Here is a 110,270-nt window from a genome sequence, read left to right as displayed (position 1 = left end):
TATTGAAACTGTGCTGCAACCATTTATATCCTAAGATAAATGTTCAATTCAAACACTAGAGGGCACAAGCACTCCACTGAGCAGATGTGACTGAGCATTCAATGTCTTTTCAGTGTCCAAATGATTAATGTCTTGTATGATTATTTAATGAATGAGTGAATTGATGTTAATGTGGGAATTACTGGATCAGTGTTCCTCTTAAAAAACTGTCAGAGAAGATCAAGGCAGGTTCACGACGTGTTCAGTGGCATAGCTCATTTTTAAGACATAAAGTGATAATGGCTTAATCAGGTTCATTTGTTGCCGGTAATCAGATGATTGTGGAGGGTTTGTGTATAATTGTAAAGAATACAGATGTGCTCTTGGTCTGTGTGTCATAACCGATGTACTGTGCTATCAGTCCACATGGAGATGCCGCGCGGCCCCCCTGCAGCCTGTGATTATCCAGTATTATTGACAGAATATGCTCCTTTACATAAAGATGCTGCTGTGGTGCCCTTCAGTATTCAGAGGCCCATCGACACAAACGCGCTGCGAATTTAAATGTTTGCGGGTTGGTGGTCTCAAACTTAGGTTAAAACTGTGTCAGCAGAGTGAGATGAGTTTTTATTGATCGTTATGTTAGAAGATTCAAAGGTAGAAAGAACACTGCAGGCGTTGTCAGAGGGGGAAATCTGCAGGTAGAGAACAGCACTAGAGCATCACAAACAGACAATGTGTCTGGGAAACTCACTGGGTTATAAGTCATATTTCTAGCCATGTGAGGCGTTCTCATATCTTTTTGTCATAACATATTCCTTTGTCTTTCTTGTGTGTGTGACCAGAAAAGCGCTGTTCGCACAAACAGAACAAACAGAATATGTGAGGTAACAGTCAGCAAACACTTTGACTTACAGTAACACATACTCTTTTTTTTTTCCTATGCCAACATATTAATATTCTAGTGTGGTACTGTTGGTTCATCATGATGCGCTACCATGATAATTTGACTGCATGCTTTTCGCACTGCAGAAATCTGTGCAGTGGAGTCTTTCAAAACGGCTTAAAAATGTTGTTCCTGTGGGTGGTTGATTTAACAGCGAGGCCTATCTCCTCCTCGCCTTCCTCTTCTCTGCCCTGCCTGTCTGGACTGTGATTACCATCTGCTTCATCACTTTGGACGGTCCACTGTTTATTGTGTGTTCTCTCTCTCTCTCTCTCTCTCTCTCTCTCTCTCTCTCTCTCTCTCTCTCTCTCTCTCTCTCTCTCTCTCTCTCTCTCTCTCTCTCTCTCTTCTTTCTCTCTCTCTCTCCCTCTGTCTCCCTCTTTCCTCTCTCCCACACACACACACACACACACACACATACACACACACCACACACAGCTACAAACACAATGAAATAAGATGCTAAAGCAGATTCTTGTCAGACCTATTTGCCAATAAATCCAGCCTTCTATTATTCGAGGTGCTAAATCATAGCATTAGAAGCATGTGTCCATCCAGTAAGTACAGTATTTCCAGACTAATGCAAGTGAGTGTGTGACCATTTGTTTCTCAGCAGGAGGAACACGTTGCGCAGTGATTAATCTAAAACAGATATTCTCTTAAAGGGAAAATTCATCAGAGGGAAAATTTGCCATGTGTTACTTGTTACGGCCAATAGTTGAGACCTATTTTGTAACCAAATATTAATTTATTTTAAAACTACACACAATACAGCCAATGATGATGCAATCTACCAATCAATTATGTAACAGGTTACTGACAGTGAATGCAAGAAAGAGACTGAGACAGATAATAACAGGAATGTGGGCAGGCTTGTGCAGCATACCTGAAATATGATAAAAGGTATTGTATTATCAAGGTTGTACAATTCCTTACACTATACCCTCTTTAGCCCACAAACTCAGTTGAAATCATAAATAATAAAGCAACCCGCTAACAGATCAGAGCCTTGATTCACATCTAGCTTTCGGACCCGGATCATTATTCTGACTTTTATTTTTTCTAGCCATAGTGGCAATGCTCAAGGAATCAGTCTGTCACTTTGGTCCAGACTGACTTGGACATTCATGTTCCCTAGAGAATGAATCCTTCTGACTTTGGTGAATCCCTGACTTTCCTCTGGCTCCAGTAGTTTTATATTTTTGTCTTTTAGTGAAATATCTCAACAACTCTTTGATGGATTGCAGTAATTGTAAAACAATTTGTGATTCTTTCAATTTAACAGCATCAGGTCAGCTTTTCCAATACTTTGATTTATGTCCAAATATCTGGGGATGGGGCTGATGGGTTTGTGCTATTTAGTAAATGTTAGACTGCTAACACGTTAAACCACGATGATGTCTTTCTAGGTAGAAAAACCCCTGCATTCTGTACATACTGTAAAACTCAATGGTGCTATGCAAAAGGGGGCGAGGAACGTCTGGTTATTGTCTCATCTCATTAATCTAAAACGCATGTTTGATGCTTTCATGTCAATGTTAGGCTTGAGACCTAATTTACCCTTTGGGTTTGTGACGCTAGATTTGGTTCAAATAAGCACAGCAGAAATGTTAGATAGGTTGGAATATCTAATTGTTTGAATATAGGCTACATCTATAGTCCCTGTGAACTGGGCTGCATTGTATTCACCTGGGTAACTACGCACCGTCAATGCACGTCTAAAAAAAATGCTTGTTTTTACCACTGACAGGCTCAATATTGTTATTATAGTAAGTGTCTGATTACATAAATTACAGAAATAGGATCCAGGATGAAAAAATACCAAAATTCATTTGTAAGGTGATGCAATTCATTTGTAAACAGAGGCCCATTCATTTAGAACGCTGAATTCACCGTTTTCATCCTGCAACCAATCAGAATTGAGTATTCGCCCACATCATGGCATAAAAAGAAATCAATCAAAATAGAAATCCACTAGTTCTTGTTCTTTCTTAGGCTTCTCTGACATTTCTTCTGAGACCAGCATGTTCAGTTTGTTACACCAGTGGATTTTAAACCTTGGACTGTCATGTGTTTGACATCCATTCAAGTCACTGTAGTAGCCTACCCTGTTTCCCCATTCATGTGACTGCGTGCTTTTATTGGGGTGTAACAGCATTACCTCATTCGTCCTCTGACAGTTTGCTCTGAGCTCTTATAGTGTTTTCCAAAGATGCACAGGCAGGGCGTGTTGGGGCAACTGAAGTTCACATGTTCAAATTCAAACCAAATCCCCGGAGAATGCACACATGCTGTTGCGTAAGACCATCTTTCAAAGAAATACTTTCTGTGTTGTCATGAAGTGTTTCAAACAATGAGCCTTTTTTTCTGTTTCAGGGCAGCAATTGCACCCAGGCTCAGATGTTATTGTTTTTGTATTCAGCTGCAAATGTTAGAATTATGTATGCTTCTTTACAAAATGCTGAACGGCAGTGATTAGGTGTTGCGATCCCATTCCACAGGATTGTAGGAAAAGTATGTGAAGTATGACAGCCGTGTGAATGCCACAGTGGGGTCAGAGTGTCTCAAGAATCCCACTCAATATAGCCGAGGTCATTCTCGCCCCCCTGACGAGAGACCAGCAATTAATACAGGGGCATCCTCCTCCTATGACACACTGCCCCACAGCCTGCTGGACCAAGCTCCTGTGCCTATTTCAGGAACTCAAGTTAGGTTTGTTCAGGAGTGCAGGCTACAGTATCAAATGTATGAGAGCGTGCAGACACACTGTCCACAGACAGACAAGAAACTGGAAGAGACGTCTTCATCGACAACTGGGTAATAACCTCAACATATGCACACCATCATGGAGGTCTGGTATCATGCAGCTCTCCTGCACTATTTATTGCTGCCAAACCACTCCCTCGTGGTTACTATACTGTATACCATTTGAATAAAGATAAGCAGAGTCCTTTTACATTGCTACCGTCCATTATAATTGAGACCTCTGTGTTGGCTGCAGACAGCAGTACACTCCCACACAATAACACTTCAGGAAAAATATATCTGAACATTTTTTTCAAAACTGCACTTGATTTGATTACTTGAGTGCATGAAGAACTCAATTTATGATTCTTCAGCCAAAATGTTGTTCACCAGGTGAGAAAAGGAAAGATCCTCATGTATTGCGAAATACAGTCTGTCTGAGCCTTTGAGTCCACTGAAAAAAGAAGACGCTTAAAGGATTTAATGGCTCTTTACATTGTTTTGTTCTCCACAAGCTCAATATGACCTGCACATTCTCTCTTATTTTAACGTTTCCTAATCCAGACAAATTATCCCCCCGTTTGGAGTTATGAAGCTTACAACTTCAGCATGTGGGCTAACTACTGTTAGGAAATGTACAGAAGTCATGATAACTTCTGCATAAGAGGCAAGATGGTGGGACTGTCCCTGAACAACTCAAACACTGCCCCACAAACCATCGATCATTACCGTCATGCAATGCTGCTGCTACACTGCAATTTCCCAGCTTGGGATCAATAAAGTCTATCTATCTATCTATCTATCTATCTATCTATCTATCTATCTATCTATCTATCTATCTATCTATCTATCTATCTATCTATCTATCTATCTATCTATCTATCTATCTATCTATCTATCTATCTATCTATCTATCTATCTATCTTTCTATCTTTCTTTCTATCTTTCTTTCTATCTATCTATCTATCTTTCTTTCTATCTATCTATCTATCTATCTATCTATCTATCTATCTATCTATCTATCTATCTATCTATCTATCTATCTATCTATCTATCTATCTATCTATCTATCTTTCTTTCTATCTATCTATCTATCTATCTATCTATCTATCTATCTATCTATCTATCTATCTATCTATCTATCTATCTATCAATAAAGTCTATCTATCTATCTATCTATCTATCTATCTATCTATCTATCTATCTATCTATCTATCTATCTATCTATCTATCTATCTATCTATCTATCTATCTATCTATCTATCTATCTATCTATCTTTCTATCTATCTATCTATCTATCTATCTATCTATCTATCTATCTATCTATCTATCTATCTATCTATCTATCTATCTATCTATCTATCTATCTATCTATCTATCTATCTTTCTTTCTATCTATCTATCTATCTATCTATCTATCTATCTATCTATCTATCTATCTATCTATCTATCTATCTAAATAATCTGACCAACAAAAAAATAATTGTGGAATGTAAACATGTTTTTTTATTTCAAAAGTGCACATTTTAGCTATTTTCCAGGTTAGTTATTTTCAAAATCTGAATATAAACATTCCAAAACTTTTAATTCAAACATATTGATATGAAGAACAATAAAAAACAGAAAGAAAAAATAGAACAATAAAACCAGAAACTCAAAACTCAGGTGGGAGCGCCTCAGGGAGGTCAGGTCTCCTACTGTCATTGCAAACTCTGTGCATTGTCACTGCTGTGGATTGCCGTGGCTGTGAAACACACCTCTGCAAATGAGTTATGTAATTCACAGTATCTGATATTCCTTTAACATCCAATTGTATGAATACTGACCTTTGCACACACAGATTCATTACACATGCCCTAAAGTTGTACTTGCACCAGAACATCCCGAGTCTCCCACCATGCATCACCCTTTGAGGGTTTAGTGTATTGTTAAAGAGCACTGCTGATGAACACCATCTACCTTCTTTTGTCGGAGCACATTGTTCAGTGACACTGCACAAATCAAACAGGCAGCAATCCAGTCCCTAAATGGCCCATCTAAGACTATTTCTGTTCTACCTTAATTGTGAAAAGTGTGATAACCCCTTTCCCACAGGTTCTAGTTAAGATCAGGCCCCCAGGAAGTTGCCAAACGGTTCGAATTGCAACTACGGGGGCGGTGATTACCTCTGGCCCAAAAAGACTGTTTCCATCGACTTACATGGCGAAAGAGACGTCTGTAAATCTGTCACAACCCCTGAAATGACTAATTTTCCTATCAGAATTTGATCCATTCATTCTGAATTATAGATTTATTTAGTATTTTTAAACATGGCAGTTGAATTTTTCAGCTTCATACGTCAGTGAGCAACTTTCATAGGAATGAACAGGGCTCCGCCCCAAATGCTGTATCCAGTTTTCTTTATACATCCATGGTTTAGATAATAATTTCTATACTTACTTGATAAATAAACTAATTCATAACAGACTTGGTGACCGTGGTTACAACAAGAAACAGTTTAATACTATGATGTGAAAGATTGTGGTTTTTAAAACATTAGGTAGCGTGTTGAGTCATTTTCTAATGATAAAATTTGGTGAAAAATGTCAATATTAACATCAGCATTTATTGTTTCATCACAGTACAGTCGTAATTTAATTTACAGCTCAAAAACATGTTTAAGTGAGCAATACCTCTTGAATCCTCTCTTACATTCATCCCACCAACTCTTTCTCATCCCTATACTTCTTAAGATATATATATATTTTACCTCGTCTTGAAATGATTTATATTCGGATTTCGCCACGAACAATAAAAACTACTTACCTATAGAGATAACTTCTACAGCATTTCTACATTCTACATTAAGACTTTAAACAATAAATGTTAGTCCACTTTTGTGTTGTTGTACTGTGCTTCTTGACAGACCAAAGTGTGCTATATTGTAGTTAATGTTGCTGTTTCCTTTTCACATGTTGGAAATGCGTTCATGTCTGTGAAGGATATCCTCATTAGATGGTGTTAGAAATGGCACCGACCTGTTAAGTTTCCTTGAAAGCTGCACTTTTAATCAGCAAGGAGGCCAGACCACCAAAAACTTCATTGTTCTTGTGCAACTTTATTTCCTTTCAGAGTCCACTGGTCATTTTTCGTTGTTTCAAAACAAGGATAAACCCTGTCCAGGCTCACAGCAGTCCTGCTTAGTTCAGTACAGAAACATCTGTCGTAGTGTTGGGCATTATTGCTAAACAAAAACAACAAAATATTTTCAATAGGATGTTTTTAAACGGTTTGTCTTAACTCATGTTGTATAAAAAAATGCAGATTTTACAGTGAAGGTTTGACCCACCAATGTACTATATTTCACATGCTTGTTACTCCGTGTCCAGCTGAACACCTCCCTAGAAGCAGAGAGTAGCTTTAATGTGAGCAAGCAATCTTGTTCAGCTGGGAGAAAAGACATTTCAGTAAGGTTGTTGGTGTATATCCGGCTCCAGTGCAAAGCTTTGATACAAGTGTTGTGAATTGGTGGATCATGGGAGGATGTAAGCCGTGCACCTGCTAGGGGGTTTCGCCCTTGCTCCTTGAAAAAAGATTGTTTGTAGCCCGAGGTGAGGGGCTAGCACAGGTGGTGCCTCTGTTTGATGTAGAGGGGGAAATCCATCCACCTGTATCCATCTGAGATAGTGAAAACTTTCTCTCTTCTAAATCCACATGGGTTTTACAGTACATGTCCACATCAAGGCTGAGTCTTATGGCACATAACAGAAGAGATGAAGGTTGTTCAGGGACATAAGGTTGAGGTTAACCCTAGGGTTGCTTTACTAAGATATGTAAGGGCTATCTATAGTTCTCAGACATTTTACTTCTTGTCATAAAGGGTATTGGATTTTCTTTTTCAATAAACAGCCTCACTCTGGCAAAACTACTTGTATATTGAGTTAATCAATCAATGAAATATTGACCATACACTGAGTCTATTTTCCAGTGGTTCTCTTGTAGTGGGGTAAGCACACATACATGCATTCGATACCAAACCACTGAAAACAGATGGCCTCCACTGATAGGTGATCCGTAATAAGATCAATTCAAGCCTAAAGAAACATAAAACGTCAATAACGTGCAAGGTAAGGCTGGCAGTATATTTCAGACAAACGGCTCTGTGACTGCACTACAGCCAACACCGCCACACTTTTTTGTTTAAAAGGAAGATGCCACAGTATTCGGACAAGACACAACATGCAGGTTCAGTAACACAAGGAGGAAAGATAGATTTAGGGCTTGAATTATCATTCGGCAGATTTGGGCAGATCTCAGATGCTCCTTTATGTGGGGACTTTCACCTTAGAGACGGTCCTTTGCCATGACACAGACCTGGATTGAAATGGAAAGTATCTCTTTAAGCACATGTCTGCAGTAGATATCTCAGTATCTCAGCAGTTAAACCAAAACTCTGCAGAATTTTTTTTTTTAATTTGGTTAACCTTTTACTCTTGTTACATTAAGGTTAATAAATAACAACACTTGTTTGCTGCGTACAGATCAGTTTATAAAAAGAGCTGCTTCCAGTTCTTTATCGTTTCATAAGTAATAAGAAGAGAAATGCTGGTATGCGAACTTGCAGCAGGCAAGTGAAGTGCCACAGAGGCCGTATTTACCACGTAGCTAAAAATATAAGACAGGGCTTTGGACTGAGTGAATACAGCTGTATTCATACTCAGGAGATCTCAAGTGTCTGAAGGAACTTACACAACCTGTCGATGCTGTTATTCAGCTCTTAGAAGGGAAAAACAAATCTTTGGAGAGCTGCTTTTCAAAGATTATTTCATCTTGCACATGCTAATTTGGTAATTGCCTCCCTTGAGTTTTTCTATTGCCGTCCTTTTATTTTAATTATCCTGCAATCTTTTTAGTTTTTTAGCCTTTAGGTAGACCAGAAGGTTTCACAGAGACGCCACTTTAGACAGAGAGCTCACATCAGCAAAATGCACATCCATTAGAAGCCATTAAAGCATGACACTGGCCACTGACTCATGTGTCACTGGGACACATTCCTTTGTGATAGTTTCACAAACGCTTTTAAGCATCAATTAAATCACTCCAGTCAAAGGTTATCTAATACCGAGCGGGTCAAAAGATGAGCCTGGGATGAAACTTCAGCACATCCTGTTAGCAGTGACTCACTTACACTGAAAGACCATTTGTATTCATTAAAGAGAAGCAAAATGTCTCATTGCCTTGTTGGTCACATCACCCTGACTTAATGGGGGGCAGGGTTTTCTTCTTTTCCCCTCTCTAAAAAAATGTTTAATAACATTTTCTCTCAAATCACTGTGGTGTTTCATTTTTTATGTCAGAATTTGTGAGGTCAGAGATGCTGAATTTGTCACTTTGGCTAAAGAGTTACTTTAATCGTGCAACAAGACAACTGTTTTATGGCTAGAGTGTGATACCCACATTTTGTTCAGTGGCTTTTAACTGTTTGCCCTTTCTGGCTAAATGGTTTGGGACCTTTGATTTAACTGCTGGTTTCCCAAAGCAAAATAAAGAAACAGACTTTTCTGATGCAGTAGCTGGACCCAGACTTTAATTCATTCATTCTCTTTGCTACCCTCGAGGCTTTTAGGAGGACTGATAACACACTGTACTAAGATTGTTCACCTGCTCTCGCAGCTGAAATCTACCTATTCCTGCAACACTGTGCGTCGCCATAAATCACTCCAGTTATGTTTTACCATAAATCAGGTTGTATGAGAACAAATGCAAATGTTTCTTTTTCTATCTGTCTTCACAGTCCTCACAATCATGAAGTAGGGCTAGAATATATAGAAGATATCCTTAAAAAAATATCCACAGAATGAGACATTCGTCCATTTTGTTCACATTGAAATGTAAGTGTGGTGAAAACGGATACCATTAAAATACATCAAATAAGCCATCGAGAATTTTTTTCCGTTCATCAACCATGCATAGAGTCTTTCGCTCACAACGTTGTTGGTGCTTTGTTTTATGTGTAGGGACTCTTATCATGCTACTGCAGAGGTTTGGTGTCATTATGAGCAGTAATAGTGGTTAAAAAATTCTGTTTTAGATGGTTCGGTGCACCGCCCCGACCTAATCAGTGTTAGCCCTTTGAGGCTGTTAGCGTCTCTCCGGGCATTCTCTATACATGGTTGATCAACGAAAAAAACTGTCTTGATGGCTTATTTGATGTATATTCATGCCGAAAAACCCCAGCAACGAATGTGTAGCAAAAAAGATAATCTTACACATTATTAGAGTGGAGTATTTAGAGGCTAAAGGAGCTTAAATTTGTCAGGAGGCCAGTAAACACAACTCCAAATGAACTCCCAAGAATGAGATTCAATCCGTCTTTTTCCAACCCTGTCTCCTAGAAAATGAGGGTATTTTCCGGTGACCAGCAAAACATGTGACATGTGGTTTACGTTGTGTATTGAAACAGAACTACTAGGTTAGGTTTAGAAAAAGATGATAGTTTGCGTTAAAATAAGAAAGTTGTGTTGTTATGTCATTGATGTATGTAAGTTATGTTAAAAATCCTGTGTTTGTTTTGATCCATCGATCCATCCCAACTTCCACCCTACGCAGACTTTTGCAGACTTTTTGCTGACTTTGATTGGACAAAAGACGTTTCCTTTGAAACGTCATTGAGAATGCAGGTTTGTTGCATGAGCGTTATTGTCAGGAGACAGGGCTGCTTCTGAATAGGTGTAAGTACTCCCCAACATGAAATCTTTTGCATTTCATCCATCAGTGGGATCGTCACAGACCAACCGAGCTGTGCACCATGAGTCATTTTTAAATGCAGTATAATGTATAATCCCATGCTAAATTGAAGAAGCAAACATGTAAATTGGAGCAACATTAACCTGAAACACCATAAGGCACCTAGAGATATGCAAAAATCAGAGTTTTGACATTAAGTAGTGATCGATTGGTAGAATGACGTTAAAGTACAGGATATGACACATGTTTCTGGAAGAGGAATGTTTATTATCAGAGCCCCTGTCATACATTGCATCATATCCTTTCTTCCCCCTCTGGGCTGACTGGATTCATATGTGCTGAGATGGACTTGGCTGGGCTGGACAGCAATGACTCTCCTACTTCTCAACAAGGTCAGACCTCAACAGTGTAGTGTTTGTTGTCTGCTCTGTCCTGGTTCCCCTTCTGTCTCTCTCTCTCTATCTTCCTTCTCAGATGTGTCAGTCCATCAATGATTGATGTCTCCCCCTAAGACTTGACTCATCTTTCACCTGCAGCCTGCCTCACAGCTGTTCAGTGAGCTCAGCACAGACCCATATGTATGAACACACAGCTCTGCGCACCATAATATAAGTGCCTCGGAGGCTGTGTGGTTTTTGGAGAGCCCAAAGGCTCATGCATCACATGCCTCTGTCTCTACATGAATCATCACACATCCAGTATTTCTCTCCCCGCTGAGTTTCTTCCTCTGTGTTGTTGTTTCTTCTTTATAGATTGGGAGGAGATTCGGGAGTGACAGATCAGTCCAGATGCTCCCCATATTTGCCACTTGCCTCTTTGTATGAGAATCAATGCTATTATTCAATATATGTCCCACCCTTTATTGTCATTCCCAGGAGTACAGAAATAAAAAGCCACTTTTCAGCTGCAGAGGCTGTAATTCCATGTTGTCAGAGCCCATTGTATTGCAGGAGCTGCATCTGTTCTCTTCTTGTATTGTCTATTGATGGTGTGGGAGCGGCAGACGCCTCGACGGGCACAATTATGCTGCTTCACAAACCAACGAAAATGCATTTCCCTTCACATGGATCAGCATATTCTTGAAGCCAAAGGTGAGGAAAGGCTGAATAAATATATTTATCCTCTTCTGCAAAGCTTTATGCTAACGCTCAGCTCCCCAGCGCCTGCAGTAACATATTTATGCAAATATGATGAGCAGGTCATATACTAAGCACTGGCTCAGCTCCAGTATTGTGTATTCTGTTTATGTGGCCTTGTTTTTTGGTTAAGGGCAGAGATTGTGCTTGCAGAAAGTTTTACAAGAAATCCTTGTTTTCAAACTGACAGAGCAGCCTGTTTTTGGAAAGACGTCTGCAGAGTTTTTGGAGGGGTAACAGAGCCTTTTCAAAGATGTGAATGCTAATTGACACTAAGTATTTTCTATCTAATACATTGTGCAGGGCTAAATTATTGTTTCACAAAGCAGCCGCTTGTAACACAGCATGGTGCAACTGTGGAGAGGGACTGCATGCCCAACCGAGCAATCAAATGTGATTAACGGGGGGACAAAAATGGATTCAAGCAGAGTTACAGCTCCTGTTGTCAAAGACAGAAGCCTACAGTACACATAACTATTATGACATGAGATATGAATTCCTGTTTCTCTCACATGCTCAATAGCTCTCTCATGATCCAACAGATTATGCACATCTAAAAACCAAAAGGAAAAAAAACCCCAAAAAATAGAATACATTTTTTTTTGCATTTCTATTGACATATTGACAAGTGTGATTGGCCCACAGGACTAATGGCTCGAGGCTATTGGCCCTTATTATGTGATATGCTTTGACTAAATCTCAACAGCAGTATGCATTATGTAGAGTATCAGGGTGAAACACATGCCAGATTTATCCTGTTTCTGCAACCAAATATTAATGTTCTAAAATCACATGGCTGTTACATAATGGACTGATGACAGTGTTAGATGATACAAGTCTCCAAAACAATGAAACAAGACGCCAATGTTCTGTTTGTTTATTCCAGTGTTTTAAATGTGGCCTTCCTTCTCCATTTGGAAAGATTCAAGGTTCAAAGACTGGAAAGTAAAAGACAAATATGACAGAATCATGTTTCCTTGACAATAACATGAAACCAACAATGGAATCAGAATTGCTTTACTGGAACTAGACAAACCAACATCAACAATGCATGCGAATTGAATTACTGTCCTGGTGAATCAGGCGGGCCCTGAATCAATTGCGTCCTAGAAAACTGACACGATCCTTTAGTCCAGCTGGGAAGAAACTGCTCTGACCGCTGTGCTCAGTCCCTGGAGCCGAATACAGAAATTAAACACGCTTTCACATTCCCACTACACAAGTCATCTTCGGGTTCCTCTTTGTCCTATCCCCATAGTCTGTTTTACGTGTATGCGCAAGGTAAAGTTTCTCCTTAATTAATCTTTTTTTACTATTTGCCATTAATAAATTGATAAGAAAAAGTAATCTATTCAATAACATATTTCTCCACGGGGTCATCCCTATGTTCCCCGGTTGCATAGGCGTCTGCCTTCGCAAATTTAATTCAGCATTTTGTTAGGGTTAGAGGTTACGGTAAGGGTTGGGGTGAGGGGCAGGGTTAGGGTGTAGGGTTAGGGTCTACATAGGCCTATTTGCCGGGGAATTCGGCACTGATTGTGGAAAAAAGGACGGACCGGGGAACATCGGACCCTTTCTGTGAAAAGTGGGGAACAGCAGACCCTTTTCTTAAAAAAAGGTCCGCTGTTCCCCGGTCACAAATAATGCCGGGAACATTTTACCCTTTTTTTAAAAAAAAAAGGGTCCTATGTCAGATACAAATCGGGGAACATAGGTACGCTCTCCTTCTCCACTGCAGTCACTGCATTACAGCGCTTCCAGCACCTGTTTCATGTGGACGAGTACTACCAGCAGGTGTTCAGGCATTTTCACCATGAGCACTTAGACAGAAGACTTAATTAAAATTTAGCAGTGAGTTTGATTTTCTGCTTGAATTAAATTAGAAAATAATAGGAGTAATACGAGTATCTCTACTTATTAAAGCATCCAGTCTCCTCTGCCAAATATAACTTTGATTACATTTTTTCCTTGTGCACACACATGTTCTGACAGTCGACTTGGACTGCTCAGTTGGGAGTGTGTAAGATCTAAAGATCCTTGGTTCGATCCTGGGTTTCGGCAGCTGTGGAGCTGTTTTAATAGGGGTGGCAGTAGCTCAGTCCGGAGGGTCACCAGTTCGAGTCCCTGTGTGGACCATGAATGGAGCGTGGACTGGTGGCTGGAGAGGTGCCAGTTCATCTCCTGGCCACTGCCTTCGGTGCTGTTGAGCAAGGCACAGAACCCCCTGGTCACTGGCATCCCCCTCGCTCTAACATCTCTCCATTAATTGCATGTATATAGGTCCTGTTTGTGCATGTGTGTGTAACATGAATAACAATAACAGAGTGAAAAAAATCAAATGTCCCTGTTGCGGGACTAATAAAGGAATTCTTCTTCTTCTCTTCTTCTGTGATTTCAGTAGCACATGAATACCAGGCTGCATGCTTTCATCATTATATTAATTGGTATTTGAAACCATATAGAGTAAGTCATCTTGCCAACATCAATAAACCGCTTAAATTGCAGACTTTTTTGCCATAAAGCCCATGTTATTGAAAAGAAAAAGAGTCATTGCTGGTGATGATAACAGATTGTCATATTGGTTGGGAATTGTCTGTTATATTAAATATATGTTATAAATGGACATTGTTGACATTATATTAATTTGAAATAAAAATAGTCCACCAAATGTCAACGTGTGTAATCGAGGAAAGAGTACAGCTGCCACAAAAATGAACTCACAATAGCAGGGTAAAAATACTCTCTAGGTGTATAGTCAAAAGACTGGTTGAAAAGGCATATGCAGCCAGAATCTGTTCCCATTTAGCGAGGAGGAAGTTGACCTCATCAACATGAGAATTGTCAGATGGCTGACATCATGGAGAACCAATCCACGGCACCAATAGTCCCCCTGTCACATCTCAAAAAGTTTCCCCCTTGTTGGCGTGTATAGAATATACGTGTGTATTCATTCCTGGACTGGCCCTTGCACAAAACACTATTGAGGCGCATCGGGGGTGGCCGCTTCAGGCTCCCCTTGACGTCACATTAGTTACAATAAGACAATCAATTGCCGGGCCATCCCCTATGGTGCTGTGAATGGACGTCTGCCACTGCTTGACAGGTCTTCTTGGTTCTTGGGAGTTTAATGCTCTTAACATTTTGTACGAGGCCCGGTGTGGCCGAGCTGACATTCGCACATGACTCTGACGGATTATTTATAGCCAATCACAGAGGGGGAACAATGAGGTTTTCATGGTGCCTTTCCACTTGACTGGAAGATATACAGTAATACATATGGTCGCTCTTGTTTTTTGTCGTATGTGGGAGAGTTGTGTATAACATGTACCAACAGGGTACAACTTAAGATTGTCCAGCAAATTTGACCACACGACATAATGCGTAGAAGTTCATTTACACATTAATTAACTTGCTCATTTGCTCATTCAGTCATTCATTCATTCACAGCCAGCCTATTTCTTCCTCTCTGCAATACTGCTGAACTGTGTAAAGTGTTTCAGATCTATGACAATATTTATTCTCACTGAAGGGAAACCTTTCGTCAGCCTTTTCCCATTTCCCTTATGTTCCCACTATGTCATCAGTCTTGTGGATGACTGGCTGTCGAGCTGATTAATTGGCTGGCTGCCTTCTTTGCAATCTTAATGTGACTGTGTGAATGACTGACTGGCAGACACACAGAATGAATGATTGACTTATTGTACAATTTCTTGGCTCTTTTGCTGATTGACCACTAAGGTGACCTACCGGCTGGTTTGCTGGCTCACTCTCATCAGTTGCTTTTGCTTATGACGTATACATCGCCGACTGAGTTTAAGGATAAGGCTGCTGTCATTCTAATGTTTTTAATACGGTCAATGTGCCTCATGAAAAAACAAAACCAACAGTGTGTTAGATTGTGAATACCTTCATGTTTAGAAAAGCATAATGGTGCGTTTCATTTGCCTTGGAAGTCAGAAGTAGCTGTCGGAACTGGGAATGGCGTCATACCCAAGTTAACCACGCACCAGTTACAAAGTCTGAAAAACTTTATATTTAACATGTTAGTTAGGTTAGCAATTGTTAGCTATACCAGCTGATATCAATGCATTACGCTGTATTTTGTGCGTACAAACACATGTTCACAGATATACAGAAGTGAGAATAAACCGTGTATTCCTACAGCTTTAACTACTGTTGACGCTGGGGGCCACCATGTTGGATTTTGAGGTCAGGGGGATGCAAGGTTGCTCCGATAAAAAGGAAATTCCGACTTCAGGGGGCATGTCAGTAGAAAATGCTGACTGGGAAATTCAACTGGTACGCAGCATAAAAACAATTCTAAAACATCGGAGCCCTGTAGTTTTAGCAGACATTTGCAGAAATATTTGTTGCTATAGGGTGTATTTCCGTGGATTGATTGGCTCAGAATAAACCTTACTGCTCATGGTAATGAAGGAACATGTCAACCAGTATAAAATGTGTCTCACTGATGTGTTTTTTTTTAATAGTTTAGTGCAAAAATCTTTTTAATCAGGAGGCTTTCAGTCAGAGACCTAAAGTTCTTGCCTTGAAGAAGGTCTCTGATCCAAACCTTCACTAATTCAAAAGATTTTGAGCGTGCTGCTGATGCTTCTTCTTGATTTCCTTCTTTTCATCTTTTATCTTTGAATGATATTTGTTGACATTTAGAAAAATATATAAAACCACCAGACTTATCCTTTAAAGGGCCTGAAACCATATTTTCCCGATAGGTGTATTGTTATTAGGAAAGGAAATCACAACACTGACGTTTCAGCCAAAATTTGAGCTATTTTTAATATTTCACGTAAGAGATTTCTCTATTTTTTATTTTTTGTTCTTCTGTTTGTGTTCAATGTTATTTAGCAACAATAGAATCAATAATGGTGTTTGCCTGAGTGAGGACACTGTCAATAAATAAATAACTGTTGAAAAATGTTTTATACCTGATGGAAAAAACTATTTTTCAGGAAGTTTGAAACAAGGTACACAAAATAACTGACTAAAGTCACTTAACCTATTAGATTTTCTATTGTGCAGCCCACAAAAGGGAACAATCAGTGCATCTCTTAGCTAAAGGCAATCAGCTAGATAATATGATGCAAGGATCAAATCTCGGAGACCATATAAGGTTTAGGAGCAAAGCTCGGGAGATTTCAGTTGTTGTAAAAGATCTGTTGAGCTGATGGAAGCAGATGAAAGAAGTCAGAAGGGGACAGATTATCTCGTTCTCATAAAGCTTTTACTTCAGTCATTGTTTGCACTTATGATTGAGTAATTATCTCATTAGGTTACTGGAGTGATTTGTGTCTCTCATTGCCAGTGTCAACAAAACAAGCTGTTCCAAAAGATCTATCTGTCTGTCACTGTGGGCGGTCACAGTCAGGGATCTCTCCAAGAAAACTCCATATTTGTCCCTTTTCTTTTCCTCCTCAGCCGCCTCACGAAGCAGGGTTAAGTGATGGTTTAAAGCTGAGAGACATTCTGTTTCTCTCTCCCTTCCTACGTCTCTCACTCTCCTGCACACACTTAGTCATGAAAAGAAACATCTGTTTCAACTCTCGCTGTATCTGGAAGTTTATAAACGCCAACAAAGTATTTGCATACTCCAACTCAGAACAGGTTTAATAAACCAGTAACATCCCAGGATAAACCCTTCAGCGTTTGTGTATTGTTCCTGAAAAGATACAGAGTACGGTTCCGGCTGCACCTGCTTCTCTTATTCTTTGTTCCCGTAAGCTCTGAGAGGCTCTTGACCAGACAGTCCACGAAACTGGGAGATCTTGTTAGGAGAACAATTTGTTCCGCCAAAGGGGGGACATTCACCAACGAGTGAAAGTTTCTTCAAGACAAAATCAGGCAATTAAAGTTGATGAGTTACAGCTGAGGGGACAAAGTGATAACCATTCTCTTGACACTTCATTAAATCATTGGAATCAGAGCATGGGAAAGGGCCCCTCGGCCTGTACATATTGCATTGTGTGGTGTTAAATGTTGTGGTGAAACAGGACTCCAAAGGACCACAACTGCCCTCCATTTGTCGACCTTACATCTCTTTGAGTGTCTTAGTATTATAGTGCTCAGAAATGTGTTGTTTCTTTGAACACAGTGTCGGACAAAGCATTCTGTGATGGTATTTTTTTAATGTAATTTTTAAGGAGGATATAGTTTTGCCAGCTGGACAGGCAATATCCCAGAATCTACAGTTTTGTTGGCAGATTTGTTTAATAGCTAACCGTCACAGAGCAGAGCTATTGACATCAGACTGATGTTGCTAAGATTATTATGTCTGTCAGCGACTGATCAGCGAGATAGAGGACACAGGTTTTTGGATTAAAAAAAGGGGGTGTTATTTACTTCAAAATGAGAAATAGCAAAAGCAAATGTCAATATTATTATATTGGGCCTTAAAAGAGGTCATCAAAACAAAACTGAACTCAAAATACAGCAAACTGAACTGCGTCATCACTTTGGAAAACACACTAATGCACTTTCTTTCTGAGAGTGGTATCAATCTTCTCATCTGACTCTCGGAAAGAAAGCAAATAAGCTTATTTCTGAAAACGTTGAACCATTTAAAGCTGGATCTTTTTGTCCTGTACAAGGAGGTTTAGCTGAATGGATGTAACACTGGATGAAAGCAACAGAGACATACTGTCTGTACTCAGGCTTTATCGTAATGGACACCAATCTGACACAAAACATCATTGTAGTCAAGGGAGGCATTCCCTTTCAGTTGGAACAGGTGAACCTAAAACTCAAAAAAGGTTTTAGGTCAAATCCTTAGAGCCTTCAAAGCATTTGACCCTTAATGTTACGGCTTTAAGAATAAACTCTATGTGCAGTCGTTTTCAGTGCCACTGAATATGTTGAGGCTTTATTCGGTTTGAGTGGTTTGAGCATGCAAGTGTCTCATTGGAAGGGGAAGAAAGGGACAAGCATGTACCTTTTTCTCTGCACAACCTGAGTCAGTCCTTCTTCAGCTGCTTGGGGGCAAGAACAGAAGTCCCTGTGTAACCAGAGAGAGAGAGAGAGAGAGAGAGAGGCCTGGCCGTAGGGTTGCCAGGCAACAGGGAACAGTGCAGGCATGGTGGTGAAAGAAGAGGGGGTCTGGACTTATAGGGATAACTGGAGACACCAGGGGACACCTTTGTGCATTAAGATACGCCACACTCCCCATTGAGGAAGAAAAAGAGAAGTTCCTTTTTTAAAAAACCCAAACTAAATTAAACCATAAATAGTGCTGCTTAGGCAGTGTTTGAAATTGAAGCACCCAATATCAGGGAATGTACCTCACAGGCGAACTGAGAGCATTTTCCAGTATCCAGACCACGGTGAATGGGTACTTTGATCTATTTCTCATGTGTGCTTGATTGGATAGATGGTCTGCCAGGGAAACTGAAAATGAACACTCTTGAAATTATGTGCAGTTATTCGTAACAAAGTAAAATACATCCTATAAGAGTTTACACTCATGCTTACTCTAAAATACAATTCTTAGCACATGTTCACCCCCTCTACCTGATTATTTCCTCTTAAACCAACTGATAGATACATCTGCTGATAGACTGTTGTGTCTGTATGAACATACGGCGTGGCTGAAGTGTTCTTGAATGAAATGTTGTCCTTTTTCCAGGATACAAGCCTATAGACACATCTACTGGGGGATACATGAGGACACATGGGGAATATGTGGTAAATATGAGTGACTATCTCATTGACTATATAAATTAGTGATTTGCCACCATCTGATGAACAAGATCGGTTGACACAAAGAATATCAGAATCATCTTTATTGGTCAAGTATGTTTACACATAGAAGGAATTTGTCTTTGGTTCACTGGCTTACATGAAAGAACTCCTTATGTATTCTACCTGAAAATATACAAAACAAGTGGTTAAATACAGGTGGTGAGGAGTAGAGGAATATTTGAGTTTTTGCCACAAATCCTACTTTCAGAGGACTAAATAATTTCTCATAATATAGCTAAATTTTTCCGACTGCAGGCCTGTCCAGGCTGTTTAACCTGGTTTAGTGATTTAGGATGTGTACCGTGTAATTGCAACATCCCTGTTTCCATTTACTCCCCTCAGCTCCTATCTCTTTTCACTTTAAAATATTAAATAAAAAGTCAAATCCCCACACAAATGATCTTAAATAAAAGAAAACCGGTCCATGTGCATTGGATTTAAGTACACATACAGTACATATTATATACTACATTCCAGACATGACCATTTCATGCAGCACTTGTCTGTTCATATATCAAAAACATCACTGTTCTCAGGGCTTGCTTGTGCCAAACATCTTGACAAGGTGCTTGCGGGAAATGTTGTGTCTGATACCTATTTTTACTGATGCAGCTGTGCCTTGACTTGAGACACACCCACGGTTACCTCGGCTGCACTGGACCCCTGGCAAAGCACATGATTTCTACTTGGACCCAAAAGGCCAAATGCCCATGAGCCAATTGGAGAAGGAGGACTGTGTGCAGGAAAGACAAATTATCGTACAAATATTATCTTGCCAAATTTATATTGGACAGGCCTTTCCCACAGAAGACATTTTGACCTGTCTCAGTAGAAAAGGCACTAGTGTAAAAATACAATTAACTATGGCTGAATTCCATTTAGCTGCTTCCGTTTCAGGTTCCTGGTATTGTGCCTGCTGGCTCCTGTCACACAGCGAGCTGTTTTTATTCACTTTTTCTACTTATAACTATGAAAAGTTAATAATTGGTATATAACTATGGAAGTAAATCTGTGCCATCAGATTTTGAAATTAAAAAGCCACTGAATTTCAAGCACTGGATATTTATGCACTGAAATTATGTATCGGAACGTTTTGACTCTGAATTTAACTCTTTATCAAGGCAAAGAAATTCAACATTAAAAAATGTTTAAAAAAAAATTTAAGATTTCAATATGCCAAATTCAGAAGCAAAATAATATAAATAAAATGCAATGTTATAAAAATCAAAGTTAAAAAATTCAACAGGCCAAATTCAGATGCAGAATGCAGTGTATAAAATGCGGTGTATTAAATTCAGTGTTGACATCCGTTGAACCAAGGAAGAGCAATCGATTCCAGATACTACTCACAGAGAGCTGTGACAGTGGCTGCTAGTTAGCTAATTCCCCCACAAACTATGGATATACAAACATAATAACTATGATCCACCACGCTTTTGTGCAGCAGACTGTGGTTATGGCTCTGACTCATCGGCGGGACCGTGGAAGTAATCCGCTACATTCAGAAACATATTTTCAAGGTATAAATATTCAGTGCTAGAAATTCAATAGTTTATTCATTTCAAAATCCGATGACACAGATTTACTTCCATTTATAACCCACGTACAGTACATGACAGACAAAGTCTATGTAGGGAGGCCGTGGACAGATGTGTCAAACAAACACAGGACGTTGACCTAGGGGACCGTTGTTTGAGTACAGTGTGGGCCCAACGTTGACTTAAGTGAACCCAAACCACGATCATTTCCTAAACCTAACCAAGTTGTTTTTTTTGTTGGTTCTGCTGTCAGGTCAAGCTGGACATTCTTAGGATAACGCACAAAAGATTGTGCATAACTTAATGTATGAAATTATATGAACCGTCGTAACAGAACAGAGCCATCATTAATGTTACCGGTAACACCTGCGCTTTTTGACACTGTGAAAAAGGCCAATCAACACAGTAATTACCTTGCAGAATATGAAATCCTATTATAATAACTATTTTATTGAATTACTACAGCAGACATTTTTCCTATGGATTACAGCCAGTGGAACATTGTATGTACACATGCCATACTGGTCCGCTGCAGTTTGGCTTGCCATTCTCATGTCAGTGGTCTCAATTAGTGTTTTAGTTTCCAAAGCCTGGGAACCCTGCCACCATGTTGACTTTAGATGTGGCCTCTTCCCAACCGGGCATGGTTTTGTTTTTGTAAGACTAGGAAGATATAGCTTAACTGGAACAGAGCTGGCCAGAACAGGCAAGATATGACCGTACTTTAAAGTAATGTAAACAGCCTCTGGGTGCTGTTTTATCTTTCAATTAAAGTGAAAATGTTACACAATATGTTGGAGACTTTACCAATCATCGAATAGCAATGAATACAGATTCCACACTGTATAACCTAGATTGAATGGATGTGTTGACACATTTATAGTATAGTATTAATGTAACTTTCTTTCACAGTTTTGTTCAAAACTTTATTGAAAAAAACACATATAGAATTAAAGAGGAACTGTCCTAAAAACTGAAACTGTTAAATTATGTAATTCCTAACAATAACTCAAAAAGGAATAGTAGTGCAGTTGGATTGTTTATTGCAAGCTTTTGGGATACAAATGTAGTTATCCATAACAATATTGTATTGCATTGTCACTGCGTTTGTAGTATTGGAGTACTGTTTGTTTACATCTACGGATCAAACATGGCAGGAGACGCAAAGTTACCTTTCGATGCAGCCTTAGATACTTCTTCCCTCACGTTTGTCTTGCACAAACGGCAATAGTCGGTCAACGCCATCGTGTACGTACGTCATCTAGTATAATTGATACAACTGGCTAAGAGTTATGTACAGACGCATCCGACAGACATTTGTAGCACTCAATAAATGGCTCTGGGCAACTGTAAGCCACGCCTCAAATAAGAGAAAACCGGTGGTTGCTAGACCACCAACCAAATCTCAAGAAGATTTGGTTGCGTTAGCCAGGCTAGGGAGATGAATGTATGCATACGTGCCAATGTATGTCGATGTATGCATGTATGTATATATATATATCGTATGTGTGTGTCATTAATAATGTGTTGAAATGTTTATGAATTTTTGTATGCTTATATGTCTTTAATGTGGACTCCTGGAGGATTAGCCAATGAGCTACAAGAGAACCAAATAAAAATGCAGTGGTTTCTATAATAAACAGGCAGCAGTATACATGTTATGAGCAACATTTAGCCCAAATGAGTCACACACACCCACATGTGGGCACAGGTCCATAAACCTATTTCACATTTCATTTAGTGCGTCAAGAGGATCTCTAATGGCTTGTGACAAATAAAAGGTCAAACCTACTTAGAACATCCTCACATGTTGATGTAACCTATGTAAGAAGCTGATGTTTTTGTTGCATTATTGCTTCACCTTCAAAAGGAACTGAGTTCAGTTGAGCTGAATCAAAGAAATCTGCAGCATTATGTTGGTTAACTTTGATAATGACCACTGCTGTGAATGTACACTCAAACCCATAAATACCTTGAAATTAGTTCAATTAAAGCACTTTTGTGATCTTTGACAGCCCACCTTACAGAAGATGGATGGAGCATGTACAGTCAGCCATTTCTATGTGGGAGATGAGAGGAATGAGATATAAAAGGAGGCCATTCTTTAGCCAGTTACTGATTATGTCCAAAATCTGCCTAAACCTGAAATAGCAGCGAGAATCATTAGGGGACGGTTTGTCTGTTGAAATATCCAATACCTCATAACATTATATTGGCAGGAGGAGCGTGAGAAGTGGCAGTACTTCTAAAAGCTGGTACAACAGCTAACGTGCCAGAAATATGGTAATAGAGAACAATCATCAATCATTTCAACTCAGTGGAACCTATTTTGTTTGTTTCCCCGCTGAGCTTTTCGCCTGTTCTTTAAAGTATGATAACTGCATTAGTGTTGCATTAACCCATGTCCCTGGTGAATCATTTTGCTTGATATCTTTCAAACAAAGCCCTGCTGCCATTTCTGTAGTGTCACACATAACCGACGTGTCTTCGGTCGAAAATCTTTTTAAGACCTGGACTCACCAGCATTTGTCACCATCCATCCATCCATCTTCAACCGCTTGTCCCTACCAGGGTCGCGCGGAGGGGGGGGGGGGGGGGGGTGTCTGGAGCTGATCCCAGCTAACATCGGGCGTAAGGCGGGGTACACCCTGGACAGGAAGCCAGTCTATCACAGGGCACATAGCGACAAACAGAGACAGACACACTCACATTCACACCTACGGGCAATTCAGAGTCATCAATTAACCCAACACATGCATGGGAGAACACCCACGCAGACACAGGGAGAACATGCAAACTCCACACAGAAGGGCCCCAGTCGGGATTCAAACCAGCATTTGTCAAATCCATTAATTCCAATGGAATTGCTGGAATCGGAGGATCCGCTTGAGGAGGCGATTGTTTCACATAGAGTTCAACTTTGGTGAACTTTGACATCTACTGAATTGATGGGGACATCGTTTTAACAGGAGGGAAACTACAAGGAGGAGCAGACTTGGAAAAAACAAGGCCGTACAGACCAAAAGTCAGCCACATTAGCAACAAATTGGAAACGAGACATTGAGTTAAAGCACCCGATCTGTCTCAGAACAGCTTCTGGCCTGGTCGTGTCTAGATGGTAACCCAATATTTGTGAAAGTCTTGTGAGATCTGGTTAAGGTACGGCATTGAAATCCAAAGGATAAGGTTAGTATAGGTGGTCGGGAAGCAATTCTTGTGAGCGTTTGCAAATCTGGGGTTACTGCCTGCACGACCTGCTGCCCTTTGAGGGGACAGAGAGCCGGAGAGTCCAAAATAGTGAAAGCTGTGTGCACCATTTATATATCTCCTCTGTCAGAGTAAAACGTGTTCCACAGAAGAGATAGGGTTTACAGCCAGTTATGAGGCAGGAGTTGATGGTACAAACGTGTCTTTAGAATAAACCTAATGTCCCATTAGCAAACAAGCTTGCTGTTGCTCCTCAAAAATGTTTCACTGAAATAGTGTGCAAAGAACAAAACTCCAGTGTGAAGTAAACAGAACAGTAGCGAGAAAATTGAGAGAAGCTCCAGGAGCTATTGTGACTGCCTCGCACTCGCCCGCTGGGTAACCTAGCCAGTTAGCTCGTCAGCTCCATCAGTTCCCCAACTAGTCCAGCCCCACCTGTTTTGTGTGGACGACTTTGCAGTGCGACCGCCGTTTGAGAGAAGAGACATGACATGGATAAAGCTGCAACCTGACTGAGTGGGCGACATGAAACATGCTATAAGTCACACAAAGCTTGCAGAGCTAAACACAGACCCAAAAGACCCCAAAAATTAATGAAGACAGCTGGAAGAAAGAATTCCTTATCTACGTGTTTCTGCCACCTGTATCCCTCCTATCTCGTTTTCTGCCTGTCTGGTGCCAGATTGGTACAGACAGAGTGGAGGTGCAAGGATGACCCTGAGCTGTCATTGTTTTCCTCCTGACGCCCTTCCTTCTCACTCTCTTTTCCTTTGGGTGGCAGGCTGCACAAAGACAGGTGATTGCTGCTGCATAGGGGGGGGGGGGGGGTGTTTTCTCTTCCATTAGAGATGTGCTATGTCAAAGCCTGCAGAAAGTGTTTGGAATCACTCACCTGAAATGTCAGTGACTTCCTAACAGGGTGTCCATCGGTGCTTTTTCAAACTGACAAGGGAGCCATTAGCTGGTGGCTGAGTGTGCCACGGAAAGGGGCGGGTTGAGTTTTTTTTTTTAAATGTCCATCTGCAGCAAACAGTTAGCCCGTATGACATCCATGTACTAGAAAAAAAATATGGAAAATCAGCATCTGGAGCATATCTATCTACATGAAAGCAGTCAGAATGCTTATTTATAGTGAACAGGAGGTTTGGGTACATGATCTATGAAATGTGGTGTGATTATTATACATTCTTGATTATAGCTGTTGTTTATGTTCTGCTTATATGTACAGTACACAACCAGAAACACACATCACAGACAGACACGCACACACACACACACACACACACACACACACACACAGGTGCAGGCACCGTGACGACACTGCACTGTATGCAGCATGGACACAATCTCTAATACTTCATCCTGTGGTCCGCAGCAGAGGGAGAATATACAGTGATTGTGATGCAGACAAAAACAAAAACATTCACACATACCCACACACGCACACACACACACACACACAAACACACACACACACACACACACACCTTCCCCCACTCGTAGCCCACCTCCCTGCAAACCTACTCTTCCCTAGTCCATGATGTAATGCTATCAGACCCCTCCTCTGCTGTCCCTCCCTCCATCTCTCACACACTTTTCTCTCTCTCTCCTTCTCCTCATTCTATTGGTGGCTCCCGCCTGCATCTGCTGGATCAGCTCGGACTCCCTGCACACACATCCACATCCACATACACACACACACACACACACACACACACACGCACAAACATACACACACACACACACACACACACATACACACACTCTCTCTCCCACACATACACACCTCCACGCTCCCTCTCGCACACTCTTACACATACACTACCAGGGGGATTCCTCCGCCACTGCAGCCTCAGCTCGCTCCACCTGGCTCCTGTCTTCCACTGTGGGGGGAAAGCACGGTGAGTCCCTCCTTTCTCTTGTGACAGCAGGCGATTGTGGTTCACAATAAGACAAAAGGATGAGAGGACGTTGTTTTTTCTGCAGAGTGGTGGGCAAACACTGGGAGGCATTGCTGCCACTGCAGCCTGGGAGGAGAGGTTCGCAGCTGAGTTTGTGCTTGGAGTAATGAAGTGGTGTGAGTGTTGCTCAGTTACTACAGCTACTGGTCATCCAGGCGTTTGGTGCCATGGCAATAGATTGCATTTAGTCAGGGTCTAGACTCATTGTGTCCTTGTCCTAGTAAGGTGCTGGAAGCGGTGGTGAGGTGCATGTGTGTGTGCTTTCAGTGAAATCTGTTTGTATGCATATGTGTGTCTCTGTAGCCTGAATTATTAAGCCTAAACATTCTCCTGGCTGTTGATCTGGTTTTCTCTTTGAAAAATGTCAGTCACCTTGCTTTGAGATAACACAGGGAAGGAATCACATGAATGTAAACCAAAGCTGCTACTGCATTAAGTTCCTGTGATGTTTAGTTTGTTCTCAGTCCTGCCTGCTGCACAGGGAGGATATATTGTCCTCAATAAAGCTCTGACAGTCTCATTATGCATGTGTAGATTGTGCCTTTTGTGGCACTGACAAAATAGGGTGTGTGCATGGGGTGTGAACTCCTGCGCCTGTGACATTTGGACACTTGCAGTGCTATCTCTGTCCTCTCCTTCCCCATTATGTGCACTGCACTTGGCTCTTTTGCTGTGAAAGGCTCAATGACACTGAGTCTAATAGGAAAAGTAATTCTATTATTGCCACAGCTTTTGGCTGCTAAATGACGCATTAATAATAATGGAACTGGAAGAATGAAGTCATTTTTCTTTCTGTGCTTGAGGTTGACCAGTCAGTAGCAATGCTCTGCAACCTAACCTTTTACGTCCAATGTGGTGAAATGTTAATATTTTATAATGGTTGGTCTACTCCACATGTGGACATTCTCATAACTAATTCAGCCAGATGTTTTTCCATTTCTATATCACAATAGAACTGAGAAGAAGCCATGATCCACTGCTTTTCCATTTGAACATGAATGCCTAATTTGAGTTCATTTTTAAATATCTCCATTAGTGCATGACATGCAGGGATCCATAATTCAAACGAATAGCTAGTAAATCTGGAATGAAGTGTAATCCATCAAATGCCACCAGCTCATGAGCAGCAAACCAAGTAATATATTTTCAAACCTAGATAATCTGAATGCTGTCCCTCAGTTAACCCAAAAATAAATTAGCTTTGCAAAGGTTTTCAACTCAATTATTATCAGTGTGCAGCTATAAACGCAAAGAAAGGAAGAACCCCACCAAGATATTTTGGGAGTCAGCTGGCCTTGTTCATATTCTCTGCAGTTCCTCATGGAACAATGTGTGCAAATATGTTGGTGGGTATTTTTTTTATCAATGATTAGAACATAAAACAGCTCTTCCCCGAGGCTGTTTAATTCTGACATACTCTCTGTAGGCATGAATGGAAAGTAATTAGGATGGTGGCCCAACAACAAACTCATAAACGAACATTGAGGCATTGAGGAACTGCAGTGTAAAATCCGTTCCCATTGGCTGTTAAAGTTTTATTTGGTTGCTTAAAAGGTGAGATGGTTTGTTGATTATTACATATATTTGAATCCTGTTACAGTCAACAACAGATATTGTGTCTTCCCACTGCCCCAAAGACCTCTAGAAGTTAGTCCGGGAGCTATTATTGCACCTATTGCACCAAAATACCTAAATATTAATATTCTCCCTGAAGCAGTTCATCTGTTACTACATCATCCTCTGATGGCGAGGAGTCTCTTCTCTCGTCCCACATTCTGACTTTCTCGCTTCCCGTAAAGCGAATGAGGATGCAGAACTTTAGCCCTTGATACATTCGCTGTGATACAATTTCATGCTGACTGAACCTGTTAATTTTGGATCTGCCCTCACTGGGTGTGTTGACGTCAAACCTATCAACTGAAGTGAAAATGAGTATTTCAACTCGCTCAAGGTAGACTAGTGAAAGACTAGGAAAGTAAAAGGGTATATTATTATTATTATAATTATTTCATTAACTCTGCCAACTCTGTCAGCTCTTCTTTTCTTATTATAATTTTCTAAAATCAAATATTGTAAGTGTTTGATCTTTTTTTCCCCATTCACTCTAAACAGTAACACCACAACTATTCCTAAGAATAAAACATGTGATGACGCATGGCTTACTTGTGGAAAAACCAGACCCAGGACAGCTGCTCTGGTTCAAATGTTCTGAAAACACTGACATACTTTTTCATCTAAACTGTCCACCAAATGTTATGCATACTAGCTTATCAGAAAAAGATCTTCAACGTTTCATCTTCTTTTAACTTCCGACAGCCAAATGTATTCAGCATCATTTGTAAATACTTTAAAAACAATGAATACTTTAACTAAAGAGCTTTGTCTGCAAATGGACACCGCTTAGAGCACAAGGATGCCTGTCACAGTAGTTTGACAGAGACTAAACACAGAACCGAAGGCTGAGAGCAAAGAAAAATATGGATGATCCTAGTTTAACAGATGAAAATCTAGTTTGTTTGTTCAATACATAATTGCTAATATGTTGCGTTGCTATCCAAGCAGTTGATGGACATTTTATTCTGTTTTCAATGAGCTGTTTTTTCCCATAAACCTCGACAGAGCTTTAATGAAAATGGAGCAGGTCCATGTATTCTGGCTTTTAATTTCAGGAAAGTATCACAAAAATCTTAATGGATAAACCTGCCATTAGACCTAAGAAACACCAAGGCAATTTCTCACATTTAACGATATTACCCTTTACCGCTGTACTTTATTTAATGTCAAGATTAATATTGGTCTTTGTGCTGATAATTTAATAAAAAAAAAAAAAAAGAAACTCATTAATTCTCTACCAGTGCCGGGAGGCTTTCTTCCACATCCCTCCCCCCTCCCACTGTGCAGCTGTGCAGGACCTTCACCTATGGCTTCCTACTGCACCATCCACAGCCTCAGCTTCAAAACCAGAAGCCAGACAAAGAAAATCCATGTTTTACACACACACACACACACACACACACACACACACACACACACACACACACACACACGCCATCACTGACGTCACTTCCCACAAGCTGTCAGGGGAAACCGGACCACATTAACGTGCATTCATCTCATAACATCCTATACATATTAACACCACATGTCAGCCCTTCCCCCAGTGTGCACAGAAGCCGTCAGACACTAGATATTGGTTTCCATTCATTATGGAAGATAAAGAGGCATCCAAACAGTTATATAGTGTCAAGGATTCAAGTCCAGTTCCATGCGATCAATCTTTCCCGCCACATCATCAGATACAGTCACGTGAAAAGTTTTACAAAGGAAAGAACAATCAAAGAAATTCAAATTGGTCACAACGTGTCATATAACTCACTGCAAAACACTGTCACTAAAATCAGGACTTTTCATTAGTAGTTTCAATCATTCAATTTTCAATTCTTAATATTTGCTATGATGAGCAGTTTTGAGAAGTTAGCCGGTAAACTTCTAAGCTTTAATTATGTTGGGGAACCAAAAAGACTTAAAAATCACTCTGAGATGATTGAACATGTCGGGAAAGACAGTAAGAGCCTATTAAAGCTGGTGACATGATTTGCATCTCCTGTTTAATTATTTTCCCTGTCACTATAAACACAGGCCAACTTCTGACGTGTGTGCATCAGGCGGAGAGGGAGAGGGAGAGGGAGAGGGAGAGGGAGAGGGAGAGGGAGAGGGAGACGTGGCTCTGAGACTGAAGGGAACCATAGAAGTGGTAAAAACAAAGGAAGCCACCTCTCTTGTCTTTGATATGGACATGAGCTGCCATCTGGGCAACAGAGAGTTACTTTCTTTCTCACTGATGCCGTTTGGTCACACTGGTTGTTACCAATGACTCTATATGGACATGAGGGTCAGTTCACCCAAACTACAAAAAAACAAACATATTCTCTAACTTACCTCTAATGGTGTCTAGCTATGCAGATAGTTGTGGCTTTTTGCGCTCAGATTTTAGGGGTATTTTGTACTGAGATTTCTGCTTTGACCTAAATATAACTTGAAGTTAAAGGAATTGTGTTTGTGATGCTCAGAGCATTGAAAAAATTACTGTAGAATGCAACATGCTTTCCATAATAGACACTAATAGACACTTATTTTCCTGTTTTCCAATTTTTATTTGGAGCTATTTAACCTCCACCCATCATTTATTTGATCCTTTTCAGCTGTGAGCTCATCCTCCATTTCCTTTGGGAATTGCGTTATTGGAGAATAGCACGCATCAACACTTGCCTTTAGTTTGCATGCTGTCTGCTTTGAGTAGACCTTTACATTGTCACTTTGCCAGTGTGAATATTTGTGTGTGAGCATGTTAGCATGCCAGTCTTAGCATTAAGCTCAACACACTGCTGTATCTAAATACAGCCTCACAGAGCTGTTAGCTCAATTACTAGTAGAGCTCATATTTTGTTGCTGTGAGCACAACTATCGGCACAACCAAATACTACTAGGGGTAAGTGAGAAAATGGGATTGTTCGCTATTTTGATTGAAACTGTATTAGTTATTTAAGTAGTTATTTGGCCAAGTTATGGTGTGTTGCCATGAGACACAAATCTGTAATGATGGCATGTGCACAAAAGTTATTGACAAACATGTTTGTCGTCATTCTCATGTGGTCGGTTTCACAAATGTGTATAAAACATATAGCCGTTTGATTTAAAGATATCAAAATCAGCTGGGATCGGCTCCAGCCCCTCGCGACCCCGACAGGGACAAGCGGTTGAAGAAGAATGAATGAAAACAGCAAGTCATTTCTATCCATGATATACGACCAACCTGTCAAAACAACTTGACTCAGGATCATTTATAGAAGAAAATGGGACACTTTCAGGCCGCGGTGCGTCAGTTCAGTAGTCATGAATCATCAGTGTGAAGAGAAGAGAAGGCCTCTTGTGTACAAAGAGAGAGAGAGGTTGAGTGAGATGTTGCGACATTTTTGGGACTGTCGGAGTGGGAAAAGGTGTGTGCACAAAGATGAGTCATAGTGCTGGTAGCTCTGCAGGAGCATCACAGCCTGCAGGGGTGGAGCTAGCTGGTCAGGGGAAGCACACCTTGGGCTCAAGGAATCAAGGGTTTGACCTTGTTGTAAGTGAGCAACTCTTGTTTTCATCCACTCTAACAGATACTACTATCACCTATAACCATTCAGTTTACCACCAAACCAGTAATCGGTGATCAAGGGAGTCAACCACCATGCTATCGGCTCCAATAGGCTATACTTCTTTGTACATCCTGTACTTACGCACAATGGTGCTTTGAGCTAAATGCTAATGTCAGCATGCTAACATTTTGATGTTTAGTATAATTTTTACCGATTTCACCATCTTACAGTAGTTTAGCATGTTAGCATGCTAATATTTGCTAATTATTAAAAGTCATGGCAATCCATCTAAAAGTTGTTGAGATATTTCAGTCTGGACCAAAGTGGTAGACTGGCCAACATTGCCATCCACTCGCATCCAGCATAGAAAATTAGACTTAATAATTAATGAATTGAGTCATTTTTAAAACCTCTCTCTTTTTTTTTTACCCTTGCAACTTCTTATTTTTATTGCCCATGCAGGTAAAACTAATCAACACGGACACAATATCAGGTATTAGTTCAACTAAACTCGAAGTGCACTGAGCCTGTTTATCAAAGAAAAAACTATGACTTGGTCTCTTTGAAAGCGTCTGTCATATACTTAACCCAATAAAAGCTCCAGGGGTGGCCGTGACCTTAATATGAATGGCTGCTGTATGCTCCCCGTTGTATTGGAGCGCCATGATAAGGGGATATTATTTGAGTTCGGCGGCAGGGTAATGTGATCAACAACTGCAGAGCATTTGTGAAACGCAACCTTACAAATGAACTTACAAAACACCCCTAATTGATGCTTTTTTTCTATTTCTAAATCGTAAAATGATTTCTTCAAAGTGTAAAATGCTTTAAATAAACCACCATTACCAGGAGGCAACTTAATTCCGATCAAAGTGCTTCACCCAGAGCTGCAGAGCTACTCAGCATCGTCTTATTGCATCTTCGGTTTGGGAGTGCCGACATCTGACTGCTTGTCACTTTCATTTTTTATCCTCTGAGGACTTCAATTAGTTTACAGAACTGTGTATCTTAATGAATTCATATATATTTGCATCTTATATCACTGCAGGACAAATAGAAACACAATGAAGAAAATTCCACCAATTTTTTTTCTTTAGAGGAATTCATACTGCTGAGTGGTCCATCCACTCGCTTTGTTGTTGCAAGCCTGACTTTTGCACAAGTTGGATGAGTTTAATCTCCTCAGAAGTAATCCTTGACTGAATTTGAGGGATTATTGAGGGCCCTGCAGATAAAGGAAATCAACTTTGATTTGGCATCTGTCTATCAGAGAACATATAATAGAGCGGGACATGCCTATACTCAAAGAAAAAGAAAGACAGGGACAGAAGGGATGAAGTGGCATACATTTTACCCCCACCTGTCACATGTTTTTCCAGTTGGGTGGGCTTGGCCTTTGCTTTATCTATGGAAAAGTCACGCAAAACCTTTCAGAGACTGCCAACTTTTCCAGAATAAAGTGTCATGGTTCTGACAGACCGGGCTATCAGGATGCAGCCTCAAGCGTTCTGCGCCTGCCTTGGTTACTGTCATCACATTTCTTGGTGTTAACAGTCAAAATATCTGACAAATTCTCACAATGTCGCATGTCACTGAAAGCACAGAGCGGGGGACTAATTATTAACGTTATCTTTTTCCCTGCGGATATGAAGAGTGGTTTTGTGTTATGCATGATAATTTGTTTTGTGTCCTCCCTTGTCAAGAAAAGATAATGATCATTTTGATTGGACGTCCTGAGCAGAAGGTGCAGCCGCTGTCTGTTGCTTTGAGCTTTTAAAGGAAAGCTGCATGACTACAGTCCACAGTTCTTTTTATTCTTTTGGGGGCAGAAAAAGAGATTACATGAATGGCTGAGTCTGACTGCGTTCGGGTCTTTGCCTTCGCACATAAACCCGTGTAATTCTCTTTGCGGTGGACGCTCTCAGTTGTCATTCATTGTTTGGTGGCTGCAGGGTAGCCCTGGGAAGAGAGAGAACAGGAGGAACTGATACCCACGACAAGAGAGCAGGAAAACTTTCTCTCAGCAAAGAAATCTGTCACTGTCACAATCTGAGAGCAGACGCTGTAAGATTTGAGTCTCTCCACTTCTCTTAGGCCATATAGTACTGCGAAACACATTTGATATTCTTCAGAATATGTTTCAAAAAGAAAATGCATAGCTCGATCCACTACTCCGACACATTGGAGACACACAACTTACTGAATATCTGTACAGAGTTGTTCCAGATGTGTGCAAGCGCTTTATAAACAGTCCATTTACTGATTTACTGCTGATTTGCTTCGTTTTTGGCCATCTTTTGAATAGTATATGAACACTTGTAGGCTACTTAAGGCGTTTATTGTGGTGCCCCACAGTAATTTGGGCGTTTTCACATTCTTTTATATGGCGTAAAACAACTATACTGTCATAAATAAGTGTCGTAAATAAATGCAACACTGTTTTAACAACTAAAGTTTGGACAGAAGTCCAAAAAGAGGACTCTCTCGATATTTGCATAAACACTCTTTGGAACAAATCATACAGGCGTTTCCACTAAGAAAGTGTTACATTACACACAGGAGTTATGTGCAGGCCTATGCAGAGTTTTTATGTCTGAAATATATATATACATTTGTATTTTGACCTGCATTTGCATAGTTCACAAACCCTTGTAGATAGAAAGCTAGACATAATCTGAAATGTAGGTGTTATTTTCTTGCTTTAGGTAACTGGAAGTGATTTGTTGGGGAAAGTAGTGTGTTCCAGGCTCTTTCTACACTCTGTGGCTGCAGCTTGCAGGCAGCGTGTGCTGTGGGAGGAGTTAAAGTTCAGCAGCTTGAAGGCGAGCAGCAGCAGCCTCTCGGTCTGCAGTCACAGGAGGGAGGCTCGTCTCCAAACGCTCGGATGATGGACTTCACGTTCGCGGACACACTAAACGGACTCTAACGTGCTCAAGCTCCGGCGCACCTTACGGATTTAAATGGTGTTCTCGGACCAGGTTTTCGACAGTTTTTATCCTCCAACCACTGTGAAGACTTTGAGCTGTGACCGAGTTTTGCGCTGCAGCTCGTGGATGGTAAGGTCTTTATGGCTGCTCGGTGTTCTTCGGTTTTCAGGTTAAACACCTTTTTTTCCCCTTTACAACGGGGGGAGATGAGAATATAGCGAATCTCACTTGAATCCAGTACATTTATGTTTTTGTGCGGGCAGAAGAAGACTTTTGTAAACATCTTTTTCCTGAAATAAATGTAAATTGGAAGTATTCAGCTGAGGCAGTTTATTCTAAGATGGGAGCTTTAACGCCTAAATGAAGGTCTTCTGAGAAATTACTTTACATTGGTGGTGTTTTGCCTCCTGATGCATCCACATTAATCCACACTTTTGAATGTATGCATGCATACAGTGTGTGGCCATGCTCACTTCAGTTGCTTTCATGCTATTTTTCCTTTCTCATTAGGCTCTCATGCACAAAACGCTTGCTTTTTCCTGAATAAAACTCTAACTTATGAATCTGATTTAAAACGAATTGAATTGCAGCATTAGCAGTGAGTGATCTGCAGCACTGTTGTAAAAGCAGTATGTAGGTGGGGGACTGGAGACAGCCAGATGGGCTGACCCCTCTGTTTTTTTTATCTACCAATGTGGGTAAACAGCTGCTATTAGCATTCAACACAAAGAAACAACAAACAAGAAACACTCCTGTTGCCGTGGCTCTGCTTTTCCTCCAGACTTAAAGAAACATTGGCAAACTTGCTGCTGCTGCTGTTTTGGCCTGTTTAATCATACAGGTCTGTGAACACCATGTGGAGCCTTGTGGAATTGACTCTGTCCAACTTTACACTTGCTTATTGACACCTCTCTTATTTCCTGTTTTACTCTTCCAAGTAGCCGCCTCCTCTTATCTCAGCTGGCTGTTGTAAAATGTGTTGACATGCCTCCTGTATCACTCTGCATCTCCATGAAACAAACACAGTCCCCCTGGATAAAGCATCCATGTTTTCTCTTTCTCTGAGGTCCAAACACTACACAAAAAATATGTACTTTATCTTGAACTGATCTGGAGGTTATGAGGTGAGAGAGAGAGAGAGAGACAAAACCTGTGTCAGGCTTTTAGGTGATTATGCTTTGTTGGAATCTGACTGTAAATGACTGGTGGATCTGTCTTTTTCCCCTTTGGGCCCCTGCTGTTCTTCTGCTCCTCTTACCAGAGTGTGATACTGTATCAGCAACGCTAATAACACTGATAGTACCTGGCTCGCTTCCTGTAAACAAACCTTTTTCTCTGGAAACACTTGCAAAAGCTTCTTGCACGCTTTGCCCCCCCTCACTCTCCCCCTCTTTCTCTGAAAAACACACAGGCAGACCACCGCCCACACAATCACGCACATTCAAACACTCAAAACAAACACACAGACTCCACCCCAACACTCCACCCACTGTAACAACTTCAGAGGAATGGTCAGCATGTGGAGAGGTTGTGGTAAAAGAGATGGAAGGGAAGTGGGAACCGGGGATGGGGAGTACACTCGGGTTGTATTTAACCCCCAAAAGGTTAGTGAGATCACATGTCGTGTCCAGAGAGGCTGGACATGCTCAGTACAAACTGATGGGAACTCGGGAATGATCCCTGTGCAACCTCCTATCCAGTGCGGAGATGTGGGAAAACAGACATTTTCACTGTGCTGAAGCCAGATTACACCCAGGAAGGGGCAGGCATGGAGCCAGTCTTTTCCATCAGCTGAGATGAGTTAGTGCAGATGCATTTAAAATGGCTTGTTGTCCATCCAATACAAAGAGCAATGTGTAAAAAAACCCAAGAAAAAACATTGTTTTCCTGCAGCTTTAATATTTTGGCACGTCAGTTTGAGGAATCTGAAGAATTCTTGCAGCATTAATGCAACCCTTAACTGTGAAAAGTCACACCTTGCTTTTACACATGGGCGATAAGGTTTAATGGTTCACATTTGCATTCACTAAAACTTGGCTGTAGCCCCCGTTTGCTGACTGTCTCTGCTGTGTCGACGCAGAGCTTTGTCTGCCAGTTACAAGACCATTCATATTCAGTATGACCTACCGGGGCCCTGGAAAAGGCTGGCCGGGCCCCGCAGGGGTTTAGACGTCGGGCCAAAGGAGGGCTCTGAAGCAGGCGATGTTCCTCTGGGGCCAATCCGACACACCGGACATTCATTTCCCTAATTTTCTGCAGTCCCCCATTGCTTGCTCTTTGCCCACTGTGGTGTCACACAGAACCTGAGTCTAGTATCTGCAAGTCCACACGTGTCACAGGATTACATCAGTAGTAGACATACTGTATATTTTCTTGATGCTGTTTAGCAAACTTGTGTGGAGATTTAGAGAGTTTACTTTCCTTCATTGAATGTGATTTCTGCTGTGTTTACACTTGAGATTCAAACATGCCATGTCTCTTAACAGCATTTTAATTCTGTATTTGGGCACCTTATGAAGGGTTAATGAAATGTTTCACAGTTTAATAATGTTCAAATACCTGTGAGATTGAGCAGAGAACAAATGGTTTAGAGGAATACAACATTTAGATTAGTGCTGCAATGTTTCTTTACTAACCCTACAATATTCCTCTAGCTGTAATAGAAAAGCGTGTTCGCACTCGCATAATAAAGTTCAGGCTTGACAGACTGTGTTTAACTGTAGTTGGGAGAAACCTGCAAGACCAGGTTGTTTGACACATTCAGGTGTGTTGTAATGGCGGGTTTATTTCCCTTCCCTGGGTCCGTCTGACAAGTGTTTGAGTCAGAAGTGCCCTCAACCACAATGAGCATTGAGGCCTTCACTGAGGTGGCTGTCTTTGGATGGAAATATATTATGCAACACGCTCCTCCCCAGAGAGAAATTCATGTCTTTCCCATTTTCCTTCTCTTGTTTTGAAAGAAATATAGAGAAAAAGATAAATATGACTTTTGTAATGGGAAACAGACTTGATGTGTGCCTGGAATGTTTTCCTTGTGAACCAGCTGATAATCGTATCTTACATTTCAATTGGAGTGATATGGATGGTTATGTTTTAAATTTGTCCCAAAGATAGAATTGAGATTCTGTGTTTTCATGGGACATTCTTAAATAACACTAATATTTTTGCTTTCCAAATGAGCATAAGCCATTCAATGAAGGGAATACTGCAGTTTTTTTTAAAGCGTCTTTGAGTACTGAGAAAAGTGCTGTATAAAAGGGATTTATTATCATTATTATTATTATTATTATTATTATTATTATTATTATTATTTTATTAAGTCATTCTTGAAGACATACAAGTGGTGTTGTATGAGGTACTTGTATCTATAATCTGTGTATTACCTAAAGTAGATGCCGGTCAGTCACAAAAACATATTTTAGCCTCCTTAAAAAAAATCAGTTCATAAGTGTACGCCATATTTAGAATATTTTCACTGCTTTACCTTGCCGTTAGACAGCCCTATATTTAGGACTACATTTTTGCCACTAGAACTTGCGTATTCCCACATGGAAGTGCAACTGTATCATGCACTGTGTTAAGCTACACATCAGCTGTTTGGGTCAGTAGGGTTTTATGAATCAGCGTATGCAGAAGAACAGCCTGTGCAGAGGCAGACGGTAAAGCAGTGAAAATATTCTATATGGAGCATACACTTTAAATAATATTGATGTTTTTAGGTGGCTAAAATGGGTTTTTGCTTCTGCCCCCGTCCACAGCGTCACATTTCTTTGCTTCTGTGGCCGCTTCTCCAAACTGGGGGTGCGCTAACTGCCATCTACTCTAGATAATACACTGACTATGGATAAGCCCTTTATACAACCCCACTTCAGGAAACCTGAACTATCTCTTTTAAAGCTTTTTTTCTAACACATAAAAAACCACATCGGTACATAATGCAGTGGACACTGGTTGTTAGGTATGAGGTATCAAGACATTTCATGTGATGCGATTTAAAGCCACAAGCAATATTGATTTAAGCATGCGTCAGTCAAGAAAGCTAATATGGAGTGTTTTGTAATTTTCTTTTGGGTGACGCTGGGGGGACTGTTTATTAACAGAGCCATGGAGGGTCTCTTATGTTTTTTGTCACCTTTTCAGATTTATGTAATTTCAGCCTTACCTGCAATATAAGCAGGTCTATCATGCATAGTAACAGATGTTGGCACACTTTATTATGTTCGTAATACATGTAGCAATTTCCAATTTGGTATCTGCGACTCTATTATAATAGTGTTTCATTAACATTAATGTTTAAATTAGGGTGCAGGATCAAATGAGTTGTACCAATTTACAGTTCACTGTTTAAATATTCACAAATAACGTATTTGGAGAGTGTTGCAGTTTTTTTCTAATTCCAAAGAAAATATTGACGTTGGGGAGGCAAACATAAAACTCACCCCTCACAACCCAAATAATGCCGGTACTTACTTCAATTGCATTTTCATTGGAATTCAATTCAACATAGAGTTATCCATCTTTCCAATCATTTCTAATTAGTTTCTGTGCACAACTAACTGTTCTAGTTGAATACATTCATTAAGATACCATTACTTTATCTGTCCCATGTATCAGCTATTATCAGTGGGGTTGTTGCCAGGAGGGACCACACTGTTGACTTATTACTTCCTTTATTGGCGGTGACTGCACGCAAAGACAAAGACGGAGCCCCTGACAGTAAACAAAGCAGAAGTGCTTCAGCTGTTTCTTTTTGATGTTGACATGTTTGCAGAGAGTAAACAGCCGACAGCCATGAGGCAGCGAAGCAGACAAACTACTCAGACAAACTGTTTCATGTATACACTTCCACTCGGGATGAGTAATGCCAACAGTTTTATGGTCGAGGCTTGTCATCACGGTCATCGATGTTGGTACCTGAACGTGCTGTCGTGATTGCAGTTTGGGTCTGAGGAGGTGAAGCAGGGGCCAGAAACAGAATATCATCATCTGATAAACTTTTAAATCCTATTGGCCTGCTTGTCAAATCGAGTAAAGAAATTAGTCCTCACATAGGTTTAACTGCAGGGATTAATCCCCCCCCCCTCCCCCCCAACGCGATGTTTAAGTCATGAGATGAATAGCCTACTATGGATCGCCAAGTCTTCGGATTTGATTAGCAGATGAACTGTGATGCTAACACAGCGTTGTCCAGACCTCACAAAAGCCTCTATTGTGTGATTACATGAGTGAACAAATCTTCAACCCTTCTTTTGTCACGCCACAGAGTTTGTTCGCAGACTTGACTGACATCATCATCAACCCAGTAGATGAATGGGATGTTGTCCTGTGGCTGTTGTGGCCTTTATGTTGTATGTCTTGGCTTGAAAGTTACAAGGAGGGTAAATAAATAAAATGCTTTTGTGCTTCTCAGTGCTGATCTTTAGATAGTTATGAAATTGCAGTTTGTCGATTCGTGGGGCATTAAGCAAGTGGAAATCTAAATTCTTCTCTTCTCCATTTTGTTATGTTCCCACCGGAAAACAAGATGTTCAGCTCTAATCATGCAGATTTCATGATTGGTCAGTGCACTGTTAAAAAAAAAAAAAGCTTTTCAACCCAGAAGTACATAATACAGAACATCGGATTGGTGTAATCGATCTTCCAGTGACTTTGTAGTCTGATGGCAATCATTTTTAAATGCAAAATATCGGTCATTTAGGTCTTAGTCGACTGAAACGTATTTAGTTGGTGAGTCATTTTTTCTGCTTTTTCATGTAGAATGACTTATTTCCAAAAACTTATGAACACTTCTAGTAACAACCAGATATAAAGTGATGCTTTTGCATGATTCTTTGTGAAGAATCTCAGTTTTAGTTAATGTTGAATTTCGTTTATGGAGGACAGCCCTACTTATAAGTGGCTTGCACGTCTCCAACGGTTCCCATAGTTTCTGTAAAAGGGCTGTGATCAAGTGGGACTCTGGGAAATTAGGCCTCCTATCACACTGCATTCTGACTGACACGCACAGCTCATTATTGACGCTTTGCAAGTTTTTTTAAGAACTGATCTCCCACTGTTCCCCGTCAGGCTTGAATAATTTGAGGCAAGGGCAACACTGTATCAGAGGGAATAAGGTGACCCCAACTCTTCTTCAAGCACTTATCTCTTCTGCCAGTTCTGCTTCACTCGCTCGTTTGAAATGATAATTGCTCCTTCCTGCGTGGCAAAGCTGAGCCGTATGTGCACAAATGTAAAAGGGTGTTTGAATATTCCTCAGAGCCTGTTGGAGCTTGGGATCGCTCTTAAAGAGGTGTTACTTCACACTCTTAGCTCTTCATTTTAACGATGTGTACATTAAGCATGTTGGGATAGATGTCACAGAAAGACAAGGCCCGTTGCTAACCTGATGATAACGCAGTGGGATGCAGAATATAAGTTCATCACTGCATATTAATGAATGCTTTTGAATCAGAAACACAGGCAGGATCATGGAAACAGTACATGTAGTGTAGTTAAACAATTAAAGCAGACCTGTCTGGTAGCTCAGGGTCATGCAAAGCCAATTAGGGTAAATTCTTGTCCAGCCTTGTACCTGATTATAACGTGCAAAGGAGCTTTGATGCAAAGCGGTGGAACATTCTGTGTGTTTATTATACCTTCTAATAACTTGATTATGAGCAGATTAAGAAATCCAACACTTAGTGTCACGTCACACCTTAACTACATTATTTTACTCATATTAAGATTGATACTTAAACATACCTTGACTAGCTAATTTTTCTTTCAAACCAGTAATAACTAATAACTATTGTTTTAGCAAAATGGCTTTCGTGTTGCATTGCCAGTAACAGTTGTTAAAATGTGCATATGCTCTGTACATTTACAAATTTTGTCAACTTTATTTTTGTATGCCATAAGTCAATAATTCGTACGTTTACTCTGACAACATTTTACACAAATGTCTGATGGGATAAAATTAGGTAGTGATGAAATTTTATAGGTCAAAGGTGTCTTCTGTGACAACAGAAAAGGACACATTTGGTCGAATACTGAATTGGCGACACTATTCTGGAATTCTTGATTGTAAAGATCTTCTATGTTTCCGGGTTAAAGATGCTTGTGAAACAGCCAAGTTTCGCCAGAAAATACTTAATCCCTTCAGAGTCCAGATATACATATTTTCTGTCTTACGGTTTGTCAACTGCAACCTGACTGGGGTATTGTTTGCCTAGACACCATGTATCTTTCTGGACATTGAAGCAGATCTGAATCCAGAGGCGGATCAATAAATTCTACTCATAATCTGATTTTAAAATAGCACATTGAACATGCCATCACTGATTGCTGTGTGTCTTTTTATGCTAAAAGGAAACTTTTTTCATCCTTTTACTCGATGGCGGTCTGAAACACCAGTGAGTGAGTCATTTCAGGGTCAAGGGAAGTTACTGGCCTCGCATGACCTGAATTGCTTTTAGTTTTGTAGGAAGTTTGATGCCTCAAATAAAGTCCCAATTTGTTATGCAGAACTTTTCTGTTCTTTTGTTGTGATATGATTATGTGTCATCATTGTGTCTTTGGATGCACAAGGGACATGCCGCAGCAGGATGCATTACAGACAGTCATCAAAAGCAAGATGATTCGATTAATAATTAATAACACATGCAGGAAATGTCAGTATCCTCATTTTATCACTCTGGGATCACACATGTGAATCAATAATTCAGTAAACGCTGTTGGTTTCAATTATCTAAGACATATTGCTGTCAAATAACTAGAATGAATGATAATGCTGTTCAGGAAATAATGCCAAGTATCTTAAGATTTAAGCCTTTCTGGACACTAAAAAACATTACAAAAACCTGTAATTTGTATTTGCATCAAAATACACAGTGCGTCTGAAATCTGTCAAGTAGGTTTTGAGATATTTTAACTTCTTATCTGTCTTTTACCCCTTTCAGGGTTTTTCTGGCCGAAATTTGGGCTGAGGCAGGCAGGGGGGCGATTACACTCAGCACGACGTTTGAATCATAGACTGTATAATGAATTATTTTATACAGTCTATGGTCTGAACAGAATGAGCAGACACGTGACATTTGGCAGGGGTCTGACCCCGTCCGCCATGTTGGAAACAAGTTTCTTGTTCCCAGGGCAACACTGCAGCAGAGAGTGCTACAGTACGGAGTTTGAATCACAACTGGAAGCACGCAGAGACGGAATCACTGCGTTTAAACTGAGACATGACGAGACAATTGAAAAGAGATGGAGAATCATAAGGCAAAAGAAAAGGGTCCTTACAGGGACAAACTTACAACCAGCGCTGAACAGAGATATTTAGCAAAGCTGCCAGATAGACGGCGTTGAACCATACGAGCTGGCTGACAAGTTTTGCGGCTTGTAATGCTTATTAATGTAAAGTTGTGATTTGATTTTATCCCAGTGGGCGTCTGTTGCAGACTTAGAAGTGGACACATCAGTTCTGGTTAGGCTACGTCCATGAACAGTGTGAGCAGGCGGTAAAGTCATTTTTAGTTCTTGCCGGTACTATCCTATTGACCAATAGTGCGCATAGCCGTGCACACCGAAAAATACTCTACATTATTTATTATAGTCTACTTATCAAGCATTCACTATGACTTATTATCACTCAGGTACTTTTATCACACTGGTAGTGTTAAAGTCTCAGACTTTGCAACAAATGTCTCCCTGCTCAGTGTTTCCCCTACCATTATATTAGGGGGGCACCCCGCCCCCTTTGAAAGTCAAATTACTTAACATCGCTGCTAAAACACTTTGATCACCAGCTGCGTACGTAGGCGCACGGTCTGGTTAAGCCATACGCGTGCTGCTCGCTCGTTGTCTGTCCAGCGAAACACTGCACACATAAAAACAGAATGTTGAAACATCATATTTTTCTGTAAGCTATATGCTGTTTTTTATTTTTGAAGACTTTGCAACAAACATCTGTTTACTAAAGCACTTTGGATACTAGCTGCGCACATTGGCGCAGGATGATTAAGCAGTACGTGCACTATCTCGCTCACTGTCTGTCGAGTGAAACGCTGCATGGAAGGTTCAGACACAATTCAGAGACAGTTGAGAACAAGTTACAAGCAATGTATGTTGTGGAAAACGTGTTGCTTCTGGTAATTTGACATTAGCAGGTGTGTTGTCATGCTGAAAGTGCAATTTCTGCCCCACAGGAACACAAGCAGCGCGTCAATGTCATTTTGCGGCCCGGAGCTGAAATCAAACGCACCGCTTTTGCTGGTCGAGTTGAAAACCTCACCACTGAGCTTCCATAGACTACATTGATTTTCAAGCAAGATTCCAGCGCAGTGGCAGACCATTTCAGCGAGGTGGCCAAAAAATGTATAATGCAGGAAAACCCTGCCTCTTATTGTAAAGGATTGGCTCATCAATATACCGTGTTGCAACGTATACATGGTCAGCTGCATGCTATCGTTAAGAGCAACATATTTGCATAGAGGAAATGGAGAGGCATATGTTAAATCAATGGCTCTTGATTAGCAGTCAGATCCAGTTTTTGTGGCATTTATGTTTCTCTTTTCACAGGAAGTTTGCCTTAAGGCCTTAAACTAAATCTTTGGTGTGCAGCTGTCTCATATTACTGCCCTAAAAGTTGGAGTGTGCATGAAGGTTTTCATTTGATCCGGTTTAAAGTCTCTTATGTTGTGTTCTGACACAGAGGCCTCAGTTGGTCTCTACCTGCAGGGTAGGAATGATATTGGAGAGACGATATCAGAACATTTTTCTCTCTCTGGTTGTAATATATTTGTGCGTGTTTTGTTTTTTTCTGTAGAGAGAAAAAGTGGAAACATAAAGCAAGCTGTATTTGCTCAATTTTAATAATTACTGTCCTATGGATTCCTTTACTTCTGTTGACAATTTAAAAAAATCTCTCTGTAAAATGCTTACTTTAACATTTAATTTCCTGCTCTATATGAATTTGCTTCAAGAAGCAAAAGGAAAACAATATCTGGATGGAAATATGTTTTTGTAGGGCCCGTGTTGTGTTCAGCTTATGCCCATATTAAAAAACGACTCGAAGGCCTCTTTGTGAGGATATCCTGAAGATTTGTCTCTGATAGACCTAAGTAAGTTTCTGTACATTCCTACGAAAGCAATGAGTCATTTTAGCACCGGTGTGGACATGCCCAAGATTTTACAGCCACAGTTTATTTTTAACCCAGTCGTGATTTATTTAGGAGTGTACTTTCTTGGTGCTGGGAGCAGTCTGCTGAAACCCTCGTCTTTACTCCCCCGTGTCCCAGTCTCAGGTGGGCTGGATGAGCGGAAATGTGGGACCCCATGGTCACTCAAAGAATCATACGCATGCTGCTTTTCATAGACAGGATTAAAATAACTACTTCACCACCTCTGACTGAGGAATCCACTTAAAAGGTTTAGGGTTCAAACTGTTTAAATTAAGTTTATAAAGTAACTGTTTTTTTAAAGCATAAATTTCTTTGATATTTATCAGATTGACTAAAATTTCTGAGTTTAGTTGTGAAAATAGTAAATATTAGAACTTGCTGTGTTTGCTCAGTCTTTAGTCCCTCGGCAGCCCTTTGTAGGCATGCTGCTCCAATGGCAAACGAAACAAGGACAAGTAAAACTGATTTCATGGAGCAGAGACTTGTTGCTTTTACTGTTTGTTTTTTTCCAATATTGAAATTCCGTGTTGGAGCAGCTGATGACAACAGCTTTGCTGTCTGAAAAAAACTGGACTAAATGTCTTTCAAGTTTTGTTCTTCATCTTAACAGCATTTGATTACTGTATTTTCAGCATATAACAGGTTCTATGCAATCTCATGTATAGTATTCTTGGCCTTTTATTTATTTACTGTACAACAGTTGATATTCCCCATGTGTTCAGTAAAGAGACTGGCTGAAGATGTGCTAGCTTGGCACTGCGGTTGAAGGTTTAGTTATTGGCAGTTAGAATCTACTAGAATAGAAGCAATGTGGTATATTTAGATGTTGAGCTCGCTAATGATATCCACTTGGACACATTTAGCACCTAGTTTTGTTCAGAGTTGGAGGGGGTGTATGATCTTCTCTGAGCTCGCTAAGCTAGCTGTTGATGATCAGCACAGTCAAATATCTCCAAACTCTAATGGTCGACTGGGCTGAGTAACAACAGTTATGTAGCAAGTAACAAACTAAATACTGCAAATACTCTTTGAGTAATTGGGAAGTTTTAATATGCAATTGGAACCACTTCTCTAATATATTATGTACCAGTCAGTCCCATAGAGTGTATAAGATATGGATGTACATTCACAAAGGTTTCTGAAGAGCCAAATAACGGTCAGTATAAAAATTCATCCCAAGTAAAATAGTCATGAATGGAGAAATTGGCTATTAAGGCTGGCTGTAAAGGCTGTAAATATGTTTATTTCTGCAGTAGAGCTGTCGCCTGTCTGTAAATAATGCTGGGAAAAAACAATCGGCAAAGGCAGCAGTCCGCATTGGCCGATATCGACAGACCTAAAAAACGCAATTATCGACCGATGTATCGGCCTATCACTACTAAAAACATGCACTTATGACATGGTGTTCAAGCAAAACACAAATATCAAAAAACAGGCTGGACAAACGCGACATTACATCGGTTTACTTGCCCTCCTTGCCAGGCCATTTTAACATGGGTCTATGAAGATTGATTGGATATTGGAGCCAACCTCAAGTAGGGATATCAACGATCTAATGTTTTTGAAATTTTACCCTAGATGGAAAAATTATGGCTTGCAGCTTATTCTTGGTAGTACATGAACAAACATCTGAATGTCATTAAAGAGCCAACAATTGATTTTTTGCGTGGAAAATGGTATACCTTCCTCTGGCCCCTGCCATCCCCTTTGGTTAAATTCAAACCAATCATGCACTGCCCACTCACCTAAGCGGACTGCTATAAGTGAGAGTTATAATGGCAGGAACAGCAAGGAGTCTCCACCTTGTCAGTCCCCTACTGAGGTCTTTTCAACTCAACATAATGGCTCCATAAATCTTCCTGAATAGTAACCGGCACCCATGTTGTTTTTAGGGTCAGACATGGAACAAAAATCAACTTTAACTTCAGCTTTAAGGACAAATATTTTACCATGCAAAAACTATTAAACCTGCTGTTTTCTCTTTTTTTTAAAATATATATATTTGTTGGGAGCAGTTGGTTTATTTTCAGTTGCTGTCTTACGAAATCACCCTTAAACCTAGATTCAAATTTGATTGAAGCTGCGCAATTTAATGCAAATGCTTTTATATTTCTTTTTCATTTTGGACTTAGATGTACTCATGTTACTGGACGGGGGCCTTATCTAGCTTCCTGCCGAGCTCTGTGATAGCGCTCTCATCACAGGGTCTTGCCCTGCCACTGATTATCTCCATAAGTGTCTCAGTCTGTGCCAAAGACGAAATGAGAGACAATTCACTTTGCTGGGATGAGATATTGGAGCTGGTTGCTGAGCACAAAGCCCAGTCGTTTATACAAAGCTAGCCAAATGGTTAGCCTTCATGCTGCTCCCTATCCAGTGAACTTGCTATGACCTGGTAGATTGTGTTGTCCAATGGGTCCCTCGCATCCTTTCTCACTCAGATGCAGAACAGATGCAGGTATTAATAAGGAGCCTCAAGGGGGGTTCAAAAGGTTAATTAATCTGTCGCCTTAAGCAATATGGCACCAGATTCACCCTTCATTGATACAAGGAGCAGCAGACCTTCTCCTAGATGAGCAGATGGGTCCTGTGGTTCTGAGTGTTGTGGGACAGCTTCAGCTGAATAGAGCTCTTATCTTATAAGTCCTATAATTGTTGCTTCTAATACAATAACTTTCTTTGGTTGAGTACTTGCTGTCAAATATGATTCAATGCCTATTAATATTGAATATCTTCTCTTCAGATCCATGCCGAGTTGTTTTTTAGGGTGGATTAAGACACTACATGATTAATGTGATTTAAAAGTAGGAAACGACCAATACAGATCTTTTTGGGGTGATGCTGTCCGCATTGGCCGATATCGACAGACCTAACATACGCAATTATCAACCGATGTATCGGCCTATCACTACTAAAAACATGCACTTATGACATGGTGTTCAAGCAAAACACAAATAGCGACATTACATCAGTTTACTTCCCCTCCATGCCCTTGCTAAGCCTCAGTACATCTGCCTCTGGGATGTGGGACATCCATCTTGTCGTCCTCAGGTGCTGGCCGACGTTTTATGAGTCATCCTGTTTTTTTTTTTGGATTCCCTAGATAACTTAAGTTTGCTGTAGGGGCTTCTTCATATTGACATAACATAAGTACAATTCCTGTTTTCTGTGGGGAGACATCCTTTTTGTAAGACTTTGTTGATGTCTCATCAAAAAATGTAGCTTTGAGTTACTTCACACTTGAGCACCGATCATCCCCCTTTTCACGTTGTATCTGGGGTATTTTGATACACTGAATTTGTGACCTCCATACACTGAGTTCAGATCAGCATTCTGAAGTACGCAGACGATACTGCATTTGCAATTGTAGGACTGATTTGGAAAAACAATGAAGACAACTACAAACTGGAAGTAGAGAAGTCAGTGAACTGAATGGAAAAAAGACAATTGAAATAATGATCAACTTCAGAGCAAAACAATCCATAGAGATCAACAACCAACCAATGATAATGACTGATTCAATTAATACACATATCGGTAATAACCTGAAATAGGACCTCAACAACAACATCAAGGCAAAAAGCCCAACAGAGGCTTCACTTCCTGAAACATTTAAAAAAACAAAAAAACGAAGTCAGACAGGGTCTACTGGTCCAATTCTACAGAGCCATAATCCAGAGCATCCTGTCACATCAGTTATTGTCTGGAGTGGAAACGCATCTAAACACACAATAGAAATGGACACAATTATCACCCGAGCGTCAAAGATCATAGATATAAACACAACACACCAGTTCATGAGCAATCAAGATCACAGCCCACAGTTACTATATCGTGACATGCCTAGTGCTTAGGTTAGTGATTGTTAGAGCAATGTTGGTCCTAAGAGTGTGCGAAAGCCCTCCTAAGAGCATCCCTCTCTTTTCATTAAAATTTAAAAGACCACCAGAGTTAAGCCCTGGGAACATGGAGACCTGGGGGCGTCTGACACACGCCGGGCTGCCATGCTTGCAGTCTCAGCAAGTATAAGAGGACCCACCTGAGGAGGTCGGAGATGTTACAGGATCATGGGTGGACATTTCTGCCTCCCAGTGATTCGGCTCACTTCATTGTAGCAGTAGGAACCAATGTGAAGTAAAGTGTGACACAGACATATTGGTCCACTGACTGACACTCAAGGGACGGACAGAGTGTGACAACGAGGCATAGATGCAAAGATAAAGTGAAAAGGCTTTATCCAGTAAAACTAGTGTAATCTGTCTTGCCATAGCAAAGGTGAGACAGATGACCCTCCACCTACACAAATGCCGGTTACCCAGTCATTATCCAAGGGAAACAGCTTGCCAGTGAACTACAATCTGTCTGCTACCAGCCTTCGACTCAACAAGCCATTCAGTCAGCAAGCTGCTTCTTTTGCATGGTGCCAGTCTGTAGGTGTGTTAGCCAACTCGCCCGTCTGTAGTCTTTGAACTAGCAGGTAGCAGAGGGATGGGGTTGTAAATCTTTTTTTTTCCTGCATTCTGTATTGGTTGAGCATACGTTTAAAGTGGTATTAGTATTGTCTCAGCAGACAACCTGGGGCCACTGACAGACCCTCCGGTCGTCTAGGATTTATTAGCTACCATAAATATTTGAATGACATCCTGTGGGAGTTGTTGCAGTGATGCAAGCTCTCAACCGGAGACGCCATGTGCTCTCCATTGTTTACTTTCCAAACGTCACCACCTATGTAGGGGCTCGGGGGGGTATCCAGAGCTGTCGGGCACTAAAGAGTAGTGAGTTGTGTTATCATATCACAGGACCAGGATTTGCTGTGTTCTCTGCTTGTCTGTAGCCTACTCATGGGATATTGGTAAAATCATGAGAATCAAGTACCAGTTGCACTGCTCATGAACTAATATTAAATCAAATGCTTTTCTGAAAAGTGCCTCTTGTTGTCACAAACTTTCAGATCATTTATATCCAACTCCTCAGATCTATGGAGTTTAATGGCGTCTTTGAGCTTATTTTAAATTACTGGCCCAACTTTACTGTGCTGGTTCACTCACCTCTCTCATATTGTGGTGTCATTTGTGGCTGGAGTAGCTGTTTTCGGGCGTTCTAAACAGCAGATAAAGTTATCTGGTGAGTAGCTGGTGAATTTGAAACATTTAGCATCTTAAGAGTCACATATTTGCCTCAGGTGTTGGTGGAGACCAACACCTGAATTAAAGAAAAGTGCATATTGGACTTTTATTTGAATGCTAATGTAGCTTTGTATCAGCTGGATGTGTAAATCAGCAACTTAAAAGGCCATTGTTACGTCTACAGCTTGTTTCCACTGCCCCCAAGTGGCCAAAAAAAATGTGCTATACTGGTTTAAAAACTACGAAGACACAATTTTCCAGTTTATTTTAATCATTGAGAATTACAGCGTGTCTCTTGTTTGGTAAGCAAAGAGGGGTGAAGCAGATGGGAGTAGTGCCTATTTCAACTGTTAAAAAAATCTCCCTATCTGCACTCTCGCATTGAGGCCAATAAAAGTCAGAGCAGATGTGTTCATTGCCTCTTTTTGAGACAAATTACAAAGTTGTCTTGGGAGTCACTGTTCTTTCATTTGTTTCCCCCACATAGCCACAGAATTTGAGCCAAGCTGCCATATTATCTTCTTGGGGATCTCTCACCAAATGTTGATGACAGCATAATTAAATACAGGGAAGATCCAACATGCGCTATATCTTGCAGAGAAACTTTGTGGACTGATGTGCAAACGGTACATGCACTCTAAAGTGTGTGTGTGTGTGCGTGTGTGTGTGTGTATGTTGGTCGTAATGGTCTGTTTAGTTCAGTGTTTCTTTGACAGTGTTGTGAAAGAATAAACTGTAGAAGCATAAATATTCATATATTTTTTTACATCAAGGCTTTAGCTGAAGCCATCTGTGTGCTACAATTAAATATAAAAGGGGATAGGTAGGATTTTTTGAAGTGTGGTTGCATGAGGTACTCGGTGTGTTATCTACAGTAGATGACGGTCCCCATGCCACCGTTTTGGAGAAGCAGACATGGAAGCTAAGCGAGGCACGGGAGGTAGCAGCTAAACATATCAATTTCATTTTAAATATAAACCATATATAGAGTTTTCACCATTTAACCTTGCTGTCAGACGGCGCTTTCATCCAATTTCCACAGAAGTTCCCCCCTCTCTCTCTTTAAGCTCTTCCGTATACTCATAAAGGTGTCCTTTTTTGTCCACAGTGAATTGCATTTCATCGTTGATGTTATTATCACAAATTTTTTATTTTATTAACTAATACTACTAATTATTCATTCCATAAATTGCAAAACATCTGATTTAAACAGCTGCTCTATGGTGTAATACAGTCCACAGCCCAGTTGCGCTTATGCATAGGAATACATTGAGACTGCAACACTGCAATTTCCCAGCTTGGGATCAATAAAGTATTTTTATTGAGAAAATGTCTGACAGCGAGGTAAAGCAGTGAAAACATCCTAAATATAGTGTACTGTACACTTAAACTGATGTCGATTTTTTTTTTTCTAGATGGCTGCTGTCCACGGCAGCTTTTATGTCGGTACTCCTGTCTGCTTCCCAAAACTGATGGCATGCTAACAGTAATCTATAGTATGAAACACTGACCAAACCATCCCTTTAAAGACTCAGAACAGAGCGATGAGAAGGGTGATTTGGGGGCAATAAACACCTTTACTCTTGATTTGTTGTTTGCAGTTAAATCTACACCCTCCATCAAAATGATCCACAGCCAAATGTATAAGTTCTTTAGCTTATGAAGCTGTTGGTTATCACGTCAGAAGTTGGATATGGATCTGTTACGCCAGATTGTGTTTCATCTTTTTGAACATGTACTTGGAACAAGCATAAAGAAACGACTTCTCTCTCTTCTCTCCACAGATCCAAAATGACTTTTACTAAATGGCCACTGGTTGGAGCTTGGTGCTGATTCATTGAAGAGCAATATGAGTAGATACAACAAGCAGCCTTTTCCCAGAAAGGATTCCTCTTCTTTGTGCTAAGAGTCTACTAACAGTCTGTAAGGACTCTGGGAGTACAAGAATCAAGTCAAGGACACGTACACTCCCCGTCCGCCTGCAGGAAGATGGGAGTGAGAAAATAAAGCTCTGTGGAGTCGAGAGGAGCTTAATGAACTCCAAGGAATCTTAAAACAAACGGTGTGCATTTGTGTGGGAGGATCAGGCAACCATGTGGACATTAGCTGCGACTGTCCACTGTCTTCTGGCTGCTGCGCTGCTATTGGCTAGCTGCCTCCAATCACTGATGGCCACTGAGGATGATGTCACACCGCGCATCAGTTTCTCTTACAGTAAGTCTGAATAATAGCCTGACACACTTTTCTTCTGTGATTACTATTGCAAGTATTGCTGGTGCTTTCAATTGTCTCATTAAGCTAACATTAGCATAATTAGCTTCCTATCTTAAGCAGAGAAATCGGAGTCATCCCTATGTTCCCCTGCTGTATATTCCCTTCATATAACACATACGATACCGTTTACATCTATCTTCCTAGTGATGTAAAAGATTTACAAATATTCATATATGTCTTTTGTGAACTAACGTCATAGATTGATAACGGCTGTTGTTACAGTTCAAATTGCAAAAGCACAAAGATGGATGGACGTTTCAAATGCAGTTTGAATGGTAAAAATGTGTCAATTTCCAAAGTCAAGAAAACTCTGTTTGCAAATTTGAGGACGTAGGCTGTAAGAAGTCACACATATGCTGTAGGTGGATAATATATTGACCCGGGTAAACAAACATTGAACATTTGACCTTTCGGAAAAAGAAATTGCTGAGAACATAAAACTCATTACAAATTCTTAAGGTGTTATATTGGGAGGATATTGAGCTGGGGAACATCGGATCCCGGGAACACAGATACGTTCCAGAGAAACCTGCTACAACACTTATTTCAGCCGACAAAATTGACTGTCACTAGATAGAAATGAGTAGCCTACTTTCGTCTACCTCTGTGTGCAGCAGCAACTTAGGGCAGTGCATTTGCAATATGTTGTCTTTGTTGACCTAAATTATGTTCTTTTGTGTTTATTTGACAAACATGGGTGCGACACGTGTGTAGTGAAGCAGCAGTGAGACCATAAGCGCCTGCAGGCTCTTGTACGCTTGCCAATTTGAAGACGCCGGAACTCCAAACATCGCTGAAAACATACACTTATAACTTCTTCCCTGAACGCCTTTTTAAATATAAGATGCAACTTTCCACAGAATTCCCTGTGTGCGTTCTTTGTTTTCACCCTGAGCCTTGACAGAACAATGGGGTGAAATATGCAAGGCATAACACGTGAGTCCGCAGTGTTACTCAGGTGAAGTACAATTATGGGCCTAGAAAGTATTCTGCAGCACCTATAGTGTGCCGTGGTACTTGGCCTTTTCTGCTTTATTTTGCTGCTAATTAACCTTTTAGTATTGTACAGCTGAATGCAACAATTCCTCTCTCACACATAAACGCAATCTCTCTCCTGGCGAATCCACTGGCTGAATGGAAGCCCTGCACCTGACTTTATCCTTCTATGTAATTACTCCACACACACTGCAGCACTCCTCTTATTGTAATAACTGTGGATTAAGCTTTTATAAAAATAAAAAAGGGGACTGTTTCTCACTATTTACTCAGTTAACAGCTTTTTGGTAATTAATTGATGCATTATCGGAGCTCACGACAAATGAGGGAAGAAATAATGTTGCTCTATGGATGCGGCTCACGGGGGAAAATGACTGATACTCAGGGAAATGTCGAACGCTTGGTTTTTTTCAACAATCTGTGTTGTAGTTGTAGGAAAATGGCAGTTCACAAGACGACAACTAAAGTACAGGCTTATCTATATTTAGGGGTGCGTTGGCACCAGTAAACACTACCTGTCTGAATTTGAAGTTCCTCCCCCTGAAAACAACAATCTAAAGGTTGTTTTTTGCACTCCTCAGCCAACTAGGTGAGGTGACATCATGCTGTTATTCACATGCAACATCCCAAATTGGCATCGTCCATACCCAAGAACAACCTTTCACATACTTGAGCCATTTAACTTGTTTCACAAAGAAAGTAAATGGATTAAATTGGCCCAAGGCTGGTTCCAAGCAGCTGAGTGTTTTTTCTCCCCACTTCGCTTTGCTCCACTCAGCATTCATAATCTAAATTTCATGTATTTTGGCAGCAGCAGTTGGCGGTTGAGATTCTTTCAACTGGAAAGCATAAGTAGTAGTGTGAGACAACATGCTTTTCAGCTGATAATGCGGTGTAGAAAATCTTAAATCAACATCACTGACACTGATTGTAACCTATTCATTATGAGTGCAGCTTTGCATAAACAGGGTCTGAAGCGCCACTGACATGCTAAACAGTTGGTATATAAACTAGCCTCAATTCAACCTGCACCATTGATGCAAAACATGTAAAGCAGGCCACCATTTTAAACCTCCATTCTGGTATGTATAGTGTGTTAGAAAAGGGGGACTGGCTGTTTACGAGAGAGAGAGAGAGAGAGGGAAAGAGAGAGAGGACCCTTGCCTAAACATGGCCTTTTTCCTGGAAAGGCGTCTTTTTCTTTTTGTCCTCCTTCCTTCTCCTCTCGCTCCTTCCTTCTCTCCTAATGAGCAGTCTAATCTCTCATGTGTAGTAAGTGGAGGTTTTTGTGGTCACTGCAGTGGGAGAGCCTTGTCTGTTTTTCATTACGGCTCTTGTGCAGAGAGACAGCACAAAGGATCATGGGACTGGAAGCAGCATGCATCGTGTATCTCTGTTAGTTATCAGAAACTTCTCAGGCAGGATGTCACTGTCTTTTTCCAGATATGAGCGCAGGAGATGATTTATTTTTCCTCTTTTCATGTTCTTACATATGGAACAAGAAATTCAAGTTCAGCACTTAAATAAGAACAGTTTCCATTAATGAGCTGGTTAGGGCGTTTGGCAACCTTGATTTTTCTTTTTCTTTTTTTCAAAGGTCTTGCTCGAGTGCACAAAGTGTATTGTATGTCACCCTGCTTCTGCTGTGATTCTGGTTCCTCTTAAAGCAACAGTTCTGCTTTTTTGAAAATATGATTATTTGCTTTCTTGACAGCAGTTAGATGAGATTATCTATGCCGCTCTCACACAAACGTGATATCAAACTTCTCACGTGAGAAATATCAAAGTATTCCTTAATTATCAACTACTATAACCCCAGTGTGGTTTAGTCTTGTATTTAATTGTGTGTAAGTTTCCCTGAAATATGGAGAGCCTTCTTTTTTCACCCCCTCGTTAAAGGGAAAATAGTTGATAGTCATAAAGAATTATTGTCAATTCTGTGTCTTTTTTCAGGTTATTTTATTCACATATTTAATTGATATATTTACAATAATAATTGAAATAGTGATAGGTTCCCTTGAAGAGCCATGACGTTTAATACAACAAGCCAGATTTCAAACCAACAGCTTCACAAGCATGCCTCCTCTGTCAGTTACTACTGTACATAAAAGGTTTGTATGTAATGTACTGTAAAACAAAGGATATATTCAGACCAGAATATGTTAATACTTTCACACAGGCTGCCAGTAAGGAAGCAAATCAAAATGTCTCTTGAAGCGGAGCTTTCGAGCATGCTGTGTGTGCTCAGTCCACTCGTGTCCTTTCCAGTTTACGTTTGGTTTATGTTCAGCGAATATTGTGCGCTTTCCCTCATGCATGCTAATCCTGTGACCTTGGCAGTGTGTGGATCGCAGTGCAGAAACAGAGGAAGGGCGGCGAGAGAGGGTCAGGCTAAATGCTTGTGATATGCTGCGGTGCCCACCTAAAACCCAGTGTGGACACGCCCCGTGATTCTGAAAGAAAAGCCGTCTGTGGCTTCCAGCAGAGGTGGCACTCACAAGTGCCTGCATATAATGCCATTACAGCCGCAACAATGGAGCATAATTACGGCACATCAACTCCTTCTGTTGCAGACGCTTTAATGGCTTCATCACTTGCACGCTCCAGGGAATGTACAGAAAAGTTCAGTCTTTGCAGATTTCGATCAGGAACATTTGATTTGAAGAAAATGGCAAGCAGCGAGGAATGATGGTGTAGCTGTTAATTAAGATGGACGGAGAGGAATTTGAGGTTAAAGAGAGTCATTTGGTGTTTTTTTCACTTGTTTGGATCAGTGTAGATTTGCCTAAAACTAAAATGTGGTTTGCCTCATCACTACCAACAACTCGCAGCAGAGATTTTCTTAGTTTTACAACTACTGTGACACAAAAAAAACACCTTTGTTCAACCTTTGTTTAGTGAGTGTGAAGCTTGTAGGATGTATATGTTTTTTGTGCTGCTGGCTGTAAACCATTCTGGAGAATTCACACAACATAACATTTTATTATATGACCCAAGATGCCTTTTTTCACACTTTGGTGTCCACATTGGTGTCAAAAAAAACCATTTTATTTTTGTTTCTATAAAATTCAGCATAAGCTTTGATGCCGCTCTCATGGGAAGGTAATGCCCAGATTTACGGCTAAGTAACGGTGACTGTGCGTCCGTTCCCCATGTATTGACCCCATTTACACTAGTCATTTCATGCATCTTGGGCGGATCTGATGTTTAGTGCAAATGCATCCAAGAGGCATTCAAGAAAAAATTGAAATCCAAAACAAACTCCAGAGGTTTAATAGGTGTAAATGCATCCTTTTGTCAAAAAATAATCACTTTATTTGTATTACAGTGGTAAAGCTGGACTAAGTACAATTACAAGCTGGCTAATATCATATTATGATAAACTGATTTACGCAATTATTATGATTATTATGAAATCACTACAATAAAAAACATAAAATAACATTCAAACTTTTTACATCTGAGTTGAGGCAGAACTTAAATGGTTAAAAGCAGCCGTCTCATGTATCTTTCATTAAAAGTCAGATCTTTCCTGATTCAGTTCCAGCATGTTAATATGCTCCACATGCTCCTTATTCTATGTGTGTGCTGTGTGCGCAGGGGTATCGCTCATGGATTCATGATAGGAAGCATTGTCAATATGGATGACACCTGTTGACAGAGATATAGTTGCATTTCTTTTAAAAAAAACATGTCAGGGCATATTAACCTTTAAGTTCCAGAATATGGTGTGTGTGTGTGTGTGTGTGTGCGTGTGTGCATGTATGTGTGTGTGTGTGTGTGTCCACTTCTCGTCCTTACCACTTCACTTTGTGGTGGAGTAGAGAGCAGGAGACTCTGTGTGACTCTTGCCTGCTCTTCTCATCAAGGGCCTCTCCAGAGAGAGAGACACACACACTGCAGCACTAAAAGACCTTCACAACACATGCCCGTCCAAACTGAGTGCACTTAGTAAACTGCACACAGCTCCACTGGTGCCCTAAAAATCGACAAGTGTGCAAGATAGAAAATGGCTGAAGAGATGTATCGAAGTGTACTTTGATGGGATTCTAGCTGCAGCAGAACCATCTGCAAGCGTGCGCAAGCCAGCTGGATTTGGGTGTTTGCAGTGCCAACACAAATGCTTTTTTTTCTTTAAGTCCACTTGGCATAGACATAGACATCATGTCATTCATCAGGCCAATCTTTCTTGGTGTGTGTTTTTATCGGTGTGTTTAAGGACAAAGTAAAGAAAAATCTTGAAGTAGTGGAAGCTAGATTAGGATGTGGAACGTCAGAATCTACCTCATTAAAGTTACAGCGATCCCTCCTTGAAACACAGCAGAAGAGCAACTAGTTTATCCGTTCAAAAAATACAAAACGTTACATTTTCCTAGATGCGTTTTTGATGAACGATCCTTGTCTGTGCTTACCTCAGTAACAAACATGTTGCATTTCCTGTGACTGCTTCACAACAAAAGCCACGCTGTGTAGAAGATGTTGAGTTGTGAATCCCTTGTACGTGTGAATGCAATTTGAATCCCGAGCGGGAAAGGTGGACCCCGCCACAAACAATGAAAACTATTGGATGGAGACGTAGTTAAAGAATGTAGTGCTTTGAATGGTTATTGATAAATGAAAAAAACAGGAATTGCTTTTATAAAAGTAATTAATTATAAGTAATAACTCCATTAGGGCGGCACGGTGGTATGGTGGTTAGTACAGTCGCCTCACAGCAAGAGGGTTCCTGGTTTGATCCTGGCTGGGGCCCTTTTGTGTGCATGTTCTCACGCCCCATGTCAGCTGGGATCGGCTCCAGCCCCCCTGCGACCCTGATAGGGACAAGCGGTGAAGAATCATAGTTTTTGTATTGGAAAGGCTGAACATAAATTTGCAGATTTTGTTTCCTTTTAAGAAGCAAAATCTGCAAGTGTGTGTCTATCAGATTCCAGTGACATCCACTGTCTTAAGAGAGCATGTTGGAGGAGGATGGAAAGAAGAAGAAGAGGTTGAAGAGGCATCCCACACATGACAAGCACAGGCATGTCTATTTTGAATTGTGTGTGAAGAAATTATACCAACTATCTGTCTCACTCTCTGTGTTTCGGCCTGTTTCTGAGTAACCCACTGAGATACCACATTGGGTGTCTGTCTCTGTCTCACTGAGCTAATATCCGTGATTTTGTAAGCTTTCAGCCGTGATAGACCACTGCGCTCCATCGCTCCGCTGCTTTGAGTGTTGGGGTGGGTGCGTGCCAATCCAGAGTGCATCAGGATGACACCTAAGAGCCAATAATTACAGAGCAGAGCACCATGTCTGTGTCAGCGCCTTGTTCTCGGCTTTTAGAGGTATGCAGTGTTTTCTGCACTGGCCTCATCCTTGGCACACGTGTGGCGGGGAGATGTTGTTTTTCATCACAGGGTGAAGGGGACATTTTCCAGTACTTCAGAGCTTGTGCTGTACACGCACATCTCTGACAAATATTCATTTCATGGTTTTCTTTTTTTGCACTGATTCCAAGCCTGCACCTGTAACCGTGCGACACCCGCTAACACCTTTTTGCTGCATAATCCTCACACACAAAAAACACTGGATTTACACACAGGTTCTGCCTATTAACTGCGAGGTGCAGCTGTCTCTCAGTATGATGTGTACGCACTCACACCCAAGTATGAACTAATACACAGCGTATACAGTACACACATAATTGCAGCAAAGCCACCTCGTCTTTCCCAGTGATTACAAGCAACACAACACATCTGTGAGACTCACAGATACTGTAGGTGTCACACTCTTTCTCAAACTGATTCAGTGCTTTCAGCTTTTATTTACAGTCCAGTGAAGAGGGATTTACTCTGTGCCATGTTCTCTGTCTTATGGCGCACTCACACTGTCCGTCCGTGCCATCGCCGGGGCTTTAGGGTACTTGTCCCCACCCCTCCCTCTCCCCCCCGGCCAGGCCCGTTTGTACTCACACTGCCTGGGCCTCAGCGAATGCTTCTTGCCTGTCCATACGTCATCACATGCCTTGATTGACGTCATTGCGATGCATCACTTTGTTTACAAATCTTTCCATAGACCTCAGAGTTTTTGTGCATCTTTTCCGACTTTTTTTGAATTTTTTGAAATTTTCATCCGACCAAATCTGCAGTAAACACTCCACCTCCGCATCATACCAATGTGAACCTTTTGCAGCCATTGTTTTAAATGTCCGTGCATGGTCCGTCTTTTTTTTTAATATATGTCCGAACAGGCGCACATAAAATGACGTCAGAGCCGGCGTAGGCCTCGTGCTCGTACACGTGTGCACGCTCATGCTTGTACATGTGTAAACGCGCTTACAAAAGCCAACCTCTCCGTTGCCGTCAAGCTGGCCGCAGCTAGGCGCGTGTGGGTGCACTCACACTGGTCAAACGAACTAGGCTTTACCCGTAAAACCTGTTTGGGCACTGTACGGATGGACAGTGTGAGTGCGCCCTGAAAGGTATAGAATACTTTACCCCATTTTTTGGTTAATGAAACAAATGAGGTCTTTAAAATCAAATTGAAGTTGTATGTTTTTACACAAAGTGTTACCTGATTTTTTTTTTTCTTTCAAAAGAGGCCATTTACCTTTCGTTTTGACCTCATAAGTACATAAGGGTTCTCAGACTGAGTTGATTATAATATAACCAACCAATCAATCAAGTAATGATTTTATTTTTCCCCCTATTTTTATTGAATGTTTTCATTTTTGTTGTATGAATGCGTGATTGTATGTCAAAAAATTGAATCTACAATTTGTTATCTTGACCACAGAAAGAACAGCACTCGTCTGTGTATGAGATAGCTGATTGTGAATCAACAATTTAATTAAATTCAATTCATGTTTAATGGAAAAGGGGAAAAATTACTGTTTGCCCAACTCAGTGAAGCTCCTCATCAGAGGTCTGTGTCCTCTAACTGTGAAGACAAACAGTGTTTCTGTGCTGATTTGGCTGGCATACTACTGCAGCTCTTAGTTGCCAGTAATCACTGACAATGAAATAACCATCACTTTGCCCAAATATCACGAGGATCAGTGCTGAGATGACCTTGAAGCGACTCCTGTCAGCTTCTGTCAGGAGCTCCTGCACAGCTATCAAGTCCATTGTCAGATCATGTCAAACAGAAACCTTGAAGCTGTGCGCTGTTGTGTAGCTTCGGCTTGCAGAGGGCAGAGATGGATAATGTTTTTTGGGGGGGATTAATGTGTGCCCTGCATGTAAGATAAGCAGAGTTTGGTGTGAGATTAATATCAGATGTGCTGCTCTCTCCTCTCCTCTGGGTTTTCTCTGCCAGACTGCAAACTAACCCCTTTGTCCCCATTGCCCCCTTTGCCTTGTGACTTGGCTCAGGCTGCTTGAGTAAATCTGGGGCATGTTTACAGTCAGGCTAAGGAGTGTCTTGGCAGGCGTATACCTACCTAAGAAGCCACTCAATTGCCACACCTTTGGAATACTATTAAACCTGAAAAAACTAGGTTGATCCTGCTCTGTTTTCTCTGAAACATGAAACCTGTCAAAGTGCTGGCATGTATTTTATTTCTCATAGACACTGCGTCTGTAAGCCGGCACCCTCTGATATTATAGTTACCTCAATGGTGAGTAAGCACACACTGAACACATTCAGATGTGATGTCAATGAAGGGAAATGTTTATTGATGTCACTGTGCTATTTTGGGATCTATTTCCTAAATACTGAGAGTTATGCAGAATCTATTTTAATCTTTAAGTCAAAAATACGAGAAGATTTGGAGATACACGTAGATATTTAAAAATATGAAATGGGTAGCTCAAATCAAACAATCTGATTGGTTCATAGCTGTGTTATAAGCCACATTCTATGACGTCTAATTCCTTTCCACAATTCAGTATCACTTGACATCTGAAAAAGAAAACCTTTTCCGATGGGGAACTCAAGTAGTTATCTAAACGCTCTTCAAAGTCACCAGACTCCTGTAATCAGTAATTTCACCACGTAGCACACTGGAGTTGCTGGTCTACTGCTGCCTCAATCGGTCGGTTGGTTAGGTTTGTAATATTGTGTGACTCTGTGCTAGCTGCTAGCGTCGGCTAACACCTACGTTCAACAGAAACAGCCAGTTAGCTTATTTTAGCAAAACAAACAGCAAACCTAACTCAGTCAAAAGGTAACACAGTTTGGTTACCAACATCTAAAAAAAAATCAAGATTTTATATCTAGTTTAAGTTTAAAAATAACTTTTTGTGGTTTTAGGGGTGTGGCTGTGTGGTTATTAAAACCTTTCTGACCAAGCGCAGTTTGAACTGCACCCACCACTGGGTTCATTAACCAAGTAAGTCTACTACGATGTTCAGAGATGTTGCAAAGGATGGAGCAAAAGGGATGGGTTTTTCAAAACTTGTAGTGGGGTTATTTAATTTTTGCCAGCAACAAAGATGCATCAATTGCCCCATGCTGAGAAGCATGCACTAGCATTAGCCCTGCTAGAAAGAAGTGGAGCACCAAGGGAGAAGAGGGAGTGGGTCCAAAGTTTCGATGCCACTGTAAACTTGAGTTGTAAAGTTCAGGGAACTCAGATACACACACTCAGCTTTTCCTCCATGTTGGCGTGCTTTGTCTGGGCCATGAATGTTAAAAAAAAAGAGGTCTGGGCTTAGCAGTTGCATTAGCAGTGAGGCATTCCCACTAGCATCTGTAGGCAGGGAAGATCATATAAACTGTAAATTATGGCATCAGACCTCAATGGCTATCTACCAGTGGCCCTCACATCTTACGTCATGAAGGTGCTGGAGAGACTGGTTTTGGTCAACCTGAGGCCGTAGGTGAGAGCCCTGCTAGACCCTCTGCAATTTGCTTACCAGCCCCACTTGGGAGTTGATGAAGCTGTCATCTACCTGCTGCAACGAGCCCATTTGCACCTGGATGGTGGAGGAGGTACTGTGAGAATCACATTCTCTGATTTCTCTAGTGCTTTTAACACCATTCAGCCACTGCTACTGGGGGAGAAGCTGCGGTGATGGGAGTAGACGACACAATGATCTCCTGGATTACTGACTACCTGACAGGCAGGCCACAGTTTGTCCGTATGGGCAGTGTTCTGTCCGATGTGGTGGTTAGTGATACAGGAGCTCAACAGGGGACTGTACTGTCTCCTTTCTTGTTCACCTTATACACCACTGACTTTCAGTACAACACTGGGTCGTGTCACCTGCAAAAGTTTTCTGACGACTCAGCTGTTGTTGGGTGTATAAGTGAGGGACAGGAGGAGGAGTACAGGGCACTGGTAGACAACTTTGTGAAGTGGACTGGACAGAATCACCTGCGGCTGAACATCAGCAAGACCAGAGAGATAGTGATAGATCTCAGGAAGAAGAGGAAGACGGCTTTCCAACCTCTGTGCATTCTGGGAAGAGATGTGGAGGCAGTGGAGTATTACAAGTACCTGGGTGTGACCATCAACCACAGACTGGACTGGAGATCTAACACTGAAGCTGTTTACAAGAAGGGAATGAGCAGACTTTACTTCCTGACTTTCTACCAGTCTGTGGTGGCCAGTGTACTTTTCTTTGCTGTGGTTTGTTGGGGAAGCAGCATTGGAGCCAGCAACACCAACAGACTCAACAAAGTGATCAGGAAGGCTGGCTCTGTGATTGGCTGCAAACAGGACACTCTGGAGGCTGTGGTGGAGAGGAGGACACTGAAAAAACTGTTATCCATCATGGATCATCCTCTCCACCCTCTCCAACTCACACTGGTCAGACAGCGGAGCACCTTCTCCAGAAGGCTGCTTCAGGTTCACTGTCGTAGCAACAGATACAGGAAATCTTTCCTGCCGCAATCCATCACTTTGTATAATAACTCTCTCACCTCTGCATGACGGAGAACTCTGGTCTTTCTACTGTTTTTTTGTATATAATATTATTGTTTATTGTTTATAACACACTGTGCACTGTATATATACACTATGTATGTATTGGATTCTATGTATGTTATGTACAAAGTGTTTTATTTGCTGACCCATTACTTCTGTTACAAAATATTTTCCCAGTCTGGGATCATTAAAGTAATTCTATTCTATTCTAAATATGGAAGTATGACTTTGTACTTGTATTTCCATTTTAATTAAGAACTCTGTAGCTCTTCATTGTGTGTGCACAGATTTCATCTGATTCTCTCACAAACATTTTCAGTGATCATAGAGCAATTAATGAATACAAAATGTAATTCCACCTAATTAATTGCTGGGAGGTTGTTATGTGCAGCCTGAAACTGTCCTCAAACACAGCATCTTTTTAACTGTGTCACTGCCCTTTAGTTTGGACCATTGGCCAATTTCTTTTGCAGCTTGTAATGAAAGGTTCATGACCGAAGAGAATCGAGGCAAATATCCGCAGTTTGACTTGAAAGTACCTGCGGTACTAACTAATTCAGCATGTTAACAACGGCAATAAAGCAGCCATATTGATGGAAGGTGTGATGTTATGAGCATTAGCAGAGGTTGAGGGCCCCGGCTTGGTGACAGCCAACTGATTAAACAGGAGGGTGATGAATGGACCTGGTGCCTGGCTGTGAAATGGCCTGCAGATGCCCCGGCATTCTGCTGCAAGCATGTCAAAACACACAACTGTTCTGCTGCATCGGAAAGCACGAAAAAAAAACTCCTAAATAACCAACCACCGTGAATGAAAAAAGAGAGAGAAAGCCTTAAGTTTCTGTTTGAAATCGCTGCAACTTGACAGAGCTGACTTTTATTACAGCCTTGACCTTTTGGTCTTATCAAAAGTCTATCTCAGAGTGTTTTGAAAATCATGCTTTCTTCTCTTGTCTGCATGTTTCTTCATAGGTCAACATCTCAATCCAATCTTCCTGGTTACCACAACTCCCACTCAGTACCTCAACCTCAAACCCCCCAACCCCCACCTCTCTCTCTCTCACACACACACACACACACACACACACACACACACACACACACACACACACACACACACACACACACACACACACACACACACACACACACACACACACACACACACACACACACACACACACACACACACACACACACACTGCCCCTAAGTAGCCCTGGACTGCTCTTTGAGTTAAAGTTTCATGAGTTTGTTCTCCTCTGCTCATTATTCCATTGTCTGTCTAAGAGGATGTCACTGTGATTTATGTCAGAGAGTTTTAATATGCTGAGGGATGGCTGTTTTTGGTTCCAGTGAATGGCCGAAACTCAGGGGAGCCGTGACAGTCAAGCTATGATATGTCTCCTGTTGAGAGGAGGGATGGCACTCCTTTATATGGTCCACTGGGACTGAGTATAGCTCTCTTTATGAGCATTCAGGCAATTTCTAACAGACTTAATTTACCTCAATTTATAAAACAAGTTTTCCCTTCTCCACATTGGAAAATGTGTATGTTTTTCTGCCCTGAATGACAATAGGGAGAGGGTTTTTTTTTTTTATTCTGTGTCCCCTCCCTGGATTTTAATGACAGGCCCCCTCTGTTCATTGACTCCAGATGTCACAGTGTTTGAAACAGACTGAGGGCTGTTGATCTGGAAAGGCCTAAGATTTGATTTTGGACAAGATGGTGCCTGTGCAGCTGGCGTTCACTCCATAAGGGGAAAGCGATCATCTGCCAAAAGGGCCTTGAGTGTTAGACAAACCATTTGTTTTCGAGCATATTGGAAAGTTTAAGTTGTGGGTTGTAAACATTTATCGCTGTTTTCTGGCTCCATTTGCACCACACACCACCTGGAGCATCAGAGATAAACATACTGCTGCTGGTGTCTTTTCCTTAGTGTCAGAAGAGTCTAAATTTGAATGCAGTTTGCTGGTTACGCACAAGGGAAATGCTGTAAATGGTTTATCTGCAGCAAATATTAGTGTTGATGACTCCAGATACAAGCCAGTAATCTTACTTGGACAAGCAAATGAAGTCGTTGACCTCCAGCGTTTTGGCTTGGGGAGCATATCGAGTGGGTTTAATATGTGTGGAATGAGAGGCAATAGATAAACATTTACAGAGATGGTCAAAGATGGTCAAAAACTGCAAAGGGTAAAACGTCTGTAAGCATGGATGCACAAATATTTGATTGCACATGTCCTGTGTCTTTGACGACCTCTAGAAGATTGTTATTCTTGTTGATGGATATCAAGTAATGATGACATCTTCTCATCCAGATCCACATGGACCTCAGGATCTCAATACTTGGATGTCACGAATACATGAATAAACCATAAATCATGACTTCCTGGACATGTGTACATTGAATCTTCACTTCATCCCAAGAACTATTTGAGGCTGCAGGGAAGGGAGCGACATGGGGGGAAAAGTTACTCATTCAACCCGTGGCCCGCTGCTAAAGGGATCCATTTGAAGAGGGTTGGCGAGCAGCAGAGTGAAGAGATTTAGATTGGTGTTGAGTAGAAGAGGCTTTTTTACCCTGCTGCCAGTGCAGAGCAGAGCAAAGAGTGAGCCAGCCAGCACAGGAAAGTGTGGATGATGTGGCTCGCTGGCGTACATGTGACATGTTCTCATGGAGCTACAGTAGTCGATGGCTGCTGCTCCTGTGCGAGGGGGATAAACGTAAAGGACAGGAGTGAGGGGTGCAGACATGACAACATGTCTCAGTGAGAGTTTCTCCCTTTTGTACAGTGAATTGATTTGAGAGGCTTCCCGCTGCTTTACGCTGTAGTTGGATGCAATGTGATGTCTGCCTGCTTGTTCTTGTTTTCTGCTAGATTTGTGGCTCTCTGCGAGGCCTCGGAGGAGATTCACATATTTTGCTTGCAGCGTTAAAACACAAGTTTGCATGTTCTTACCTCTCCGATCATATATTTGTGTCGATATGTGGTGCTTTTTGGGGCTTAATAGGTGTGTGTAATAACAAGCTGATCTCTGAATACCACATCAGTTTCATATTTTCAGTTGTGGCCTGATTATTGTTCACTTGAATTCTCTTTGCAATGATAATAGTGTTTCGCCTCTCGTAAACGGAGCCAATTGATTAAAAATTATAACTTTTTTCAGTTGGCTCATTAGCCCAACAAATCGAATCTCTGCATTGAACAATCTCCCCTGCTAATTGTTTTACTTTTCAATGATGTCTGCGTTATAATCCACCTATGCTTCAATAATACAACATTCTCTTTCTCAATTTTTCCACCTGAGAAAGCTTGGAAAGGAATGTATGCAAATAACCACATTAAATTAACATTTGTAGCATGTGCAGCTACTTTCTGGTAGAATAGGAAAAACTAGGCAAAAGGCAAAAAACAACTTATTACTGTGAGTATTGAAATCGGGGACCTATTTATTGTGTTCTTGTACGCCCCGCATCAGGGGAAGTTCTGTACCAGTCTTTTCCTCTCTGTTTCCTGCTATGTGAAGATAATCTCCTATGTGTGTGTTTTGCCTGCTGTTTTCCCAGATGCAAAGGAGAGGTCGGCCAAGAGATTCTCTGTGGACGGTGTCTTCAATTACACATCCTTGCTGCTCAGCCAGGAGGACGACATGCTGTACGTCGGAGCCAGGGAGGCGCTGTTTGCCCTCAGCCTCTCGGACATCAGCAAGACCAAGCTCCAGAAGAATGTGAGTATGTGCCAATGCAAAGTGGACTGACAGATCATTTACCCTCACTACTATCATTGATTTAGGTAATACTGTGGTTTGAGTTAACCTTGCGGTTTGTAAAGATACAAATACAAAATACTTGTAAAATACTAGCTTACGCAGGTCGGAGGCCACTACCTCGATGACCTTCAGCCTCTTTACATGGGGCGACTGCTCTAACCACTGGCCACCCCCATTGATGTTTATTTAATGCGCAATACGATGTGAATGCACAAAAACCAAGCATTTGCCTTTTCTAATTATAAGAGGAAGAATGCGTAGTGAAAATGTGTGAATCTCAAGCAGACTTCAGACCAGCGTACATGTGTGTTTTAGCTGAATTCCTTGATGATCATGTTATTTTTACACTCTTTGTTCTATAAAATCTCAATCACACATTTAGGGACATTCTTTTCATTTACATTTGTTAACAATCTTTTAATTTGTTCCTGATATGTGAAGCACTTTGTAGTCAGTTTCAACATGATTGATCCCCCTTTTGACGTTTCATGATAATGAGGATTGAGAATTGGCTCTAATGATGGTTTGTAAGAACATGATGAATTAGTGGTATGAATACTACAATAGCCAAAGTTGTGCGCAATTAGAGAACCCTGCTGATACGATACAGTTGGTGAAGCTGCACTTTCTTTGCTGTATTTCTCCAATGAGTAGTGGAGCGGGCACCACTTTTGATAAATTTAAGGGCATTTCTACATCAATTTGTGTCAAAGTGTGGGTGCTGAAATGAGTTCACTCAGGGCGCACGGTGTCCTTCCGCACCGGGCCAAAACCGGTTTTTCGGTTCAAGCCTAGTGCGTTTGACCAGTGTGAGTGCACCCGCTCCGCGCATAACTGCGGCCAGCTGGCAGTCCACGGCCCGTCTGAGAGAGGTGGGCTTTGTAGAGCGTGTTTGCACATGTACGAGCACAAGCGTGCGCACGTGTACGAGCACGATGCCTACGGCGCTTCTGACTTCATTTATGTGCGCCTGTTCGGACATAGAAAATAGAAGGAGGGACCATGCGCGGACATTTAAAACAATGGCGGTGAAAGGTTCACGTTGGTGTGATGCGGAGGTGGAGTGTTTACTGCAGATTTGGTCGGATGAAAATATCCAAAAACAGTCGACAAGACGCACAAAAACTCAGAGGTCTATGGAAAGATTTGTAAACAAAGCGACGCATCGCGATGACGTCAATCAATGCGTATGACGTGTTACGGCGTGATGACGTATGGACAGCGAGAAGCATTTGCGCGAGGCCCAGGCAGTGTGAGTACAAACGGGCCTGGGGCGCGGGGGGAGAGGGAGGGGTGACAAGTATCCTAAAGCCCTGGGCGTGGTGCTTAAGGACAGTGTGAGTGCGCCCTCAGTTTCACAATGATAGAGATTTATAAAGCAGAATCAGGCGTATGTGCGGCTAAATAAATCCGAGGAAAAGAATGAGCGTGCATGTTTTTCTGTCTTTGTGCGTACACAGAGTTTAATTCACCTGGCCCTAGTTCTTTGTATACATTTTGATATTAGAGAAACAGTCCTCAGAAGTTCAATGACTTTGGAATGACTTATTCAGGGTTTCTTCTTCTTTTTCATCTTCAGCTGACGTGGGGCACTCCTGCTGGGAAAAGAGAGGAATGCAGCTTCAAAGGGAAGAACCTGGAAGTGAGAGGCATTTTTTACTGCTCCAGCAAAACGCCAAATAATGAAAAATACCTCAGGAATATAGTTTTATAATGACAATATCGAGAGCGTGAATTCTCTCAAATCCCCTGGATCTTCTCCTTAGTGTCGTGAGAAGATACAGTGAGTATTGAGTCCTGAGTCGACAAACTGTTCCACCAGTTACAAATGGATTCATCAAGTGTGCACACTCGCCAGGGAATTGCTCTTTTCTGTGTATGGCTTCTTTCTCCCTGCCTGTCTGTTACCTTGTTGTCATGCCAGCTGTTGTATCCCTAGGCGACAAACCTTGGTAATCTTTGTACTGCAGTGTACAACTCTGGTCTGTGTATTACAGAAAGCCCACCAGGCAACCAACGTGTGATGCTGGGAAGTTTTCCAAACAGTGTTTGAGGAAAAAGGGAACATTTTTATGTTTCTAACAATTTTTATCCAGTTTGACAGCTGGGCTTGCTTTTTGTTTATTGTTGTTTTTTGCTCTGAAAGATTAAGTTATGTTTAAGAGCTCCGGTATTTCAAGCACAGATTCTTAAGGAGGTCTCAAGAAAAACACATTCAGTTGTGAGAAATATCTTGTGAACCTAACGCTCTCTCCATTTGTTCCCCATCCAGACTGATTGCTTCAATTACATCAAAATCCTCCTGCGGCTGAATAGCACTCATCTCTATGTGTGCGGCACCTACGCCTTCAGTCCTATTTGCGCCTACATAGTAAGTAAAGACCTCTCAATGTACCAATTGTTCACTTCAAAGAGATGTCTTTTCTTCTGTCATTGCTCTTGATTTTTATTTTCACCGCTTCTCTCACTAGCACTGCTTTGAATTTCGATATGTATTTTTTGGTGTTCTGGAAGAATCGAGCTCTTTTATCCACCGTGTCGCTGTTGAATCTGCTGTTATCCAAGCGTAACCGAATGCTGCCGAGGCACTTTAGCCAGACAAGTCAACAGGGGGTACAAGAGCTGTGTGGTTTCCAGTGAGAGGGAAGCCAGAGATCTGTTTATCTAGTGGAGGAGCAAATCTGCAGTGATGGTAACCGGCAGGAGGATGACATTGATTTCAGTGATAGGGGGCAATCGAGCTTGGCAACAGCCCAGCTTTTAAAGCGGGGCATTAAACTCTCCCCTTTGACGTCAGAGGAAAAGAAAAAGATGTGACTTCTCAGACGGCAGAAGACATTGTCTGGACTTTAGGTCATGAACTGGGATTCCGAGCCAACCAGTGTGTCACCCAGAGCAGACAGACACTCTCTCTGAGATGCATAATATTAACATTAATAAATGTTTTATTTTTATAACTCTTCTCAAAACAGTCTCGGGGGTTTTACGTGGAGAGTAACAGGACACTGATGCCAACAAGCTACACTAAACAATGAGATGACAGACATGGATTCAAACAAGCCCAGAGTATAATAACAACTCATAAGGATGATTCATGGGAAGATTTTCCAGGCAATAGAGGCACTTGACGCTGTCCCGTTTAATTTGATTAAATGGAACAAGTCATTGCTATTACTGCAGATTGCTCACATTTCTCACATCTATCTTAATACAATACTCTCATTCCCGTATGTACATTGAATCCTTGAGTGCTAACTGTAATTGTTCCTCCTCTCTACTGGCTCAAAATTGATCCCTTCTGGAGGCAGTTTCAATGCAAGTAAAAGGGAACTTATATGACTCAGACATGTTTTATATGTTCCAAAGTTATGGTCTACTACATTGAGTGAGTTTTGTTTTTAGATAAAACATTTTTTAAAGACTTGGCCCATTATATTGGATCCTATGCTTTAAAGTTGAAGTCATTATCAGTCAAACAAAAGAGAACAATTTAGATAATCAATTTATCATATAGGTCCAGTATCAACACTTGCAGGTTCCAACTTCTGGACTGTAAGAATGTTCTGCTTTTCTGTATTTTATGTTATTGTAAATTGTCTTTGTGTTTTGCACCGGCGGTCAGATTATTTTTTCAGATTTCTTCAGTATTTTGAAGACGTCACCCACACTTGCCATAATGCAACACAACGCCATCCTTCATCAGACCCTCCCTGCCTTGTAAATGCCGACATGCTTCAAACTCTCTGCCCACTGTTTGTAATGAAGGCTCTGTTTAGAAGTGATGTCATTTGTTCTCAGACTTGACGAAGCTCCTCCAGAGCCAAAGACAGTTTTCAGAGGCTGAATATTGACCTACATACTGACTGTAGATTTGCCTGGCATATACACTTGAACACTATTATATGTATATTAACCAGCCTCAGGCCCCTAGAATTACCTAACGTTTGTTCTATGGCCTGTTAACAAACAATTAAACCTGAAACCAAATCTGTTTTTATTCAAAAATCAAGTTTTCTTCCGATGTAAACCATACAAACTGCTCGAAGACAAACCTTCTGAAGAGTACTTTGAAACAGGCAGGTTTAAAGGATAAGAGGAAGGATATTCTATATTTTTCTTATTGTCAACAAATCTCCTGAAAGACCAAAACCAACAATACTTAAGTCCATCCTCTACTTCTCTGCTTGTTTATCTCAGCCCAAAATGGATTTATTCCAACTAAACCTTTTTTTATTTAAACAGTCAAGAATGTCTTTTTCCTTTTTTTTCAGCCATTTCCTGAAACAGCTGGTCACTGTAATTCTTAGTATTACCGTACTTTAACAGGAGTAAATATTGCATTTTGAAGACTATTTTGCACAGGGAATTAATACAGATTAGGGAGCATTTATAGCTACAGGAGGGTGCAGGCTTGACTCAAAATAAACCTCTGTATCTGTGTTCATAGGAATAGTAAACAGTGAAGCTCAGTGATGTGTTTTTGAACGGCATCTCTATGGCAAAAAGGAATAAGACAAACTCCCTTTAATATCACTTCAACAAGCCTAGTGGGTTTAGATGTATGTCGATAATGACGATAATAAACCAGCCTTAAATCTGAGAGAAGTTTTAATTATCTCACAATAAAAATAACAGGATCCCAAAGCCTTTGTTTATTCATCAGACTGCTGCTGTGTGTTCAAAGTGACCAAACTCCCTAAAAGTCAACGTGCTGTGTATATATATTGTAATGAAGAAGTGGACAGAACAAGCCAAAGCTTAGTTTTTTACTTTAAGTAGAATTTAATTGGACTGTGCCTGAGGGACCTTTGCTGTTTTTGTCTTGTCTCCAGAACACGTCAACATTCACACTGGAGCGAGATGAAGTGGGCGAGGTTGTGATGGAAGATGGGCGCAGTCGCTGCCCCTTTAATCCAGATTACAAATCCACTGCCATCATTGTTGGTATGTAGTAACATACAGATTTTGTTTCTTCTCTTCATGTCACTTTAAAGGTCACATATTGTAAAAAGTTTATTTCCATTTCTTTGTTGATTAGAAAGAAGGACAAGGTTTTATACAAATACTGTGAAGGTATCAAAAGGTTCAAATCACAGAGAAACACACACACAGCCTGTATTCAGAAACTGTGCCTTTAAACGGGCCGTCAGGACTTCTGTAAACTTGTGATGTCACAACAATACTTTATATAGGTATTAAGTGCCGCTGCAGTGCTGTTAGTCATCCCCCGGCTGCAATAATGGTGCAGAGATGCAGATGCAGGGGCCTAAACATTGACCAATCAGAACAGACTGGCCTCTTTGTGGAGAGAGGTTTAAAGACGTTAGCTTTATTTTGATTTGATTTATGTTTATGCTCATTGTTACTCTGATCCTTTTCCGCCTTTGTATCGAAACTGTTGCACAATAATTTCCCTCGGGATAAATAAAGCTTCTTGAATCTTGAATCTTGAATCTTGAAAGAGACAGGCGCTAAAACAGAGCATTTCAGACAGAGGGTCAATACAGGAATATTTAGACAGACAGTATGAGAAAAAGAATGTGTTTTTGAACATTAAAGCATTTTATGGTCTAGTAGAAATCCAAAATACAAGTATGAACCTGAAAATTGGTATAATATGGGACCTTTCAACATTTGGCATGCAAAAGACAAGGTATTATTATAAACGGTTGTACTTTGATGTCAACTACCGCTTTGATTCAGTAACATGAATCATGTCATGATGTGTCTGTTAATGTTGTTTGTCTGCCGCGGTCCTTCTGATACATAGCCTGACACCAACAGTTTGTGTTTAACTTCTTTAGTAAATGAGCTAGATATAAGCATGTGAAATGATTTGTCTAATCCCTCACTCAGACTGCTCTCAGTACACTCTAACTTATTACTGACTTCATTTGTTGCTGTTCTAAAGCTCCCAGCACACCATGTCTTTATAATGTACTATGTTTAATTAATAGAAAATAAACTTCCTAATTTAAAATCTTGTAATCTTTTCTTTTGTTTTCTTCTAGATGGGGAATTGTACACAGGTACTGTCAGCAACTTCCAAGGGAATGAGCCAGTCATTTACAAGAGTCTGGGTCAGGGAGCTGCTCTGAAGACAGAAAACTCTTTAAAATGGCTACAAGGTAAACTCCATCAGATAGCAGACTCATTTTTTTCCCTCTCTACTCATCTTCCATTATGTACCCAACAGAGCGGATAAGCTCCAAAAAGTAGCGATCGTTAGCGAGGCACAGTTGCTAATGCATGCAGACGGAGAGCAAAGACGGGCGCTCTCGGTCCTGTCAGCCAGAGCACATGCACTTCAAAACAGTTTCCCCAGCCCTGTGACTTCTTTCCAAATTTGCGACGATACAAAAGTGATGAAAAAATAGTGATGATTGAGGTATCTAACCACAAGATTCCTTTGTGTTTTTTCTATTTTTAACAGATCCCGTCTTTGTCGGGTCAGCTTACATCGAGGAGAGTCAGCCAATAGGCAACCCCGTGGGAGACGACGACAAGATTTACTTCTTCTTTAGCGAGGCAGGGAAAGAATTCGACTTCTTTGACAACACCATTGTGTCGAGGATTGCTCGCGTGTGTAAGGTAAGACACCTGGGGTTGGGGTGAGCTCATTGCACAAGACGGCCGTGCAAGCTGGGCCTCAAGCTTCCTCTCCTTAATCCTGATACAATCACCTCAAAACAAGGAGGGACACTCCCATGTCACAGCATGTTTGGTCACATTTCACTGTACATCGTGCCTGTGGAGATGTAATGCGAATAAGTCCCTGGTGCACTAAAGCGTTATATGTTTGACTGTGCAAACATGTTCTCGACAGATTTGGTTTCCCCTCGCCTGAATCGTCCTCTCCTCCTCACCACGCTGCCCTCCCTCCCTTTTCCTCTGCAATGTCATCTCCCCCTCTCCTGCCATCTCCTTCACAATGTCAGCTGCACTTGTCCATCCCTCCAGCTCTTTGCTTTTCTCCACCAGCGCTTTGAGCTTTGCAGGCATTATTAGTATTCAAGGGTGCTTCGCTGCAATATGAAATGCTTTTTTTCACTCTGCTATATGGCCTGTGTTTCAATGCAGGCAAAGTATGCACACTGTAGCAGCTGCAGAGTTCGCTCGCATCATTTTAACTGCTGACACCGTACCCCTCTTCTTTCTCTTCGAGAGTTTAGTTTGGACGATCGCCCCGAATAATTGACGTCAGACTTTATCCCTTTTTCACCGGTCATCAGATCAATGAAATAGCTCCCTGATATACATGCACTCAGCATCCCTCCCTCGCTGATGCCTCTTGTTCATGGAGGCAGTAATGTGAGTAATCGTGGGGACAGCATGTAATCTTAAGTGACGTCTTAATGACTTAGTCCTGCTAGGCTCTGGCACTTGGTGCTGCGACACCTCTCCCACCCGGTGGAGCACCTCCACTGTTCTATAGATGGAAATCATTGACAGAAAGGCCCCTAGACTGTGGCAACTTGCTGCACATTAACTGTGCAATAGAGACAGAGGAATGGCTTTCTCTGCTCTATAAAGCGCCTTTATTTCTCTGGAATGCAGCAGCCATCTTTTTCCTGACTAACATCTTTTCAGATGCTGCTCTGTGGCAGTACAGTAGGGATGCAGTTGGTTTATCTCCCAATTTAATGAAGACGAACATTAACAAATCTGTGGATTGAGATGATGCATAGGAATTCCACCTACTGACAAGTAATTTTGTGCAAATTTTTTTCACGCTCCAACCCCACCCCCACCTCATGACTACAGTTCCCATAATGCTTTGGGGGATTTTTACAGGAACTACAATGTTGCAATGGATTCTGTAAGTTATGCTGTGGGCTACGGTTTATTGTTATGCACCACATCAAAATCAGTCAAAATCATTGTATGTGCAAACCTACTTGGTTTCCATTTTGGCAAATTGGTACCATTATAACTGTGCCAAATTATCAGCAGTTTATGTTTACAATATGTTCATAGATGTACAGAAAATGATCATTGAATTACTTTTTAGAAATAAAGAAACTTTAAAAAATGATGATTCTCAGGCAAATTCTGCGGTTATAAGGGGCATCTTTTCATGATCTCTAAGCTGATTTATGGACATGTATGCGTGATGGGCATCAGAGATAATGACAGCCTTGGAAAGTGTAAGAAACACTGAATCTTAAAAATATGCGTATCATGTATATACACTTAGATTTGAGTTAAGACTCAGAGAAGGAGACACAAATTGCTGCAATTAGGCTCCAAGGGTTTTAAAGTAACATATTTGCCTCCATGAGCTTTGTGCCACTGCTGATCTTGTTGGTAAGCGGGCCAAACTTCACTAACTATCTTCACAAGCACTGGCATGCACCTGTCCACCTCTCACAATGTCTTTTTTTTTTTCTCAGAATAGTGTCTCACATCTGAACACACACCCTGTGTACTTCTTCAGAGAGCAGAAAGTGCTGAACTCAGATTAAAGTTAGGTAACGGCGAGGTATGAAGGCCCCTCCCTGTTAGCGGGTCCAGTATCTACTACACATTTTGCAGACTGACAGAAAGCATGCACTCCCTTTTTCCTCTGTGTACATGGCCAAGGCCAAATCGGCTGTTTTATTTTGACAGCTGAAATATTTTGGATGTTTTGGTTCTTTTTTCTTGCTTGTTTGTTTTGCTACCTTTTTTAAAGAGGACATTTTTCTCGTAAGGTTCGCTATATAAAAGCCTTTTCAGTTTGTTCATGCTGGTATAACTACTATTTTACTTGGGTTTGCCAAGTAATTCTGCTTCCGAAGTTGTTTTTTCTCCCCCTCTTTCCTATCTGTCCCCCTCCCTTCTTCCACTCCCTTTTTCTTTTGTTTATTCAGGTGTGCACACCGAGGAACTGTGGAGAGCAGGCAGATTATGAACACTGTGTGGCACCGTTTTCTTTACTTCTTATTCATGTACTTTGGGTAGACAAACGTGAGGAATCTGAAATGTGAAGTCCAGATTAAATTTGAGCGAGCTGTGTAATACAGCACAAAAGAAGAGTGAGTATATTTTTGGAGGGCAGCCATCGGGGGGTGTGGTCGATGCGATTGAGAGTACAAGCTGCGCAGCGAAGCATAGCAACAACGGCAGTGGACAGCTGAGAGAGCAGGAATGTGGTCGCCTCATTATGGACAGGCTACTACCACAGCCTGGTAATTGGCTCCCTGGCCGTGCATCTGTCCCACAAGGCTTCACCTCACCGTTGAGCAACGTGATTGTTTGTGTGTAAAAGCACATAGAGGAGGAAATGGGGGTAGTTCTAGCAGTGCATTTTATTATCTCCTCAAGGCCGATTCACTCCTTGTGCTGTTTGAGTTGTTGAGAGTTTTGTAGGCCGTGCTGATGGGATAGTTTGGATCTGAGGCAGCAAAACTGTCTTGAGATTGGGCGAGACGACTTGTTTTGGTCATTTTCCTCCTCCTCCTCCTTATCCTCCTGCATTTTCCAGCTTGCTTGCTGTGTTCTGGAGGAGTTTCTTTAGGTGTGTGTTTACAAGCTCTTTTGATAATTGCTAGTCCCAGCAAAGTTGTCTGATAACTGTTCTGAATATTTACTGACAGCTCATGAGGAGTGAATGCGTCTTCTGTAGCCCAGAAGTGAGGAATGAACCACTGATGTCGATTTCAAAGCTGTAATTAATAACTAACCATTGTTTGTTTTCCATTTCACCATCTCCTCTCCTTCAAAGAACAACCGATATTTTGTGCTAAGGCATGTGAGCTTTTTTCCTTTCCCACATTTTATTGTTAAAACATCCTTTGTAGTTTAGGGTAAATGTACCACAGGAAATGAATTGAATACTTGGAAATGCATCAGAACATTAAGATCCTGGTTGGTTGTGATTATTTGTCCAGTTTATTTTCCTTTAAAAAAGGTGATTACTGTCAGCGTAAGCACTTTCAGATTCCCTCACTTGACTGCAACATCGCCCTCTAAAGCAGAGAGGAGGGACTGCAGCTACAGATCTTTTCGAACTTTGAAATATTTAATATTATATTTAAAGTCTCCCTCCATCCAATAATGGGTTTTGCTTATTGTTACTTATCTTGGATGTTTGAGCTTCTCTGTGAATAATGATGTACAAGCAGCACAGTTAGACACTAGAAGTGTTTTGAAGGTCATCTGCTGAAGGAGGAAAGTTTCTCTGTGCCCAACTTAGTTATAAGTTAATGATCAACGAACGGTCATAATTTTGTGACATCACATATAGTTTGGAAGCCAGTCGTGGTCCAGGATGCAACTTAAAACCTCCAGTGCACATCCTCTAAGAGTGGAAGTAGGTCTCCAGTCTTGTGTTCAGCAGAACAGCAGAACTATTTGCAAAATAATTGAGAATTGCTTTTTTGTAGTGTATTACTATTTGTAGAGTGTAAGTCACAATAACAGTTAGAGTGCAGATCATCAACTGGCCACTTGAGTCTGGCTTCAAGACAGAGTCAATCATCGTAGACCCCCATGTTAAAATGCACAACTTAGATCTTTTTGGGCTCCCTCCCTCCAGAGATCTTCCCATTACTATGCAACGTGTCGTGGTCTTTACCACCCTGCTCGCCAGACCTAACATTCTCCTTAAATGGAAACATGTTTCTCCACCAACTCATAACAGTTGGATATGTGAAATTTTACAATATCTAAGGTTAGAGAAGTTAAGGTTTTCACAGAGGGGATCTTTGACAGCATTCCACAAAACTTGCTGACTTTTATTAGTAACAGTCTTGCTGTTACTCCTGATGATGCTGAGGAGTCCTAGTGATGGAAGAAGAGATTACGCCCACCACCACCACCATCCGTTTTTTTATTTTATATTTATTAATTAATGTATTTATTTTTTTATTTTTCCTCCTTTTCTTTTTCTTGAATAACCTTATCTATTTTTGCTATTAGCTATAGTTCTGACTCCATTTGGTTTCATTGTACCCTAGTTATTTACTTATGTTGTTCAGTTACTTAGTTGGTTACTGTGTCTGACATGGGTTGTTGGGAAGGATATTGGGATTTATGTTGGGGTTTTTTTGTTTTGGTTCCTCTTTCTTAACTTTGAGGCGGATGCATTGACACACTGTATAACTGTTGTACTTTTTTTTCTTTGATCATCTGCGAATTTCAATAAAACAAATGTGGGGAAAAAAGCCCAACTTTACAGCAGAAATATACTGTTTAATGTTTACAGCCTGGTACCAAAAAAAAAGAAAATTGGGTGACGTCAAGGAGACTACGACCATGTTTTTTACACAGTCTATGATTTTGTCTGGATGGGATCTTAAAGTTAAGAAATAGCCCAGGTTTAAATTTGTTTCTTCTAATATTCTTTAGATAATTACTGTTCATGTCTGCTCTAATGACACTTAAGTGCAACAGTAAGGAGGAATTAGGGATGGACTCACTTCATCAGCGGGGTGTTGTGTCTAATTCCTTCACCCTTTTGGGTCCATGGACATGTTAACTGTAAACCAGGTGTGGATAAATGATGGTTAAATGAGACAGTCTTCTGTTTAATGCTATAACATACTTTTTGCAGGGGGATAAAGGCGGTGAACGGGTGCTACAGAAGAAATGGACGACCTTCCTGAAGGCCCAGCTCCTGTGTTCCCTCCCTGATGATGGCTTCCCCTTCAACATCATCCAGGACATGTTTGTCCTGAAGCCCATGGGAGACAGCTGGGAGAGCACCATCTTCTATGGCGTCTTCACCTCCCAGTGGTAAGAAAACAAATGGATTCAAGATTATTCAAGGATGGGTTTGTTCTGATCACTGAGCAGTGATATACAGGCATTTTTACAGGAATCTGATTCATGCTTATGTTTATGCATAAACGCGCTGACACATGAATTGACACAGCTCACACACACCATCAAGAGCTGGTTTTTATTTGATATCTACACTCAAACTTGGCAAGTTGCCTTTTTTTTTACTTGGCTCCTCTGAATTTAGATGAGCTGTAATGAGCTTAAACACTAACACAGGCTCATGGAACCCTAATGTCTAATTAATGTATTAACACAACAAAGGTTTTAATATGGAAATAATTGAAGTGCCCACTCAGCTGTTCTCCAGACAGAAGTTGTTGCTTCACTTTTAGGAATAAAGTGACAAAGAATACACAAAGGATGGATTAGGTAAAAAAAATATTTGTTGTAACATGCATTCAAGCAGGGGTATTGCATACATTTTTTAAAATTTGTTCACAGGTATAAAGGAGCATCAGGCAGCTCAGCGGTGTGCGCTTTCACCATGGCACAGGTGGAAAAAGCTTTCAGCGGGCGCTACAGAGAGGTCAACAGGGAGACACAGCAGTGGTACACCTACAACCACCCAGTGCCAGAACCACGGCCCGGAGCGGTGAGTGCTGCAGGAAATATCCTGTGAGAGAAAATAATTCAACTTGATTTTGTTCAGACTGTGCAAATACAGTAATGGATACAAAATAACAATGTTGTTAGTGTTTTACTATCACAAATATCTATTTTGTTATAACACTTACAATGCATACAGTCCCCAATAAAACTATCCTAGTTGTAAGTATTGGTGTTTTTGTAGGGGGGTGTTCAAGTGAGTTTGATGCAAAGCAGATGTTCTCCTTTTATTTTCCAAAAGTGCTGTCTTGTTAATGTTCTGCTAAACTCTGCATACATATCTGGTGCAAAACAAATGCCTAAAAGCTTAAAACTAGTAGATATTATTATGTATTTTGGTTAAAACCTCTGTAAAAGCCTTGTAAACTTAATGCACTTCATAAGTAAAGCTAAATACAGGCCAATATAATACCCTGTTGTTGTTACTATTTCCCGGTCAACTTGAATAAGCAGAGATTCATTTTTCATTTTCAATGTACTCCCCACAGTGCGTGACCAACCATGCCAGGCAAATGGGTATCCAGTCATCCTTGCACATGCCTGACAAAGTGCTCAACTTTGTCAAGGACCATTTCCTGATGGACAGTGTGATCCGCAGCGCTCCCCTGCTGCTGAAACGCAGTGTGCGCTACACACAGATCGCCGTGCACAAGATCCAAGGCATGGAGAGGGCCTACGATGTGCTCTTCATCGGAACAGGTACAACTGAGTACACAACAAAAGCTAATTATTTTTTTATTTGTTGTTCTTTCCATGAATCTTTAAAGGTCCCATATTGGAAAAACTAAAAAGTAGTAGTAGTAAGTAGTAGTAGTTATATTAGAAAAAACAATGTGTTTTTTGAACATTGAAGCACGTACACATGTTCCAGTAGAAGCCCTAAATACAAGTATTAACCTGAAAATGAGCATGATATGGGACCTTTTAAAGGGAAAAATACAATTCCAACGCATGCATAAACTATTTGCTTCTATTGCCCACAAACTGTCTCCCTGCCTTCAGTATTAGTCACTTCCTCTCATCCCATGTGTCTTCCAGATGATGGAAAGCTCCATAAGGCTATCAATGCCAACGATAAGATGCACATCATAGAGGAGATGATTCTGTTTCCTGAGCCTCAGCCTGTGCAACACATCGAACTTGATCCTCAGAGGGTAAATCATGTTATAATCATTACTGCCATAAAGGTTTGTGTCAGTTTATATTTAATGTTATGTTTACTATTTTCATAGTCAAATTCATTTTCAAGTAATAACAATAACAATCTAGAGGAGCTAGAGTTACCGGAGCACAAGCTGGCTCCGGACGCTTTCTTTCCACAGGGGCTGTTCCACTGAGTTTTCCTCTAAGTTATAGCGCTGTCTGGAACAGAGTTTCTGATCCTCTCTGGCATTTTCCCTATAACTAAATTTCATTACCTGTCTCTCTCTATTACATAATGGCTTCTCCCCGGGCCAAAGCAGCCAAACAGTAATCTTATCTTAGATTATGTAACTCTAATAAAGTCCAAGATACTTTTTGTGAGTATATTCTTAGCTCCAAATAGGGATATGAAAGGCAGACATAATCCACATGATGTCTATCTAATATACTGGAAGGTAAGAGGGTCTGCTGTAGTGTAGACAGCACTTTTGGGAACACATGGGTGAAGTATACGTCAGTAACAACGTCACATTCATGGTGAAAATGCATTTCTGGATAATGGTACTTCTACACAGTGATAGATACTGCTTGGAAAGATATGAAAATGCTAAGGGAAGAATAAAAATTTCTGTAGCAGCCTCTTGTTGCCATGTGTTTTTGACAATCAAATTGCTCTGCTGGCATCAACTAAGAGAACAGCTGGACAGAGTTAGAACTTTGTTTAGGTTGTATTCATCTGTTTGTGTTAAGTAATTGTTTTAGCATGGCTTCCCTTTCTGAAATCAGAAATGAGTAACCAAAAGCAGACGTTCTCTTCAGCCCTTTCTCCCTCATGATGAGGAATTTGTATCACACAGACTCACACATGTTCTCTCTCTTCTGCAGGGTCTGTTGTTTGTGTCGTCCAACTCTGGGCTGGTGGAGGTTCCTGTGGCTAACTGCTCCAACTACCTGAGCTGTGGCGAGTGTGTGTTGTCGAGAGATCCGTACTGCGCCTGGACCGGACGGCTGTGTCGGGATGTGAGGATGGCTCCGCCCGACAGGTGGGATATTGCACACACACAGCCTCAAATTCCTGCTATTCCTAAACATTCACTTTTAATTTGTTCATCCACCTTGGGTCACTGGCTGCATTTTTTGATAAAGCCACCTTAAAGGGAGGTAGTTTAGAATACTTTAAATGGGGTTGTGCGAGGTACTTATCCAAAGTCAGTGTTTTACCTACAGTAGATGGCGGTCCCAGTTTGGAGAAGCAGGCTAGAGGACAGACACGGAAGCTGAGGAATATACTGCTGAGGATGGCCGCAGCAGCTTAAAATGAAATTCCGGCGTAAAATCATCTCTGGGTCTTTTTCAGGAAAAAATACACTCATCAAATAAGCCATCGAGACAATTTTTTTCATGTAACAACTTTAACAGAGATATCCCGGACAGTCACTGGCACAGCCAAATGCGACATTGATTAGCTGGGGGCAGCACGGTGAAGGCATTTAAATGTCTTTTTTTTAACCAATAATACTGCTCAAAATAACACCAAACCTCTGCAGTAGCATGATAAGAGTCCTTACACATTAACTGAAGATAATTTGTTTTACCTCACATAACTCAGGAGTTGCTGGTCTACTGTTGCCTCGATGGGTTAGTTTGTTAGCTTTGTTAGTTCTCAACCCTTTAAAAAAACAAAGTCACATAATGACACATAAATTAACCAATCAAGGCAGTAGTAGACCAGCAAGATTATTGTTTTTGTCAAAGGAGTCTGGTGACTTTGACAAGAGCATAAAACGGTTTCAGTTCCCCCCACTTTAACTTAAACAGGGCTGTCTGTATAGCAAGGTGCACCTGTCCACAGCAGTACATTGCTTAGCTTCCATGTCTGTCCTGCATGCTTCTCCAAACTGGGGGCTTGCCGACCTCCATCTGCTGTAGGTTATACACTGAATATGGATAACTACCTCATACAACCCCTGAAGTGGGGTTGTATGAGGTATTTTTAATAGATTTTTCTTTTTATGTTCCTTAATATGTGTCGATAAATGTTCTTGCTGTGTTAGATGTCAACATGCACCCAAACAAACCAATAAAATGCTGTCATATCCTTGAACAACAAGCTTTTCAAAAAAGATCATCTTCTTAGTCATGCCGATGAAGCTATACTCAGGCATTACAATGACAGACTTCGAGGGAGTTAAATGAGTGCATCCATACAAGGTTCCTCTCATTACAGCTGCTAACCCTCACCCTGTTGTTTTGTTTGGTATGTTTTGTCTCAGTCACTGGCAGCAGGATGTGGAGGAGGCCGATACATCAGCGATTTGCAACAGGACGTTTCCCAGCACCAGATCTGCCAGACCAGCAGCTTCTTGTGAGTGTGTTTTACTATGTCTGTGGTCTGTAATCAAAGTGTTGCCACCTAACAGACATCACAACAACATGGACACAGAGGAGTCAGAGCAGAATCGATCACATGTTGCAGATATGTATGACCACCACTGATAAAACCGAGCAGTTCTGTTTATAAGAATTCATGTAAATTATATTCAAAATTGTTTAATATGCAGGGATAAAGATGCTGTAAATATACTTATAAGTGACGGGAAGAGGGAAGAAATTTCTTCCTTGGCAGGAATTACAGTAGATGAGAAGATCAATATAACTCTCATATGTGTCCTTTAAATATGAAGCTACAGCCAGTGGTTTTTTGTACATATTAAGTGCTGGTAGGCAGCTTTTGTGGTTGTGTTTTGACTGGAAACTTTTCCCCCCAGTTTCCAGTCTTTATGCTAAGCTAAGCTAACGGTCTCTTAGCTCCAGCTTCATATTTAATGGACAGACCCGAGAGTGTTATCAATCTTCTCAAAATGTTGAACTATTTCTAAGTCATGCTTTCTCCATATGCTATTATTGATAAATAGGTGGCTCCCAATGCCGGCTCATTACCGTCCCAGCCAACACATTCAGAGTCCTGCCCTGTAAACTGCGGTCCAACCTGGCACAGAGGAGGTGGCGTTACAGTGACAGTGCCAGCCAGTTCCTCTACGCTACTCCGGAGGGGAACCTGGTAGTGGTGGCGCAGGCCGACAGGATAGAGACGTATGAGTGCTGGTCAGAGGAGGAGGGTTTCCGTCAACTGTTAGCCAACTACTGTGTGAGGGCCGAGCCCCGCCAGGAAAGCACCACTCTGATTGGTCACTCGCGCACACCGCACATTGAGCGAGAGGAGACCATCATCCTGCCCGGGGAGTCTCGCTCTGAGCAGGTCCACATGAAGACCTACTGGAACGAACTGATAGTGGTGTGCGCACTGCTGGCATTCTCCCTCGTGGTGTTCTCCCTGTTCGTCATCTACAGGAACCGAGATCATATGAAGTCCATGCTGAAGCAGGGAGAGTGCCCTAACATGCAACAGAAGAAGCCGAGGATTGTGGGAAAGCCCGCTGAGAGCTTACCACTAAACGGTAACACCATCCCTGTTTCCACTTCTGATCACAAGGGCTACCAGACGTTAAATGACAACTACATCTGCAGCACGCCCACCCACGAGTCCTCACCAGACAACAGCAAGAGCTTCTCGGAGTCATCCGACAGGCGGCCGCTTAACTTGAAGGAGAGTCACGTGGAATACTCCCCGACCTGCCCTCGGCCCAGAGTGAGGCTTGGCTCAGAGATCAAAGACTCTATCGTATGAGAGCACAGAATTCGCTAAAAAGATGCCGCCCTGTATTTCCGTGAAGGATACAGGCCATCGAGCAAAGGAGAGGAGACCCTGACATCCCTCTACATCGCAGCACATCTTTTATTTCAGTCATCTTTTGTTCTGTGATCAGTGCGGAGGTCATATTGTTTAACCATTTCCACTCCGAAGCCAGAGGTTGATCTGGTGCGCTGTACACTGCGGGAAGAGGAGGCAGCACAACACTTTGGTTTCAACCATGGCAGCTGCTCAGAATAGTTATAACGCAGTCTTTGTTTGAGTCATTTTCATGGCCACGAATGTGTGTGAGTATATGCCTGGGCAATATGAGAAACAAAAAATACCACAACAAACAGAAGAACTTCGTCCAATATCAATATTTATCACAATATCTCTCTCAGTATGCAAGATCCAACAATAAATGTCTAGTTAATGTCCATCACGTGATATAATACAGACAATAAATGAGGAATATTGCTAGGATTCCCAGCCCTATTTGAGTATGAGTTACCTTCCACATACTCTGCAGAAGACGGCTGCCTCTGAGGCCACACTTCTGTTATAATGCACATTAAAACCAAGCTACAGCTCCATGGCGACCAAGAGTTCAGGTTCAGGAGGATATAATACATGTATTGCATATTCATTATAATCCACACATTATGGAGGCACATTGAAATAAATGAGGATATTGATGATGAAAGATAAGGCGAACTGAGAGGAGACACCACAAGTTGTTGGAAAGATGATCAAAAAGTATGCTCCAGAGCCTAAATACTGACTTTTACCTCCTGAATGTATGTTGTTGTTGTTCAAAGGTTTCATTTACACATCATTGCACCACGGGAAACTTAGGGAACCTGTTGCTCTACATTTCTACTCATATGGGACAGCCCTGTCCTTCAGTATTGACCTGCAGGTACCATGATGAGCTCAGAAATCGACTGAGACACAGATGACCCTGTTTTTGAAGCAACTATGAAAAAGAGACCTGACATTACAAGCACAGAGCCAAGAAAAAAAGAGGACGTCTAACACCTCTACCATCTTCAGGGCTGCACTGAAATCATCATGTGCACTGTGCCAAAAAAAACACTCGTTTGTCTTATCTAAATGCAATAGTGCCATTCTGTTATGACCATTCCCATCGATCACTGTCGAAGAGCACATGTTGACGGACCCAGAGGTGGGTTTGACAAAAGTAAAGTGGCACTAATAATAAACAAATGTGAAGTGCAAGGTTGCTAATTTCTCTAAGACTGTTAGCTCATTGAGTTTCTCAGACTGTGTTGGGCAAAAATAATTGACTTTGATGTAAAATTTAAACTGGGGCCAAAGGATATAGCGTGGAGATTACTCCATGTAAAAACTCGTCTTGTGGTTGTTGGGTAAGAAAATATTCCAGTTTACATTCAGCTACCCTTAAAGGGGCCATCTGCCTTCAGTATTGAGTAGTTTGAGACTATTGAGTTTGATGTGTGTTAACAAAACAAACTGTTTGGTTAATTTAAGCGCTAATAAATCAAAAATGAAAAAAACATTAATTACTGTCACTGTAGTCGAGAGATAATAATATTTCATGTTATCTCGTCCGCGCTGCAGCTGCACTATGTACTGATGCAGTTGCAAGGAGCGCTGTATTAGCTCAATATAACCCCCCAGCCACCAGGTTACATTTCTTACATACATGGCGTTCCCCACACTCAGTCAAGATGTCATTGTGACGTTAATGTGAAAGCACAAGTAATCAGGGTCTTGAATACTAACAGGTTTGCACATGTCAGTAAAATCTAAGAAATGCAACTACTGAGAGACAGAAGACGTGGCTGCTGGGCAACATGATTCTGAGAAATCAGTTATGACAGGGACCAGAGCAGCCATTACGAACACACTTGCACCCACATTTCTTCAACTTCTGAGACTTAACAAGCAGATTTTCCCAAAGATGTAGGAAGTTGAACGTGTTGTGTAAATCTGAATGAGAAACATTTACATGGCCATAGGGGCAGTTTGGCACCACATGTCTTAGAATTCATCACCAATTCAGTGTATTGATAAATAAGCCTACAGTATACTGTATATCCCAGTATCATACCGAATAATTTGCTATTTACAACACTAAGCAGATGACAAAATTCTATGTAACTGATACAAGTTGACAAAGTAATTGCACAGCATACTGCGCAACAGTGGTCAGTGTTTCCTTTTTTTCTTTACTTTTTGTTGTGTATATACAGTATCTGTGCTTAATATTGTGTGTTTTTCAAGGGACCTTGTGCAAGATGTGTTGTAGAGATAGTCTTTAAGCTAGAGAGTGAACACTGCTGATATTTTGTTTTCATAGCGCTTTACTGCCGACTTCAGCATACATTTCAAATCTTGCACAGAACAGTGCACATTTCTCACCATGCTGTTTAATCAGCACCTGGGCTGGTTTTTTATCAAGCATGTTAAAGCAGGAGGAGTGTCTGTTTATTTTGCATGCCAAACTGAATTGAAAGGGTAGTTTGATATTACAGGAAATATGCTTATTCACTTTCTTGCTGAGTGACTGATGTCACTCTTGAATATGAAGCTACCACCAGCAGCCGCTGAGCTTAGCTTAGTTTATATTAGCTCATCTTAAATTAGCTTAGCGTAAAGACTGGCAGGGAAAAAGGGTTAACAAAACTGCAGTAACTCCCTATAACACGCATAGGCTGTTTGAATTATGGACTTGTCTCTGTGACATCACTCATAGGTCACTATGAGCCAAAATAGAGCTCAGGTGGGTGGCTCCAGCTGTCGCCATCTGAGCAGTGCCTGACTCCGCCTCCGAGGGTGGAACTGAGGCAGGAAGCCCAAAGTCTATGCTCTGCACCAATCTCAGCAGCCACACCCTAATTGTGCAGTATTTTAAGCCTTAATATAGTTTAAACAGGTCAGTTATATGAAAATTCACCCTCTGTACAGCTGTCATGAATGTGGAAATAAGCTAGAAGACCCAAATCGGTTTTTGTACCAGGAATGTTTATCTCTGATCTAAAGTTTTGAGACTTTGACATGGGGGTTTGTGGAGATTGACTTGCTTTTGGAGCCAGCCTCAAGTGGCCATTCAAAGAACTACAGTTTTTGGCACTTGTTGTGCGTTAGCTTGATTTTTCTGCACCGCGGATTGCTGCTTGATGAAACCACAATGTCATTTTTACATTGTGGGTTTTGTATGTAGTTTAAAAAAAAAAAAGAAGAAAAGTTTATTTTATTAGTAAACTTTTTGTTAGCTTTGGACGCAATCAGACAAGCTGTTTCCTCTTGTTTCTAGTCTTTGTGCAAGGCTAAGTGGTTTGTAGCTATAGCTTCACATTCACCATTCAGACATAAGTAGGGTCGATCCTCTCAACTTACTCATGGCATGATAACAAATAAGCGTATTTCCCAAAAAGGCTACCTATTCGGTAATCTTGTTTGCTGAGACTAACCAAATAAACAAGTGTATAACATTTGCCAACAGATTCATAACAATAATAAATCAGACTCTAAAAGCCTTGGTGCAGAGCATAGTTTGCCACCACTCCTAAAATAGATGTTGTAATCTACATGATGCTTCTCTGGAGGCTGAATACCCTGCTTTCACATGCTTGGTGGATAACCTCAAAACTTAATTTCAAAATGCCTTTAGATGTCAAGCTTTTTCTGCCTTTAGCCACGTGCCACATTGTACACTCCCCAGCAGTGACCTCACCAACCGATGTGGTGAATGGCGTGGTTGTAGCCCTCCGTTGGCACACTTAACTCCACAACACAACACGGGTCAACAGTAGATTTACAGATTCACCCAAGCCACCATTAACTCCTTTACCTGAAAACTCTAAGACTGGGAGCTGCTCAAAATCTTGTACCATCCTGCAGTTCTCAGAAGTGATTCTGAAGTCTGTATTTAAGAATAACACTTGAAATAAAACACATCATTCCAAATGGATATTTATTAACGACGCGCTTTTCATTAAAAAGCAGATAATACCATGGCGATTGGTGCTCTATTTTGAGTGGCTCCTCAGTAATGCAACATACTGTACTGGACATGAATGTAGCCAACTATAACATATTTTGTAGAACATCTGCACCATTTATTATTCCTAAAACGGCTTAAGTAGGCAATTCTTTGCAACATCTCTTTAGGATTTTGTTCAAACGGTTGTACTACAAAGAAACGACACAATAGAAGTCATTCATCATTTGTGCTGCTCAATGTAGTAGTGCAGTAAGATGCAAGCACAGCTCCAAATCCTCTGTATCGGCTCAGCCACGAGACACAGCGACAGCTTTGCCTCAGCATACTGAACAACATAAGCTTAGTTGACTGAATAACTATTAGACAAATGTGGTCTTGCCTGCATGATTTCCTTTTTTTATTTGTTGTGTACAAATAACATTGTGAACTGTATTTTTTGTATCATTGAGATTGTGACTGTTGTTTTTATTATATTGTACATAAAAAGCACTTTATTTTAATTTTTTAAGATAAATGAATAAAATACATGTTTTGACGTGTGAGTCCATTTTATGCTGTAATTTGCTTTGTAGTGCAGGACTTTTGCATAGAAGGCATGCTAAGAGTAAGAAAGTGAAAATTAAAACCAAACTTTATTACTTTATATTTTATATATAATATTTTTACATATATATATATATTTACATATACTTAATATATACATTTATACTTTAAGCATTTATAGAGCTGGAATAATAAAAAAAAACATTTATACAATACATGTACAAATATCTGGTGAATGTCATCAAAACAACTTAACTTCCTTTTTCTGGAGTGCTGTCATCAAACTGAATAACTGCCTCAAGAAGTATGTGCATTTTAGTGGTTTATTTGATAAAAATCTATCAAATAGATTAAAAAAAAAGGTTTTTGAAAACAATTTAATGTGGAAGTTAATTGTATTTATTTTTGTTTCAGCACTGAAGTCGTGCTTGCCCTAGTTGATGGCATCTGCTGCCTTATTTATGTTTCGCTACAAGCTGACTTTTGTATTGAAAGATTTAAAGTTTGCTGAGGATGCTGATGAGAGAGCCTCTTCCTCACAACACTGAAAATGATTGCTTTCAGGGCGCACCTTGTATTTTCAGTAATTAAGATACCATGTAGTTATACTTTAGCTTAATAATGAAAATTTGACATCAAGCCTTATTACAGAAACTGAGCAAAATTATTTTCTTTAAGTTGTTTTCTGCAGCCAACGACTTCATTTGCTTCACCGTTGTTCTAAAACAGATGCCTCTGAACACGCAAGCAAAAGCATCAACGTGCAGTGTGTCTTGTTCTGACTGGATCAGCAATATTTAATTATTAATGATGTCCACTTTATAATACTAACTTATATATATATATATATATATATACATATATATATTGGGGTGTGAATTTTATCCATGCTAAAAAGTTGCTGCCACTAACGGCAACCAAAGGCCAAGAAGAAGTTGCCAATTTCTCAGAATGATACACACAGTTTCAGAGGGCAGCCCTGTCAACATCAGCTGTGCAAATTTATAGTTATTTTTGGACACTAAGTTTATCTGCCCTCAGTGCTGAATGATGTTTACTCAGTAGGGACAGAGAGATGATGACACAGGGCCCCTGTGTCACACTGCTGCTCAGCTTGATCACGGTACAACACGGGTAAAGACTGACTTTGGTTCTCTTGTAACTACCACCTCTCCACCAGACCAGCATTGTCCTGATCACAAACCAGACTTCATCTTGTTATTGGATCAAATCCACATCATGATTACTTAAAAGCCATAAAAAAGGTCACTCTAAGATTCTTACAGCACATCTGTACATCTTTAAATGTATTTTCAACATTTTCCTCATCTATTCCTGACTAAAGCTGCTGCAAATATTTACTCTTCACTATCACTAGACACAAGACAACTGCAAACATCCAGCCTGTTTTGGAGGATTCACAGTTTACTGTATTACAGATGGTCTCTTCTGAGAAGGGAAACATGTATCATCTGTCACTGTTGTGTAATGGCAGATCTGACCATTAAATGATCCAAGGGCAATGGTAAAGTGCTTTTAAAGAAGCGCTGTGTTTGAATGCAAATTTTGACCATCTGGCCTCATAAACAAATACCAGACTAACTTGAACATGTTTAATTCTCAGTTCCTGAGAATATCAAAACCAGGTTTATTTCTTGTCGGGCACAGATATTTACACGTGCAGTCAAATGCAACACATCCCGCTCCCATGCTGTTTCCTGGGGCATTCCTAACAATATAGCCCTATTCACCAGAGATGGGAAGTGTGGCTGAGTGCAATCAGCACAGCTCTACAGCCAGGGAGATGAGCCAATTAGTAAATGCACCTGGTTTAGTGACTGATCACAACAAATACATGGTGTGAAGATGACTTGTTGAAGCCACAATTCCCATCGCTGCAAATCACTTTCTTACCATAAAACATTAATTTTCACATTCAAATTATTACATTGAAAACACTTCTATCAAAATATGTTTCTTTAGGTGTCCCACAGGGCTCCTAGCCTGTTCTCTTCTCAGTTTACACCAATAGTGTTAGCATCCTAGTTTATTTTCTCATGTGGTTTGTTTCCTGTTTTATTTTGTAGTTCTCTCCTCTTGTGCCCTGTCTCGTTTCACTTCCTGTCTGTGATTGTCTCCCTTAATTGTTCCACCTGTGTTGATCACAGCTGTGTCTTGTCTGTGATTAGTCTTGTCTTTATGTACCCTGGTCCCCTTTTCTTCCTTGCCAGTTCATTGTCAGTTTTCCTGTTTGTTCCTTGTGCCTGTTTAGTTTTTGAGTATTAGTTATTTCTTTAAGTATTTTCTTTGTTCCTGCGTTTGGGTCCTCCTCTCTGCTTCATCCCCTGACAAATAGTCTCTTGTATTATACTGACAAGACAGTCTTTAGTCTTGTGTGGCCTGGCTGTACTGCAGGTCAGGGAAAGTCTCAGGACAGGTTGGACATTTAGTGAGCAAATGTGGCATGATGGCAGCTTTTGGGACTGCAATACAATAAGTACACAAATGGGGACACAGATTCACACGCATGAGAAAGACGAAGGAGGGCACAGACGGAAGACGAGGGAGATGGAGTTGATGACAGGTCTTCTCTGTGTAGAGTGATTGACCTTGGCATGATAATGTGTATTCGTTTTGTGATGAACATTCTTAGCTAGAGCGATTATTTCCTGATTTTCTTCATTTGTTTTGGACAGTTTAGATAATAAAATTTACAGTGCCAATTGTCTAGATTTATTTGGTCAGCATTCATGTCTGCTGTTGAAAGGGGCACATTGGAGTGAAGAGTTGCAGCATACAGACAGCATGTTTCCAGTCAGATTTACACATTTATTGTTACACATACCATTTTGATCCATTACTATGAGTGCTTTAATCAGACTTTTCTGACCTCAGCTGCGTTTCCTGTCAGTGACTCCATCTTTCCTTGAGTAGTTTGATGAATGAAGCCAGGTTTTACTTCACATCAACTAATTTCACTTGGGAACAGAATATAATTAAACTACTGTCCTTTGAAACTTGGATTGGGGCAAGACTAGTATAAAGAGACTAAGTCACCAATCAAAGATGGCGGTGCTTTGGGCGTATGACACATGGGCAGTAAATGCAAATCTGGTCTGCAATTGCCATGATGCTCAATAGGTGGTGCTCTATCATAGAAAGAGAACTGCACAGCTCCAGTTAATTGCGCATACATCATACCCCAAAAGCACCGCCATCTTTGATTGGTGTCGTTGCCTCTTTCCATAACCTTGAATTAGGGAATAGAAATACAACAGAGGTACATTTCTGACTACCAGCAGGGGGGCATGAAGGATAAATTATGCTTATTGTATACTAAAAAGTGTTGAAAGGAAAATGAAAGTACGTCAAAATCAAATAGAACAAAATCTGAAATTGAGAAACAGTAGTTGCTTTTTTTTCATATGTGGTGTTCTTTTTTCTTAAGGAAAGCCAAACTACTTCTTAAGGTATAAAAGGTTTATTATAAAAACAGCAAAGGATTTTTGGCTTTGCCAAGGCCTCTCTCTGGCTACAGAAATCACAGTCACCCTAAGCAGTCAGCCTAAGCTGTGACTGCAACCAATATGATCCATAAAGAGCCCAGAGGACCCCAAATAAAAAGTGTTTATACAGCAATAAAGTTCACTTGCTAGTTGTGATTGGTTAAGAATATTGCTGAGGCGGTCCCTGGTCCAGGCTTTGAACCGCCCATCACTCCCAGACACGCTCTGATTCGTTCACTGCTGCTGCACGAGTTGAGTTCTCCACCCCTGGTCACATGGTTCCTCCAATGAGTATCCAGTTCCTGTTGAAATAACCCTCCCTACTCTGTAGGTTTCTGCTGCCTGGGGCTGATCCCCTTTTATCTTACTGCATCTAGGCTTAATCTAGGGTTTATCTGCAACATCCTTTAATTGTGTGTCATCTGTGTTAAATTGATAATAATGTGAAAGGATGCTAAATGATTTTTATTTACATTCTATATGTGCACTTTAAGTAATTATACTTTAATTTAATTATACTAAGACAAAAATAAACACTTCATGTTTTAAAATCTCCACAGACATTTCAACCCCTTATTGCAGTCTTCCTCAGAGATTAGAGTTTGCTTGGTTGTAAAAGGGAAAAAAAAGACACATTTTATGTTTTTGTACAAAACAATAGGGCCGCTTAAGATTTAGATCCTTTAACAATACTGTTGACCCGTTGAGATGTAAAAGACATACCAACTTCATTTTAATGAGAGAAGGTGTAGAGGTGGAGAAAAGTACTATTTTCTAATTTTACAGAAAATCTTTATTCATTTTAAAAGCTGTAGCATCAGATTGAGCATGTGTGACTCATTCTGCCCACAGCTAGCATAACTAACCATATAAACAGTAAACTTAATAGTTTGAGCTAACATCAGATCATATTTTACATGGATGTCAAACGGGCATTTTTTTTAGTGCCACATAAGCAAATGTGATTTTCAGGACATGTACAACATGATTTATACACACAACCTATTTGATGATAGAGAAATATTGTCTCTTATTTACAGTGGATGGACAATTAATTCAGTGTTTAGTTCAAGATATAACTAATATAGAGTTTAAAATCTCTTACAGTAATTTTGCTACTAGATTAGTCTCAACATTTTAGACTATTTGAAGCCTAAAACACTAGCCACAATGCCCCCAGGCTAACTCTGGACTAAGATCCATGTTACTCGGATAATTTTAGACTTTATTTAAAGTCTGACTAGCCGTTAGATCTAATTTAATGTCTATCTTTGTGAAACTGGCTCCTAATACACAAAGATATGGATTTATACACAATATACAGAAATTTCTTAATGACAACACAAATGTCCACTGAGCCCTCTGTCTCATCTTTATGTGCTTGCATCAGGACATGTAATAAAAGCGTATTTCCCCATATGCAATAATGAGAAAGTGCATATTCGTGGACATGTCAAAACTGACCCCAGAGTCAGTATTCTGTGGAGCCTCAGACCCAAAACCAGCCTCAGCTTGGTGACAATGATCTGCAGAAAACTCAGAAGGCACTGTAAATACGTCTCACCTTATTGATGTCCTAACACGCCTGCTGAGACCGAGATCAGCTGCCAGTGGGAATAATAGGCCTCTCCCCTCACATATTGTGTGTGTGAAAGGATACCCAGAGCTGACTGTGCAGAGAGGACTCTTATCCAACTTCTTGCCTTAAAATGACTCAGGGTTAATTAAACAAAAAGATTCTCTGTTTTTCTCAAAGTTTCAGCCCATGTATTTCAGTCCGTGTGTCTGTCTGTTCTACTGAATCCAGCTAGGTCTAGCTGTATCTTCTCTCTGCTGATGCTCTGTGACAGATCCCATTTACTTTCAACACCATACGCTCATCTGCTGTCAGCGACCATTTGATGAAGAGCAAAGACGGTAATTTGCTATTCATTATTAACAAATCACTGCGCTGTGAAAAGTGCCTTTTGTTTGCCTCAGCCTTGGAAACAATTACAGTCAGCTTGCATTTCAGCTGTGATTACATTGCATATTTCATTGCAACGCTTCATTGATGGTGAAATTGAAAAGCAGATTTACTTTTCACAGTCAATGAAAGGAGCAGGAAGATCTTTTAAATCAGTCAAAACCCGTATTTCCAGGTCACACACACCATCCCCTCTCAGTATTCACATGATAGTTAATATCGTTGAATGGATGAGGATTTTTTATTTATTTTTAATCTGGCAATAACCTAAAATATATTCTCATTTATTAGAAACTTCATCCAGAAATAGAATTTACACATGGTCCTATTCAGTTTGGTTCAGTCTTGATTTCAGTGAATAGGACGTTGATTTTGTGGACACACTAAAATATGTGTATACTGTATATAAAATTGAAATCCCCTTGCGGGATTAATAAAGTAATTCTTCTTCATATGTAAAGTCAAGTGTCACACATGGTATGCCAGAGATAGATAGTCTTTATTGTCCCAAGAGGTATTTGTTTTCACAGCGTGCACAAAGATGGTTCATTGCGCACGCTGACATGCAGCAGCAGCTCCCGTGTGCTCCGTGGTTTCTAACCTGTTTCTAACCTATTTACCTATCTAATCTATCCTCATGTCGTTGTGTATTCCATCTCTTTTAGTTATTAGCTCTTTGTCATCGTATGTGTCATTATTGTGCATTTTACTGTTGTTTTTGCTGCTGACTGTACTGCAAATTGCTCTCCGGGGACAATAAAGATCTCTTGACTTGACTTGACTTGATGTATCCAAATAAACTGAGTGCAAAAATGTAAATTGGCTGTTTCACAGGGGGTATGTGCTGGACTATTTCTTTGCAGTAACTTCCTTTTAAATTACTTTTGATTCTGATAATGGCAGCTTTTTTACTCATAAGTGTTGAAAATTCTTTTTATAAATGAAGCCCAAATCAAGCATTTTTTGCTTCTTTTTTTGGTTACCAAATAATGCACGGACTCCAGGATTAAAAACAATGTGTGTAAATGTGTTTTAGGATTTTGTTTTCATATTTAATTTCCCACCATGTCTTAGTCAATAAGAGGCCACTTATTTAGTTCCAAAGATCAACAATCGATGACACTGGTGAACAAATACACGCATGGTGCATACTGTATGTGTGAACATGCACACATTTTCTACATGCATGTGCACATACAGTCTTTCATGTGTTTATGCATGCAGATATTTTTTGCATTTGCTTTCCAGGAGCTCAAGTGACTGTAGCACTGAAGCAGCAAACTGTGAATGTGTTGCAGGTCACTACAGTCATCATCTTCTTGAGTGCATTTTATGATTTTTTTTTCCAACTGTTCTATTAAACTTTTAGTGTCAATACAGAATGATAAAGACATTTGATATTTAAATTACAGCAATCTAATCAAAATTTTAAGTTAAAGTATCGTCCTGGGACATTATTTATAGTGGTATAACTATAAAGAGACAGTTTCTGTGAAAATGCGTTGTGTACACACTGTGGCCATCAGACAGTTATAACAACCACCTTCATTTGTACAGTCATTGTCTGATTGCAGCATTATTAAAACATTGCTATTCATGAACCACATGATGAAGCTTTATTAGATATTTCAAAAAGTTAAAAAAGTTCCCAAACCCAGGACGATCATGTTATTGTATGTGCCTTGGCTAGAGCCACCAGGACTCCCTACAGAACTTAATCTGTATCACAGCAGTAGTCTGGAGGAGCTATAATCTGCGGAAATGTGGTTTTTGACACTCTCAGAGAGTATTTGGTCAGCCCAAAGTGCCTGTTTTTAGCTGTTGACATCCAAAGACTCATACCTGAGCTCCCGGGTAAACTATAGCGTTATACTGTCGGCTATTGACCTTGTAATTAGGGGCTAACATGTCTAGACCAGATCTTGTGGGCTGTGAAGTGGTGGATCTTGGAAAGAACAGCAAGATAAAAATAAGATCACGCTTTTTTTCTGCCCTACTGAGCCCTGAGCCCAGTGTGATTCACTCAGAGTTGGACCGCATCAGAACAAGACCAAGCAGGAGCACTAAAAGCCTGCCAGTGTGACATCTAACCTGGGGATGTACAGTATACTGAACCCTCATACAAATGTAATGTTATCAACCTTTTTGAGTAGGACTGGGACTGGGACTGGACTAAATCAGTAAACAGTAAAATTCAGGATGTCCCTTCAGTCCCAGACCTTTTTTTTTACCCTAGTTCTTAATTATCTTTTATTATTTTACCTTTGATTTCACCTGAAGGTCATTTTGCACTGACACTGAGAGCTTCTGTTTTAGCTATATATCTATATTGTACCATTAACTACACATAGAATATAGGTGCACATAGGCTAGATTTGACTTTACTGAGATTTAATGACTATACCACCCTTGCTGTGGGTAATTTGAGGCCATAGTTAACAAATGTAAAGCCAAGCAGCTTCAGTACATCGTTGTCCATCTCCCCAATTTTTACTCTGACACTGGACTATTCAACATTGTGAATGGCAGAGCAACAGCTCCACTACACCAATGCATTTTTTTACGCAGTGCTCCCCTATCTCGACAAATTCAGCAGAGAAGGCATAAAGAGATGGGGCTCCTTGTATGAATTTAATTAGATGAGCTGACTCCCATCTTTTCTTTGCATTCTGTGTCTCTCATTACCACTGAGCTCCTCTCTTGGTCTGTTTAAGAAAACATGCCAGAATCCACAGTCAGTCTGTTGGGCCTTATGCTTGAATTTAAGTGAGATTTACCCAAAGCTGTAAGCAGAGTATCATGGATGATAGTGGATAAGATTTGAATTTCTCGAATTTAAGCAACTTGCTGATTCTGCATATGTTCCTCATCGCTATTCAGCTCTTCAGCTCTTCAGCTACTTCCCCTGCTATCTGAGATGGAAAAAAGCTAAACTGGTGACTTAATTATACGCCTGTAATCTGAAGACGGAGGATACAAACTCACTGGATTTCAGTAAGTAGACACATGGCTTATTGACTATAAATAGCTGTAGCTCACTGAACACTATAAAATATCAGCAATATGCACTTGGTGCTTATGCTGGAGGACGACTGTCAAACACAATACAAATGTTCTGCAATAGCAGAAAATATGTGCTCACTTCATTTTAATAATATGAATAACATGTTAATCAATACCCCTTTTTCCCTTCAAGAGGCCTTTAAATCCTGTAATGACACATAACTTCTGCCCTGTGTGTGTGTGTAACTGTCTTAAGTAAAGAGAGGACATAATACACCATAACCAATCTATTTATACTTGACTATTCTGAAAATCCAATGTTCTCTGGTAGGAACACAGTACAGAAAAATACCTTGGTGCGTGCTTCCACCTAGTGGTCAGAATGCCACTGCAGTAGCTTCCATTGTGTCTGCTGTCACACTTTGTTTATATACAGTAAATCTGGCAGACTCCAGTGTTAGAATATCCAGACCGAGCAGAGACACAACACAGATGTATCTTTTCCTTAACAAGCTGTGTGGGCAGGATGTTTTATCCTGTGCGATTTATGGTAAATAGGACTTATATTGGAGCTATTCTGCACTACTGCTATTAACATGTCACCATTTAGGACAGTGATACTCACCTTATGGCCCATGGGCCACATGTGGCCAGTGATAGGGTGCCAGGTGACACTTTTTTAAATTCAAAATGAAAATAAATGGATTCAATCTTGGTTTTTCTTTTGTACTTTGAACAGACAGAAGTGCAGGCCAAGCAAACTGGCCCCCGGCCTCCTGTTATTTTCCAAAAGTTGTCCCCAGGCATCAGAGTATCCATGATTTAGGAAACACTGTGTTGATGTAGGCCTACACTTATTTGCCACCTGCCAAATGGTGTATCAGAGTTCTTCAAGTCAGCAAAATTATCATAAATCAATGATATAAGCAACAGAGCAGGCACATTAGATGTAACTTAATAGAGAAAAAAAATGTCTGTAACACTGTTTTTACCCGTTATTTTGGGCAGTTCTCACTTTACCAGTTTCCTCTGTCCCGCAGCCATCTTGACCCAAATACTGAATTTGGGTACATAGTACTGTGCCCATAATAGCCTGTTGTTTTTTCCTGGGATGCACACATCGCAGAGTCTGATATACCACTATTGATTGAAGGGCAGAAGCCATGAGCATACTGTACCTGCAGCCCTGACGATTATAAACATTTCTTTGTTTGCCTCACCTTATTTGATTCGACTATATATCTGCAGTCTTAAAGACAGATCACAAGAAAACACAAACATTTGTTGGCTCTTTAAATTGTCTCGTCAGATCGTTGAATGCATCAAAGCCGACAATGCACTAATAGAAACTGGCATGTTAATTAAGAAAAAGCATTAATACTTGCAGGTACAGCAATGATTAATATTTGAAATTGTTAAAACATCACCAAAGATCTGTTTGTTGAAATCTATAAAGTATTTGCGATGTAATGCTATTTTAGAGTTAAATTTCCATCTGTAAGAAACAGAATCGAAGCATGAAGTCAAATTACCCAAATACCAGAATACACTGAGAAATAGCTAGTAATAGTTTATTTTCTGTTGATCCCTCACCTTCTCTAACATATTATGGCATCTTGTGATGCTATTAAAAAAAAGATGCTACAAGTTGCAACAAACATAGTTTAAAAAAAATAAACAGCAGACCTTCAGTGCCCAGAAAAGATTTAGAGATCATCTGAAAATATTACGCAAACTGTCGTCATTCATCCATTCAGAATAACTCAAGCAAGCATGAACTAAAAAGATACACTTTATTTGAAACCAGCAGGGGACATGTTTGTACAAAAATACACAAGTGTTACGTAGATGCTTTGTGTCGACAATTGTTCATTTTTCTCCTGCTGCTTAAACCACTGATGCTCCTCTGCATGCAGCATCAACGTGGGACAACCGTTCAATTGATCAGACATTATTTTACCAAATAAAAATAACTAATCCAAAAAGCATTTGCCATAGGGAAGAATGTAGGATCCTAGATTCTTGAGGCTAGACAAAAATGACAGATTAATTCTCATAAATATCAGGAAGAATGCTGAACACGGGATGTTGCTGAAGCACTGAGTTGAATTTGTCTCCGACTTCATCCTTTATTTGGACTTGGTTTCTTCTTTTTCCCCTCCGCCCGCCTTTTTCTGCTTCTGTTGCATTATCTCGGCATCCCTTGGGGAGAGAGGGACATTTAAAAGAGAAAATAAGACTTTGTTAGGGCAGACTCTACCTTAACACACCTGTGTAAAGCACTCATAGGTGCACCAAATGTCATCTTTACAAAGCATACGTGACAATTACCTGGAATTGATTCTCTTTTAAATGCCACAAAGAGGACTGTAAGGTTGAGTTTTACAGCATGTGTAAAATCCTCAACTATACTGTATCACAAAGTGTCATTCAAGTCATGATAAAAACACAGTTTGGTTATGGTGCTGCAAAAAACCCCACTACTCTGCCTACCTCTGCTTCCGAGCAGCAGCAGACAGCCCATCATCGCCCCTCTTCCCTTTCCCATGATCAGTCTGTTTTTTGGCATTCTTGGCACGAGCAAGCTCACGTTGGTTTCCCCCTGCATGTCAGACAAAAGAAAACAAACAAACATTTGCAATAGAACAAATGACACTTAAATGCGCACCACATCAGGAATGTGAGCTACACCCTTAAAACACCTGTATTAAATGCCACACTAAAGCAAAAATCAGGGAGCATTAACACATTAAAAAGGCGTTCACGAAGTACCTATAAGTCAGAACTTAAAATGACAGAGCAGTATGACTGTATGGTGGTAGAAATAAAAAATGGTGCAACACATAAATGCAGCCGACGTGGCAGAGGCTCCAGAGCAGCTTCGTGCCAGAACAACAGCACAGAGAGCAACAACGCGTCTTCAATCCTATTTCTGATTTACGAACCAGTAAATGAAGATAAGCCACGTTTGAGGAAATATAAATTATAACACGTTGTCTTCTAGCGTTACAAGTCGCGCTGACACTCAAATATCAGTGTTATTTCTCTGCTAAGTGTTGCTTTACAGCAGGCCGAGGCTCCGACTAATAGCTGGATAATAAACAAACCGTTGGCCTCTCAATGTTGACAAACGTTCAAAGCACATCATGTAACACAGCTGCAGCATGAGCCCGTCTGCACCATTTGAACCCACAGCACATTGGTGTGCGTGATTTACAAACCAAGGTGACAAAACTGGCGTGAATTCCGTTAAGTAACGTTACTTGAGTCAGCAAATAGACGGACCCCAGGTCGGTGGTGGCCAAGGCTAAGGAACGGCAGAAACAACGACCACAGACTACATGCAATCCAGTTAAGTACACGAATGCCTTACAGTTAAAATATATGTCGATACCCACTGGTCATTTTAGTAATCGCCGCTCCTCTCGCCCGAAATCCGGATAGTTCAGCTCAGCCAAAGGGCCGTCGGTTCCGTCCTCGTCGCTCCAGCCGCTGTTTGTTTCGCCTCTGAGGCAGACAAATATGCGCGAGACTTCCGTGCGAGAGACGAGAACATTCCGTCTCCCTCCCGGGTGGCACTGCGCATGCGCTAGACGATAGACAAGGATGGAAGGAGAAAGAATAGTCCGTCGCTCCTGTAGCTTTGCCAAAAAATAACATGGAAATAAATGATGTGTTTTTTGAACAGTGGACAATCTTTCAAAGGGAGCACCTGTTTTCTTGGAGTTCAAGGTGATTTTTGAAAAATATTATTTGAAACTAAAATATGCGTCACATGCTACGGCCATCGCTCAGCACCTTTCCCTGCTAATCTTGAGTTTCTGACCTGTGCTGTCAGCATGCTAACCGTGGATAACCCCCCCCCAAAAAAATGTATCGGAGGAAAATAGAGAGTTGCGTGGAGAGATCAATTTGCTTTCACTGCCAACATTGATGACTCATCCGTATGCTTGATATGTGGTGAGAAATTAGCAACAATAATACAGGTAATAATAATCATAATAGGAATGAAATGTCAACAGTTTTCTTTATTTTTGTTCTAAAATTTCATAAATGCAACAAACTGTAGTTTTTTGTAAATATATAACTATATATACAACTTAATAAGCTGTGACATCAAATGTGTTTTGTGGCTCCAGACAAATTTTACTTGGTGAAGAGGGGGAAAAATGGCTCTTTTGATAGTAAAGGTTGCAGACCCCTGATCTAGTTTATCACTGTGAATAAACAAATGTGTATTGGAAAGAGTTGGAACATTTTATTAACAGAAAAAACTGGTAAAAGTACTAATGAAGTTTGAATTTGTAGAACCTTGATTGAAGCTATATTTGAAAAAATATATATAATAATAATAATAATAATAATACACCCACGGGGCGTTTTGAGGGGTACAGAATAAAAGTATTGCTTTTCCATAAAAATATATTTAGTCTGAATTAATATTTTCAATTTTTTTTTCTGTTTACATTGTAGCAGCCAATAGTGGCCGGCATTGCGGGTTGCCAGGGTTGTCTGTTGTTAGGTGCAGCTACTGTAGGCTGGCACTGGGTGAAATGGAGTTTGCCAATCCTGCAGCTGCTTATTTCTCCCAGCATCTGAGTGACCGGAGACGGGCAAAAACAAGAGTCAAAATAGGCCAAACTTTGACTCGAGGAGTTCAGCAGCATTAAAACGCACGCCAAAAGGGCTACGTTTTTCCTTGATCAGTAAGCTAAATTTCATTGATTTAGCTGTAACAGTAACGGCTAACAGTAACTGTCAGTCAGAGTCCTCTAAAATACTTTTTTATGGTGTGATTTACCGGAGGGGATGGGTTCAAACATGCTCAAACAGACTCCGGTCTTCTGTAGGCTACTGGGCCGGGTATGACCAACCTGGCAACCTGAGTGGTGGAATTGTTTTCTTTAAAAGACCACGATCTTGAGACACTAGATGGCGGTGTTCTGCCCATTCTCCATATTCAACCTTCAATTAACTACAGTAATTTGATGTCATACATGTTATATTTTGTATTTCATGGCCAAGACAATGTGAACTACATTGTGCAGCTACTCAACATACTGGGAAAGTTCCACATCCACAAATCTAAATGGACTGGGTCCAAACACTGCTTCAGTCAGTTTACTGTTGTAATGAAACACTATTGCACCTCAATAGAACTCTTAAAAGACAAAAAAAAAGAGATAAAAAGCACCAATATTATATATAATATTCTAGAAAAACTGAGTTGGATTTCAGCTTTTGGCAATGAATGTATATTGAAATGTATTTCAGCAATGTAGTTTGTGTTATAAACTTTGCATCAATAAAAACAAAATTAAATAATTAAGATCAGGAATATCACATTCACTGTAAAACTTGCCAAATGGAAAGGCATGCATTTAAAAAAAAAAAATCAAATATAGCCTACTACAGGCCAAATGGGCAGGCCTCTTCAGAAATGATATATTTTACATACTTCCCAAATAACCATCTTAAGGACAGTCTTGTTTCCGAGCTGTTGTGTGCAGGGTAAACATTTAAGATCAGCTTTTTCAAAATATTATGCAGTGGAAAGAAATCCTGACAGTAATTTAATTTGTTTCGCATCTGGAGTTAACTTGGTAGTGTTGTATGGCTGAAACAATCCCACAAAGTAGGTTTGTCAAACTGTGTCACATCCAAGGCTTTGATTGAAGGACATGGAGCCTGGCACTGTCGCACATAGAGTGACTTTTCTTCTTCTCTAACGTCATCCTGGGCTAGGCAGATTGGAGACATATGTGGAGAGACACAAAGGCCGGCATGTCTTTGTACACAGTTGCTTTGTATCCAGTTTAAGCATGTACTTTAAATTAATTTGACTTGCGCTATATTTGGTGCACCCTAGATGTCTGTGGGTGTTTTTCCAGTCACTGACATACATTTGGATAATTGTACTCACACTTGTAATGTAGATTCAATAAGCTCAATGCAATGAGACACAAACTTTAATCCCACCCACAGCTATCTCCTTAAAAGCTGAGCTACTACAAAAGCCCCAGCAGGTGGCAGACTATGCTAAAGTAAAGAGTACATTTGGAAATGAGAGCACCTAGACCCCTGTCTACATTACCATTCTTGACACAGAGGCTACAAGTCATATCAAAAAAATATTTTAAGAGCGAGGTGATTGAAGTATCACAAACATGAATAGATTACAAGCACAATACTACGTGCGTTTCCGTCTTTACATACGTATATGAAGCCAGACAAAACTCACACATCTGAAAACAAAAACTAGAGTAACGTGATTTTGTTACTGCAAAATACAAAATGCTGGAATTATTAACTTAATAATTTTGTATAACAATAAGATCGTATCATCACATTATGATTCCCCGATAATATTGAGTCCTTGCTTATCCCTGGGTTAAAGTGCAAAATGAAAATGACTTTTTATTATTTCTGTTCTACAATAAGAATCACATGATGCATGTTGCCGTTTCGGTAGGGTGATTTTATGGGCTGTCTGGCAATTAAATAAACTAGAAGACTGAGTCATGTCTGCCCAAAACCAAACTTCTACCCCCACACTGAAACTATGAATAGAAGACAACTTACTGCATAAAGCTGAACCTGCATGTGCTATAGGTGAGGCCACAGTCAACAACTGCATCAGGAGTATTCTCCATGTTAGCACGTGTTTCATCTCAAGGGAAACTTCAGATTTGCATTTAGTTAAATAACATGACCCGTTTAAAAACAGGATATTTTCGAAAAAACATAAAAAAATTGTACGTTTTAAAAAATAACTGGAAATGTAAGGGTGCGGATGTCAAGTCTGCATAATGCATGTAGAATACAAATCTTAAAACATGGCTATAGTGGTGAAAGTGACCGGTTGGAAGAGAATGAAGACAGGGCTGGGTTTCTTGCCGAAAGACGAATATTGTATTTTAAGGACATAATTACTGTTTGAATACAATGAGCCATCAAACTACTGCTGCGATTGTCTAGCCAACAGTCTATTTGGGGGAACAGTAAGATCTTCTTTGACTTTAATTATATGTTGTACATTTGTTCTGGTCCGCAGCCTTCTGGATATTATTTTTTTGATGGATGTTTGATGAAAAACGTACTTTAACTGATGAAAATAGAGCCATTTTTTCAAATCATGTTTCTCATTAAAGCATTGAGGTCAAAAGCATGTCCGTCCTCAAACATAATGAGCTATCACTTATAAATGTCCTTGTGACAGGTGGTCACACATCACTGACAGGAATACACTATAAACACATTGTCAGTGAACAGAAATAGGTTTTTCACTGTAGATTACAGTGCAGTATTTTTTGCACAATTTTGACCTGAGAAAAGGCATGCGGCTCAAACCACTAGCGGTACAGGGTATTTGTATGAGTTAAAATTGAGCAGGAAAACAATCATCATCCGGCTCCCTGAAGTATTTTAAGGACTAAACACAATCAAGACTAAAACCTTTCTTTGTGTTTTTCTAAAGGGCAGTTATAAACAACATATTTTGTCATTTAACTTGTTGGAAATATCTCTGTAATAACCATAATAACTCAATAATTCAGTATGTATAGACAGGCCTAAGAGTCTAAATCCATGCTAACTGCTCAGTGAAGTTGTACACAGCTGTGCTTTGAGCTAAATGCTAACATGCACCATGCCAATGCTAACAGGCTGATTTTTAGCATGTAGGATGTTTACCGCTATCTTAGCGGGGTCATCCCTATGTTCCTTGGTCGCATAAGCCTCTGCCTTTGCTGATTTAAATGAGCATTTTGTTAAGGTTGGGGCTTACGGTCAAGGTCAGGGTTAGGAGGTAGTGTTAAGGTCAGGGTTAGGGGGTAGTGTTAAGGTCAGGGTTAGGGGGTAGTGTTAAGGTCAGGGTTAGGGGATAGTGTTAGGGTCAGGGTTAGGGGGTAGTGTTAGGGTCAGGGTTAGGGGATAGTGTTAGGGTCAGGGGATAGTGTTAGGGTCAGGGTTAGGGGGTAGTGTTAGGGTCAGGGTTAGGGGCTAGTGTTAGGGTCAGGGTTAGGGGGTAGTGTTAGGGTCAGGGTTAGGGGGTAGTGTTAGGGTCAGGGTTAGGGGATAGTGTTAGGGTCAGGGTTAGGGGATAGTGTTAGGGTCAGGGTTAGGGGGTAGTGTTAGGGTCAGGGTTAGGGGGTAGTGTTAGGGTCAGGGTTAGGGGTTAGTGTTAGGGTCAGGGTTAGGGGGTAGTGTTAGGGTCAGGGTTAGGGGCTAGTGTTAGGGTCAGGGTTAGGGGGTAGTGTTAGGGTCAGGGTTAGGGGCTAGTGTTAGGGTCAGGGTTAGGGGGTAGTGTTAGGGTCAGGGTTAGGGGGTAGTGTTAGGGTCAGGGTTAGGGGATAGTGTTAGGGTCAGGGTTAGGGGATAGTGTTAGGGTCAGGGTTAGGGGAAAGTGTAAGGGTCAGGGTTAGGGGGTAGTGTTAGGGTCAGGGTTAGGGGAAAGTGTTAGGGTCAGGGTTAGGGGGTAGGATTAGGGTCTACATAGGCCTGTGAATGTTCTCATTCGTCCAGGTCATCGTTATCCTCAAAGCAATTTCAGTCAAAAAACAACTGGACTGGTTGTTTGTCTAGGTCTACATGGGCCTATTTGCCAGGTAATTCGGCACTGATTGTGGAAAAAATAACAGACTGGGGAACATCGGACCCTTTTCTTAACAAAGCATCCGATGTTCCCATACAAAGCTGGGAAAATAGGAGCCGGGGAACACAGGTACGCTTCCATCTTAGCTAAGTGTGTTAGCATGCATTACATTTGCACTCTTGCGAAAATGATTACCCATCCAGCAGCTACGTAGGAATTAGAAGAGACATAATTATGACCACTGATATCTGTAGCATAACCCCTTCCTTATTGCTCTGACTTTTCAGGACATTATAGATTTCCATTACCCATTTACATTTTATTTTTATTTGTATTTTATTTATTTTTTTATTTCAGTCCCTCATAAGGGAGTCAGATAAGTTCTCCTGATTTCCTTGAAATTTTTTTGCAAGTAAAATGTATTTACCTACCAACAAATCTGGAATGTTTCCAGCCGGACATGAAGAAAATATGTAATTTTGTATCCTTGGACTGAGACTGTTTATGGATGGACCCATGAAAATGGGTATAAATGGCTGAGAAAGTGAGAACTTGTGATTCTAACACCAAAAGTAAACCCATAGAGGATTGAGCCAATACAAAGCAATGGCTTTTTCATGCCACTTGCGTGCTGGAGCATGAAGACTTTAACAGTGTGTAGAACACCATGTCGAACACTGTGGTCAGTTTATTGGGCTGCTGGCGACACAGGACAGCCCAGGATGTCTGCTTTTGACTTGTTTTCCCCACAGCTGCTTTCAGTGACAGCATCCTGCTTAAAGCAAACTATTTTCGTCTCCCAGTGCAATTATCACCACCTGGTAATTTTGACAATGTTGACTGCATGCTTCTGTTTTTACAAAGCCTCTAAATGTTAATGCTGTCCTTGTGTGACTGCTGCTGCAGCTCAGCTGCCAGCCGTGTCTGCAATTTAATCAAATGGAGATGATGGGGAGGAAAATGTTGTTTTCCATTAATTTCATACTAAATGTAACAGGGGATTTATAGTAACAGTAAGAGTGCTATCATTACCTCCAGCACTTTTCCATACTGACTGCAGTGACAGCCTTTCACATGATTACCTACAAGTGAACTGTTTAATTTGGGCCGACATGTTTGACTAATAAGTAGGCATGTGCTGTGGGCTCATTTGGGATTTGCTGTTTTTCTGTTTGGACTGTTGATTTTTATATTCAGTTCAAACAGGTGATAGTTCATTTGTGAAATCCTTGAGTTGTGGGGTGCATATGATGTGAGGACAGGACAGCCAGCATTAATTTCTCCAACATTTGAATCTACATGCATAGGCTACACTTCTGGAGCAGTCTTTGCTGACGCTGATCATGAAGTGGTGGAGGCATTGATGTGTGGCAGTATAAACTTAGTGTGACAAGCTGGACGTATGGAGCATTCCTCTCTGTCTCATTTCACCGCTGTCATCCATCACGCTGCCAGGGTCCTGCCTGCTGTCATGAATGATTGATGGGACTTGCTGATCCCGTCTTCTGCATCGCCTTAATGTCCCTAGAGTCCTGATTGCTGGAGCTAATTTTGACATGCGCCTGTGAAATTATTATGTTGTTCGGACTTTATATTGCAAACTACTGTACACTGTATACTGTTTTACTTCTCTACTGAAAACCTCTATTTTCTGACAGTCTTGCATTTATGTAAACAGAAAGGTATGTTCACCTAATACTGTAAATGTTTTCAGCTGAATTTGTTTTTTGGTATTTAGACGTTACTCCAACATTTTAAAGATTTTTCACTTTGCAGAATTTAGATTTCTGTAAACCATTGGCTGAACATGTTCATCATGAGCATTTGTTAATACAAGATACATTAAGTGTTAATTTTACCCCAAAATAAATATGGAAGCTCTATATTGCAAATTACTGTTGCTGAATATGAAAATATTTGTTTGGTAGAAAGACTGAGAGTGTACAGCTATGTGCTGAGCTATATCAGCGCGCTAAAGTTATCACAATGACGATGCTAACATGCTGATGTTCAGCAGGTATAATATTCACCATCTTAGTCCAGCGTGTTAGCACACTCACATTTGCTAATTTCAACTACGGCTGATGGAAACGTAACAAAGTATTGAACAAAGTAGAATTCTGAATTAATAATGGCACTAGATCAAAAGTCAGGAATAAACAATGTACATTTCGTCCTAAGGGTGACATTAATTTCATAGCATTACATTCAGTAGTTGTTGAGATATTTCAGTCTTGAACAAAGTGGTGGATTAACTAATGACTTTCCTAGAGCCACACAGCTAACATTAGCATGGCAGCGCTGATGGATATTGTTAAAACTTCCCAACCACAAAACGAGCAGTTGTTTTTTATTGTCGCTGTAAATCTTTAATTTCACTAGTACGTATGATGCCCAGCCCAAGATTTAGTTTTTAGTTAAAAGAATAAACACATTGAACATCGTATAATTCAGAGTTGTCAGAAGCAGGCATAGGTCAGTTATTTGGCTAGCTTTCTTTACCTCGTAAATGCACACATGTATGACCTCATCAAAGGATGAAATGAAAAATGAAAAAACAACAAATTCAATCAGTTAAATCAATGGTTTCAAACTCGCTCTTTCTTGAGGCCAGTATTTTTTAGTCGTCATATGTGCAGCTCTCATGTCACTTTGTATTATGCAATGCAGTGATCCATTTCAGCTGAAACCTTTGTCCTCCTTGGCACTGAACATGAAGCTTTCAACAACATAAACACAGTTTACATTGTGGAAAGGAGAAATAAAGTGGGTTAATGTGTTTCATTGTTGGGGGAAATAGGGCATGTTTGTGTTTTGGCTTCTGGAATTAGAGATCTTCTTGACAAGATAGAGATTTGCTGGTGTATGGATGCACAGCATGCAGGGGAGGAGTCATTGATTACATACTGTAGAAGAATGTCTCTAACTTTCTCACATTTCAGTCTGATCATGTGATCTACTTTTAGTTCTTTAGATAACTCAAGACACGTCCTACCTTTTCTTCACTTTGCGGCTAATATATAACTGAAACATCGCTGTTATTAACTTTAAAATGTTCATTTGAGCAAAAGAATTCTGGTGAGTCAGAAACACAAAGAAGCCTTAGAGTCCACCTGTTTCTTGCACTGCTTAAAGAAAGGGAGGCGGAGTAAGGAGGTTTTTTTCTGACAAAATGACCATCTCCAAATCTTCTGTTGTATTATCACTCCCTCTCTCACCTTATTCAGAGGCTATTTCAGTAGACCCATTGTCTTATCTTTTATCTTTTGTATTGTAACAGCCTTGCCTGAGGGCAGCTAGTCTACTCGATGAAAAGTTATTTGGGGACAAAAGAAGACACGTGTGCATCAAGGTAATTTCTCCTGGAGTGCAGATGTTGTACTGGTTGACCCTTTACTGTGGAAACACTAAGAACGAGCCAGCAGGGGTGGAGATTAGGCTGGGTTGAATTTCACTGACAGAACCATGGATGTAACTCACTAAAAGGAAAGCAAGGAGACAATTTCGGTCAGGTGCTTGAGAACAAAGGAAATATGTGGGGGAAAAAACAGAAGAGGCGACTCACACACGAATTGAGCCCTAATGTGCATTATGCAAATCGATCAGCTTGATACCGTCTGAGCTGCAACACAATAATCGTCAATATTTTAAATAACAGTTCAGATTTTGGGGTCTCACTATGAGGGGTACCTTGCCCTTTTACTCCTCTCTGTGAATTAGCGCTGTCACAAACACAATTTAGGAGATGTGACATCAAGCGAACATTGTGAGTTTAGCAGGAAAAGAATAGCGAATTCAATTTGATCTGCTCATTCACAAACTGTCTTTAGCCACATAAACATCTTTTTTGTACACAGCTACATTGCAGTGTGCAGCTAAACGTGAGGACCTACCCTCTGATAGAACTTAATTGAATGTTCTTTCACTTGGCCCAGAACAATAGCAGTCATCCAAGGAGAAAATGATGGCTTTATTTTTCTAAATTTACACCAGACATGCACTCTGTCTTCTTCCGTGTTTATCCTCTGTTGGTGTTCTGTTCTGAGTCACTTGTAACTTGCCTTTAACAGCAGCACAAACAGGAGTTGACTAAATCAACTGTAAGCACAAAAGGCTGTTGTTGTTTGACTCTGTAAAACATTTAAAGCACTAAAAAGAACAAATCAGACCAATCCATGATGCTGTTTTATGGATTTTCACTGTCCACGTTGTCAAAATGGGCTTACGTCAAGACTGGTCTCATTACGATAATGAAATGAAATCATGACATTATCCAGATGATGTGTTTTCGAACGGTTACCAAGGAAACAGACATTTCTGTAATGCATGATGTCCAGAATATAGGGAGGACCTGATAACAGTGGTTGTTGATTTATACAAAATGCCTCTGACAAGGTTGCCTGGTCCAACATCTAATTGATTTGGATAATGGGATAATAAAGTACCAGAACTACAGCGAACACAAATGTAGACACACACAAACATCCCCAAGTGTCTAAATATAGATTACTTCCATTTTTACTTGTGCCAACATGTTTTCTTACATTTCTTGTTGTTTTTGCTTAAGATGTTATCTGTTGTCATTTCTTCGTCATCTTTTTTTTCCTCCTGTTGTGCATGAGCTCATCATTGTCTCCTGGTTGATGCGTCTCGGTTGGCTCCAGCGATAGACAAACTGACTTCCTGCTCTGCATGTAAAGTGCAGAGAATTATTCCATCTCTGTGAAATCTAGAGGACGAGCGGTGACGACTCACTGAAAATATTCTGTATGCATGAGACGGTCCCACTGAGCTCATCAGTGTGTCTCTTACGACATTATTTTCATGGCCAACATGGTGTTCAGTACATTCAGTACAACACATACTAGGAGGACATCATGTGACAGAATGTAACAAAGACATAACAAAGTATATTGTGCAGTGTTGCTTCATAAGCAGTACAAGTGGATACTGGGCAGCTCAAATTAAGGTGAAACAAAGAATCCATGGCTCAAATCATTATTGACTGGGGGATAAACTACCATGAAATCTTGTGCAGACATTAATATTTACACATACTGATTGTGGTGTTCCCTGACTTTTAGTCCAGCGGGACCAAGAGGTTGACTTGAATGAAATGGCTCAACAGCCATTCTATGGATTGCGGTGTCATTTACTAAATCAGGTCAAAATGTTTTGTTCAAGTTTATGACCAACGATCTGAAAAACAACAATCTCCTCAGCCTC

At 40.6% G+C, this 110,270-nt stretch overlaps 2 protein-coding genes across 3 annotated transcripts; one reads left to right on the top strand and one right to left on the bottom strand.

Moving 5' to 3' along the window:
- The first annotated feature begins 25,843 nt into the window (after positions 1–25,843).
- LOC310946143 (semaphorin-4B-like) lies at positions 25,844–87,914 on the top strand. 2 transcript variants are annotated; one of them, XM_083912501.1, is made up of 15 exons: positions 25,844–25,931; positions 51,121–51,550; positions 66,031–66,191; positions 67,813–67,875; positions 68,506–68,604; positions 71,066–71,177; positions 72,245–72,361; positions 72,667–72,824; positions 77,770–77,951; positions 78,441–78,591; positions 79,094–79,304; positions 79,644–79,759; positions 80,634–80,791; positions 82,022–82,113; positions 82,664–87,914. In XM_083912501.1, exons 2-15 carry the CDS (start codon positions 51,430–51,432, stop codon positions 83,434–83,436), a joined length of 2,514 nt encoding a protein of 837 aa, XP_083768627.1. In that variant the 5' UTR covers positions 25,844–25,931; positions 51,121–51,429; the 3' UTR covers positions 83,437–87,914. The 2 variants fall into 2 exon arrangements, with proteins under 2 accessions (XP_083768627.1, XP_083768626.1); XM_083912500.1 differs by lacking the exon at positions 25,844–25,931 and adding an exon at positions 33,997–34,185.
- Positions 87,915–98,225: 10,311 nt separating this feature from the next.
- Positions 98,226–99,972, bottom strand: serf2b (small EDRK-rich factor 2b). The gene is made up of 3 exons (XM_083914306.1): positions 99,850–99,972; positions 98,945–99,053; positions 98,226–98,653 (listed from the first exon to the last, which is right to left on the bottom strand). The coding sequence occupies exons 1-3, from the start codon at positions 99,854–99,856 to the stop codon at positions 98,581–98,583; spliced, it is 189 nt and encodes a 62-aa protein (XP_083770432.1). The 5' UTR covers positions 99,857–99,972; the 3' UTR covers positions 98,226–98,580.
- Between the last annotated feature and the right edge of the window lie 10,298 nt (positions 99,973–110,270).

Source organism: Echiichthys vipera, assembly GCF_963691815.1.
Source record: "Echiichthys vipera genome assembly, chromosome: 1".
NCBI lineage: Eukaryota > Metazoa > Chordata > Actinopteri > Perciformes > Trachinidae > Echiichthys > Echiichthys vipera.
Note: the sequence above shows the minus strand (reverse complement) of the source record. Positions and strands in the feature narration are given on the sequence as shown.

Bases quoted from the DNA above. Each gene is read 5' to 3' on its own strand.
- LOC310946143 (XM_083912501.1), top strand. From the start codon at position 51,430: ATGTGGACATTAGCTGCGACTGTCCACTGTCTTCTGGCTGCTGCGCTG. The intron at 79,305-79,643 runs GTACAACTGAGT...TGTGTCTTCCAG, and splicing joins TGTGCTCTTCATCGGAACAG to ATGATGGAAAGCTCCATAAG. The intron at 79,760-80,633 runs GTAAATCATGTT...TCTCTTCTGCAG, and splicing joins TCGAACTTGATCCTCAGAGG to GGTCTGTTGTTTGTGTCGTC.
- serf2b (XM_083914306.1), bottom strand. The intron at 98,654-98,944 runs GTAGGCAGAGTA...TCTCTCCCCAAG, and splicing joins GCTGCTGCTCGGAAGCAGAG to GGATGCCGAGATAATGCAAC.